A 144,179-nucleotide genomic window follows, 5' to 3' on the forward strand; every position below is an offset into this window, starting at 1 on the left:
GCACAGCAGTCTGCCATCTAACCGCAAGGCAGCAGCGAGGCTAGGGGAGGGGCGCCCGCCATTGCCGAGGCTTAAGTAGGTAAACAAAGCCCTGGGTGGAGCTCACAGCAGTTCAAGGAGACCTGCCAGTCTCTGTAGACTCCACCTCTGGGGACAGGGCACAGCTAAACAACAACAACAGAAAAAAGCAGCAGAAACCTCTGCAGATGCAAGCGACTCTGTCTGACAGCTTTGAAGAGAGCAGTGGATCTCCCAACACGGAGGTTGAGATCTGAGAACGGACAGACTGCCTGCTCAAGTGGGTCCCTGACACCTGAATAGCCTAACTGGGAGACATCCTCCACTAGGGGCAGACCCACACCCCACACCTCACACGGTGGAGTACACCCCTGAGAGGAAGCTTCCAAAGTAAGAATCAGACAGGTACACTCGCTGTTCAGCAGTATTCTATCTTCTGCAGCCTCTGCTGCTGACACCCAGGCAAACAGGGTCTGGAGTGGACCTCAAGCAATCTCCAACAGACCTACAGCTGAGGGTCCTGACTATTAGAAGGAAAACAAACAAGCAGGAAGGACACCCACACCAAAACCCCATCAGTACGTCACCATCATCAAAGACCAGAGGCAGATAAAACCACAAAGAGGGGGAAAAAGCAGGGCAGAAAAGCTGGAAATTCAAAAAATAAGAGCACATCTCCCCCTCCAAAGGAACGCAGCTCATCGCCAGCAACGGATCAAAGCTGGACGGAGAATGACTTTGACGAGATGAGAGAAGAAGGCTTCAGTCCATCAAACTTCTCAGAGCTAAAGGAGGAATTACATACCCAGCACAAAGAAACTAAAAATCTTGAAAAAAGAGTAGAAGAATTGATAACCAGAATAATTAATGCAGAGAAGGACATAAACGAATGGACAGAGATGAAAACCATGACACGAGAAATACATGACAAATGCACAAGCTTCAATAACTGACTCGATCAACTGGAAGAAAGAGTATCAGCGATTGAGGATCAAATGAATGAAATGAAGTGAGAAGAGAAATCTAAAGAAAAAAGAAGAAAAAGAAATGAACAAAGCCTGCAAGAAGTATGGGATTACGTAAAATGGCCAAATCTATGTCTGACTGGGGTGTCTGAAAGTGAGGGTGAAAATGGAACCAAGTTGGAAAACACTCTTCAGGATATCATCCAGGAGAACTTCCCCAACTTAGTAGGGCAGGCCAACATTCAAATTCAGGAAATACAGAGAACGCCACAAAGATACTCCTCGAGAAGAGCAACTCCAAGACACATAATTGCCAGATTCACCAAAGTTGAAATGAAGGAAAAAATCATAAGGGCAGCCAGAGAGAAAGGTCGGGTTACCCACAAAGGGAAGTCCATCAGACTAACAGCAGATCTCTCGGCAGAAACTCTCCAAGCCAGAAGAGAGTGGGGGCCAATATTCAACATTCTTAAAGAAAAGAATTTTAAACCCAGAATTTCATATCCAGCCAAACTAAGTTTCATAAGTGAAGGAGAAATAAAATCCTTTACAGATAAGCAAATGCTTAGAGATTTTGTCACCACCAGGCCTGCCTTACAAGAGACCCTGAAGGAAGCACTAAACATGGAAAAGAACAACCGGTACCAGCCATTGCAAAAACATGCCAAAATGTAAAGACCATCGAGGCTAGGAAGAAACTGCATCAACTAACGAGCAAAATAACCAGTTAATATCATAATGGCAGGATCAAGTTCACACATAACAATATTAACCTTAAACGTAAATGGGCTAAATGCTCCAATTAAAAGACACAGACTGGCAAACTGGATAAAGAGTCAAGACCCATCAGTCTGCTGTATTCAGGAGACCCATCTCACATGCAGAGACATACATAGGCTCAAAATAAAGGGATGGAGGAAGATCTACCAAGCAAATGGAGAACAAAAAAAAGCAGGGGTTGCAATCCTAGTCTCTGATAAAACAGACTTTAAACCATCAAAGATCAAAAGAGACAAAGAAGGCCATTACATAATGGTAAAGGGATCAGTTCAACAGGAAGAGCTAACTATCCTAAATATATACATATGCACCCAATACAGGAGCACCCAGATTCATAAAGCAAGTCCTTAGAGACTTACAAAGAGACTTAGACTCCCATACAATAATAATGGGAGACTTCAACACCCCACTGTCAACATTAGACAGATCAATGAGACAGAAAGTTAACAAGGATATCCAGGAATTGAACTCATCTCTGCAGCAAGCAGACCTAATAGACATCTACAGAACTCTCCACCCCAAATCAACAGAATATACATTCTTCTCAGCACCACATCACACTTATTCCAAAATTGACCACATAATTGGAAGTAAAGCACTCCTCAGCAAATGTACAAGAACAGAAATTATAAGAAACTGTCTCTCAGACCACAGTGCAATCAAACTAGAACTTAGGACTAAGAAACTCAATCAAAACCGCTCAACTACATGGACACTGAACAACCTGCACCTGAATGACTACTGGGTACACAACGAAATGAAGGCAGAAATAAAGATATTCTTTGAAACCAATGAGAACAAAGATACAACATACCAGAATCTCTGGGACACATTTAAAGCAGTGTGTAGAGGGAAATTTATAGCACTAAATGTCCACAAGAGAAAGCTGGAAAGATCTAAAATTGACACTCTAACATCACAATTAAAAGAACTAGAGAAGCAAGAGCAAACACATTCAAAAGCTAGCAGAAGGCAAGAAATAACTAACATCAGAGCAGAACTGAAGGAGATAGAGACACAAAAAACCCTCCAAAAAATCAATGAATCCAGGAGTTGGTTTTTTGAAAAGATCAACAAAATTGATAGACCACTAGCAAGACTAATAAAGAAGAAAAGAGAGAAGAATCAAATAGATGCAATAAAAAATGATAAAGGGGATATCACCACCGACCCCACAGAAATATAAACTACCATCAGAGAATACTATAAACAACTCTACGCAAATAAACTAGAAAATCTAGAAGAAATGGATAATTTCCTGGACACGTACACTCTCCCAAGACTAAACCAGGAAGAAGCTGAATCCCTGAATAGACCAATAGCAGGCTCTGAAATTGAGGCAATAATTAATAGCCTACCAACCAAAAAAAGTCCAGGACCAGATGGATTCACAGCTGAATTCTACCAGAGGTACAAGGAGGAGCTGGTACCATTCCTTCTGAAACTATTCCAATCAATAGAAAAAGAGGGAATCCTCCCTAACTCATTTTATGAGGCCAACATCATCCTGATACCAAAGCCTGGCAGAGATACAACAAAAAAAGAGAATTTTAGACCAATATCCCTGATGAACATTGATGCACAAATCCTCAATAAAATACTGGCAAACCAGATCCAGCAGCACATCAAAAAGCTTATCCACCATGATCAAGTCATCTTCATCCCTGGGATGCAAGGCTGGTTCAACATACGCAAATCAATAAATGTAATCCAGCATATAAACAGAACCAAAGACAAAAACCACATGATTATCTCAATAGATGCAGAAAAGGCCTTTGAAAAAATTCAACAGCCCTTCATGCTAAAAGCTCTCAATAAATTCGGTATTGATGGAATGTATCTCAAAATAAGAGCTATTTGTGACAAACCCACAGCCAATATCATACTGAATGGGCAAAAACTGGAAAAATTCCCTTTGAAAACTGGCACAAGACAGGGATGCCCTCTCTCACCACTCCTATTCAACATAGTGTTGGAAGTTCTGGCTAGGGCAATCAGGCAAGAGAAAGAAATCAAGGGGATTCAGTTAGGAAAAGAAGAAGTCAAATTGTCCCTGTTTGCAGATGACATGATTGTATATTTAGAAAACCCCATTGTCTCAGCCCAAAATCTCCTTCAGCTGATAGGAAACTTCAGCAAAGTCTCAGGATACAAAATTAATGTGCAAAAATCACAAGCATTCTTATACACCAGTAACAGACAAACAGAGAGCCAAATCATGAATGAACTTCCATTCACAATTGCTTCAAAGAGAATAAAATACCTAGGAATCCAACTTACAAGGATGTAAAGGACCTCTTCAAGGAGAACTACAAACCACTGCTCAGTGAAATAAAAGGGGACATAAACAAATGGAAGAACATACCATGCTCATGGATAGGAAGAATCAATATCGTGAAAATGGCCATACTGCCCAAGGTAATTTATAGATTCAATGCCATCCCCATCAAGCTACCAATGAGTTTCTTCACAGAATTGGAAAAAAATGCTTTAAAGTTCATATGGAACCAAAAAAGAGCCCGGATCTCCAAGACAATCCTAAGTCAAAAGAACAAAGCTGGAGGCATCATGCTACCTGACTTCAAACTATACTACAAGGCTACAGTAACCAAAACAGCATGGTACTGGTACCAAAACAGAGATATAGACTAATGGAACAGAACAGAGTCCTCAGAAATAATACCACACATCTACAGCCATCTGATCTTTGATAAACCTGAGAGAAACAAGAAATGGGGAAAGGATTCCCTATTTAATAAATGGTGATGAGAAAATTGGCTAGCCATAAGTAGAAAGCTGAAACTGGATCCTTTCCTTACTCCTTATACGAAAATTAATTCAAGATGGATTAGAGACTTAAATGTTAGACCTAATACCATAAAAACCCTAGAAGAAAACCTAGGTAATACCATTCGGGACATAGGCATGGGCAAGGACTTCATGTCTAAAACACCAAAAGCAACGGCAACAAAAGCCAAAATTGACAAATGGGATCTAATTAAACTAAAGAGCTTCTGCACAGCAAAAGAAACTACCCTCAGAGTGAACAGGCAACCTACAGAATGGGAGAAAATTTTTGCAATCTACTCATCTGACAAAGGGCTAATATCCAGAACCTACAAAGAACTCAAACAAATTTACAAGAAAAAAACAAACAACCCCATCAAAAAGTGGGCAAAGGATATGAACAGACATTTCTCAAAAGAGGACATTCATACAGCCAACAGACACATGAAAACATGCTTGTCATCACTGGCCATCAGAGAAATGCAAATCAAAACCACAATGAGATGCCATCTCACACCAGTTAGAATGGCAATCATTAAAAAGTCAGGAAACAACAGGTGCTGGAGAGGATGTGGAGAAATAGGAACACTTTTACACTGTTGGTGGGATTGTAAACTAGTTCAACCATTATGGAAAACAGTATGGCGATTCCTCAAGGATCTAGAACTAGAAGTACCATATGACCCAGCCATCCCATTACTGGGTATATACCCAAAGGATTATAAATCATGCTGCTATAAAGACACATGCACACATATGTTTATTGTGGCACTATTCACAATAGCAAAGACTTGGAATCAACCCCAATGTCCATCAGTGACAGACTGGATTAAGAAAATGTGGCACATATACACCATGGAATACTATGCAGCCATAAAAAAGGATGAGTTTGTGTCCTTTGTAGGGACATGGATGCAGCTGGAAACCATCATTCTCAGCAAACTATCGCAAGAACAGAAAACCAAACACTGCATGTTCTCACTCATAGGTGGGAACTGAACAATGAGATCACTTGGACTCGGGAAGGGGAACATCACACACTGGGGCCTATCACGGGGAGGGGGTGGGGGAGGGATTGCACTGGGAGTTATACCTGATGTAAATGATGAGTTGATTGGTGCTGACGAGTTGATGGGTGCAGCACACCAACATGGCACAAGTATACATATGTAACAAACCTGCACGTTATGCACATGTACACTAGAACTTAAAGTATAATAAAAAAAAATTACATACATTACATAGTAGGCCAGAGGGTGATAAAGTAGGAAGATGGCATAGGGAATGCGGGGCCAGGGATGGGAGTATATGCTGCCATTCTAAATAGATGGTTAGGGAAAAAGCCTCACTGACTTTTGATTAAGAACCTTAAAGAGATTAGCGAGAAAGCTGTGCAACTACATGAGGAGATAGGCAGTGCAAAGACCCTGAGGCAGGAATATGCCTGGCATGTCCCAAGAACAACTAGTGTGGCCAAAGTTGACAGTATGAGGGAGGAGAGTGGTAGGAGATGTAGTCAAAGAGGTGGCAAGGGGCGAAGTTGGGTAGGGCCTTGGAGACAGTCATAAGAACTTAAGTGAAACCAGAAGCCATTGAAAAGTTTTGAGTTGAGGATTTTTCTGACTCCTATTTTCAGCACGGATTGCGAGAGGCCAGCATGGAAGCAGGGAGGTCAGTCAAGAGGCCACTGCAATCATCCAGGTGAGAGATGATATTAGCAAGGACTAAGATAGGAGCAATGGAAGTGGAAGGAGTGGTAAGGTTCTGGATGTATTTTGAAGGGTGAACCAACAGAATTCAGGTAGGATGTGTGGTATGAGGGAAAAATAGAAGTCAAGGATGGCTCCAAGGCCTTTGGCTTGTGCAACTGGAAGGATGCAGTTGCCACTTACTGTTAGACACCACAGATGATCAGACCCAAGCTTCACAGCAAGGAAAAAACTGGCCAAGTTCCTCCAAAGTTAATTAACTGCCCCCGCCTCTTTGCAGACCCCCAGTGCAGGTCCCACTTGACTTGGAGAAGCCCAATGTGTTTTGCTGGAAAGCAGGAAATGAGGTCTCTGGCGGGCCCAGGTAGAAAGTCTGGAACTTGGGAGAGTCAGTGGGGCCTAGGACAGCTTTGGGAGACCTGGTTCTTTTCTTGGGTCCTGGGCTTCTCTGGGGCCAGAGAGTATGGGACACTATGAGGTGCCTCAGCACCCTTCTGTGCTCATAGCTTCCTTTAGACAATTCAATCCATTCCATCATTTCCAAGGCTTTAGAGGGCTTGTGGGAACTGAGAAAGCCGTGAGGGCTAGGTTTTCTGGAAGGAGCCTGGGGCTGGTGGTTGGGGCATAGAGATGAGGCTGAGGGTTTGGAGGATAGATAAACTTGGAAGTGCTCAGCTTTTTGGCTGGGGAGTAGGACAGATGGGGCCCATTTACCAAAGAACCAATAGCCATTGATAGAATGAGCACCCAGCCCAGAAAGAACTAGAGTTTGAGGTGACCTTGGTATATTCTTTGGAACCCATGCCTGTTGGCCACTGGGTATCAGCTCTGGTTGGGGGTTGTTCAGCTCCCAGTTGTAAATGACCCTGTATCCAAGAGTTACACTTGTGTCCAGTCCCAGAGATCACTGGTCAGGCCTGGAGTGACATCTATCATCTCTCTCTACCCCAGATCTTACCAAGTCCTTCCTTAACAAAGATGACGAAGGCGTTAGTCCCCACTGTTGCTCTAAGGACCATGACTGTGAGTTGTGTCTCCAGCAAGAGAATATGTTGCCAGAACTATCTCCACCCTCTCACCTGCTGGCCTGGCGATCCTGGGCACCAGTGAGTTGGCTGGCCCCTTTGGGGGAGTTGTTCTTGTGAGAAGGCAGTAGGACACTGTAGAGGCTAAAGCAACTTCATCTAGGAGTCTAATCCACCATGTTGACTTCTCACTAACCCCAGTTCCAGGAATGCCTCTGACATTTCTATTTTATCTTCTGTTCCTGATGTAAGAGCATGTACTTACCAAATCTTCGCTTAAGTCAAAACAACCCTGATGTTATTGTACTTACCATAAATCCTGCCCTGAAGCAATTGTCCTACATATCCATTTGAAGCACACTTACCATTTTCCTATGGTATATGAGCCCTGAGGCTGAGGGGGCAACAGTAACAACAAGGAATGTGTGTGGGCAGGGCATCTAGCATCTCAACTCACAGCTGTCTGAGACATAGCTTCTGTTCTTCAGTCCCTATTAAATATTTATTTCTGAAAAACTGAATTTATCAGCCTCTTAGCTTCCTTGGCCTTTGGGCTTAGGTTTGCATAGACCTGCTCACCAAGGAACAGACACTTTAAGGCAAAGGGAACTTTTACAAAAACAAATGTTTCACAGAAGGACTCACCAGAGAAAGAGGTCTGTGCCTTTCATGACTAACTGGGAATTTACCGTGTGTTTCTCTCCTAAGTTAAATTCACTCTTCAGAGGTTGCTTTTCCACTCAAGCCAGCCCTCCTGGAGTCTCCAGAACACCCACTGCCCGGGTAAACTCCAGGCCCAGCCCTGTCCATGCCCCTAACTCTGCTCTTTCCTTTTGGGCCTTTCTGCTCCCGCAGCTTCCACAACTCCATCTGCTCACTGACTCCACAGCTCTTTCAAGACCTTTCCTGCATGGAGTGGCTGTGAGTGACTTCTTTCCCTCTGGGGGTGCAGTGGAGACGAAGGGGAGTCAAGAAAGGGGCTCTGAGCATCTTAGTCCATTTGTGTTGCCATAACAAAATACTACAGACGGGGGAATGTATAAATAATAAAAATTTATTTCTCACAGTTTTGGAGGCTGAGCAATACAAGATCAAGTGCCAGCAAGACTGGTGTCTGGCGAGGGCTGCTGTCTGCTTCCAAGATGGCGCCTCGTTGCTGCATCCTCCCAAGGGGAGGAACCAGCCCACGTCTTCATATGGTAGAAAGGGTGGAAGGGCAAGGGGGCACTCTTTTCAACCTGAAGCCCTTGTATGAGGTGCTAATCCAGAGCCTGGATCTTGTGCACACACTCTGTCTTGCTGTAGGTAAACACTGTGCCACTAGAGCTTGATGAACATGTTGTCCGTTCTCACCACCTTGACTCATGCACTGGTCTCTTCTGTCGGGGGTACTTATACGACTTTTAACCTTGGTCATGCAGCCTGATTACTCAGTGAATGGTAAAACAATGAGACCAATTCACACAGCAGTTGCTGGGAGTCAACCTTTGTATTTGAATAAATGAGAATAATGCAAGGTTGAAGGGCTGGCAAGGCCCATCCTTGAAAAGAGTCTTTACCTTGGATGTTCACAAACTTTTTGGCCCCATTGTTGGGGCAACTCTGTGACACCTTCCTGAAGGCTGTCCAGGATGAGGGCAAGAGTCTGGGAAAAAGCAGATTGGAGACTATACCTCTGGTCACTCCCCATCACAGAGCTACGGCTCTTGCCTGGGTAGTTCCCACCTGCTGTTCCCTCTTTGCTGAGTAGTCTTCTCACAGGGTGCTGGACAACAATAATCTCATCTGCTGGACCCCTTACTGGGGCTGAATTCCTTGTACTTTTTGTGATTTCTTGACCCTGTCCTCTCTTCTATTCTCCTCACATTTGCTCCAGCCAGGGAGCAAAGGATCTGAGCTCTGTGCCTGTCTCCGTATGTGCTCCTCTGTGCACACATGGGCATGCATATATGGTGCACATGTCTATGGGTAGGTGTGTGTATGCATAGGCCTGCTTGCACACAGGACAGGGACAGAGCTTTCCTCCCAGACAACAGGGGCCAAGAAGTCCCCAAGTCCACCCCCTGGGACTGATGTGGGATGTGGACAACGGCCCTAGTTCCACTCCCTAGACCATGTCTCCACTTCCACTGATGGACTTTGGGGAAGAGCAGGGTGGGGGATTTTGCTCTTAGAGTTCACAAGCAATAGAGTTGAGACAAGATCCCATGGCTGCTGATTCTCAGATAAGTATTTTTCCTAGTGCCCTAGAGAAGAGAGAAGAATCTTCATCCTGCCTCTCATGGAGCATTCAGGAAACCCATGTAAGCCAATAAAAGGGAGCAATGCTCGGTTGGGTGTAAAGGGCCATGTGGCAGTGAGAAATGATTCTTCGATATTTTGCCTCATTGGCATGGCTGGCATAATGTTGAGACCCTGGAGGGAGCTCAGTCCTATCTGCTTGCTTGCCACCCTCTGAGTGCCTGCTGAACAATTCTCTCAGCCACATGCCTGCCTTGTCTGTCTGCATCCAGATGCCCAAGCTGAACTGGCAGTGAGGGCCTCTCCTTCAGAGCTCTGTGAATATGACTGTAGTGTACATAGTTCCTTATATTCCTTGTTTCTTCTTCCTTTGCCTTCTCACCTTCAATCCCTGGCTCGAGGGACCTTGGTCCTATTGGTCTTGGCCAGTTAATTTCAACTGCAACTGGCAGGATTTGAGTTAGACCAGGGTTTTTAAACCTGAGCACCTGTACCCATGGACTGTTCCCTAGAAGAGGAGCTCAGCACTGCTGTTTGCCAGGGAATTTGAGTCTTTGCATGTTCTCCCCAAATTTTGGTGCTACCTCCTGGCCTTATGGGAGTTATTTTAGACAGCCCCTTACATTCAAGCAAGATGCTGCCAGATAAGTTAGTGCTTTAATGATCCATAGAATAAGGAAGTTCTTCCTAATGTTTATGTCAATTTCTCCAGGGGCTCCCTAAACCTACCTTTTCTCTTTCCTCCATGGACATGGAAAACCACTTCTCAACAACCTCTGGGTGAAGACTAAGTTCAGTCTTTTGTTGCTATGTCTCTGACTATGCTCCATTTTCAGTTCCTCTAACTCTGTTGAGTTTATCCCGCTGGTTCCAATGCCCAGCATCCTGCCCAATCCCAATCTTTGGTCTTTGGAGTCTGCCAGACCAAGCTTCAAATGCAGCCTCCTTCATTTGCTAGCTCTGTGAAGGTAGGTCCCCTCATCTCTATGGGTTTCAGTTTTTCTCATCCATAAAATGGAAATACAATCACGTATCACTTAACCACAGGGATACATTCTGAGAAACGTGTCATTAGGTGATTTTGTCATCATGTGAACAACAGGGAGTATACATACACAAACCTAGATAGCTTACTATATATCTAGGCCCTGTGGTATAGCCTGTTGCTCCTAGGCTACAAACTTACACAGCATGTGTACTGAATACTACAGGCAACTGTAACACAGTGGTAAGTATTTGTGTGTCTAAACATCTAAACATAGAAAAGGTACAGTATAAATATGGTATTGTAATCTTATGGGACCACCATCACATATGAGGTCCATCATTGACTGAAATGTTGATATGTGGTACATGACTGTGTTAATAACAGGGTTGTTGCAAAAGGAAACAAGCTGACGAATATAAGGCACTCAATCTATGCCTGGCATAATAAGTGCACAGTAAGTGTTAGAGCAGTGGTCCCCAAACCCTTTTGGCACTAGGGACAAGTTTCTTGGAAGATCATTTTTCCACAGATGAGGCCTGGAGGTGGGAGAAAGAGGAGTGGTTTCAAGATGAAACTGATCCACTTCAGAAGATCATCAGGCATTAGATTCACATAACGAACGTGCAACCTAGATCCCTCGCATGCGTAGTTCACAATAGGGTTCGTGCTCCTATGGGAATCTAATGCCGCCACTGATCTGACGGGAGGCAGAGCTAGGTCAGTAATGCTCACTCGCTGCTCACCTCCTGCTGTGTGGCCCAGTTCCTAACAGGGCATGGACCCCTACTGGTCTGTGGCCTGGGGATTGGGGATCCCTGCATTAGAGGAGGAAAGGCATGTAAAGTTAGTAAGCAGTGATTGGTATATTGTAGGCACTAAATAAATGTTAGCTATTATGCTGATACCCACCCCAGGGTCTTTTGGAAATAAATCAAGTGCACTTTTTTGGAGGCAGTGCAGAGACTGACCTGGCTCCCAAGATGGGTGAAACCATGAGAAAAGGCACTCTCATCTCACTCACCTCTGACTTCGCCACCATCACCTCACTGACTGGTCTTTTCCCACCCACCCAATACTTTCAAGTCACACAGACCTAATTTGCTTAAATCTAGCTTCATCGCTAACTAGCTGAGTATAACATTAAGCAAGAGCCTTCCTTCACCTCTTGGAGCCTGTTTCTGCACCTCTAAATGGGGAATTCAAAAGTCTACCCACCTGCAAGGTTTTGTGAGTATCTAATGAGAAAAACAGGTGGGAGAACTGTATCAACCACTTTGGAGAGTTTTTATTTGTGATTCCTCCTCCTTTTCCTGGGCCCAGCGCCCTGCCTCCCTCCTTAGCACCTTGCCCTCTTACCCCCTATCTCATTCCCCATCTCTACCTCCTCTGCTTCCCCTCGTCATAAAGTTGTCACAAGCCAGGACATGGCAATTTCCTACGCCTACACAAGCAGCGGTTATTTATTCTGGTATTTTTCTGTGACCTGGACAATGTGTTCCACTCTTTGGACAAAGTGGAGCCACAGATTCAGCTGCCTATCTCTCCACCCCCACCCTGGGGGTGCTGATTGAAAGGAGGCCAGCCTCAGGCTGGGCCCAACTCTTCTTCTTCCCCTGAGAAGAAAGGAGTCTGGGAGCCCTGGAGCTCTCTCTCCCTAGAGCCACCTGAGGCCTTGCTCCATCCTTTCCCAGTCAGTAGCCCTGTGCCATAAATGGCTCTCATTTGACAGTGATAAGCTTGTCCAAGGTCATAAGAGCCAGTTAGAGGGTCTAGCAGGAACCCGCTTGCCTCTCTGGACTAGAAGGTTTGGCTGCGGTGGATTTGAGAAATGAGGAGTCTCTATACTCACTCCATCAAGGGAGGCAGCAAGTGTTGCTGTGGTCACAAGTGTGAGCTGTGCTGAGTGGAGAGACAGACTTCCAGTTGCCCAGGCCTTAGTGCCTCTCTCCCCTGGGCAGGAAAGTTTTCACTCTTTTGCAGTCTCTGTGCTGGCCTCTGCCAGGGCTGATTTATCATCATTAGGCATAGTAGGCCCAACACCTAGGGCTCACAGAAGTGTTTTAATTTTAATTTATTTTAATATTGGAAGAAGAAAAAATGAATATAATAACAATATACGATGATTGGTACAGTCTGGACAACTTTTGTCATTATATCAATGCAGTCATGTAATACAATTTTAATACCGTTTATGCAGGAAAGGGGCCCACTAAAGTAAAAGTACTTCGGGCTTATGAAAATTCATATGCAGCCCTGATTTCTGCTCAGTCCCAGGCTTATCACCATTGGCCTGTTTTACAGATGCTGCAGCCGCCCAGGGCTACCCTAGGGCACTTCCTGACCATGGCCAGAACCCCAGAGGCAGGGCAGAGAAGGCTGACTCCTAGCAGGCCATCAGGGTGGGCTGAGGAGGATGAAAGCAGCCTCTATGGACTGTTGTGCATCCTAGCAGCCCTGCCCCACTTCCTGCCTCCAGCTCTCACTTCTCTTCAGCCAGCTTTCCTCCAGAGCCCTTATTCAAAAGCATTTCCTCGTTTGTTCAACAGCTCTCACACCTACCACTCCTGCTTCCCTCCAGACTCTCTCCTCTACTCCTGAAACCACCAGCAGGAGGTAAGAGTCGCCTCTCCCTTTGCATTGGGCTGTCGTGGAAAGAAGACAGGCTTGGGAGTCTGGGTTGAAGTCCCAGTCCTTTGCCTCTTGGGCTCTCAGATCTCCATCGAGGAAAAAGTGGTGCTAACACTTTATGGGGGAGTTTTGAGGTTCAAATGACATCTTGTCTGGGAAAGTACATGGCATGGTGCCTGGTGTACAGTGTACACTCAGTATCTATGCTCAATCCCTCATCCCCAGGGAACGGAAGGGTTTTTGATGTCGTCCTCACCCACTCTTCCCCAGTTTCCTTGGAGTTCCAGTGTACCTTTCCATCTCTACAACCTCTGCCTCATGTCCTCTCATGTCTCCCTGCTCCTACGCACAAATATTTAATTGCATCCAGTGCGCACTCCTTGACCTCCCTAAGCAGTGGCTCTTGTAGATCAGACCGTGTGATGTACACTGGGGCCAAAGAGATGACTCTCACCTGGCCCTGTCCTTAATGTCATAGCTTAGGCCTAGAGACTGGCTTATATATTTGAGGTTAGTTTGATGTGACAAAAATCCACTTGAAAAAGTGCTTCACAAGGTCAGGCACAGTGGCTTAAACATGTAATTTCATTGCTTTGGGAGGCCAAGGTGGGAGGATAGCTTGAGCCCAAGAGTTCAAGACAAATCTGGGCAACATAGCAAGACCCTGTTTCTACACACAGTTTTTTTTTTTTTTTTTTTTTTTTTTAACTAGCCGAGCGTGGGTAGTGCACACCTATAGTCCTAGCCACTTGGGAGGAACTCTTGAGCCCAGGAGCTTAAGGCTGCGTGAGCTATGATCGCGCCACTGCACTTCAGCCTGGGCAACAGAGGGAAGCTTTGTCTCTTAAAAAAAAATGCTTCAGGAGCTCTGGGCAAGGGGGTGGTTAGTTAGGGAAGGGTGGTTGAGGCTTGAAAGGTGTGAATTAACCCAAAGAAGGGAAAGGAGAGTATGCCAAGTGGGGCCCTGGAGAAAATGATCCAACATGATAAACAGTGATTAAACACTCACATTATGCCTATGACTCTACTGGGCACTGTGATAAATGCATAACACACATTTTACAGGATCTTCTCAACACTCTAGCAAGGTAGGCACCTGTATTAGTCTGTTTTCATGCTGCTAACAAAGACATACCTGAGACTGGGTAATTTATAAAAGAAAAAGGTTTAATTGACTCACAGTTCAGCATGGCTAGGGAGGCCTCAGGAAACTTACAATTATGACAGAAGGGGAAGCAAACACGTCCTTCTTCACATGGCAGCAGGGAGAAGAATGAGAACTGAGTGAAAGGGGAAACCCATTAGAAAACCATCAGATCTCGTGAGAACTTATTGACTATCATGAGAATAGCATGGGGGAAATTACCCCCATGATTGAATTACCTCCCACCAGGTTCCTCTCATCATACATGGGGATTATGGAAACTACAATTCAAGATGACATTTGTGTGGGGACAGAGCCAAACCATGTCACCAACCCTGCACCCATTTTACAGATGAAAACACTGGGACTCCAAGATTGAAGTGGTTTGCTCAAGATCATACTGCTAAGAAGTGGCAGAGCCAGGATTTGAACCCACCTCTGTGTGACTCCAGTTGCTTTTCATTAGGCCTCCCTACCTCCCTGAGCTGAGCACTAAGAAGGGCTCAGAGATGAACCCTGTGAGGGTTGTGACCCCAGATGCTCACAGAGTGATGGAAATGTTGGTAATGCGATTGCTACCCAAAGGAACCTAAGATGAGGCATAAACAAAATGGAAGCCTTGAAAGAGATGCCAAGCACAATGATAACTCAGAGAGACAAATGATATCTTGCTGGAAGCTTTCAGGATGAATGATTTCATGGTGGAGGCATATTTGAGTTGAGTGTTGCCAGACCAGTGGGGGTTTAAAATATAGTAAGCCCTGGGTAGGGTGATAGCACTTTGCAATAAATAACCTACATTGCTAAGTAATCCACACATCTCTCTGAGCCTCATTTTATGTATGGGGAAACTGAGGCCCCTAAAGGTTAAATAATTTGCCCACAGCCCCATAGACAAGAACTGGCAGAGCTAGGATGTGGAACCAGGGTTCTCTGAGCCCAAGAGCAGTCCTACCTCCACTCCTGGCAGAGGGACCTAAAGGAGCATATTCAGGACATGGCTGGAGAAGGAATATGAAGGAGAAGAGAAACTTGGTGGATAGGCCAAGGCCACATAATGGGGTCCTGAACGCCACAATTTAGTAGTCAGTTGGGGGAGGTGGGGACATTGATGGGCTTTAAGCAGAAAGACATACAATGATACTTATCATTAGAGAGATTCACCTGGTACCAGTATAGCTGGAAATGAGCAGGAAAAGAGAAAGGAGGTGAGGGCCTCTCCCTGACATCCGAGTGGAAAGGAATGAAATGGGAACTAGGGTGCTGGAGACACTGGGGCAGAGGCTGGGTAGAGGAGATGCTGCAGAGATGGAGTAGACAGGACTTGACCAGTTCCTCATCAGGGCCTACATGGTCTGGTCCTACCTACCTCTTCCACCCTGTCTCCTACTGCTCTTCACTTGTTCCTGGCACTTCAAGCACACTGACTGCTCACCCTTGAAAATACTAATCATGTTCCCACTCCAGTGCCATTGCACATGCTCACTATTTAGATCTTTGCATAGCTGATATCTTCTTCTCATTCAGGCCTTAGCTCAAATGTTACTCAGAGAAGGCCTCCCTGACCACCTGATTGAATAACCACTCAGTCACTACTACTTCATCCTGCTTTGTTGCCTTCGGAGCTCTGGGAATAGTGGAAGGTAGCTTGTATGTGTGTTTATTTATCACATACCTCCCCAACTCATCCATCTACTAGAGGGGACTTGAAAAAAAGGTAGGAGCCTTGTCTGTCTTGTTCACCCCTGTATTCTCAGCATCTCAACACAGAGTCCGACATATAGAAAACATTCAATAATTACTTGTGGAATGGAAAAATGGATGGAAGCATGCATGCATAGGTTGTAGGGGAAGGCAAGAGGGAGTGAGGAGTTATGGTTGATTTGGGGATCTGAGCTGAGCAGCTGGAAAGATAAGGGCACCACCAACAGAGACAGAGCAGGGGAGCAAATTGTGTGTGGGATGAGCTTGGCTTGGGTCTGTTGAGCTTGGTATGCATGTGGGGCCTCCAGATGGAACTGCCCACTCATGTAGTGGGAAATACTGGCCTGAGCTCAAAGAGATGGAGACTCTGGGTAATGATGTGGGAGGCATCAGCACAGAGGCGTAAAACTGAAACAATGACTATCAACAAAGTCCTTAATGACCAAGGTGAAGCAGGGAGGAGAACAATAAAGAAGAACTTTAAGGAATTCCTGAGGTTGGGGCAAGGCTGAAGGAGAAGATAAGTGACAGGGGGCAAGGAAAGAAGACCAAGGAGCTGTGATCAAAGAATTGAGACAAGGTCTTGGAGCGTGGAGGAAGGAAGGGTTCAAGAAAGAAGATATGGCCATGGGGCTAAATTCTCAAGGAGGAAGTAAAGTGAAAAACAATTCATTAGTTAGGGTGCAAAGAGGCCACTGGGATGTTTCAGGACTGGGGAAGAGGTAGGTATGTCCAGTATGGTGGAGGCTGAGGCTGTGGAGGTCTGGGGGACAAAAGGGTAGATGGAACCTTGGATGCCAAGCATAAAATGATATACATAGTTACACACCCAAAGTGGGAGTGCACACCCCAAGCCATGCTTTTCTTTGAACACCCACGCTTTTTTAAAAAATATTTTTTATTTCAATAGCTTTAGGAATACACATGTTTTTTTGTTACATGGATGAATTGCATAGTGGTGAAGTCTAGGGTTTCAGTGCACTGATCACCCAAGTGGTGTACATTGTACCCAATAGGTGGTTTTTCATTGCTCACTCATCCCACTCTCCCTATCTCTGAGTCTCCAATGTCTATTTTACCAATCTGTATGCCTTTGCATACCATAGCTTAGCTCCCACTTATAAGTGAGAACATGTGGCATTTGGTTTTCCATTCCTGAGTTACTTCACTTAGAATAATGGCCTCCAGTTCTATCCAAGTTGCCACAAAAGAATTTATTTCATTCCTTTTTATGGCTGCATAGTGTTCCATTATATATATATATATATTTTTTTTTCTTTTATTTCTCTTTATCTATTCATTGGTTGGTGGGCATTTACGTTGGTTCCATATCTTTGCAATTGTGAATTGTGCTGTGATATACATACATGTGCAGATGTCTTTTTGTTATAATGACTTCTTTTCCTTTGGGTAGATACCCAGTAGTGGAATTGCTGGATGGAATGGTAGATCTACTATTAGTTCTTTGAGAAATCTCCATACTGTTTTCTACAGAGGTTGTACTAATGTACCTTCCCACCAGCAGTGTATAAATGTTTCTTTTTCACCACAGCCACTCCAACATCTATTGTTTTTTTGTCTTTTCAGTAATGGCTGTTCTTGCAGGAGTAAGGAGTAAGGTGGTATCTCACTGTGGTTTGAATTTGCATTTCCCTGATTATTAGTAACATAGACTTTTTAAATATGTTTGTTGGCCATTTGTATATCTTTTTTTTTTTTTTTTTTTGAGAAATCTTTATTTATGTCGTTTCCCCACATTTTAATGGGATTTTTTTTCTTGCTGATTTGGTTGAGTTTCTTGTAGATTTGGGATACTAGTCCTTTGTCAGATACACAGTTTGCAAATATTTTCTCTCCCATTCTGTGGGTTGTCTGTTTACTCTGATGATTATTTCTTTTGCTGTGCAGAAACTTTGTAGTTTAATAGGTCCCATTTATTTATTTTTGTTATTGTTACATTTGCATTTGGGGTCTTCATCACAAATTATTTGCCTAAGTTAATGTCAAGAAGAGTTTTTCCTAGGTTTTCTTCTAGAATATTTATGGTTTCAGGTCAGATTTAAATCCTTGATCCATCTTGAGTTGATTTTTTTTATAAGATGGGAGATAAGGATCCGCCTTCATTCTTCTACTTGTGGCTTGCCAGTTTTCCCAGCTACATTTATTGAATATGATGTCCTTTCTCCAATTTATGTTTTTGTATGCTTAGTCAAAGATTAGTTGGTTGTAAGTATTTGGCTTTATTTCTTTTTTCTTGTTCTATTCCATTGATCTATGTAACTACTTTTATGCCAGTACCATGCTGTTTTTGTTACTATAGCCTTGTAGCATAATTTGAAGTGTAGTATTCTGATACCTCCAGATTTATTCTGTTTGTTTAGCATTGCTTTGGCTATTTGGACTCTTTTCTGATCCCATATAAATTTTAGGATAGTTTTTTCTAATTCTGTGAAAAATAATGTTGGTATTATATTTTGATAGGAATTACAATCTGTAGATTGCTTTGGACAGCATAGTCATTTTCACTATATTGATTCTTCCAATCCATGAGCGTAGACTGTATTTCCATTTGTTTTTGTCATCTATGATTTCTTTCAGCCGTGTTTTGTAGTTCTCCTTATAGATATCTTTCACTTCATTGGTTCATATATTTCTAGGTATTTTCTGTAGTTTTAGTTCTTAATTTGACTCTCAGCTTGGTCATTGTTGGTGTATAGCAGTGCTACTGGTTTGTATACATTGATTTTGTAACCTGAAAGTTTACTGAATTCATTTATCAACTCTAGGAGTCTTTTGGAAGAGTCTTTAGGGTGTTCTAGGTATAAAATCATATTATCAGCAAACAGAGATAGTTTGACTTCCTCTTTTCCAGTTTGGATGCTCTTTATTTCTTTCTCTTGCCTGATGGCTCTGGCTATGACTTCTACATCCAGTCTTCTGTCCCCTAACCTGCCTTCCCTATTTCCATCCCATCCATGGGACCTCATCACACTTCTCAGAAAACCAGGAGCTGGATTAAATATTATAGCAAACTTTGGAGTCAGATAAGCCAATCCATTTGCAGCTGTATTTGCATAACTCGCACTGAGTGTGTTGGAAGGACATGAAGGTTTCATCCATGCCATGCACCTGTGTAAACTGCTCCAGCTTTTTTATTAAAAATAGAAACAGGCTGGCCAGGCGTGGTGGCTCATGCCTGTAATCCTAGCACTTTGGGAGGCTAAGGTGTTATACCCAGACCGTTTGTTCCCCAAAGAAGACCACCAGAGTCCAGAGTCAAAGCCAAGCGGCAAGGATCTTTACTACAAGTTCGAACGTGGTCCCTCCATTCTACAGCATACAAGAGGGCCTCGAACAATGCGAGTGCTTGCTTTTTATAGCCTGATGTAAATAGGATATGTAAAGTTACAGGGAACAAGGTAGTTCTCTCGGTTACTGCATTACAATTGGTTAACATTATACATTTAGCATTCCTTATCGGAGATCTCCCAGGTGATGTTTCTCTGAAGTTTGAAAGAAATATGGAGGAATGTGTTTGTGCTGGGCTCAGGAAGTTGGGAGATATATGGGGGATGTGCCTAATTCCTTTCAAAGGCAGGGGAATCACCTAAGGTCAGGAGTTCTAGACCAGCCTGGCCAACATGGCAAAACCCCGTCTCTACTAAAAATACAAAAATTAGCTGGGCACAGTGGCACATGCCTGTAATCCCAGCTACTCAGGAGGCTGAGGCAGGAGAATCATTTGAAGCCTGGGAGCTGAGGTCTTAGCGAGCTGAGATCGTGCCACTGCACTCAAGCCTGGGTGACAGAGCAACACTCTGTCTCAAAAATAAAAATAAAAATAAAAATAAAAATAAAATAGCAACAGACTGGAGTGCAGTGAGACAGTTATAGCTCACTGCATCCTCGAACTCCTGGACTCAAACAATCTTCTCACCTCAGCCTCCCAGCTAGGACTATGGGTGTGTGCACCACATGTAGCAAATTAAATTTTTTTTTTTTTTTAGAGACAGGGTCTCACTGTGTTGCCCAGGCTGGTCTCAAACTCCTGGACTCTGGTGATCTTGCTGCCCCAGTCTCCCAAATCGTTGTGATTACAGGCATGAGCCACTACCCTTGGCCTATGCTAGTTTTATTGAGGCTGACTTCTTCCTGGCAGTTGAGCACTGCCTCTCGGCTTCTGTTCACTAGGATGATTTTCTTTACATCTGGCCTTCCAAGGCCTGACACATTCTGTCTTCACACAGCTCATGTCTTCACCTACTTCATCTGTGTCAAATGTCACTTTCTCTATAATCACCCTATTAAAATGACGGAGAACACTCCCAATCCCCCTTCCCTGCTTAATTTTTTTCTAAAGCACTTGTCACCTTGAAACACACTATGTCATTGAATTACGTTTGCTCATCCCTCTAGAATGCCAGCTCAATGAGGGTAGGGATTCTTATTTATTTTGTTCACTGCTCTATCCCTGGTATCTATAATAGTGCCTAGCACATAATAAACACTCAGTAAATATTTGTTGAACCAATAACTGGCCCATTAGAAAGGACACCCTTGGATCTCAACAGACCTGGATTCTATCTTAGAACTGCCTCTTCCCTCCTAGTGACCTTGGGCAGTTCTCACTGATGGTCTATGTCTATTTTCTTTTCTTTTCTTCTTTCTTTCCTTCTTTCTTTTCCTTTTTTTTTTTTTTCTTTGAGACAGGGTCTCATTCTGTCACACAGGCCAGAGTACAGTGGTGCAATCATGGCTCACTGCAGCCTTAACCTTAGTAGCTAGGACTACAGGTGCCCGCCACCATGCCTGTCAATTTATTATATGTTTTGTAGAGATGGGGTCTTGTTTTGTTGCCCAGGTTGGTCTCAAACTCCTAGGCTCAAGCGAGCCTCTTGCCTCCCAAAGCTCTGGGATTACAGGAGTGAGCCACTGTGCCTGGTCACATCCCCGTCTTCATTTGTTCAATCAGGAGATGAACTAGATAGTGAATCTCAACTTGGAGAGAAATTCTCCAACCCTAAGGGACCAGTGGGAGGAGGAAAGGAGACAGAATTTTTAGAGCTCTGTAGTGGAGAATGGCAAGATCTGAGGGATGAGGAAACTGAGGGAACGGGGGAAGGAACAAGAGCTGGAAGACCGTGTGAAGGAAAAGGGGCAGAAACCGGAGAACACTGAGAAGACTTGGAGGCGGGAGCAGATGCTGGGGTTGAGTCCCAGCAGCTTCCTGTTGCCTGTGGCCCACCTTCCCACACAGAACAGCAGTGCCCCCTTGTGGGCCCTGCCAGGACCTGGCTGTTTTGGGGTTGACGCTTCCCCTCCACGCTCTAGCGCCAGCTTTCACAAGGGCTTTCTTTATTCCAACAATTTCTTCTAGTGCTTCCAAAACTGTGCACAACGGCAAGCCCAACATAGACAGCATCTCTTCCTTTGAGAACCTGCTGCTTCACATCTGTGTCTGGGTTATCGCCTGTGCCACTGATATAGTTAGACTTTGTGTCCCCACCCAAATCTCATCCTGAATTGTAATCCCCAGGTGTTTAGGGAGAGACCTGGTGGGAGGTGATTGGATCATGGAGGCAGTTTCCCCCATGCTGTTCTCATGATAGTGAGTGAATTCTCACGAGATATGATGGTTTTATAAGGCAGGTTTCCCTGCTCTTGCTCATTCTCTCTCACCTGCCATGTAAGACATGCGTCTTCCCCTTCTGCCGTGATTGTAGATGCATTTTCCTCTTCTGCCATGATTGTAAGTTTCCTGAGGCCTCTCCAGCCATGCGGAACTGCGAGTCAATTAAACCTCTTTTCTTTATAAATTACCCAGTCTCAGGTACATCATTATAGCAGTGTGAAGGCAGACTAATACAGCCACCTACCTGGGAACCTTTCTCAGGTGTGCATGCACACCTGCTTTGCGTCTGAGCACAGCCCCCATGCCATGGTCTTCAGTGCCTATGCTGTGATGGAAGGGGCAGCACTGGGTGGGGTGGGAGGGGCTGGCCTATGTAGGGACTGAGCCCAAAAGGGACGGGATCCCTGGTCATAACCCTGGAGGGAAAGTCACATTTTGAAAACGTTCTAGAGTAGAGGGTGCAAACCAGTGGGCTATTCATGTGTGCCTGTTGAGCCTGCTGCATGTTATGTTAAAATTTTTTCACCAACATTTTATTTTTTATCTTTTTTTTTTTTTTTTTTTTTTTTTCAGAGACAGAATCTCTCTCTCTTGTCCAGGCTGGAGTGTAGTAGTGTGATCCTACTCCCAGCCTCAAGCGATCCTCTTGCCTCAGCCTCCTGAGTAGCTGGGACTACAGGCACATGCCACCATAGCCGGCTAATTTTTTTATTTTTTGTGGAGACGGAGTCTCACTGTGTTGCCCAGTCTGGTCTTGAACTCCTGGTCTCAAGCAATCTTCCCACTTCAGCCTCCCAAAGTGCTGAGATTACAGGCGTGAGCCATCACACCTGGCCACCAATATTTTAAAAGGGTAGATTTCACATAAAAATCTGGATTTGGGCAAACGTGGTCATTCATGCCTATAGTCCCAGCACTTTGAGAGGCCAAGGTGAGAAGATTGCTTGAGCTCAGGAATTCGAAGCTAGCCTGGGAAACATGGTGAAATCCCATTTCTACAAAAAATACAAAAATTAGCTGGGTGTGGTGGTGTGAGCCTGTAGTCCTAGCTATAGGAGGCTGAGGTGGGAGGATCACCTGAGCCCAGGAGGCAAAGTTTGCAGTGAATCGAGATCATACCACTGCACTCCGGCCTGGGTGACAGAGCCAGACCCTACCTCAAAAAAAAAAAAAAAAAAAAAAAAAAAAATCCCAAAACCAAATCTGGATTTCTAGATTCCCTGGAAAAATCAGAAGATGTAGTTATCCACATCTGGACCCACATTCCCACCTATCCATAACAGATGAGAAGGGAATAGCTGCTGCCCTCTTTAGATGGGGTATGAACTCTGCAATCATTATGGTCTTTACCCAGTATGCTTTGCTTATCTGTGCTAACTGCCTGGTTCCTGTAGGAATTTCAGTTTGAGATTCCCGTAGTTTTCACGAAGAGAATGGACAACATTGTTAAAATGAAACACAAGCCATCAGGGTCTGAGCAGTGGAAGATCTTGAAAGGAGAGTCTCAGAGGGGAAGAGCCTTAAAGTCAGAGACCAAGTAGTGATATAGCTTGGAGCCAGAGGAAGGTATGGCAGAACAGGCAACTTTTCTGTCCTCTTCCACAGACCCTTCTTCCCGAGATCATCTCTGGCTAAACCTAGCAGTGGGCGCTGTACTGCGTAACAAAAGAAGATGTGCAGTATTACTAACAAGACAAATAGCAGGTGATTTGCCACTTTGAAAGTACCCACCAAGTGCTAGAAACAATCAAGTTGACTACTCATAACCTCCTCATAAGGTAGTATCATTCCCATTTTAAAGATAAGAAAACTGAAGTTCAGTGAGTATAAGTAAGCCCTGCAGCTATAATAGAAAGTGGTAATGCCTTTGAGCCCTGAGTCCCTGGTCTGCAAGGACTGAGGGGGAGTTCAAACATCTTCTGATTTGAATTCAGTTGAATGAAACTTATGTCATCATAATTAACCTCCTCACTTTATAGATCACTGGTTTTCAAAGTGTGGTGCCTGAACCAGCAGCATCACCATCACCTGACATCTTGTCAGAAATGCAAATTCTCAGGCTTCTTCCCAGATCGGTTGAATCAGAAACTTTGGGTGTGGGGCCTAGCAGCCCATGTTTTGACAGTCCACCAGGGTGATGCTGATGCTCACTGAAGTTTGAAGCCCACTGGAGGAGTTATGAGCACACACTCTGGTACGAGGCAGACTGGGTAACTAGCTATATGGTCACTTGGGTTACTAGCTACATGACTCCTTGAGAAGATGACAGAGTCACAGAGATAGTAAGTAATGGTGCTGAATTTGAATCCAGGCAGTCTGGCTCCAGAGCCCATCCTATACTCTCCTGATGTGATGATTCCTCACCTGGGCTTCCTGATTCCTGAGATGTGGCAAAGGTAGTGGTCTGCAAGCCATTTTTTTTTTTTTTTTTTTTAATTTTCAAATGCCTAAAGGAAAGCAGGTTTTTATGTCCGGTGCCTGCAACTGCCCCCGATAACAAATTCTGATTGTTTCATGTAATGAATTCCCAAGGGCGCCTTTGAATTTTGCTCTCTCCCCACCGACCCCAGGTTTTAAGTGATCCCATCAATAAAACAAACAAAAACATTCTTTAAATTTTTTTAAAAACTTTTGTAGGTACATAGTAAGTATATATATTTATGGAGTAATTGAGATGTTTTGATACAGGCATGCAATGCATAGTAATTGCATGAGGATAAATGGGGTATCCATCACCTCAAGTTTTGATCCTTTGTGTTACAAACAATCCAATTATACTCTTTTAGTTATTTTTAAATGTACAATTTAGTTGTTATTGACTATAGTCACCGTGTTGTGCTACCAAATAGAGGTCTTATTCACTCTTTCTATTTTTTTTTTTGGTACCCATTAGCCATCTCTACCTCCCACCACCCACCCCCTTACTACCCTTTCCAACCTCTGGTAACAGTCACCATCTTTCTACTCCCTATATCCATGAGTTCAATTGTTTTGATTTTTAGATCCCACAAATAAGTGAGAACATGTGATGTTTGTCTTTTTGTGCCTTGCTTATTTCAGTTAACGTAATGATCTCCAGTCCCATCCACGTTGTTGTAAGTGACTGGATCTCATTCTTTTTTATGGCTGAGTAGTACTCCATTGTGTATAGGTACCACATTTTCTTTATCTATTCATCTGTTGACGGACACTTAGGTTGCTTCCAAATCTTAGCTGTTGTTAATAGTGTTGCAGCAATTACGGGAGTCCATATATCTCTTCAATATACTGATTTCCTTTCTTTTGGGTATATACCTAGCAGGGGGATTGCGGAATCATATGGTAGCTCTATTTTTAGTTTTTTGAGGAACCTCCAAACTGCCCTCCATAGTGGTTGTACTTAATTACATTCCCACCAACAGTGTACGAGGGTTGTCTTTTCTCCACATCATCACCAGCATTTGTTATTGTCTGTCTTTTATATATAAGCCATTTTATTCGGGGTGAGATGGTATCTCATTCTAGTTTTGATTTGCGTTTCTCTGATGATCAGTGATGTTGAGCACTTTTTCATACGCCTGTTTGCCGTTTTTATGTCTTCTTTTGAGAAATGTGTGTTCAAATCTTTTGCCCATTTTGATTAGATTTTTTTCCTATAGATTTGTTTCGGCTCCTTGTATACTCTGTTTATTAATCCCTTATCAGATGGGTAGTTTGCAAATATTTTCTCCCATTCTGTTGGTTGTGTTTTCACTTTGTTGATTGTTTCCTTTGCTGTGCAGAAGCTTTTTAACTTGATGTTATCCCATTTGTCCATTTTTGCTTTGGTTACCTGGGCTTGTGGGTTATTACTGAAGAAATCTTTGCCCAGACCAATGTCCTGGAGAATTTCCCCAATGTTTTCTTGTAGTAGTTTCACAGTTTGAGACCTTAGATTTTCGTCTTTAATCCATTTTGATTTGACTTTTGTATATGGAGAGAGATAGGGGTCTCATTTCCTTCCACACATGGAGATCCAGTTTTCACAGCAGCATTTATTGAAGAGACTGTCTTTTTCCCAAGTGTATGTCCTTGGCACCTTTGTCAAAAATGAGTTCATTGTAGATGTGTGGATTTGTTTCTGCATTCTCTATTCTGTTCCATTGGTGCTGTGACCCCTTGGTCAACTGCCATGGCAACAATGGCATCTGCTTTCCTCTCCACCTTGATGCACGTACAAGTTCAGCTGCCCCAAGCTATTCCATTCTGTTTCTTGAGTGAGGATGGGGACATAATGGGCAGGGGCCAAGCTGCCAGCTTCCTGACCAGTTTATCTGGCCCTAGATGAAGGGAAAAGTGTTGATTTGATTCCCTCCTTGGCACCTGGTGGGTAGCTAATATTCAGACCATGCTACCGATTGGCTCACAAGTGACTCTCTCCCCAGAAAGCATTGCATTGGTTGCCAGCCCCAAGCCACTTTCTGAGACTTTTTTCCCTATTGGCTGCAGCTTCATGCAATGGAGTCCCCATGCCCGTCTCTGAGTTCTACTGTTTGCCTTCCTTGTTGATAGCCCTGACTGCTGACTCCTCTCCATCACTGGGTGAAGGCCATAAGCTATTGAAGTTCCCTAGATCTCCATAGCCCCAACCCTATCCCCTGTGTAGCTCCATGTCAGACTGCCTTGGGCTTTCTTCCACCCATCTCCACACCCCCAGGCCTTGAGGAAGGAGCTCAGAAGCTTTGTTACATACAGGTGTAAAGCTCCTGGCAGTCCTTGCCATCATCTTTATCTTTACCAGTATGTTCTGCTCCATCCACACTACTGGGGCCCACTTGCATGGTGCCATCCCCCCATGAAGTCTCCATTGCAACATGTTTCTTCATTGTCTTCACTGACAACAGGCAGATGCTGGCTGCTCATCTTTCTCTTGATGGGAGAAAAGCCCACCCACTTCTCCCCATCTTGGAGCTGGAGATCCCAGATGAGGGGACCAAGTTCTCCCTATGGAGTCTCACTGGCAGGAAAGACACAGGGCAGGCAGGGGGTTACCATATTTTGATGTCTGCTATGTGCAAGGCACTGTGCAACCACTTTCACAACTCTTGGCTCATTTAACCTTGACAACAACCTTACAAGATATAAATGATTCTTACCCTTATTTTCTGAGAGGGAAAAGAAATCAGAAATGTTAAATGTGCCACTTAAGGTCACACAGCCAGGAAATGATATAGCTAGATTTGAGCCTGGGTCTGACCACCATCTACCCTCAGTCACTCTGGCAACAGGACGCTGGAGACTAGGAAACAATAATCAAAGCTCATAGGCAGATTGTTCGATTTCTATGCAGGATTCCCCTGCGACCCGGTTTCTTTGAGACAGTGGGTCAGGGAAAGCACAAGAGTAGAGACTACGGGCAGTGGGACTGGGAATTTGAAGGCACGTTCTCTGGCACCAGGGAAATGAAGCCTACTCAGGGTTGGCAGAGGTACACGACTCAGGGCTAGAAATGGTCAGGGGTGGTGCTTGCTTTGTGGGTGGGAACGAGAGGCCTGGGCAGCCTCATCATGAAACTCATTCCTACATCTAGAATGAGGAGTAGGCAGAGATGAGGGATGGGAGCCCTGCTTTACACATGAGGATGCTAAGGCCCAACAGAAGCTCTCCTACTTGGAGCTACCTCTTCCACACTGCCAGACACTGGGTGACTGGGTCAGGGTAGCAGAGTCCAGAGCTGCAAGTTGGGGGAACTCTCTGGCCCTTCCAAGAGGATCCTTCCTCTTTATCCGTCTCCTAGCAACCATCATCTGAGTGCTGAGTCCCATCCTCTGTACCCTACCACCAACCTCCTTCCAAGAGAAGGTGGGCAGTGCCTGGGCCAGAAGGCCCCGATGCCTTCCTCAAGAACTACTGGCCAGAGCATCACGCAGGTATCCCTTAAGCCCAGCACTGCCGGAGTGATCTCCCAGCCCATACTCAGACACAAGGGGCCTCCATTTAGTTTTCCCAAAGGCAGGGGGCTGACTGGGTCCTCTGCTCTACCTCACTCACTTCCAGGGCTAGCCAAGACCCCTAGCAGTGAAGAAAGGCCAAGGCATGTAGGGACAACTGAGCCCAAGACAGAATGAAGAAGGTGACAAGAGCAGCGGGACTGGACAGGCACCTCACTGTTCAGGCCGGGTCGGAGTGCAGACTTGGGTGGTGCAACCTGAACACTTACCAAGACAGGCTTGTGGCAAGGTATGACTGGCCTCGTTTGACCCATGAGGAGGTTGAGGTACCCAGAGAGCAGGGCTTGCTTGCCCAGGCTACTGAGAGCACTTCAGGGATGCAAAAGTCCAAAGCCTGGACTTTCTCTCTAGCTGCTCTTCGGAGCCTGGGATTTTATGGCCATGAAATATGGCAGAGGAAAGCCCCTTCCTTTGGGAAAGTCAAGATGAGAGTTTCTCTAGGCCCCTGGGCTTTGCTGGTCACTGGGGCCATACCAGAGGCTGCCTTGAGGCACTCAGACCTCTTAGGTTGGCTTACGGGTGGCACAGGGCCCCCTAAGCCTCCTGGGGCTGGGACTTCACTCTTCATTCAAGCTGTTTAGAAGGGGAAGGAATGGCCGCTTAGCCAGGCTCATCTCTCCCTAGGATGCCTGAGGTCATTCATGCTTGTGGCCAGGTCATGAGATGGGGTTTGCAGCTTCTGCTCAAGTTCTGGCTAACTTTCCACCCCTTCTCCGCGCACCCCCCACCCCACCCCACCCCACCCCACCATGCCTGGCCACAAATCCCTCTCCAAAGAGAAGAGCTGAGGCCTTCCCCGTTCTTCCTGTGGACTCACCCAAGACCTGTTGCCAGTAAGCTGGGACTCAGCAGAGGGTGGGGTGAATGCTCAATGCTCTGAGCCTTAACACTGAAGCCTCAGTCACAACCCCAGTCCCCAGTCCCTAGCCCATTGTCAGCAAAGACAGCCACACAGTTAAAGTGCATCTCTGGTAATGCTTTATTGATCTGAGGGATCCTGCTGCACCTGGCTCTCTACCTCTCCATTCTCATCTGAAATGCCCCTCAGGCCTTCCAGACCCTTGCCCCCACCAGAGATTATAATACACTCATGAGAATTGATATATATGTGTGTCTGTGCAAATGCGTGTGTGTGTGTATATATATATGTGTATATATATACACGTGTGTGTGTATCTATATAAACACATATATACACACACACATATATATAAACTGTACAGTATTTACAGGTACAAATAAAATAGGCTTGAAAATTACAGTGGTGGTTGGGACCCATCTCATTTCAGTTTACTCAGCAGATAGAAAAATAAAGCACCAGTGGCCTTTGAATGGCATTTGAATTTCCATGTGAGCAAAGATGGCTGGCCAGTGGGACAGAAGAGGTTTGGCTTAAGCTCCAGCTGGCTAAGATAGGCCCTTCCATCTGTCTGGCCCAGGGGCCAGGTCTCTGCTTGAGAAAGGGGCTGTTATGTTAGCCCACTACCATAAGCAAAAGGGACGATGACATAGACCCTTGTCTCTTAACCACACTCTGCTTTTGCTTGGCCTGGGCAGTGGCAGTGTGTGGACAAAGGCTACACAGGACCCCATGGGGTGGCAGATAAAGTGTGAAACCCAAGTCAGGGAAAACCGGTTTCATTGGCATCTTGAGACTTGAGAAAGGAAGCTTCTCCACCCTCACATCCCAATCTATGCCAAATCGTCATGTCGCTTATTAGGGGCCTGTCAGTGCCCACTCTTAACTCAGCCTCTTAAAATTCAGCATCATATTTACACAAATGAAACAGCTCATGGTGGTTGGGGCTGCCCTGCGCTCCACCCCTGTGCCCATTCACTCCAGTCCAATTCCTCTGAAAAAGACACTTCAGGGCCAGTGTTGGCCCCAAAGGCAGGACCAGAACCTCCTGTCCAATCTCAAAAGCACCCTTGCAGGAAACAAGACGGCTTGCCCTCTCAGTCTGGCAGAGAGCTGGGATCACACACTGTTGTCGACCTCTTTGCCCCTGCAGGTGGGGAGCTGTGGAGGCTTCAGGCCAAGTGGCGGCCTCACAGGCAGGTGGCTGGCGGCAGTAGTCTTGCTACTCATGTGATTCTCTTCTCTTTTCGGGAGAGTAGAATACAGGGTTGGGGGTGAAGGGGGAGTAGAGTTGCCTAAATTCTCTTTTTCTCCCCTCTACGTGCAGAGGAGCTTTAGGAAAGGGGACAGGACAGGCAGCTGGAGCCACCTGGGCCTGGCTCTGCTCCTGACAGCAGCACCCAGGGGGCTGCTCTGCTCTTATTCCCCCTCACTCCTTTGGTGCCCAGGGGGCCTGAGTGGTGCCACCCTGGGACCAGCCCAAGGCTCACAGTTTTGTCTCAGGGCCCACTGCCTGCAGGGTGGGGAAGGAGTCCCGGATCTTTGCCACTTCCATGGCACACAGGTGCCCAAAGACTTTGTTGTACCAATCAGGAGAACGGCCCCTAGGGAAGTAGAAGAAACCAGGCATGAGCAATGTGTTTTTCCCTGGAGCCCTCACCAGGGAGAAGGAAGAAAGGACTTGTCCCAGCCCCAGGGATCAACAGCATGGGGCAAAAAGGAGGGGCAGAGGCAGGGGAAGGGGTCTAGGCCAAGGGGGTCGAGCAGGCTGTCCCAGGCCTGGTACCTGAGGTCAGCTCGGCAGATGTGTGTGAGCCGAGAGCGGCCCAAGCCACAAGGCTCCATGAGGTACTGGGACGTGAGCATGAGGGCCCGCACACCCGACTCTGGCACAGGTTGCTCAGGATCCAGGGACTGGGAGACAAGCAGGCAACCCCCACGAGGCAGGTCAGAGCGCCACATCCTATTGGAGAAAGGACACATAGGCTCAGATTCCTACTGCTGGTTTCCACCCCACTTCTCTGGCCCCCCAAGCACAGCAGGGTAGCAGCTGCGGCCCCTCACCGAAGCACCACAAAGTCGCGGCAGGGATGGGGTGCCATGCTGTCGGTGACATAGTGGTACAGCTCCACACCCGGCATCAGGGCTTCCAGCACCTGGGCCCGCAGCAGATCCTCATCCCAGAGGGCCCGCTCCCGGAGAACACGATGCAGCACCACAGCTGGGGGGGCTGCCACCTCTGTGGACGCCTTCCACAGCCGCAGGGGGTGCCCGTCCGGTGCCTGTGAGCCACAGGAGTGGGGATGGGGGCAGCTGTCAGGGCTGGAGAACTCTGACTCCAGCCCTAAGTCCGGGCCTCAAACCGCAGGGCCTGAGGTTTAATAGGGTAGGCTGCAGAGCTCCTCTGCTAACCCTGGCCAGACTGAGACAGTGCTCCCATGCTCCCTGCCCTCTCTCTTTCTTTTCTGGATGTCTGCTTTTCAGTCTGTTAGACAGCATAAAGAGATGATGGGGCACACATTCCCAGAGGCCTCTCAGGCCCTACCATGATGGGCACAGTGCTTGGAGGTGCAGGAAGATGGTGATTGTCAAGGAGCTTGCCATCTAGCACAGGCAGTAAAACACATGCACAACAAAAGCTGCCACTTACAGAGCCTTTTGTATGTACCAGGCACTCACCCTGATCCTACATAGGAGGTTTTGTTATGACCGTTTTTTACACAGGACACTTCAGGCTTGCAATCTTACTCAGAATCCACGTCCAAGAAAGAGCATGACCAGTGCCCAGAGGGGAACAGAGAGAAATCCCCTCCATCCTGGGGCATGACAGAAGGTTCTGAATGGAGGAGGAACACATTCCATTGTCGCTAAAGGTGCCTCAGAAAATGTAATGCTCGGGGTCAGGGCAGTCCAGGCAGCAGGATGGCACGAAGGTGCAAAATGCAAGGATTCAGCTGGACTGCGGGGCAGGGAGAGATGGGAGTTGAGGCTATCAAAGCAGCATCGTATCTGGAATGGGGCTTTTGGAAGGTCATTCTGGCAGGTGGTTCCTGAGAGAGTTCCCTTGGTCTCATTTGGTTCTTGATTCCTTAAGGTACCTTCTTGACTCTCTGACATTCTCCAAGGACAAGGCCGAGGCACAGCGAGACTTGGGGGACAGCTCCTCCCCGGCTCCTTCCTTTGGGTTCCCTGACTCCCCTTGCCTGCACCATGCTCTCCCAGCCCCATAGCAGCCACCCGTGGTGTGGTACTCACCTTCCTGCAAGCCAGCTCCGTGTGCTGGGGCCCTGGCACGCTCATCCAGCCCTTGAAGCGCTCAGCAGCATCACGCAGCAGGTCCTGGATGCTCTCCTCCATGTAGAGGCTCAGGCTTACCCCTGCAGCTTGGGCCTGACGCAGCTCAGCCAGGGCTGGGCCGGGAGGGCTGAGCTCAGCTGCACTGTAGGAGCTGCACAGCTGTAACACCATGTCCTGGGGCACCTGAGAGGGCACACACACACTGGGCTGCAGCTCCAGAGAGCAGGAGACCCCATGGGGTCTGTCAGGTTCACGTTAAGGGCAGTAGAGAGGTACAGCTACCACAGCAAGGTAGATGAGAAACATGGTGGAGGAAGAGTTGGGGGTATAAGCTTGAGGGGTATGTGTCAAATTGGGTCCTATCCCTGACTTGGGGCACCGAGGTCAGGCCTGATGCTTCCCCCAGGTCTGGTAAGTAGGCACCATGGCCTGGGGTTACTCACCTGGAAAAGTTTCTTGCAGTCACTGATCATGTGCGACAGGCCCTGGGTGGCTGCCATGTTGTCACTCAGGTCCCTAGGGCCTGGCCTACCAACGAGGCTGCGTTTGCTCTTGATCCTAGATGGGGCAGGAGGCGGTGAGAGGAGAGATGGCACAAGGGCACAAGACAAGATGACAGACAGGTTGCCTTGTAGCTGCCGGGAAGCCACTTTGCCAAACTTGGCTACAAAGCAACCTGCTGCCTTTGGGAAGGCCCTGCTCCACAGATCCCACCAGCCCAGGGTCCCTGAGGAGTCAGGCTCACTCCTTGCGGTGAGGACGAGACACAGCAGTGCCAGCCATCAAAAGCCGAAAGTCCAATGGGGCCCAAATTGTCTGGACCTGGCCCGGCCCTGACATGCCGTGCCCCATTTCACCTGGGAGAGGGGCTCTCCTTCTTAGAGACATTGAGGTGGAAGATGGAGGGCGCCAGGCACACTGCCAGGTTGCCTGCTGTCATCTGGTTTTCCTCGGCAGAGGCAATGTCACTTAAGAAGTAGAGCAGAGTCTGTAGCACCTCTCGGTTCTCATCGGGGAGCAGCAAGGTGGCGGCTTGTGCTGCTGCCAACCACTGATCCTTGGGGAGAACTGTGAGGAAGCAATGGAAGAAGAGCCTTCCTTACTTCCCCAGAGGCCTTAGCAGCCAGCCTCTTGCTTCCAAGGGGGCAAAAGGCACAGAAGTCCCGAGGGGAGTGGCGAGAGGGAAGGGAAAAGTTCAGTTCTGTGAGGTCTCTGGGTGCTTGATCTAGCTTTATTACTAACGTACAGTATAACCTTAGGTAGTTTCCCTTTCTCCCCTCAGGGCCTCAGTCTACCCTTCCATATAATGGGTTTGGGGAAGCAGAATGGTCTCTCTGCAAGGGCCTTTTCAACTCCTGACAGTAACTGTTCCAATCAGCTCACAGGTCCAGCTACATTTGCCTGCACCAGGCTTATCTTCCACAAGGCCTGGGATTCAGGGAGGTTGAGAATGGGGCAGGTTGTTGGGGATAGGAGTGGGTGACTCACGCTGGTAGATCTGGAGGAAAGTGGTGGTGAGCTTGCTGGTGAAGATGGGCTCAGGCAGGTCCCGGAAATACTGCTTTAGCAGGTCAGCCACGTCGTAGGCTGACTGGCCCTCATAGCAGACGTTGTCAGGCGAGGTCTCATTCATTTGGCGCAGGTTCTGGATCCTGGACTTGACCCCAGACTTGCGGAAGATGCCTACCTGGTCCATGCAAGGGAGGGAGGGAGGGAAGAAGACATGCGTGAGTAGGAGGGAGAATGTGAGGCCAGTCCTGGACTGGGTGTCAGGAGCTTAGGCCACCCCAGAGACTTCAAAGCCTATCAGGCCTCCTGAGGGGCAGGGTAGGAGACAAATGGGAAAATCAAAGAGAAGGAATTTTACAGCTTCAGGACAAAAAAGAAAAGATGCTTTTGTGGAGATGAGTAGGAAAAGGTGGATCTAGGCAAATTCAGGCTCCCAGAAGATAAGGACTATGGAGCCTGGGCCGGAAAGAAGGTAGCACAGAGCTGGGCCTAAGGAGTAGAAAGGAGTTTCATCCTTGCTGGTCCTTGCTGAGAACAGCAAAGGCCTCTGGTGGACCAGCCCAAGTGAGGGGGAAGGCCAGAGCACTTCCTCTCCCCAGCTCCTCAGCCTTCGGCCCAATGCCCACCAGCACCCCACCCCTGCACCATCTCCCCACAGGCTGCCCCACAAGGGCTCACTTGGTCCAGGCACTGGCTACGCAAGTAGCGCATGGCTTGCTGAATGCTCTGTGGCAGTGGCTGGCCCGTGCGCTGCACATGGATGAGGGGTGGCACCCCAAATACGTGCTGTCCCCGGTAGTCTGGGGTCTTGTTTCTCCTCATGAACTTGGGCATTGACCTGTTTGGGAGAATGACAAGTGATCAGATAGGGAGAACACAGTTTGGAGACTCTGCCTGCAGTCTTAGAGGATCAGGTGGGGTGAAGAGGGTAAGGCACACACCACTGTCCCAGAGTCAACACTCACTGAGCACCTGCTTTGGGCGCAGCCCCAGGGAGTCACAGAGGAACACAGAGAGCTCTCAGTCTGGCCAAGGAGATAACTGTGTCAATAGGCAGTAACAACTCATGTGGCCAGTAGGAGACCAAGAACTTAGGGGAAGACCCATTGAGGGAGGGGAACTGTACCTAGTGAGTTAGGGAAGGCTTCAGAGAGGATGTGGTAACTCAGCAGGCTCTTGAGGGATAGGAAGGCATTGTCCCAGAGGAGAAATGGGGAAAATGCATTACAGGCAGAGAGCACAGCACAAACAAAGGCAAAGAGGCAGAAAAAGGATCATAGCACATTCACGGAAGGATGACTGGTCCCACTGGTCTGTAAGGTGGGGTTGCTTAGGAGGGGTAGGCTAAAGAGCCAGAAGGATGGAGCAGGACCAGAACAGGAAGCAGTCATGGTGGGAGGGAATCTGGACAATGGGAAGCCAGAGAAAAGTGTTTATCTGGAGAATGACAACCACACCTGCATTTTAGGACAATCTCACTAGTTGCAGTACGGAGGTTGGGATGGAGAAGACACAGCTGGAGGACTTCAGGTCCTCTGCCCCATACCCAGCCTCACCAAGCTCCTCCAGCCTCCTGGCATATCACACTGCTCCCCTGGCCTGTGGGCCCTGCCTGCCTGCACCCACCTCCTGGGCTGACCCTGCCTGGGGCCGTGGACCTGAGTCGGCAGTTTCCCACCCTCCATGGCCCAGGAGCCACTCACCAGACCCAGCCCTGTTTGTGGGGCACAGTGTACTTCTCCATGAAGGCAGTAAGCCGCAGCAGTGAGCCCTTGTGCAGGAGGTTGATCTGGCCTGCAAACTGCCGGTTGATCTCCAGCGACTCTGAGTTGAGGCTGGGCCGATGGGAGTTCTGGAAGCTATGCCAACGGAGCTTCCTGGTGGGGGGCGGTGAGAGGGGTGGAGAGGCCCAGAGGAGCAGGTTTGGCTAAACCTTAGAAAAGGTGTGTGTTATTCTGGTCCCCTTTTTTCTCTCCAAAGAAAACATGCAGGGAATTGGGACCACTTTCAGCGCTGCTGCTGAGGCCCCAGGGTGGAAAAAGCTTGGACTCAGTTTCTTAGGGGCCAGGAAATTCTTGGGGAGGGTGGCACAGAGCTCAGGCCCATCTAGTGCCAATAAGCAGTGAAGCCCCCTGCCCATTCCAAAACTACAGTGGAGGGGCTGCTCCAAGAAACTCTGAATGGGCAAACCTGGGGACCAGAGACCATCTCCTCTAGCATCCTCCCTCACTTTACAGATGAGGAAACTGAGGTCCAATGAGGAGAGCATCATTTCCTCAAGGCCACAGCAGAGGCAGGTTCTGGACCTAACTTTCTGGATTCCCAACTCCTGTACTCTATTCTCCTGAGCTGGCTGTAAGGGGATAATGCAGCCCCCAAGCACTTAGCCCTGGGCCTCATGACTGAGAAATCAGCTTCAGAGACAGAGAACAGGAGTCCCTGCGTCCGCCCCATCCCAACCCAAACTCTCACCTGCAGGGTCTGGTAAGTGAGGCCCCAACACCTGAATCGCGCCGTTCACGGGGCATTGATGCCTGGAGTCCAGCCAGGGGCCCTGCAGCCTCAGCCTCATTCATGGAGTTCCCACTACTATCAAGTTCACTGGAGGAGGCCACAGTATCAGAAATGGAGTGTCCTTCTTCCACAGACAGGCTAGAGGCAAAGGTGGGTTCCCCGCCTGAATGTGCCTCCTGCTCACTGTCCTGGGCTGGGGCCGGAGCCGGGGCCGGGGCCTCAGTCTCTTCCTGTGCCAGTGGCTCAGCCTCAGCTGGAGCCTGAGCCAGAGCCAGGACTGCTGGCTGGACTTCAGCCTGGGCCCAGGCTGGGGACTCTCCATGGGCCAGAACCTCCATCTGGCTGAGAGCCTCAGCTTGGCATTTGACCTCAACTGTGGCTATTTGTACTGATGAAGTGGCCTCCTCCTCTTCCTCATCTCCAGGCCCCAGGTCTGAGTACATGGCCCGAGACCACAGCTCTACTCGTTGCTGTAGCCCCCACACGTGCTGGAGGATGTCGTCTAGGTGAGCATAGCTGCCCCCACTCTCCTCATCATCTTCATCTTCAGCCTCGACCCCAACCATTACAGGCTCAGCTGGGTACAGCTCAGGTAAGTTGTCATACGTGCTGGCATGGCTGCCCGTTGAGCCACAGGAGCCCCGGCGCCCCTCACAGCCCCACCGCCTACCTGACTGCCAGTCTGCCAGGCGGTGTCCGTCCTCAGGACACAGGCTCTCAATGGACAGGGAGCGAGGGAATGTGCCTGGTTTGTGGTCCCCAGGCACATGCACCAGGCAATCACCCCGGTGTATCCGCTGAGGATGCCGGAACAAGGCCACAGGCCAAGCCTCCCAGGCCTTCCGAGTGTTGGCACCACTGCCACCGGCTGAGGTGGCGGCCCAGTTCTTGGCCCTGTAAAATCCGGCTGAGAGGAAGCCACGACAACTGCGGAAAGATGAGGCTTTGGAGACCTTCTCTGAGGCGTCTGGACAACGTTCGGGCTCTGCTTGCTGGCTGCCACTCTTTTCCTTCCGCCTCAGAGACTCCAGGTGCTTGAGGAAGCTACGGTTACGATGGCGCTTCTTGGCTTTGTCCTGGGGACCCTCCTGGCCCCGGGTGGGGCTGAGGAAGGGCCGGTCACTCAAGCTGGGGGCACAGCCTGGCAAGGGCAAGTCTACTGGCTCGGGTGGTAGGCTCACGGTGATGACTGGCAGAGAGGTGGCACTAAGCTCGGTGAGAACGCTCTCACAGCTTGAGGTCACTGGCAGGCCAGGGCTCGGTGGGGCCAACAGATCAGAGGACCCCATGGGAGACCAGCACTTACTTTCCTGCTGGGAGGCCCAGTGGCTACTGATGGTACACTGCTCTTCCTCTTCTGAGTCTTCATTCTGGGAAAGGCACTGCAGGGTCAGGTCAGAGAAGCCCAGGCCACAAGTCCTTGCTTGTACTCCACTCTCTGCTTCCAAACTCTTGGGGGACTCTGAGATGAAGGGCCCTGCTTTCTGGCTGAGAACATGGCCTAGGTGGGTAGAGCTAGCTCTGGGAGTGCCAGAGGAAGCCAGGAGTCACAGACAGAGCCCAGATGTATGGTAATGGTAATGGTCAAGTAACTAATCTAACCCCCCTTCCAATTTTACAGATAGGGAACAAACCCACAAACCAAAAGCCACTTGCCCAAGGTCAATGACATACATTAAGTCAGTGACAAACCTTCCCAAGCTCTGGGCTGTAGTCTTAGATTAGAATCACAACAGAGGTGGACAGAATTTGAGATTTTCTAGTTCATCTCCTTCTTTGCAAAATGGGGAAACTGAGGCCCAGAGGAAAGAGGTTTCCCTGAGGTCCCTCAGCAATCAGTGGCAGAGCTGAGACCAGGCCCCATGGGCCTCCTGTCTCACAGCCCAGGGCTTTGGTAACTTGGCTGCCCCACCTGACTACAGGTCTCTGGTATAGAAAGCCCCAGAAAAAAAAAGCAAGAAAGTGAGTTCCCAGGAAAGAATGGGGTCATAGATCTCCTCCATCTCTACCCCTAGCTGGGGAAAGGTACTGCTCTGGACATCTCAGACTCCTGGGATACTAGAGCTAGTTTTACAAATGGTTTACGTACGCCCTGGGTTTCCTTATGGCGCCACAAGACCACAGACCCGTTCTTTGCCATGACTCACCTGTTTGCTTTGAAAATGAACCTCCAGTTTCATCGAGGCACAATTGTTCAAGGTCATCAGCCTCCTGTAATAAAGTGGAAGTGTCCACCCAAGGTGGACATCCCCAAAGCCTGGCAGAGCCTACCAAGATGCACCCACCACTTCACATGCCCAAGCCATCAAAACTTCTCGCAAACTCCAATATTCCTAAGGTTTAAGAACCAGAGACAATGCTGGCAAGATTATGGCCTCTGCCCTCCAGGAGCTTACAGAGAGTGGAAATAAACCCTACAGAAATGGGACATGTTCAAAGACAGAGCAGACAGAAGGCACAGCAGACAAACACAGGGAGAGACAAGCAACCTCCATGAAGGAGGGATGCAGTCAGAGAAGGCGTCCTGGAGGACGCAAATGGGATTTTGAGAGTGAGAGAAATAGGGACTCTTACCCAAGCTTACACGGGACACTGTAGGTATACAGTCAGCAAACAGATCAGTGGGCATGAGACCAGTGGGGCTAAGGCTAATGAACCAGCTTGCAAAGGGCTTTGGGTTGTATGCTAAAAAGTCTGCATTTTTATCCTTAGGCAGTGACAAATTTTAAGCAGAAAGAACAACCATTTGGAGCTGTTACAATGCTGAGGCTGGTGGATCTAGATGGATCTGGGAGTGGGGTGAGGGAAGGGGGAGAGGGGAGGGGAGAGATGGGTTATCAAGACTAAAGCCAGTTAGGCTGAAGCCTTGTGATCGATCCAAGGAGAAGCCATGGTTTGGCCTCAAACAAGGGCCAGGCTCTTGTAAGTAGAGAGGGACTGAAGCAGAGGACTATTTGGAGGCTGTAACTTTAGGAGAAAAGAAACAAGGCCAGATCTTGGCTTTCTAGCTAGAGTGACTGGGTGGTTGAGGGTGTCACAAACACAAAGAACAGAATGAGCAATGTGACCGCAGAAGATAAGCTTTGTTAGTAAGCTGGGCTCCTCCTCTGTTAGAGGGTACAAGGGATGTTTTTTCCCACGAGGAAGCTTCAAGCCGGGCCTTTGGTTTCCCAGGCCTGACCCTCAGCCCACCTACCTACACAGGGCCCCCAAAGAGTCCTCGTCCAGAAAACCGTGGTTTTTCTTCACAGAGCCAATATCCAGGGGAAACGAACCTTCTGTATGGCAGAGAGAAGCAAAGATGAGTCCAGTGGTGTATCACAAACTCAGCCTCAGTAGCCCTTGAGCTGGAGGGGAACGGCCAGGAGGGAGGGGGAGCAGGAAGACAAGAGGCAAAGCAGAAGGGAAAAACATCAGGAATAAAGGAGGGTGCCCAGGGAGTTCAGGGGAAAGATCTGGGAGAGGCCTAGAGGGCTGAGCTGGACCCAAGAATTCTGTCAGTCAGTGAGGCAGGTCTATGGGAGACAGCAGGCCCAAGACCCCAGGTGACTGCCAAGAGCCCAATATGGGTTCCCCCATTCCCCTTTGAATCCTGGGCTGCTCAGGCGGGGAAACTTCTCCTTGGCCCAAGGTGAACCTGGGGGAGTAGGGCAGGAGCAAGGACAGAAGGGACAGGACAGCACAGTAGCCAAACAATACCTTGCATCCCCCTGTGTCCCAGAGCAGTAGGAGCCCACTCCCTGGGACTTAGGGAGGGGAGAGGGAAAAGAAAGGAGTTGGGGAAACGGAAGAGAGAATCTGAGAAGTCTCACAGCTCTCTACCTTACTGGTGAAGCAAGCCCATTTGTTCCTTTACTCATTCAACTAATGAGTATCCAATTGAGCATCTACTTTGTGCTAGGCACTTGAGCAAACCACACAGCATACAACAGTGAACACAACAAAAATGGTTCCTGCCTTCATGGAGTTTACGCTCTTAAAGGAAACAGATAAGCAACGATACTTAAAACCAAGATGGTGCAGTTACAAATGTCATGGAAGACATCAGCCAGCATGATAGTGTAAAGGGAGGCTGGTAGGGGTGGCGGCTGCTTGTAGAGAGGTGGTCAGCAGAGAGCTTTCTGAAGCAGTGACATCTGAGCTGAGTCTTGAAAGATGAGAAGCAGCCAGCTGTGCAAGGAAACTGCAAAGAGAGTTCCAGGCAGGAGGAACATCAGCATCAAGGCTCTGAAGAGGGAAAAAGCTTGGTGTGAGCAAGTGTAGAGACGAGCCCTGTGAACAAAGGTAAGAGTAATCAATGGAGGTTGGAGAATGCAGTGTGACAGGCCAGAACGGAGCGTCTGTGTGTATTTCATTCTGAGTGTGCTGGAAGGCCATCGGAGGTCTTGGAGCAGGACTGACAGTCAGACCTATGGCCAACAAGAGCCCTCCAGCTGCAGTGTAGAGATGAGAGTGCAAGAGCACAGGAAGCTGCTGTACTAGCCCAGGTGAGCCGTGACACTGGGTCACACCAGGCTGTGGCAGTGGAGGTAGTAAGAAGTGGATTGATTCAAGATACGTTCTGGAGGGAAAAGGTCTTGCTGAAAGGTTAAACATAGAAGATGGGAACAAGGAGGAATTAAATTAAGGATGACTCCTGGGTATGGGGCTTGAGTAAGTGGGTAAATGGTGGTACCATCAGGAGTTGGTTTTAGACCTGTTTAATCCGAGACACCCATCAGACATCAGAGTAGAGAGACTGAATTGGCAGCTGTGAATATATGAATCTGGAGCTTGGGGATGAGGTCTGGACATTTGGAAGTCATCAGAATGTGGATGGTACTTAGAGAAAGATCTCATGAGAAAGAAATGTTGAGAGAGAAGAGGGCCTCGGACCGAGCCCTGGGATATCCTAACCTTTAGATATCAGTTAGAGGAAGCAGAGCAGCTAAGGAGACAGAACCCAGCCAGAAAGGCAGCCAGGAGAGGGGGGTGTTCCAGAAGCCAAAGGAAGAAGTGGCCAGTGGCACTGAATGCTGCTGAGAAATGGAGCAAGACGAGGACTGGGAAGTGACCACTGAGTGTGACCACATGGACGTCACTGGTGAACTGACCAGGCAAGTTGACCAGGCGAGGTGGATGTGAAGCCAGGGTGCAGTAGGGGTGTGGGCAGAAAAGGGGAAGGGAAACAGCAAATGTGAAGAACTCTAGAAAAACACAAAAGAGAAATGAAGGAAAACAGAGAAATGAGGCCACCACTGTGGGGCAAGTGAGGCCAAGCCTGGGCCACCAGGGTGTACAACTCCAGGCGGCATTCTTCACACCGTGTGTACCGACATGGCATCCTCAGGATTGGTACCACGTGGTGACCCTGGTCAAGACAAGGTACCTTAAAGGCATAGGCAACAGCAGAGTCTGTGGCAGTTGTGAGAGCAATCTCGTAGAGATGATGCGGGAGAGAAAGGTACAACTGCAGGAGCAAAGTCCCTGAAAAAAATCGGAGCAGGGCCAGGAGACACTGCTTGTGTGTAGTTGGAGAGAGAATCTGACTTGCCCCATTTAACAGACAAAAAACTGAGGGCTAGGGGAAGTATGTAACGGGGGAGGGTAAACAATTGAGTGGCCTTACCTTCAAAAAGCTGCACATACTGAGGGAATCCTGTTGCTCGAAGCCACTCACATGCTCTTTTGGCCTCGGCTTCTAAAACAGAACAAGGGAAAGAAACAGGCAAAGAAATGGGGTTAGGAGGGTGCTGACGCCAGGGCCCTAGGTGTATGCTGCCCAACCCCAGCAGGCAGACATATCTCATTCTGGTGATCCAGAAATGGCAAGAGAAGGCCAGAGGTCCTAGCACATTTGCTCCAAGTCATAGCCAGCCAGGAGGCCCTCTGCTCCCCAAACCCTACTGTCTGGGCATCCTGGCCCTGGCTTTCTTGAGTCTCATTCCCTGCCTCTTCCAAACCCCTCCCACTCTCCCACCCCCTGCCCAGGAACCAGGATCATCTGGGGTCAAGGAAGCCTGCTGGGATAAGAAGTCACAGCTGTGTCCACCCCCCAAGCCTTTCTGAGGGACCTACCCCCTTCCAAGGCCCTGGGTAGACCAGCCTAGTCCAGGCAGGAAATTGGAATGCTCAACCATTCCTATCATTCTCTTTCTCATCATCACATGTAACATTCTTCAGCACTTTGACAGCCAAATCTCATTTCACACACACAATAACCAGTGATGGCTTTGCTATCCCCATTTTACAGACATACAAACAGGCTCAGCCTACGGTCTCACAGTGGACAAAGCAGCAGTGCCAGGGTTGGAATCCCAGCTGAGTCTGACAGCAGCATCCGCATGCTCATTCCAGTCCTCCCTCCTCAGGGAGCTTCCCAGTACCGCCCCAGCTCTCTTGGCCTATTTGTGTCATAGTGCAGTGCTGCGTGTCATGAAGACACAGTACTGGCCTGTTGGGGTCTTGGGGGAAGAACACGGCTAGGTCAGCCTGTCACCTCTGCTCTGGGAGTTCTGGCACAGAGCTGGGCACCCCTGCCAGCGCCAGCGGAGATGTGCAGCTGGACTGAAGCCACAGAGGCGGCACTTCTAGTCAGGGTAGGCCAAATACCAGCAGTAAAGCCCTGCGCCTGCCCAAGCGGTTATTTGCTTTCCACCCAGGTGATGCCAAGATGAGTGGGGCTGGGACCATGGGACCTGGCATCGCAGGGATGGTGGGGGAAGTCAGTTGGTTTTAGCAGAGCTGATCCGGCCACGGAGTCCTGCCCTCAACACGTCCTCCACTTCCTCAGCACCTGTGGCCACAGTCTCACCTGGCCCCCCTGACCAGAGGACTCTAAGGAGGCTGGTGAGGTTTTTCCAAGACAGGAAGAGCTCTCTCTTCCCAGTGCTCACTCACAAGGAAACCCAGGATGAAATCCCAGTGGCTGGGACAGATAAGATGAAGGACAAAGCAGTATTTCAGAGATGCTAGGTGAGTAGACAGTGGAGGGAAGAGTGAGGGAAGTTAGAAGTCAGTCAGAAAAAGTAATGGGCTCCTCAAGGGTCACATACTGATGAGGATTTGAGGGAAAGAAGAGAGGGCTCTGCAGCCCCTGGAGCCCCTGCAGGTTTTGGGGGCAAATGGGGGTAAGGGCAAGGATGAACATCTGTGCATTTCTGTGAGTGCATGCAACAGGTCAGTGTCCACCACAGCATCTGTCTCTACACATAGCTGTAGCCAAATCTGCTCATGTCCACAACTCATGAGGATCACTGTGGGACTGTGCACCTGTATATACCCACAGGCACCTCAGTCTGTGCATGCACCCGCCTCTCTCTCTGTCTCTCTCTCTCTCGTCTCTTTCTCTCCGTGTGTGTGTGTGTGTGTGTGTGTGTGTGTGTGTGTGTTTGTGTGTGTGTTTTATGTTACTGCAACTTCTTAACCTAAGATACAGATCTAGGAATCGCCAGGACCTCTGAGGGGTCCCTGAAAAGTGTCTGACAGAGCCCTGCTAGCAGTACCTCCACCTGTCTGGCAGGGGGCAATGCAAGCCTGAAAAAGGATCCTGTGCTCCAGGCCAGTGGTAGTCTAGGTGATGTAAGACCAGTCCAAAGGGACTGCACAGCTGCCCACGGAGCCTTTGAGGAACATGGTTCTGCTGCTAGGACAGCTGAGCTGGCTGCCACAGCCACTTCCCTGTCCCTGTTCCTGTCATGCCCCTGGGATGAGACCCTTTCCCCATCTCAGCACCCATCCTGGCAGCCAGCTCTGCTTTCCTGTTATTAGGACAAAAGGGAGGTGCCAGAAGATGGACCAGGTTAGGACTTCCAGAGAGGCGGGCACAGGAGCAGACAGCGGCCCCTAAAGGGTCACAAGTATGGCCACCCCAGGAAAGGGAGCAAATCTCTAGGGTAGGCCTGCATGCCAGGAACACACCCTTAAAATCCCACTGCAGCCCTCAGTTACTCACGGCTAATGGAGAGGATAGGAGAGGCACCTCCCTCCCCTGATGCTAGGCATCAGCCCTAGCTGGGGGTTGGCAGAAGAGGACCATCTCACTCAGGCCAATGCCAAGTTCTTTCATGACTACCTAGAGCCCCGTAGCCCCTCGCTACTCAAAGTGTAGTCCCAGACTAGCAGCATCAACATCACAGGGGAGCTTGTTAGAAATGCAGAATCCCAAGCCCCACACCCAGAACCACTATATTTAAGAAGACCCTCAGGCAAACACATGAAAGTTTGAAAAGTCTTGGTCTGAATCACATTGCTCAGTGATTCTCACCCCTGGATGCACATAAGAATCAGCTAGGAAGTGTTATTTTTAAAAATACCAGTGCCCAGAAGGCTGGCTTAACTGATCTGTGGTAGGACTCTCCACATCGGTATTTTTTAAAATGTTACAGTATAAAGCCTACTGAGGTCCAAGAGACTTTTCCAAGGTCATACAGGGTAAAGTATCACAGGTGAGACTATAACCCTGATCTTTTCACTCCATGTTCAGCGCTCTTGGCCATTGCATTATGCCACCAGCCCTCATGCCAGCCAAGCAAGGAGCTCAGACTCAGGAACCAACCCCAGCCCCCCAGGCTGTTTTCCTGCTCCTTCCGGTCTAGTGGAGTCACAACCCAGGGTTCAAATCCTGATGCTGTCAGTCACTAGCTCTTCGACTTTGGGCAAGTTGTATAACCTCTCCAGGTTTCCATTTCCTCCTCTGTAAAACAGGAGCCACGGCATCCACATCTTTTTTCAATTTTTATTTTATTTATTTTTCATGTTTTTGGATTTTTTTTTTCTTTTTGAGACAGGGCCTCACTCTGTCACCCAAGCTGGAGTGCAGTGGTGCTCACTGCAGGCTCAAACTCCTGGGTTTGTGTGATCCTCCCATCTCAGCCTCCTGACTAGCTAGGACTACAATAGCAGCCACCACACCACACCCGGCTAGTTTTCTTTTTATTTTTTGTAGAGATGGGGTCTCACTATATTGCCCAGGCTGGTCTCCATCTCCTGGCCTCCAGTGATCCTCCTATCTCCCTGTCTCAGCCTCCCAAAGTGCTAGGATTACAGGTGTGAGCCACCACACCCAGTCAGCATCCACATCTTATAGCTACTGACAGCATTAAATAAAAGACTGGAGAATGCAAAAGCCCCTGGCACATAATACCAAGCACTCAACAAATGTGTTCCACCCCAACTCTGACTCTGAAAGGTCCCAAAGAAAAAGAGGAAATTAGAGAAAGAAGCCCAGCTACTGCATTCCCTTGCGGGTCTGGACAATGGCTTTGCCCAGACCACTGTCAGAATTGAGGCCAAATGGTTGGGGGAAGTGAGGTAAGGAGGCAGAAGTTTCAAAGAGGTTGCAATTGCTCCAAAGACAAAGGAGCAAAGAAGTTTGGAGTAGGGCTACAGACTGAATTCCCCACCACCTCTCCTTAACAGGAATCTAGAGAATGTAATGGGTTATTACCAAACAGGATGTCAGGGACATTGGCTCCCCACAATACACCATCTCATGGAGGGCTGGGAGGCCCTGAGGCTCCCTCCCAGATGGATCAGTCAGGGACATATGTCTTGGTGATTAAGGGCTGAACTGCGGTGCTCTGCCTTGTCCCTCCCACTCGTCTCAGCCTGCCCAGGCTGAGGCCAGGAGCGACCCCACCTCCACCCCTAGTAGAGTCAATTCACCTGGGGCTGAAGCCAGGTGGCCCAGACTGAGGATTGGCTTATGTATCTGGCGGGGAGAGTGACAACGGGCAGGCTGAGGTGAGGTAGGAATGTTTGTGGTCCCTTGCCTTACCTCTATATCCAGATGTGCAGATTCCAAGGCATGGCTACCAGCAGTTCTAAAGGCTATATTCTGCAGGCGGTGTATGCTCTGGCCAAAGCTTAGGTGATGTGCCAGGGTAGGTCAGTAACAGCAGTCAGCTGGCACAAACTGGATTCCACTGAGACTTAGGCCCAGACTCTCCCTGGGGGAGGGGCCCAGATGATCCAGGCTGGGAGAGTCAGGGGAGAGGGTATGCTAGAAAGCTCCAGAGTCCAATCAGGCCTCAGAGCCAAACCCACAGGTCTCCTGGAGGGAGTGTCAAAGTAGGAAAGGCTGAGCAGCAGCACATGCTTTCTGAGGTCAATGATGGTATCCGCACCTACATTTACACAGGCCACGTTCCCAGAGACAGCACAGAGCAGTTTTCTATGCTGAGAAGGATGCAACCAGGAAAAAAGCAGACCTTCTGGTCTTGAGAAACACTCAAGCATAGGGCGTATGCACCCAGGAAAGAGGCAGCAACATTTCTCACTGGGAGATGCAATAATGACCACAGATGATCACTAAGTTGGAAAAAGAGCTTTTTTCCAATCAAGTCAGCTTCCATGCTTGCCACTAAGTCATCTGAGACAACTTGTGTCATTCTCTAAGCTTTGGTTTCCAAATTTATACAGTGGGGACTAACAACTTTCCTGTCTACCACTGTGGTTACCTTATAGATTTGATCAGGCTTTTGCTGGTTTTGAAAGTGGCTGTATAAAAGTTCTCATTAACGAAGGCTATTTTTATTAAGATGAGCTGAACTTTGTACCCATCTAGTCTTTAAGACACAGTTCAGATTGTGTACCAGTTGCAAAGAGGTGAGAGAAAAGAGCCAGGAGAAAGAGAGAAGGCAACAGGCATCTAATCTAGACTACAGGAAGTAAGGCCTCAGCCAGCCAGTGTCACCAACCCCACTCTCGGGCTGGGTATCCCCTCTTCACACCACTACTAGGCAACCCCAGTCCTTGTACCTTCTGGTCACTCAGTGGGTTATAAGACAGCTGCCCCGGCCCTGGGTTCAGCCTACTCATGCCTAACCATAAAGACAATATCAGGCATGGGGACCAGGCAGGAAGATACAGGCTCAAGACAAGCAATGGATGGATGTCACAGGGACACAGATGAAAGCATCCTTTATTACTGCTGGAGCTGTTGGGTGTCCCGTCCCATTCCTCCCTCACCTCTCAAATCTGGCTGCACGTTAAAATCTCCTGGGGAGCTTTTACTAATAGGCCCCACCCATGACTAGTTAAATTAAACTCTCTGGGGATATGGTTCATTTTTGTTTGCTTATTTTTGAGAGCTCTCCCGGTGCTTCTAAAGTACAGCCCGTGATAAAGACCACCACCCTAAACAGAAAAGGCCTGCTAGAAAGCCACAGGTATAGGTCCCTGGAAAATTCTACCCAGAGCCGAGTCACAGGCCTGTTCTGCTCACAGGCCCACGTTCTCTCTTGACCTGAGTGCAGGAGCAGGAGAGAGTGACCAGCATCAATGTGAATGCCTATGATGACTGAGGGAAGGCAGGCAGTGGGTGTTTGTGAAGGTCATTCAGTTAGCTGACCTGCTCCCTAAGGTGACTTTAAACATGCGGTGGCCTCCTTTACCTGACTTAGCTTCCTGTTTGGAAAAGCATCACCTCCATGGTGCTCACCAGAGAACAGGGGCCTCCAAAACAGGATCTGTCTCCATGTCGGTCTCTCCCACCTTCACTGAGTGCAGGAGGAAAAGCCAGTGTCCTGAGTGGTGGAGAAAGACCTGGGATGCCACTATCTACGTGACAACCCCAGTTCCCAAGGCAGGCTCTGTGAGGCTGGTCCCTCAAGGCAGGGCTAGGAGGCAGGCAGGGGGTCGCCTACCACTGCAGGCCCTGCTACTGCTGCTCAGAAATGCTAGGACCTGGCAAACCGCTTCTCAGATCATTTCTTTTGGTTGCTACAAGGCCCATTTCCTTTGGTTGCTACAAGGCGCATTTCCTTTGCCTGCTCTCCAACCCTACAGGGGGACCTCTCTCAAGGAGAAGGTGCTGGCCTTTGAGCAGAGGGCTTGTATCTCAGAAGCTACCATCCTCAGCATGTGGCCCCAACTGCTCTGAGCAGCTCCTTATACCCTCCCTTAAGGAAACACTAAGGGACCCAGGCCAAAATAAGCTTGCCCACCAAGCCTTGAGCCCTGGCACAGGGCTGCATCCCTCAGGGGTGCTGTTTCATTTGAATTTGCACAAAGCTACCCTCTAGGTTGGCAGTGCCCCTAGCAGAAGTGCTGCAATGAGTGGCTGACTGGCTCTGCCACCTCTCTCCCTGGGGGACAGTGGGAGAGGGACCTGTACTAAGAGCTGTCAGGGATTACAGGGCCACCAAGACTTTCCCTTCTGACCTTGAAGCAGACATGCAAGGGGGTCTGCAATGCCCTATCTATGGGGTGGTCCAGTTCACTGGTGCCTCTTTCTGCTCCTGCTGCTCTTCACTGAAATCACAACTCTAAACTTGATTCTTACAGGAGGAGGCACAGGGAGGAAAGGAGACAGGACCAAAATAGCTCTCATCCCACATTCCAAACCTCACAGGAGGGGCACCACAGGAAGGGCCTCTGTATTTCACCCAGCCTAGGTTGGCAGTGCTGGACCCTGGCTGGCCTCTGGCTTGTTAGGTCACCGGGTAGAACTCAGCGCCCTGCTGCACCTGTTCAGATGCCAGTCTCGGTCTCGGTTGGGGCTACAGCTGGATGCCAAGTTCTGGGCCCATACAAGCAACACTTCTGGAGCCTCCCTGTCACAAATGAGGCACCACTAAAGCGAACAGCCCAGGAGGGGCCCCTAGGACAGGATGGCCGGAAAAACAAGTCACTGAATCTTTTAGCTGGCCAGTGGTAAGTTCAGGAGTGTGGTTCTACCTTCTATATAACATCCCTCTCGCAACACTGCACACCCCAGAAAAAATTTATAGTCTCTACCACAGGGATTCTCAACCAGGGACAATTTTTACCCCAGGGGACATTTGGCAACGTCTGGAGACATTTTTTGGTCATCTCAACGGGCGGGGGTTAAGGGGTAAATGCTACTAGCATCTACTCAGTAGAGGCCAGGGATGCTGCTAAACACCATACACTGCACCAGACAGCCCCAGACAAGGAAAGGTTGACCCCAGATCTGAAGCATGAGACCCTGAGGGTTGGCCTCTGCCTTATCCGGGGCCTCGGGCCCCTCTGGGCAGCCCACCCTCCCGCCAGGATGTCCTGGGGGCTGAAGTGAAGAATGGGTGCAACATTCAGTGGCGGTCCCTAGCCTTTGCACATTGTGGACACCTTGCAGGATCGGCCAGGAAGAGGCGGCAATTCTGGTTTGGCATTTTATTTAAAAATGGAAGTTACACAAGAAACCCCCAATTGTGGTTCCCCACTCCTCTCCGCAAAGCAGTGGCCTTAGCTCCTGTGTGCAGCTATAAATGAGGGAGAATCATGAGCACCCTGAGGTTAAACCAGACCTCAGGCCCACTGAGGCTGCTGGAGATTTTGGGTCCAGAGGCAGCCCAGCCTGTAGGCTCCTGGGCTTGAGCTTGGTATGGCAGGACCAAAGTAGGCAGCTGACATTCCTGCCCGGCACTGGGTTTCCCTATGACAAGGAAGGTCAAAGCTGCCACCTGCTCTGCTGCAGTTGCTCCATTAGTTTTCTTGCCCCCAAGGGCCTCCTGCCCCCAACCCAGTCCCAGGTGCTCTGACAAGGTCATGGTGCCTAGGAAAGAGAGACTTGTTTTAATGAGCCATGTGCTGCTCCATCATCTCCAGTCCCTGGCCTAGAGGTAAATGATGCCAGCCTAACCGGTCTGGGGCAGATATTAGGTCAGTGGTGACTGCTCTCCACTTTGGTTTGAGTGGAAAGTATTGAACTAAAGGTCAGGTGAACTACCTTCTGGCCTCAGCTCCACTAGCATCTTGCATAACCTCAGGCAAGCCATTACCTCTGTCTGAACCTCAGTTTCCCCATCTCCTAATGACCGTTCCCCAAAATCTCGAGCTGCAGCAGAGGTGTGTGTGATGGGTAGTGGCTGTCTTAGTGGGGGAAGTTTTCTTCCTTCACATTCTTTTCTGAGGACCCAAGCGAGGATCCTCAGTGTAATGCACACCAAACCCATCTTTCCCCACAAACCAGCTCTCCGTATGTTTCTGCCTCCCAGTGTGCCCACTGCCTAGGCTTAAACCTCAAGTCATTCTTGCTCTCTTCTTGCCACATGTATTTAGTCACCAAATTCTACCAACTTTTCCATCAAATGGTTGGGCTTTTTTCCTGCCCAACTGTGCTCTAGGTTCTTCTGCCTGGATTACTTCAGCCCTCCAAGTTCCCAGCCTCTAGCCTCTCCTTTCAAGGGGCCATCCTGCCAGCTGCTTCTTCTAAGAGCCCAGTTCTAACCTGGCCGCTCCCCTACTCTACAACCTAAAGAGCTTCCACAGCCTGGGGCAGATAGCCTTGACTGCTCCCTGGCACTCAAGACTGCACAATCTAGACACAGCCTGATTTGAAGCTTTAAACTACTATTTATTCATCAAGCTGGAGATCAAACACCCCCTCCCACGAAGCCTCCCCTGACCTCTCACCAACCCCCTAACACCCAGTGGCTCAGTTCAATTAAGCAGTCCCCTAACACATTTCCATGATCATCTCAGCAGCATGTGAGTCTATCCCCCATTCAACTAGGGACTTCTCTGCACTGGGCACTTTTGGTCTTTGTGTTGCCACTGAAGTGTGTTAAGGGCTACCGAATGTTCTGGCAACACACAGACAGGAAGCCCTACTTCCCACTACATAGAATACAGGCCTCTGACTCTGCTCCCTTGTCTGGTATCACCACAGCACTAGAAATGGAATTGAGCACCTCTTTACTTCAAAGCCTTGCCCTAGGACAGAAACCACATAGCCAGGAACGAAGGCTCAGAGATGTGAGAACAGAAAATGAACTCTGCTCGACCTGAAGGAGCACTTCACTTCGCCGAGCTCAGGGGAGGGCATCCACGTTCACCTGAGAGAAGGGGCGTGCCTACCTCCTGCCTCCCTCTCTTGGCCTGGAGTCTTGGCGCTTGTCTGTTTTGACCCTGTGCCATCACGTCTGCATCCCACCCCCTTGGCTACTTCCCTTTCCTTTTGCTCAGGCCAAATATAAACTCCTGGACAGGAAATGCCTTGAAGGAGCCTGGCCCCACCCTGAGATCCAGAGAAAATTGTCTCTGATAGAAAGGAAATGGGCCTGAGAGAAGTGGACTCCCTGGGAAGGGAGCAGACACAACGCCTCCCCCAGCCCCAAGGAGAGTCAGAGGGAGGGCTGTGATGCTGAGCACATAGCAAGGGGCGGAGCCTATGGCTCTGGGGGCAAGGGTGACGATGTGCATGCTCAGGTCATGGTAGGGCCAAGGGAAGGAGAACCCCAAACGGTGGTCTTACAGCTCTGTAAGGCCTATGGGCATAGAGGTTACAGGGTACAGTGGGAGGAGTTAACAGGCTAGTCACCTGAAGACGTAGCCTATTAGTCACGGCTCTGTACCTCTTCCTTTTCTTTTTTTAAAATGAGGTCTCACTCTGTCACCAGGGCTAGTGTAGTAGCACGATCACAGCTCACTGCAGCCTCGACCTCCCGGGCTCAAGCAATCCTCCCACCTCAGCCTCCAGAGTAGCTGGGACTACAGGCACACACCATGACGCCCAGCTAATTTTTGTAATTTTTTATTTTTTGTAGAGATAGGTGTCTCCCTATATTTCCCAGGCTGGTCTCAAACTCCTTGGCTCAGGCAATCCTTCTGCCTCAGCCTTCCAAATTGCTGGATTATAGGTGTGAGCCACCACTGCCCCTGGTCCTGGCTCTATACTTCTTACTCACAGCAATATTTATGATACAGAATGTAATTATTAATAAAATATAGCAGACACTAATAGTTATACAGTACTAACTATGTGCCCTGGGCCACGGACTTTGTACTGAGCCATTATTATGTCCCAGGCATTTCTTTAGGGTTTTTTTTTTTTTTTAATGTGTATTATGTTACTGAATCTTCACAACAAACCTGTGAGCTAAGTGCTCCAATAATATCTCTATTTTACAGAGGAGGAAACTGAGACCCAGAGATACGGAGTAACTTGCCCAAGGTCAGCAACTAAGAAGTGGTGAGCCAAGATGCAAATCCAAGCAGTTTGGCTGTAGAGTCAGAGCTACCAAGTTAGAATCTTCCTCATTAAAGAAAAGAAATTGTCTAGGCTGGGGCCTGGCACACAGCAGACACAAAATCATTTACCAGGGTTTTTGCAGTATGAGTGGTTAGCCTGAATTTAACTTCCCATCAGCTGGGAAAGCACTTGATCATCCTGTATGTCATTTGGTCCCCGCAAGAATTCGTCCAAAGCAGGTAATGCCTATGGTACAAATGGGGAAACTGAGGCTACACTAGGTCAAGTAGCTTCTGTTGGACTACAGATTGGGCCAGAAGCCTACCTAAACACCCACAGCCCTCCTGCTGACCTATTCCCTCCCTCGGCTCTCCCCTTAGAATCCACTCCCCATGAACTGTGAATTTATTCAACTAATAATACCCAAGCACCTACTTGGTGCCAAGCCCTACGCTGGGTACTAAGGTCTGAAAAGAGAAAAAAAGTTGAACTCTCCTGCAGCACTTGGCCAGAGCTGCTGCCAGGCCCATCCTTCTCAGGAGACAGAGGCTCACATGGACTGGCCTTTGTAGCACTCCCTGGAGCTTGCTTTGGAGGCAAGATAAAGGGGCATAAGCCCCGAAGCAATGGAGCTGACAGCTAGTACAGCCTGAGGGAAGGAAGGTTGCAGCCCCCAGGACCCTGAGATGGAAGCACTTCGGGGAGGGCTAGAGCTTCTGGACAACCTCCTCCCACCCAATTCTAACATGGGACACGCCAGCTAGTGATCATAGGAGCTAATCCAGCCAGCCTCCTGCCTGCCCCAACCACCCACGCCTCCTAAATAATGCAGCTTGGTTGTCAAGAGGGCATATTCAAATGTCTCTTCTTCCCCGATGCCACCCAGCACCCTGCTCTCCACCCCCAGTACTAGAAGGTGCTAATCAGGCAGGCCTGGTGCTGATGTCAGAACCACACTGCCACCCCCACCGCCCGACTCCCTCCTGTACACCCTCCCCACCTCAATGCAGCTCTGTTTTAGAGCATAAATACCCACTCCTCCATGTCCTCCCTCCTATCCATCTGTCCACCTTGGTGATGGAGGGTGAGGGGAAGTGCACAGAGCAGACAGGCAAGGACCTGGGGACTGCCTGCCCAGAAGTGACTAATCACTGGTGGGTGGGATGAGCACTCAGGAGGGGAAGGAGACCCGAACCTCAGCTCTTGCCTCCTGGCCAGGCATCTGGAGAGAGGCATGGCCCAGTCATTAAAGATGTCAGGAGGTAGAGTCAGACCAGCTGGGTCCTGATCCCAGCTCCATCACTCCCTGGATATGTGACTTGGGCAAGTTTATCTAACCTCTACTTACCTCAGTTGCTTCACAAGTAAAATAGAGACAATGATAGCAGTACCTACCTTACAGAATTGCCACGAATGCTAAAGAAGTTAAAATGTGTCAATAATTTAGAAGAGTTCACTATTATTATTGGTGTCACCAATAATAATAAAATTGGTGACACCAATAATAATAGTGAACTCTTCTAAATTATTGACACTGCCTTGAAAACTGTTGCAGTGTCGTGAATGCCACTAAAGAAGGCCAGAGGAAGGGAGCCCTGTGGGTGGGCATGGCCAAAGGGGCTTTTCTGGGTAAGGTGGACTCTGAAATGACTGCAAAGTCCAGACCGAATGCCCAGGAGGTGGCAGGTTTGAGGACTGCACAACCCCAGGTCAGTGAAAAACAGCAAAATGACAGGACTGCAGAAGGTACTACTAAGCAACAATCATGGCAATAATTTTATTTATATTGTTGGATTTAATATTCAACAACCCCATGAGGTGGGTACATATCTCCATTTCAGAGCTGACAAAATGAAGGCTCAGAGAAGTTAAGTAATTTGCCCAAAGTCTCCCAGCACTGTGAACATGAGAGCTTGTGTACAGCTCAGGATGTATTTTACTTCTGCTCCACTCTGACCCCTTTTCCACATTCTCCTCTTTGTGTTTCCCATTTAGAAGGCCCTGCTGGTGTGGGCACTGCTCAGGACAGATGTTTGGGGACAAGCTCTTCCCACAAGCTCAACAGCCTCTGCCACAGCCTGACTTGACCTCAGCCTGGAGCAGAAAGGCTGGCTGCAGGTGCCTATCTCACACCTCAGACAGGCCAGCCTTTGGCCAGCCCAGATAAAGGACAGGAAATCCTAGGCCACCTCCCTTGGAGCTCACTCTCTCACAGGAACAGAGTTGCAGCCAGGGCAGGAGTTCCTCTGTGGTGGGGAAGCTGCCGAGTCAGCCCTGGCTGCCATGGCTGCTGGGTGTGGTTTGGGGAAAACAGGGAGGGCTGAGGGTCAGGAGACCTGGGCTCCAAATCCTCCCTCACTGGAGACTGTTCCTCCCTTCCCTGGGCCTCAAGTGGAGACCACCACAGATCACTCTGGGGAAATCATACCATCTACTTTACAGGGCTGCTCTAAGAACACAATAGGATCATGGAAGTGAAAGTGCCTTGAAAACTGAAGAAATGGGAGGACTCGTAGTCGTCATCATCAACTGCTAGGGGAAGGAATGGCTAAGTTGGTATTTCTCCCTGTCTGATTCACTCTTCTAGGCCCCACTGTGGGCATGGCTCATACTCATTTCCGGCTTCAGTACTCCCTAAAATATCCCCTTCCCTCCACCCCTCACCAACTCCAAAGATAAAACAGAGTGGCAGGAAAGCAGGGTATGCTGGAAGCCCCCCACATATTACATAGTATTCAACTAATCAAGGGGAACACCTACTAACACCAGGCTTGTCCTCCACTACGGGGGCACCAATTAGAAGGCCCTACCTTCCAAGGGCTCTCCAATCATGAGAGCTGGCTGGACCTGAACAATAAACAAATCAGCATTGTCTAAGGTATTTGCACCCAAGATTCTGGGGGTTAGGAGTCTACCCGCTGGGGTAACTAGAAAAGGATTATGGAGAAGTCATCTGATCAAGTTCAGACTATAAATAAACTAAGGGGAGTGAGGGGTTTCCAGTGCCCCATTTCCTGTCTCCACATGTTAAGGGGGCCATAAACAGTAGCAGGCAGGGAGGACAGAGGACAGTGATGAGGCTGGGAAGGGGGCTGCTCCAGGTCTGAGGAGGAGCACAGATGCTTGAAGGCTGTTTGGCCTAGAGAAGACACAGGTGCACTTGGGTTCCGTCCTCAGACTCCTGAAGGTCAGAGAGAGCAGACAGGGTCCAGGTGGTCCCAGGGGGCACAGTCGGGACCCAGGGTTAGAAGCCTCAGGGAGGCACAGTTAAGTTCAACATGAGAAAAACTTTCAGACATTTCAAAGACGAAAGCAACTTGCTTGAAACATATCGCATTCCCACGTACTGAACATGAATGAGCAGGAACTGCACGAGTACCTGTCGGGAAGCCCCAAGTTTCAGAAGGAAAGTTGGACCTAGTACCCTCTAAAGGTCCTTCTCCCCTGAGCTCTGCCTGCGTACCTACCTCTAGAGGGGTTGTGGGAGAGAGCATAAAGGTGACTGGAGCTGGGTAGGCCCTTGGCTGCTTCCCACAGGGACCTGGGATCCCAGGAGCACCGTGGGCTGGTATGACCGAGGGGGAGCAGTTCACTCATTAACTTGTGCTGAATGGGTCAGAGAGTGGCTGGCCGCTTGGGACAGACACAGGCTTGGGGAGGGGCCAGAGAGCAAACTGCAGAAAAGCCCATGCACAAGGAGAACCCAAGCTGTGGCAATTCAGGGCTTGGCCAGCTCAAACTGACCCCGCTGGCTGAGAACATTCAGTGTCTGGGCCTGGATGAATTTGAAGCCAGCTCACCATTGCCCAGAAGATAAGAAAAGGGTCTCGAGTGGGGAGGCATACTTGCATAGCTGAAAGGAAGGCTGACAGACCACTGAGTCTGCCTGCCACCTGCCCTACCCACTTTATAGTCGTGGAAACTGAGGCCCAGAGAAAGCAAAAATCACTCACTGAGAGAAAGCTATAAAGGGGGCAGAACCAGAAGCCGTTTCCTAACTCTGTAGCAGGCCCATGGGGTGGTTCCTTCTCTTCCTACTGAAACTGCAGAAAACTGCATGTGATCTGGAGCTTTCTAAATTGGGTCTGGGTCTGGCTCTGGGTCCTGGCCCAACCCTTCCAAAGTACCACTGCTTGTCTAGATACAGGCTCCCAGAGGAAGGCATCCTCCTCCACTTACAGAGCCCCTCAGCCTCTCAGCAGCCACCATGTGGTTGGCTGTCCCCATTCCCACTGCAGCCTAGTGTGGAGGGACCCACAGCTGTACTGAAAACAGACACACATTCCCACAGCCTAACTCCATCCCCAGCATCGGCAGACCCTTTGGGTGCGCATTTCTTGCTCTTTTAGACTTTCAAATTGAGATGAGGGGATCAACTACTCCTAGAAACACCCCTACCCCTTTTTAACTCTGATGCTGGACCCCACTGCCCATCCAAATCCCCATCAATTCACTCCCCTTCCCTTCTCAATACCATCCAAGCTGAACCCATGTCCTTCAAATGGTGTGAATAATTGCTTCTGTTTGCCCAAGTAAAGGACGAAGGGGCAGGCTTTTAACTGGCCCCAGAAGGTCCCGTGACTGAATGTTTGTCAATGTTCCCTTGGGGGAAGGTGAGGGTTCAGGACACGGTCTCTTTAAGGCCTGGGGTGGACAGGGAGTTAGTTAATGACCATCCCCTAAAGATGACTTTCCAAGGTGGTTATTATGTGGCTCAATGATTAACCAAGCAGTGGCAAGACCCCAGGCTTGTTGGAAGGAGGCTGCTCTTTTCCCAAGGACAGCCCAAGAGCAGGAACCTGCAGTCAGGGAGAATATTCCTGGGGTCTTTCTCTCTCTTTCTCCGACAGGCTGCGGTGAGGTGGGTGGGGGCAGAGGCCTGCACTGAGGGAATCTCTCCCTCAGCCCCGCATGGGGGTAGAGGGCTGGCCCGGATATGGAGGAAGTCAGCACACCCTTACTGGGGCGGAAGGGAAAAGAGAGACAGTGAGGGTTTTTATCATGAATGAGAGAGGAAGCTCCAAGCTGGGCCTTGGTGATTAGATGACAAGCTGGGAAAGACGTTCATCCTGAATACATCCTGTTTTGCTCTGAACTGGCCTCGGGGGTCAGGCACAGGGGAGGGGCCTAGGTGGAGAGCAGCCTCCCAGAATACTCCTAGACCTGCGGACCCCAAACTCCTGGGTGCCCCGGACTGGGGAAGCAAGTGTGAGAGTGAGAATGTCATTTTCTGCTAGAGAAACAAAGGCAGGAAGTCTCTGCAAGAAGCCTCCATGGGTCAGCCTCCAGATCTGGAGCCCTAGAGGTGGCTAACATCTGGACTGGGACCTTTCCTGGGCCTCTCTTCCAAGGTTCAGCTCAAATGTCACTGCCTCTATCCGTCACCTTCCCCTCAGTCAAAAGCAATCACTCCCTGGAATGGATTCCCAGGGCAGAACGGACGCCCAGGGCAAATAAGTCCTTCTCAACAATTGGAAATATGAACACTTACCGTTTATTTGATAATATTAAGAAATTATTTTAGGTGTGATAATGGCTGTTTTTATGAATCCTTACCTTTTAGAAATACGTATTGAAATATGTATACATGAACTGATAAGGTATCTGGGATTTGTTTCAAAATGACAAGGGCATGATGTAGATAAAAGTGTGGACAGGGCAGGATTGGTCGTGGGCTAATGGCTGTTGAAACTAGGTGATGGGTACATGGGGTCTTAGTATACTAATTGTCTCTATTTTTATATATGTTTGAAATTATTCCTAATAATTTTTTAAAAGCCATCACCAAGGTATTATTATTTAATACATAAATAATTAGTGGCATGTATTATTTATGCCACTAACCCCCAAACTAGATGGTAGATTCCCTGGAGCTGGGGGTTTTAACTCCGTGTCCTCCACAAGACCTAGCACCAAGCCGAAACCTAATGACTAATAGTTTATACAGCACGTGATAGTTTACAAAGCACTTAGCCATGGATTCCCTAGTTTAATCCAGTGAAGTGGAAAAAATGAGGAGAAACCCACAGTCGGAGAATTTGAGGGGGCAGCAGAGCCTGGAGTTAAAGCCCCCCATGTCCAACTTCCAATCCCCTGTTCTTTGCTCCATGCCACCCTGGACTCCTAGGGAACTTAACATTCAGTTCTAAAATTCCTGTGTGTGGTCGATGTAAACAGGAACAGCAACTGTTTAGCATGCAAGTTACCAACCTGCAGGACTGGGGAAAAGGAAACTCCACCCACAAACACAGCACTTCAGACTTGTGACAAGGGCCCAGGCTGTGGCCTCCAGTCCACTGGTTCCTATCTATCAGGACCCTTTCCGAATGCATGCCCATGCACAAGTGTGCACACACAAAACCAAGACCCCTTAATACACACTTGACACCAGCAAATGTGTGCCCAGCCCAGTGCTCAACTACCCTGTTGTGGGGTGGGGAACAACGGAAAACTCACCTAGATCTCCGAGAGCTCATACTTCCCACCCTACAGCCCTTGCATCTTTGAAATCTGCTGTCCCTATTTTATCTGCTGAACAGCTTTCCTAAGGCTCATAGCCATGACACCGGATCCTACCCAAACTGGGAGCCTGAGGGAAAAGGTCCTTCTCTTCTTTTCATGGTAGAGGCAACTCTTTCTTCTAGCCAGAAAAGAGGTGAGGGCACAGCCTGCATGTGATAAACCTGCCATCTGTTGAACCTGAACTTTCCATGGCTCAAATAAGGAACTCCAGGAGTCTCCTAGCAGCAAAGCAGCTGCAGCTGTGACAGCTTCCCAATTGGAGACTCCATCCCCTCCTCCCTTTGGGACCTTCTTGCCTTTGAGTCCCTGTTGCTATCCTCTAAACCTGGACATAGGGGTCCTCTGCTCCCTCTCCAATCTGTAGTCCCAATAATGGAATTTTAAAGCTTCAAGAGGACAGAGAGGGACAACATTCAAGCCTTCTTGGTGCCACTTTCTTTGCTTCTCTGCTGGAACTCAGGAGGTATTATGTTTGAATAAGGAAGGCTCTGCCATCCTCCCCACATGACTCACTGCAAACCCTGTCTCAAGCAAGCACATAGGGCACACAGCCCCGTTGCTTTGCACACCTTCAGTTCAGCCCTTCTTCTTGCTCTAAACACCTCCAGATATCATCTCTAGGCAGCCTCTCCTCTCCAGGTGGGAGAGGGGAGCTGTAGATGCACAGAGAGGTTTAGCATACTTCAAAAACAGGAGAGGCAGTGTCCAGTGTGGTGTTTCCTAGCACTAAATATAGAGGTCTAGGGAGCAGAAATCCAAAATCCAAAGTCCAGCACATTCACAAAAAGCCACGTCCCTAAAATGAAAACCAGCCCAGAATGTCCAGCTAGATGGCAGCTGTACCTTTAGAGTGAAAGAGTTTCACTACCGACCCCTATACTCTTATAGCGAAACACCATCCTTCCCATCACACTCTTCCCGCTGTGAAAGCCACCCAGAAATCACCACCTGCAGCCTTCTCCACGCCTTTGGGCTGCCCACCTTCCCATCCCATCCGCAGACAAGATTTGTCCCCCTTTCATTCCAGGAGGATGAAAATGAGAGGAAAACTCAGAGGGCAATAATACAGGTGTGCGGGGGTGGGGGGAGAGGGGGCGGCAAATCCTGGAGTGGGGAGGGAGCAGGTCGCACCCGAGGAGTCAGGGTTTGAAAATAGCCCTGAGTGTGATTCATTAACTCCTCCTCCCCGCTTAGGCTCTGACTGGGAGAGAAGCCAGGGCCCTGGGACTTGGGGGTAAGCATAGGCTCCAAGCCAGCCCAATCTCTGAGGACCCCAACCTCTGTGGCCCCAGGCTCTGGAAGAAAACTCCCACCTCCCCCTACCTTGGTCTGGCTGCTGTCGCCCACCCCTCCACGCACACTCTAGTTTTCCAGCTGGCTTAGCTGCATACTCACCACAAAGCTCTCTGTGTGCATAGCTGGGGCCACCCGGAGCGTCTCAGAGAGAACTTTTTACCTGCCAATTAGGAGCCTGACCCCAGGTACCAAGTAACCAAATGTCAGGGTGAAAGAGATCGGGCCCTTTAGATACTGAAATCAAGCTGCCACCCGAGGTGTGGCTTAAAACATTATGGCCCACACAGTAGTATGACTCGCCTAAGGTCACATGGACTGGCTGAACCCCAGTTTTCTGAGTTGTAATTCAGCGAGCAACTTTCACAAGTGTCAGGAGGAACGTGAACCCCACACTACCTAATTTGGAAATCCCAAAAATTCCACTGAAAAGCCTTTCCTCTAATCCAAACTCATTTTGGACTTTATGGGAAAATGAGACCTATGAAGACGAGACATGTCCAAACGTTTTCGCTTGGTCCCCGCAGCTACCTTAATACCAAGAAGTCCTGGGCGTTTCTCAGAAGGGAAAGCAAGGAGGCAGTGGCCGACGGGAAAACCCATACAGCCGGACGGGGGCTTCCTGGAAATGCCCCGGAAAGCAGAGAAAGGAGAGGGCAGGCGAACCGGCGGGACCCGGCCACCGGGCCTGAAGTCCCGCCGCCCCCGCCCAGCTGCAACCCTCCTCCAAAGCCCCAGAGCGACTGCTGCGAGACCCACGGGCCCGGCGGTAACAGGCGGACAGCTGCCTTCCACCGCCCCACTCGCGAGGCTTCGCTGGAAGACGCTCGGCTGGCGCGCTCGGGGGTCCCCCAATTTCGGCGACTCTGACCCCCCAATCCCAGGGGCAGAGGTGGTTCAGCTCGCTTCCTCCCTGTCTCCTGCGTACGCCGCCCGGCGGAACCGCTAGGAGAGGGGCCGAGCCGGAGAGCGCCAGAGAGGCAAGGCGGGGAGAGGGAGCTCAGGCGCCCCAGTTTGTCCGGATCTCCCTCTGCCGTCGCCCCTACTCCTACCTGGAGGCCGCGTCCACCCCTTTGGGTTCGGGAGCTGACACAGAGCAAACCGGCAGGAGGCGAGCCCAGGAGGGACTGCTCCGTCCGGGGCACACGCGGGGCCTGGGGTCGGGCAGGGGTAACGGTGCCAGCCAGAAGAGCAGCTGCCGCGGCTGCTTAAGCCGTTGTCAACCCGAGTCAACTCAGCGCAGGTGGGGAGGGAGCGTGGGCTAGCAGGGCTGTAGGGACGCCCCGCCCACCTCCCCTCGGCCAATGGGGGCGCAGTCTGGCCCACCGGACTCGCCAGAAAGTCGCCCAAATCTGGGTGGGCGGGTCACTGCCTACCGGTCCTCCAATGCCCTCGCCGCTGCCTTTCCCTGGGGTCACACCGCTGCCAGGGAGGAGGTGCAAGCCCAACGACTGAGGCTCAAGGAGCGACGTGGCCAGGCATACAGGCTAATATTTATTGAGTTATGAATGAGTCTGGCACTGTTTGGGGGATTTAAACACATATGCCATGTGCCTGGGAGAGTTCAGTGACTTGCTCGATAGTTTATGGGATGTCCAGAAGACATAACTTCGGTGAAATCTCCAACTGGTAGCGGAAAACCCGATGATTAGGAATTTGAGTAGGAAGCTGCCATTCCTACCTTGCTCAGGCCCCAGTGGCTCTGCAACTTCTCCAATACCCCAGGCTTCTGTCCCCTACCCCAAGTCCAAACTCTACCTCCGCAGAGAAATGCATGGAAAACTTGGGGCATGAACATTAATCGTGGCAGGGGAGGGCTTCCAGGAGTTCTGATAGTAAGCACCACCAGAAAGCCCATTCAAATTCAGTAAGAAACAAGAGCCTTCGGCTTTGATTTCTCTCTGGCCTTTCATCACAAGGGTCCAACACAAGTTCACAACCTTGATTTCATTGTTGAATTGAGGATTCCTATTAGTCAGGACTGAGAGTATCCAGGACCTCATGCAGTTCAACTGCTATCCCTCACATTTATAAAGACAGAAACTGAGCAGAGATAACTCACTTAAAGCTACCCAGCCTGGAACTCCTGGGGTCAAGAAAATCTCCTGCCTAAACTTCCTGAGTAGCTAGGATAACAGGTGTGTGCCACTATGCTCAGATAATGTTTAAATTTTTTTTATAGAGCTGAGGTCTTGCTATGTTGCCCAGGCTGGTCTCACACTCCTGGTCTCAAATGATTTACCCAGAAAATCCATGGCAGGGTCAATACCTGTACACTGGTTATTTTCTCCATACCATTCCTAGAAGGCAGGAACTGCGTCCATCTAACTTGCTTGTTAGAGTATCCAATACAGATGAGAGCAAAAATATCTGTCTCTGAGGGCAGCAACTTTATCAAGGTCACCCAGGCAAAGACAGAGCCAGACCTAACCCAGCCCCAAGTGCCCCTCTGCTGTCTAGCCTTCAGTTCACTAGGCCAAACTGAAATTCTCCCACATTCCTTCCCTGCTGGCCCTGATGAGAGTCAGAGGAGCAACGATAAAGTGACACTACCACCACTGTGTGTATCCCATGTATCCCTCTTTTCCTCTTGATGGCAGGACTGCCGCTCGTATCCTCTAGCAATTTGTTCAAGGTGAGCCAAGTCCCTGTGGATCTGTGGATGAGGCCTGTACACCAGAAGTTAGTCCCAGAAACGAAATCCTTCTGGTGGGTGGGAAGGGATATGACCTCCTTCCTGAGGCTAGGCTTTAACAATGATAAGCATCCTTAAGGCTCTGAGTTGCAGCCAAAGGCATCTTGCCTGTGCACAGTGCTAAAAAGGACAAAAAGTGGGGTCCTGCAATGATTTTATCATTTTCCTAAGGGCAAGAAACCCTGTCAAAGTCAATTCCATCCACTCCAAGGCACCAAACACAGTGCTTACAGTACTTTCCTCACTATTGTTTGCTAATGAATGAACAAATGTTGAAAGATAGTCAAAGCACAACCAAAAATAAATGACAATCATATGACTAATGAGCAAAGTCAACTTATCTTTTAGTAGATACATTTAACTGAATCAGATATCATGGGTTCTGAGACACCAGCTGTTTTTTTTTTTTTTTAAAGCCATCAAACCAGGAAACAAAAAAGGAGGGGGGTATAGTACAAAAACTACCAAAAAATGGGGCACTGCTATAAATACTTAGAAGGAGAATTTTGCAGTGCCTGGCATAGAGTAGATGCTCAATAAAAATGCTTGTCGAATTACAGTGAACACAACTGTCAGGGAAAGCTACAATCATAATATTTGCCACACACACTGTGACATTTTGAAATGGCCCAAGCGATATCAGGGCTATTTCTTTTGGTCTTTTGTGATCTCCCTCTTTTATTCTGGCCAGGAGAGCTCAGCCTGTTCAGCAGGGCAAAGATAGCTCATCCCCTTCAATACCCCTGCCAACCCCTGCTCCCTGTGCCTGAGTCTTGCAAGGATTAATCATGCCTGGAATGGATGAGAAAAAGAGTACCTTTTCACAGGCCCATTTCTAGGTTGCAGCCTGAGTGACTGTGGAGGTAACTGGAAGCTTTAGGTTCTTGACTTCCCCTTTTCCTCAAGCCCTCACTCTTGCCTGTGTGTCCTACAGTACCATTACTCCTGCTACCTTGGATGCCAGCTCAGTCATCAGGCAGGGGAATGTAGAGTGCTTGAAGCAGGTCAAGGGCTGGCAAAAAAAAGTATCTGTGTGTGTGTTTGTGTGTGTGTGTGTGTGTGTGTGTTTCTATGCCTGAGGCATGGGACTTTCCTCATTCTACCACCACCACAGACTACATAAGTCCCACAAGAGGGAGTATAATGGACTCTGGAGCCAGATGGCCTGGGTACAAATGGCCTCTGCTACATACTAGCTGTGTGACTCTGCCTCAGTTTCCTCATCTGGAAAGTGTAGATGATCATCACAACACTGACCTTAAATAGCTGCAGAGCAGATCCACTAGGCTAAATAAACACTTAGAATGATGGCTGGCACGTAGTAAGTGCTTATAAGCGTCAGATATGGTGAGAAGCACTGAGCAATAGTAGAATGAACCCTGGGTTAGGAAGTAGTAGAGCTAAATGCTGGCCCCAGTTCTACCACTTTCTTGTTATGCCACCCAAGACGAGTCATTGTGCTACTCCAGCCATCAGTTTTTTCACCTATAAATAACAAGACTAGAGTATAATAACCACAGGGTAGAGTGGAGACAATAAATGTGAAAGTATACCGTAAAGGACTGTGGCAGGTGGCAGGATGGCACTGAAGGTGCTATAGAGCTAACCTTTGGGGGACCTATCAGCCCTTTTATCCTAGGCTATGGCAAAGAGCAGTTCCATATACCATTCCCCTGAGCCTCACTCTGAGACACTTGGGTCCCAATAAGGGCCTACCTAAGGACTCTCAGCAGTCCCCACCCCCTCCCTGCCTGGGAATGGGAGTTGCTCGAGCTGTTGCCAGCAGACCCATGCCCCCACTCTGGAATGGCTGGGTTAATATCCAGAAGGAACCAGATAGACTCTTCTACTACTCTTTTCCATAGGAGCTAAAGAAACGGCAGCCAATCACTTCAGGGAATTCAGGTGGGAAGTTTCTAGAAAAGGGGTTGGAGCAGTGAGGGGAAAATGAATTACACTCAGACCAGCCCCACCCAGCACATCAGCACGGGTGGCCTCACACACAGGCTCTGACACTTGTACGCACATTCCTGCATGCCTCACCGAAGCCTGCTCCCTGGTGGCTCGGGGCCCCCGGCCAGCCTCATGAAAGGGGGCTATTGATCAGGTCCCACAACATAGGATACTCATGGTTTATTAAAACAAACAAACAAATAAAACAAACAAAACAAAAAAACCTTCCTGAGGAGCTGTAGCCATAGGAGGGAGATTTGCACTAAGAAGACAGCCCAAGCAGGGGCAGATGTGGACAAAGGGCATACAGTGGTGGGGAGGGGTTTGAAAAGGTAAGGGCCACACAGACACCTCACTGTCTATACATTGCTAAGTGTGGATGGGGGACAGAAAGCTACATCCTGGAAGGAGCACCCCTTCTCAGCCCACAGCCTAGGGGACTCTCACGGTTGCCTCCACCCTCACCCCGGAGCACCCCGGAGCACCCTGGAAGGAGGAGCTCTGTGCTGAGCTCAGAGCCCTGGGCTGGCAGTGAGGGACTCTGGAGCACAGGCCAAGCCAGGCCCAGACCAGGTGAGATTCAAGGGTCACTTAACCTCTCTGCCCTCGCCCTCCCTAAGCTCAGACACAGAGGTGCGGGGCGGCTCATGACTGCCTCCAGGCACTTAGACCGGGCAGGTGGAGCTAGATAACCCAGGCCTGGCTCTCTCCCAGACATGAGGGGCCTGTCATCTCCCCTCAACCAACACCAGGCAGTGTGCCAGTCTGATGGAAGGCCTGGGCGCCAGCATCCACTTGGTAGAAGCCCTGGGCCATGACAGTGCCACAGGTCCCATTTCACACCCAGGATGGGCCTCCGGACTGACCTTACTGGCCTGTCTCCCAGGGGCCAGAGGTTTTCTGCTACACGCAGATGGAGCACCCCCCATACGCCTCCGGGAAGTCTGCCTGCCCAGCCCTAACAAATAGGTGGGGTCACCCTGGACAGAGCACTTGGTGACCGTGGTGGCACAGATGGTCAGAGCAGGATGTCCACCCCAGTGGCCCACCGCATTCCTGCCCTCCAGAGGAAGATCACAACGTGCAGAGGGGAGATGAGCAAAGACAAGACCGCCTCTGACACAACCCCGCACCCCACACACAGCAGGCGAGGCCAGGAGCACTCCTCTCCGCCCAGCTTAGTCTCAGTCCTCAGCCCTGGAGCTTGCTCCTCCCTGGCTAGGCCCACTTTCCTCATCTGGAAAAAAACGGGGTGGGCCCTGGTTCTAGGATCCTTTCCTTCCAGAATGCTCTGCTTCTGTGAGCTCCTCTGTGTGTTCCCATGGGGGTGGGGCATCTGCAAGTCCAGCATGCACAGGGCTTCTGCAGAGCATGGGGGTGGGGGTGGCATGATAGTCCTCTGAGGATGGGGGTACCTGGGGCCAGGGGAGGAAAGTGAGAAAAAGGAAGGGTGGGGAGCCTGAGGGGAAAGGCAGGAAAAGGAAGGGCTGAGGCTAAGCCATCCCACTCCTGGAGCCCTGGTCTCTGCCCCCAGCATTGCTCCCAGCTCACTCTGGGGCTATGGGTACCCAGAGTCCTTGAACAGCCCTCAGGATCCTGCCTCCTTGCCTGGGATCCTTTCAAGTGTCCCTCCAGGGCTGCAGCTCCCAAGGAAAATACCTGGGAAGGGGAGGAGGATCCGGGGAAGCAGAAAGAGAGACTCTTTCTTCCCACTCACAGGCTCCATCGTCAGCCCCCGCCAAGGCCTGACCCCACACTGCCACCAGACCTGGCACCCTAGAAGCTGGAGGGCTGCTTGTGGAGAGGTGTGTGGCTTTTATACACCCTGCCCCCAGCCTGGCCTGGCCCAGCCCTGTGAAGAGGGGTCTCTAGGGCTTGACAATGTCAATTCAGGCTGGCTTAGCCTGCCCCTGGCAAACTACACCCCTGTCTCCTGACCGTGAAGGGCAGCCCTCAGAGGCCCCAGGATGACATCGGAGAGGGCATGGGATGTGTTTGGATGGTTGAGGGCCACTCAGCAAAGGGCTCTGGGCTCAGCTTGGCCTTGGAGCCCATCTACCCTCTCAAAAGGCCTTTCCTCAAAGCACAACTCCCCCCCTTCCCCTCCATACACACACACACTTACTAAGCAAGAGTTCTGATTTGCCCTCAGCCAGGGCTGGAACTTCCCCATACACATGCATCAGCCATTCCCGGAACATGGTTACCCAGACCTTGTCTGTGCTAGGCCCTGGGCAAGGGACAGGGTGAGAGAGTGGGGCGGGGAGGCCCACAGCCTGGGTCCCTGCCTTCCTGGAGCTCCCATGTCAGTGGGGGAGGCAATGGCAGCCCCTGACAGAGAACACCCATCCCAGGCAGGTGGGTAGCCAGGTCAGTTCCCAGAGGACAGGGAGGGAGGGGCAGCCAGGCTCCCAGGGTGGATGGGACCTGATGACTCTATACCAACAGGCCCCCAAGGAAACGGTCCTAGCCCCCAACACCCGAGGCTCCTGGGTCAGGGCCAGGCAGCTGTCACTCTGGCTTCTACTTTGTTTCTACCACGGAGGAGCTGTGTGACCTGGCTGAGAGTCTTGCCCTCTCTGGCTCTCTGTGTCCCCATAAGTACAATCAGAGAGTCTGTTCTCAGAATCTCCAAGGGTCCTGTGTTTCAGCGTGCTCAATTCCATGTTAAATCTATGATGAGAAACCCAACCCAGTTTGCTATTTCCTCCCTGCCCTTTGAGTGGAATCAAGAGCAAATTAGAGCTGTGTGCGATAATCCCAGCTACTTTGGAGACTGAGGAGGGAGGGTTGCTTGAGTTCAGAAGTTCTAATCTCAAGAGAGAGACAGTGAGTATGAGAATTACTCAGAAGTAGTGGGCAGAGCCTGGAAATATAAGTACACCAAAACTTTTTTTTTTAATTTTAAAAAGACAAAGTGCCGGAGACTTTGGGAGATCCCTCAGAGTCCCATTCCTTGGGATGGAGCTCTCAGGCAATGCGAGTTGGTTATAAAGGTGCTGCCAAGGTTTCTGGGCTGTGTCCTGCACCTGGGGTACAGAGTAGGAACGTAAGGGGCCCTTGGAGTGATAGGGGGATGTAGGGAGGTACTGCGTAGGTGATAACACTTAAGGATCTGGAGACCAAAAATAAATAAATAAATAAATAAATAAATAAATAAATAAATAGGAGATGAAAGGACAGACGGACAACTCAATGACAAGGAAAAAATATAGGCTGAGGGTTAGACATATAGTGGGACAGGAAGACAGGAGGGGGAACAGGCAGATACCAAAGGCAGAGACGAAGGTGCGGGAGGAATGGACGTAAAGGGACATACTGTTTACTAAACGCCTACCATGTGTTAGTAACCAAAGTGGTGTTCTTTTTGAGCAGAGGATGTAGACAGAGGTGGGTGGGGACGAAGCCTGATAGACTACTGGGATAAGAGGATGGGGCACCCATAGGGCGGGGCAAGAGCTGCCTAAGAATTAGAAGAAAGAAGGCGTGCGGGGTGGAAAGCCTCAAAAGGGGGCACTGCCGTCCAGGAGTGAGGTTTTAGACAAACAGACATAGGACTCAACGATGAAAACCGGGCTGGAACCAAACAAGAAGGCAGAGGGGAGCAGGGAGCTTCGAAGAGCCGGTGCTGGAAGCTCTCCGCGAAGCGCAGCGCAGCCCTGACCTCCCCGCCCGGGGCTGCCTGGCTCTCAGTTCACCTGGATTCCAGCGCGGCGCGTCCCACTGGGTGCCCTTCACACCCCACTGAGTCCACGTCCGTGGCTTCGGGAGCCGCAACGCCGGACCCCAACCCCGCGCCTGGGCCATGTGTCCGCGGGCGCCGCGCGGTGCCAGGCGACTCAGCAGCCCAAGAGCAAGCTGGCGAACCAGAGTGCTGGCGCCTCGGGTAGTTTTGCGCCAGGACTGAGCGAACCCGCGGGGAGCCCGGGGAGGGAGGGGCTGAGCGGATGATGGCTGTGTTTCCCCGCCCCCTCAGTCGCGACTAGAAAGTTTCACGCCCCCACCTTGAGCAGGAACTCCCCCTTCTCTAGCCTTCAGTCATCTACTCAGCGGTTCCGCCTCCCCATCACCATTGGACGCCTTCTTCCAGGTTGGAGTCACCTTCTTTCCAGCCTTTTCCAACTTGGCCCCCATTCGAGAGTTGTCTCTCCACCGATTACTCTCCTTTCTGTTCTCATACCTCAGTGCAAGATAGTGCAGGTGTCTTCCTAGTTATGGGGTCAGCCCCTCCACCTCCTGTCTGCCCCCAAATCTCACCAACCATGTGACGTGGAGGAAGGCCTTGTGCAACAGCCAGATGGAGAAGGAAACAATGGCTCTGGCCATCTTGGCAGACTGACTCACTCCTCAGCGTCCCTTACCTCCCCCTGCTTTTCACTCCTTCCCGCAACCCCGTTTTCTGACTGGCTGGCCTGAGCAACTGACCAGCTGGATTCCACCAACGACACTTTGAAATCTTTCTAGTACCAAGAATATCCTGAAGTGGAAACAGTCCTTAAAGACTCCCTTATGTTACAGATGGAAAACTGAGGCCCAAGAATGCAAATGACTTGGCCTTCATCTAGGATGGGGCAGTTATCTCTATGTTGCAGGACTGTTGTAAGGATCTGAAGGATTGATCATGGTGCCTGGCAGGGAGTATAGGCTCCATCAAGAAAGATTAGCTTTTATTCTCAAAGAGTTTAGCCCCGGGCATGTACCACAAAAAAGCCTGGACCAGGACTCTAAGATACATAACCTTTTCTCTAATACAGAATCCCCACCACAGCAAGCAAACTTGCATTACCTGACTTGGGGATGGTGGGGGGTCCTGTCTAAATTTATTTACAATGGAGATAAGGCCAAAAGTTACCAACAGCTCTCAGACCAGGTCATTTCCATTCTACTTCTGTTGGTGGCCAGTAAAGGGACCAAGATTCTAATAGGGCCTCTGCACTAACTGTGGCATAACCTCGGTGATTTCTCCTCTCTGAGTCTCAGTTTCGTCATCTGTAAAATGAAGGTAATATTCCTATGACACGATGGGAATAATGAATGTGCATTGTGAACGATAAAGGGGTACATGGGTGAAGGTCACAGCCCCTCCCCTCTACTGTCTCCATACCTTGTTCCTGGAATCTAGAGCTAAGCTACTCCATTTGTGAGGGATAAGCTAGAAAAAGGAAGTGTAGTTTCCAGTTGATTTGTGCGTATTTGCATGATATTTGCACCCACTTTTCATGAACTTAGTGTCAAAGCTGGAAGGAAATTAGTGGTTAACATGTTGATCTTCATGTCGTGCATCCCTTTTCCCCAGGGCAATGGTGGCATATAGTAGGTGTTCACAAAATATTTACTGTCTGAATGAATGCATTCTTCATGTGGGAAGAAGACTTGTCCAAGGTCGCACAGTGAGTTGTTTCAGAGCCAAGGCAGATCTGACTCTGCTCCTCCTTCCACTAGGTCATTTCTACTTCACGGAATTCTTTTTCTTTTTCCTTCAAATGACCATAAATCAATGGGAAGCCCATTTCTGTCTCCCAGCACCCTCTGGCCTATCAGCAGTCCCCATTCTGGACTAGCCCAGGCAGGACAGTCACTGGGATGCCCCTCTCTGGGTCCAACTTTCTGCTGCCACTCTGTTGACTTGTGAGTTTCTAGCAGAGCCTGCACTGTGCCTGTCATAGGGGCAGCTCCCCCCCTCCCCGCCCCCCGCTCCGCCCACGAAAAAGGAGGCCTCAGTCAGCTTCCTCCAAGCAGAGGAGTTTCCTTTTTGCTCTCCGGTTGGGCGGGAGTGTGGGACACAGCCCCAGGCAGCGGTGGCGGCAGCCTAGAAGGAAGGGCGGCAGCAGTCACTTCCCACCCTGCTAAGACATCTCCCGCCCTGTCCAGTTCCGCTCCTATTTCCTGAGTTCTGCTGCTTCAGCTCCAGCCAGAGCTCGGAAGATTCACTTGAATTACAGAGCCCTGGAGCTGGGAAGGAACTTCGAGGTTATTTATTCCCACCTCCTCCCCACTCCAGGCAGGAGTGCCTGCTGTTAGCAAAGAGGAGGAGAGGGGGCACCTTACTAAACCTTCACAGCTTCAAGTTTCTCCTCTAGATAATGGACATAATATGACACAGAGCTGACAATGGTGCTGTGAGAGGGGATGCAAGAATGGATCTAATAAAAGCTGATGTGGATTGAGCACCAGCTATACCAGACATTGTTCTAAGTGCTTATTTAATTCTTACCACAATGCTCTGAAGTATATATATCATCATCATCAGCCCAGTTTACAGATGGAGAAACTCAGGAGCAGCAAAGGTAATCCAAATTGCTCATAAGTGGCAGTAGCAGGATTGGGACCTTGAGCCTCCATCTTCACCCATATATAATGGTAATAATCATCCTTACCCCCAGAGAATGATTGACCCCCTTGAGAGTTACTTGAATTCACAAGTGTTTGTGTTACTGTAACTTTTGTATTCAAGTACCCTTAAGGGCTGCGAGGGAAGAATGTGGTGAAACCTTGGGGGGCTGATGATGTAAACCTGAAGTGTTGGCTCCAAGTGGGAATGTCTTTGAAGTCCAACTCTTATCTTAAACATCCACTTGAATTTTCAGTTAACTCTAGTATGCATCCTTGTTTTCATATTAAAATTCATCTTTTTCTTCCTTAAGCCTTTGAGGAAAATGTACACTCCAGGAAGAGGGGACATACCAGTCTAGTACCTTCATATGCCTCCAGGCCATGGCCTTGCACCCCAGGGGTAGCAGGCACCTGGTTCAGTAAAAGATAGGCCCTTAGTCACTGAGAATAGCTAAGGTTTATGGAGTGTTTGTCATGTGAGCCAGCATTCTAAGCACTTTCTACATATGATTTAATCATCATATATAACTCTATGATAGGCTGAATTATTACTGCTACCATTTTCAATGGGAAAACTGCAGCATAGAGAGGTTAAATAATTTGCCCAAGGTCATACAGTTTGAACTGTCAGCTTTAGCTAGTAACCACTATACACACTGCCTCTCAGGCCACATGAGAGTTTCTCTTACCTACCTACCTTCACCACTTCCCACCAGGATGATTGATTTGATTCTTGGCAGAAGCAGGCCTGATTCCAATTAGAAGATCAGCTCCTTGAGGACAGAGACAAGGGGGCTCCCTACTGCCCCTTTCCCCATATCAATGCTAAGCCTGGGGCTGGGCCATGCACAGGGCTGGTCCAGCATTCAGATTTGGCAACTGACTGTTTCCCGGCTGGTGGCAGTCTCTTGGGCCTAGCACCAGTTGAGCTGGTGGATACAGCACTAGCATTTCACACAGGAGTCCTCTGCCACCCTCTGTGGCAAAGATCTAGCTTTAGAAATGGCTGTCCATCATCTACAGGGGCAAGTCCACACTTCTGAGATTGGCATTCAAAGCACCACACAAGCCTGCCTGGTTAACGCAGGTGGCATTCCCAGAACACACCTCCTTAACCCACCAAATGTGTTACATGTGTGCTTCTCTCTCACAAGAATGCTCATCCTTATTTCCTTTACATATTTCACAAACATTTATATGGTGCTTTCAATGTGCCTGACACTATTCTAAGCTTTTTGCACATTTTAACTCATAAAGTCCTTACAGAAACCCTGTAGGTACTATTATCCCATTTTACAGATGAGGAAACGAAGACACGAAGAGATTAAATTATTTGCCGTATGTCCTGTACTTGGTAAAGTCCAACATACCCTTTTAGTACAGTATCTCCTATGAATAGCATAAGCTGTTCCCTTTCTGGGTGACTCCACAGCTCAGTTACATCAGCAATCATTCTATATTGAGTTTAATTATCTATGTCTTCCTGCCCAATAAGGGTTTGAATTCTGTCAGCCAGGGGCTGTATTTTATTATTAATGGCATATCCATTGCTCAGGAAGGGATTTGGCACAGCGTTAGTACTTGAGAGGATAATCATTAAAAGATTGAATGCACTGGGCGCAGTGCCTCACCCCTGTAATCCCAGCACTTTGGGAAACTGAGATGGGTGGATCACTTGAGGTCAGGAGTTTGAGACCAGACTGGCCAACATGGTGAAACCCCGTCTCTACTAAAAATACAAAAATTAGCCGGGCGTGGTGGCGTGTGCCTGTAATCCCAGCTACTCAGGAGTCTGAGGCAGGAGAATCGCTTGAACCTGGGAGGCGAAGGTTGCAGTGAGCCAAGATCATGCCACTGTACTCCAGCCTGGGTGACAGAGCAAGACTCTGTTTGAAAAAAAAAAAAAAAAAAAAAAAATTGAAAGGTGAGTGAGTAGGTGGGTGGGTGAGTGGAAAGCCCAGGAGCAACCTTGACCAGACCGAATGGTGGCTGAGAGATTTGAGGTTTTCTTTCCCCCATGTTACTGAGGAAAGGAGCATAAAAATGATTCAATGACCAAGCATGAAATGCAACCACAGGTGATGAGAGGGGAAGAGAGAGAAGACCTCCCCCAGTCCCACCATTGGTGTGGCTGGACCAACCCTGGCACCCTGACCACAAAACCATTGGGCCGATGAGGCATCTAGTTAGCGACGAAAGCCAGCAACTCTTGGGATCTGCTCTGGAGACCTGAGCTCACTGGCTTCTCTCTTTCCCCCTCAAAGGCCGCAAGCCTGCTTCTGCAATTCAGAGGTTCATATGGAAAAGAGAGAAGGGCTTAGATATCTCCCCCAGGGAGTTGGGGTTTGTTGCTTTTGGTCTCAAACATTATGTTTCAGTGAACTTACTCTGTCCTTCCGTTGCTGGCCACATGCACTTGGCAGAAAAGTAAAGGGGAGTTTGGACACAACTCTGGTCTCAAGTCCTGAGTCTGCCATTCAGTAGCTGTGTAACCTTTGGCAAGTAACTGATGCTCAGTTTCTTCACCTAGAAAATGGAAGATTATTTTTTCTGCCCTGTAAACTTCAAGATAACGGATCTTAGAGCACTTCGTAAGTGAAAAATGACCAGACACAGGCAGAACCACAGTGGGAGTGCTACTTCTAGCAGTGTACAGCAGCTTTCCAACAGAGGGCCCCCAGTCTCAGCCTTTTGCCTGTCTGTACCTTGCTATGGATGACTATGGCCCAATCATTCACCTTTTCAGGGCTTTAGTAAAATGGGAAGAATAATTCCTAGCCCTTTGCGGCCAAGTCTTAGAAAGGTTGCTGGATGGCAGAAACAGTGTACATGTGTGCACGTTTTACCAGCTTCACAGAAGGGGCCCCTAAGAACTGCAACTCTCAAAGCAGCCTTCAATGTGAACATCAGCTTCAACACTTTCTAGATGACATGTCATAGAACTCCTCTGAGCCTCAGTTTCCTCACTTGTTAAATGGTGACAGTAACACCTACCTCCCTGAACTGTTAGGTGGAAAGAAGTGTTTGTCAACAGAAAAGTCACCACTTACCCCTTCACCCTGCCTCGCTGCTTTCTTCTTGCCCTTGTATCACGTAGGCCGCTCAGATCTGATGCTCACTAAGTCCTTTTGCCTTTATCTGGGAAGTAGTCACAGTACCCACCCACAACTGTCCCCACCCCCACTTCCTGGCCTTAGTACACACACCTTCCCCTCAGTCAGAACTTGCATAAGCCCCTTTTCCTCTTCCTGTCACCTGGCAGGGCATAGCACCAACACACAGTAACACATGCCTTGCAGTCTGGCTCAGGATTCCAGGGCTCTGTCCATTCATGCAAACTGGCCTTGCCAGAAAGAAAAGCTACTTTGGTGTTAGAGAAGCATTTTGCAGCTTGGAGGTCAGTACTCTGCCTCCTGTGTCTTCATCCTTGCCCTCTTGTGACTAGCCAGGGGGCCCTGTTTGTTTCCATCACTTGGTGTGTCCCTCTTGGATTCTAGGCCAGTGCCTGAGAGAGCACCGAGTGATCAGGGCTTCCACGCAAGCCCAGCCTGGAGCTGGTGGCTCCTCAGAGAGCATCTTGATCCATGCCCGCCCCACATGGGACAGATGGAGATCCTGAAGCCCATCCAAACAGAAGCAAGGAACTCAGGGCCTCGCATTTGAGCTTTGTCCTCCAGCATTTGCCCCTCCCCTTCTCGGCCCTGCAGATTGTCTTCCAAGGCTTGCTCGGAACCTGAGTAGCTCACGAGATCAAGTCAGAAGAAGGGATTCCAGAGAAGTCCTGAGTTCCCGAAGAAGTTCTCTGGAATAATTTATCCTATAATTTCTCCTCAGGGCAGTGTCCCCAGGTAACCCATGCCAAAGTCCTGGAAACAAAAGTTGGCGATGCACAGGTTCTTAGATAAACAGCGTTGGCAGTGGCGTGCCTCGAACAGATAGGGGCACACATACATGGAAGCTGTGAAAAGGGTGGAGCGTCAAGTCTCCCCATTTTACCTCCCCCACGCCAACAACAATGGGTTGGAAGTCAGGCTGCCATCCCAGAGCCCTGGAGGAGAAGGAGAGCTGTGATAATGCCAGCTCAGGCCAGGAGCCCAATCAGAAGGCCTGGACGGTGGGATTTGGCCCCAGTCAGCTGCATCCCACAGAACGGACACCTAAGGGAGAGTAGGCTGCATGCCTTGTCACAACAGAACCCCAAACCCTGTGCAGTGAGAGGCCCCATGTGGATAGGGTTTTGTCTTATCTTGACGTCTGGGGTGGCCTCAGCAGCATATGAATAGTCAGTGGGGCTGCTCACATCGGGGACCTCCCTTCCCTCCTGCTCATTCTCCTTTCCTAGCTCTTCTTTGCCCAAGCTCGGGATGTTCTGTGTTCTAATTGAACCAAGGGGGCTGTTCTCTTTGACCAAGTGATTGTCCCTTCATGCCTGGTACCCTACTCTGCCTTCGACTTGTTGTTTAACCTTGGGCATGTTATTTGCCCTCTCAGAGTTACAATATCTTTATCTGAGCATAAAAAGGTTAGATGGACTAGATCAGTGGCTGGGGAAGAGCCTCAAAGCCTATCATAGGGAGGCTGGGGGAGGGGAGAACAGGGAACACTGAGCCGGGAGTCTCCAGGCCCCACTTCTACCCCACCTTGCTTCAATCAGAGCCATGCTGTTTTTATTTGTTTTATATATTGGGGTGTCACATAGGATTTAATTTTGGAGGTAGAAGTCTGCATTTAATGAAGTTTTAAAAGCCAATGAACCAGATATATTCTTCTTGCACCTGAGCCTCAGTTACCTTCTGAGTGATGACTGCATAACATAATACAGGCAAAACACTTAGAACAGCATCTGGCACATACTAATGACAATGACAAGAATAGCCACCATTTATTGAGCACTGACTATGTGCCAGGCATTGTTCAAAGGCTATATACTTGGATCAACTCATTTGATCCTTCCAAACCTGCACAGAGAAATTTGGCAACCTGTCCAAGATCACACAACTAATGAGGGGCACAATGGGGATCTGAATACAGGCTATTTGGCTCTAGCGCTCTCATTCTTAATCAGTACATGTATTATTTCCCAATATATATCTAGGTTTATTCTTATTACTGTTGTTTTCATTTGAAAATTATTATACCTCTCATCCGTAAAATGGGCTGAGTTCAACTCACAGTATGACTGTGTGACTAAAATCAGGTTATGACTGTGGAGTGGGCGATCTAGAGCCTGCTCTGGCAGCCAGGCCGGGCTGCACGGTGCCCTTGTGTTGGTGTGCCAACTCTACTGAGGTAAAAAGCCTACAGTCTGGAACTGCCTCTCCAAACAGTTGACAGTGAAAAAGGGCTGAGTTTGCTAAGAAAGTAAGGACTGGCTCATGTGCTCGGAGCCTAGAAGAAGAAACCAGGCAGCAGAGCTTGTGGTAACTTATAAGGTAGCTGGATGCCCCACATGGGACAGGACTCTACTGATTTGCTGCGTTTAAGCACTCACTGACCCTATCACTCTCAATCTCCATTTGTCTGGTTTGGCCTTCCTCCTTCCCTTTTTACTCCTCTTTCGGCCTCCTCTACTTTTCTCTTCCTCTCTATTCCCTCTCTTTGCTCAGCGAGATTCATAATAACTTGTTAAACCACAACCCTCATATTTCTTAACTTTCCAGGGGAATTTTGCAGCTGGTCCCGACTGTTTCTCCTGATTGATCCTCTCTTCTCTGGCCACACTCATCTCTTCTTGGACCCCACCCACCTTCCCCAGGCTAGTTTCCTTGACTTTAACCCTTTCAGCAGTGCATTGGCAAACTGCAGAGTCTTGCCTTTCCTACCTTTAGTTGGAGGTCAGAGCCACAGACGCCCTGCATAAGTCCCTTCCCTTTTCTGGGTCTCAGTTTCCCGTCTGTCAAAGGTTGAAGGGGAGTGATGGAGGTTGGACATAATGCTATCTGTGGAGCTTTCCAGCTGTAATTTCCAACACTTTTACATCTGATCCATTGAGAACATTGAATTTTCTTGGCCACATCTTTCTACTTCCTCTCTCTATATATATGTATAATACATTGTGGGGTGGGTAGGGGGCACGGGGAACTTTGAAATTGTTACTTGCAGCCAGAATCTGAGGAGCTAGGAGCTGAAGGAGGTAGAGGGGGTGAAACAAGAGTTGCAGAATTTTCAAAGTAATTAAAGCACACTAGGGCAGTGAGGCTGGGCCAATGCCCACTTGGTGGAGGAGCAGCATTTTGCAAGCCAAGTAACTTTAGAAAAATGGTCCTCTCAGCTGGGTTTGGCTTCAAAGGAAGGTCAAGGAGGTGTGTGCCCAGAACCAGGGCAGGAGCAGAGCATCAGCACCTCCAGGTGTAGCACGACCCTGGGGATTCAGTTCCATACTCTTGGCATCACCACCTTCCCATTCTGGACAAACTGGAACAAAAGGCAATGGGGACACAGCCCCCGAGAGGCCAAGTTTCTGTTTCAAAGGTGCTTACAGTCAAGTTGCAGTGACAAGCATAGAGATAAATAGGGCCCACCTTACAGTTTTCAAGGTGCCTTCAATCTCTTTTCTCATTTGGCCCTTACACCAACCCTGTGAGACAGGAGGAGAGGACATGTTTATCCCATTTACAGAGCAGACAACTGAGGGTCAAAGGGGTGATAGAATTTGCTGAAGCTGATCTGACCAGCAAGTGGAAAGCTGAGACTTAAATCTAAGTGCTTAGACTCCAGAACCAACGCTCTGTTCAAAACATTTTTTTTTATTATTTTTTTTGAGACAGAGTCTCACTCTGTCACCCAGGCTGGAGTGCAGTGCCACAATCACGGCCCACTGCAGCCTCAACCTCCCGGGCTCAAGCCATCCTCCCACCGCAGCTTTCTGAGTACCTGGGACTATAGGCATGTACCACCACACCTGGCTAATTTTTTTTTTTTTTTTTTTTGGTAGGAACGGGGTCTCCCTATGTTGCACAGGCTGGTCTCAAACTCCTGGACACAAATGATCCTCCCACCTTGGCCTCCCAAATTGCTGGGATTACAGGCGTAAGTCACCACGCCCAACCTCACATTTTCAATACTTTTGGCAATAGAAGATTTCTGGAAAGCTAAAACAAACAAACAAACAAACAAAAACAACAACCTTTTCAGAGTGGCTAACTCTGGAAAGTGAGAATGAAAGATTATGGGTTGGAATTTTCACTCAGAACATGTATTTTACTTTTAATCCATATGTGAAAGGAAATAGCTCAAAATACAAGGCATGATTCATGCTGTAAGACAGATACACAGTATGATGGGGATTTGAAAGAGGGAGGGAACAGTATTTGAGCTGAGCTTCAGAGAATGGCAGAGGTCTAAATAGATTGAGATGGGGTTTGGAGGGAGCCTGAGGATCTCAGAGACTGCACAAGTTAGCCATTCCAACCCAGCAGCTGTTGCTGACTTCTGAGACAACGGGCTTGCCTAGAAGGAATTCTTCCTGAACAATTAGTTGCATATAGTGGGTAGGATTTCCTGTTTTCTTTCCTTGCCTCATTTTATATTGTGAGGTACCTGAGCCAGATCCCGGGGCTTAGGAAACACCTGCTGTATCCATAAGCCGTCTACCTGGGCTACAACCTTGGCTTGCTCTGAGATGTCCAGCCGAGCTGGGCCAGTTTGGCCAGACACAGACACGTACAGAAGGAGCCACAGGAACCAGCAGACTTAAAAACAGAAGAGAGCCCCAGTCAGGCCCATCCCCTGCCCCACAATTGCTTTGAACTTTTTCACCCATCCATGATTCAGTGTCCAACTATCAGATGATCAGACCAATTATATTTTTGGCAAATCACATTGTTCACAATTTTAGAAAATCAAGGCCAGAAAAAGTCTTAAACATAATGTGTAGGAGCTCAAAGGACCTGAGGGACAACCCAATCCAATCCCTTCATTTTAATGATAGGGTAATTGGGGCCCAGAGAGGAAAAGGGACTTACCCAAGGACGCAGAGTCTGTTAGCAGCCAAGTCAACACATTATGCCTGGTTGTATTTCAGCCCCAGTGATGAATGACCCTTGCTGCAAACTGGGCCTCAAAGGGGCTCATTGGCAGACACGAGAAGAAAAGCACATCTGGTCTTTGGAGACCTGAAGTGTATGAGGCACATCTGATCCTTCCATCACTCCACCCCAAGTTCCCCTCTGGCCTGCATACTGCCTTCCTGGAGTGGGGGTGGAGCTGAAGCCAGGATTCAACATCTGCCCTCTCCATCCCAGAGGCCCGGGGGCTCATTCCTGAGGTCTCAGTTCCTGCTTTCTTAATCTCAAATCAGACTTCTGGCTGGAGAAAACATCTTCCCCTCCCCTCACCCTACTGCCTGGGCTAGTCATGGTGGTAATTTGATAGTCATGAAATAACTGTAATTTCTGTACTGTCTGGGATCTTATAGAGCACTCCCACTCCCGTTATCACACTTAAGGTTCCACAACAACCCAGGAGTTGGGTATTTGGATTCTTATTTTAAAACTGAGAAAACTAGGGCCAGGCACAGTGGCTCATGCCTGCAATCCCAGCACTTTGGGAGGCCTAGGCAGGTGGATCACCTGAGGTCAGGAGTTCGAGACCAGCCTGGCCAACATGGCAAAACCCTGTCTCTACTAAAAATACAAAAATTAGGCTGGGAGCAGTGGCTCATGCCTATAATCCCAGCACTTTGGGAGGCCTAGGCAGGTGGATCACCTGAGGTCAGGAGTTCAAGATCAGCCTGACCAACATGGCGAAACCCTGTCTTAACTAAAAATACAAAAATTAGCCAGGCATGGTGGTGCATGCATGTAATCCTAACTACTTGGGAGGCTGAGGCAGGAGAATCGCTTGAACCTGGGAGGCGGAGATTGCAGTGAGCCGAGATCGCATTATTGCACTCCAGCCTGGGCAACAAGAGTAAAACTCCATCTCAAAAAAAAAAAAAAAAAAAAAGAATTAGCCGGGCATGGTGGTGCATGCCTGTAATCCTAGCTATTTGGGAGGCTAAGGTGGGAGAATCTACTGCGCTCAGGAGGTGGAGGTTGCAGAGAGCCAAGATTGCACCACTGCACTCCAGCCTGGTCAACAGAGCAAGACTCTGTCTCAAAAAAAAAAAAAAAAAAAAAAAAAAAAACCACACACACACACACAAAAAACCCTGAGACAACTGAGGCTTAGAGATGTGATGACACAGCTAATAAGTGACAAAGTCAGAATGCAGACCCAGAGGTTTATGAATTTTCCAGAAACTGTGTTCTTTCTACCATTCTAAGGCTACCTTTTTAGCTTGTTTCTTGGTAAGGATGGATAGATGGATGAATGGATAGGTGGATGCATGGATGGAGCAAATAGTTCCCAAGCACTCTGTTTGTGGCTGGCTCTGTTTCAGATGTCAGGATACAGAGAAAAATGAGACGTTTCTGCCCTCAAGGAGCCTACTGTTTTACTTTGCGACTCTCAGACTTTTGCATCCCCAAAGTACCTCCAATGAACACAAAGAATTTATTCCCCACACAGGCCTGAGGAGCTGGAGGAGAATCTCACACAGCCAACCACAAGTGAGAATTTTTTTTCAAGTCTCCACTTTTATCTTACGAATTCATGTGAATGTTTTGTTTCGTTTTGTTTTGTTTTTGAGACGGAGTTTTGCTCTTGTCGCCCAGGCTGGAGTGCAATGGTGCAGTCTCAGCTCACTGCACCCTCCGCCTCTGTGTTCAAGCGATTCTCCTGCCTCAGCCTCCTGAGTAGCTGGGATTACAGGTGCCCACCACCACACCTAGCTAATTTTTGTTTTTTTAGTAGAGTTGGGGTTTCACCATATTGGTCAGGCTGGTCTTGAACTCCTGACCTCAGGTGATCCACCCGCCTTGGCTTCCCAAAGTGCTGGGATTACAGGTGTGAGCCATCATGCCCAGCTAATTCATGTGAATTTTTAATGCTATTCCACAACAATTATATGCTTGTTTTAATATGAAAATTTCGCCCCCAGATCTTATAGAAAAAAACAAGCCATTCGAGGCAGATGCTCTTGGAACCATCCTCTAGAAAGAGGTTCTGCTTAGCCATAACCTCAGGGGAGACAATGGTATGTTTGCATATGGTGAAGGCCTTGTTATTTCATGAAACTAAAATTTTGGTAAATAGACTATGTGTGTGTTTGCACACTACACATGGGACACATGTACATGTGTACCTGTAGAAGCTCCAGACTGTAGGCAGAGCTGGTTTCCTTGCAGGGCTATATGTTTCTTTGGCACCCCAAAATGATCCACACTTTTACCCTGGCAACTATCTGTGAACTAGCCATGTTCCTCAGCCCAGAAACTAGAACTGAAAAGAACTGTAGGGGTTCTGGAAGGTTGTTTTGTTGTTGTTGTTGTTGGTAAAAGACCTGTTGTATTGGTCCTTCTAGCAACAGTGGTAGGGAAACAAGATGGCACCTGCCTCCCAGTGACTGACAGCTGAGACGGGAGAAAGCCAGGCAAACTTACGGCAGTGCATCTGGAGCAATGAAGTGGTTATCCTGGGAGATATTTGGGGACTGACAAAGCACTTCCCTGCTTTTGCTGGGCTTCTTAAAACAAAAAGCACCTACTTGGTAAGGCCTGAATGTTGTTCTACTGTTTGCGCGTTGTGTAATTAATTTCTGTCTGTTTTTTCTTGGTTTTAATTGAAGGCTCTGAGTGCTGGCCTACTTTGGCCATCCTCAGGGAAACAAGAAAGGAGACTTGGACTCTTTCTTGGGCCATAGGTTAAAGGGAGCAGGACATCTCTGGTGGCCAGATGTGCTGATAACGGTAGTGAGATCAAAGTATGACAGCTCCAAGTGGCCAAGGGGGTGAAGGGCTGGAGATTATAAAACAATTACCCCCTCCCCTCCTTAAGAGTCTCCTTTTGGCCTTTTTCTTTTTCCAAACCTTGAAGGGTTTTGTGTTTTGTTTTTAGTAAGGGAGGCTGTTCCCTTCCCCTGTGGAATGTATTCCCTGAAATATCCTGCTCCAGGGACAAATGGACACAGAGTTGGAAGCCTCTGTTCTCAGGAGCCCTACTTCCTATGTTTTCATTTTTCTTCTCAAAACGCAAACCAAACTAACTCTTCCTGTTTCTGGGCTTGGGATGTGGAAGGTCACACAGCAGGAACCCTTTAGCAAACAGGTCAGAAGGGGCCTCTGAAAGCTGCCCCTTGGCTGCCCTGCCATTGGGGGAGGGCTGTTTGAATGGAATTTAGTTTTATGGAAAGAAGAGGAGGATGAGGAGAATGACTTTCAGGCTGTGGTGAGGGAATGGCTCTGCTTCTGACACCAGTTTGTTCTGCTTTGCCTCTGCCCTCTCCCCAGGCAGACCAAGGCTTGGGAGCCATGGAGCTTTCACAAACTCAGCTGCTGATGTTCAGTCATTGGTCACTGTCAGTCAGGAGTACGTGTAGGGAAGAGTGATCAGGACTCTGAGAAACGATTTTAGGAGCTAGGAAAGGACAGATTCTGGGGAGCACACTATAGATGAGTAGAGTCTTGGGTTCTAGTCTCAGTTTTGCTGCCAACTAGCTCTATGCTGTTGTGCAGATCACTTAGCTTATCTGGGCTTCATTCCCCAGCTGCAACGAGAACATTGGACTGTATGAGCTATAAGATCCCTCCTATCTTAGATTTTGGGAGATTCTAAATGCCAGCAGATTGGCCTTAAGGAAGAAGGAACACACTACTTCCAAGGGACTTCAAGGGGTGAAAATAGGGCCACTGGGTGGAAGTTGTTGTAAGGCAGATTCTGGCTCAATATAAAGAACTTTTAACAGTATAGAATGAAAAAGGATGCTTCACCATACCTGAAGAGTTTGGTCAAAGCCCAAGTTGGGCATGTAACAGGAAAGGTAAAAAAGGGAAAATTGAACACCAGATTTGAGCTATGATTGCCAACATTTAATGCAGCCAACTACAGTCTCCAAATGAAACTTTAATGCAGTCAACTACAGTCTCCAAATGAAATGTTCATGGGACCTTCGAAAAGTCAAATAGATTAAGTTGAATGGAGCAGGAATGAGATATCCCATAACTCTTTCTCTCATGTCCCCTAAGGAATCTCTGGGGACACTAGGGTTCCTCAGTACTCAGTTTCAAAAGCGCAGGTTAATATAGTCCTTAAGTGTCCTTCCTGCCTTGAGATGTGGGCGACCTCCAAATTTCGGGAGTTTGGTGAAAATGTGTTTTACATGGATCTGCACCATTGGCTGGAACCACTGGATCCTCAAGGCCCTGTCTCAAGAGGTTTTGTCATCTGGAGCCAGTGGGGCTCTATGTTGATCTGTAATAGCTAGTTCAGAGCTGAAATGATAGGGAAGAAAGTCTGCTGAAAGGAAGAAGTCACCAGTCTGATTACCAGAAGTTCTTTTGCTATGCCATCAAAAATAAAAGCCAGTTCTTGGCAGACTCATTGTTTATGTGAGACCTTATGCTTAGTTCTGGGAATCCAGGGGTCAGTCAGATGTAGCCATTGTACACCAAGAGCTCATGGTCTATGGGAGAGACAGGAAAGAAAAGAGGCCAATGCAGAATAGTGTGATGTTTTATAATATAATAGCTACGGACAAGATGGGAAGGGAGGCCAGAGCATGGCTTGACAGGCCAAGAAGGGGGCTGGCAACAACACACTCAGGGGAGAGTCCAATACGAGAATTCACTGTCTGTCTAGGAAATAGCGAGTTGTCCCATGGAGCTCAGAAATATAGGAACGAGGTGGGAGAGGAAGTAAGAAAGATAGGCTGCCTAAGCTTGAGAGACCTTGAATGTCAGAGCAAAGAAGTTGGACTTTGACCAAAGGTAGGAAACAACCAAAGATTTTTGAGGATACCTACGTTTTTCTTTTAAAGAGAGAACTTTGGCAGCAGTATGAAGGGTGAACTGGACGGGCGAGCATGGTGGCAGGAAGACCAGTTAGGTAGTGGTCGCAACCATCAAGGCCAGAGTTGCTAGGGCCCAGATGGAGGGCTATGTTAGTGTGAGTGACAAAAAAAGGGGGTAGATTTAGGAAGCCTTATGAAGAGGTCCCACGCACACAACTAAATGGCAGCAAATTAGAAAGATGGAGTCCAGGTAACGCCCGTGATTCTTGCTCGAGTGGCTGGGTGCATCGGGCTGCTTTAACCAAGAAAGCAGATTCTGGAGAAAGAGGAGGTTTCCAGAGAAATGATAAAGAACTATGATCTTTAGTGTTGAGTTTGAAGGATCCACAGGACCTTCTGGTGGAAGAGTCCAATAGCACTTCTCAAGTCCTTTTCAGAACTGTCTTTCCACCTGAAGTTCCCACGCCCTCTCCAGCCCCTGATTTGGAGTGGCCTACACTGTGAAAATGGTCATCTAGGCTATACCTCGAGAGATATACCTGACCTGCCTCTCTAAACCTAGACCTAATTCTGTCTTGCACTCTTGAAGCAACTGAGAACCTGGGCTTCCCAGCCCCTTGGGCCACAAAGGAAGCCCTTACACTCCTCCACAGGCCTGGAAACCCTTCCCCCATGCCAAAGAACATCTTGAAATTGCCCTTTCCACTGACCCTACCCCCACCTCCCTTTCCTTTCAGCCTGACTTCTGGAAGAGATGGGGCCGGGGCACAAAATCAAAATGTTGAGACCTTCTAGTTCAACATTCTCATTTTGCAGACGAGGAAACTGAGGCCCAGGGAGCAGAGGTGACTAACTCAAGGTCGCAGAAGGAGTTAATGATGGACGTGAGACTAGATCCTAGGTCTCTCAAGTCACAGTCCAGCATTTTTACCTTGGCTGAATTCACTGTAGATCATGGTTAAAAGATTTCCTGTCTCAAATGATAATAAATTCCAGATGCTCCCTAACTAAGTAGATCTTTATACTATTCCAAGTTGCTGGGTAAAATATCTGTCAAATGTTAGATAAGCCATGCCCTGCAAATGTTCTTTGTAAAATAACAAATGTTAAATGACCAGATCTGTCAAGACTTAGTTATCAAAATGATTTGGTCATTTTCAAAAGAAAGGATGTGGATTCAATTATTGTTATTCTGATGACTTTCATATGCTTAGTATTTTCTTCTACTGCCCTTCTGAGCCTTGGAGGTGACAGACACCCAATAGCATGTTAAATAAATGTATTTGTTTCTATTTTCTACTGTTCAAATCTGTCTCCCCGCTCCCTCAGAGCTTGGGGGAGGGGTCTGGGGCAGCTGATGGATGAGTCTGATGCTGAGGCCAAGCCTGCAGCCAGACTGGAGCCAGTTGGGTTGCGAGCAGGGGCTCTTGTTACAGGCAAACTATTACCCCACCAGGCCACCTCAGCCACTTCAGCAGAAGCCTGGAGTGAAGCCTCAAATGGCTCCAGGCAACAAAAGGAGCTTTGTGCACTGGGAGCAGGGGACCTCGGGGAAGATTTGGCGCAAAGGCGGTGGGAGGGAAGGTCAGCAGCCTCCTCACCTCTGTGGGCTGCTGGGAAGCGAGCTAATGAACTCCGCGGAGTGTGGGGTTTGTAAGTCAAGGAGTCATTGAATTTCAGAGCAGCAAGATACCTTAGAGGTCATTTAAAGCAAGCTATTCAGTTTATAGTTAGAGTCACTAAGGCCCAGAGAGGGAAAGGGACAGGCCCAAGGACACACAGCTGGCAAAGGTCACAGCCAAAACTGGAACCTAGAGCTTCGGGCCCCAGTCAAGTATTCTCACTTCAGCACTTAAGAGGCAGTTTTGAATTGTGGGTTTTATTTGGAGGAAACGGGTTCCTTTTAGGGTCCAGGACCTTTCCATCTTAGGAGCAATTTGCGCTCAAGCAACAGGGTGTGAAGGCCTAAAAGAAATATGAAGTGAAGATGGGATCCTGAGAGCATGTAGCACGTCTTAGAGTGAGTCCCTAAGGCCTGAACCTCCTCCTGAGCTGCTGGTTTTACTACCGCTAGCTCTGTGTTTCTCAGTGTTTGATATATATGTTGACATAGGATGATTTGGGGTGGTACATTGGCATCTGCATCATGATAGATATATATTTAATTTACTACATATCAGGAAAAATGTAACTAGTGCCTCAAAACCTAATTTTATAGATTTTATGGCTTAGGGTGAGGTTATTATTTAAAATCAGGTTGATTTAAAGAAAAATATTAAGTACTTAATGGCATGGATGATGTGACAGCAAAAATTCTGAAGTTGATTCACAAATAAGTGACATTTGGGAAACACTGTACTAGTGGCTTCTTGGACTGTCATAGCAGGGACTTCAAAGGTAATTCACCTTTGAAAGTCATTCTCTTGGGCCTGGGCAGCACCACATGTGTTTAAGCCAGTTGGATATTCCTAATGCTCTCCTATAAGGTGGTACCAAGTGATCCTATGACAGCCCTTACAAGGTTTCCTCTATCAGTGGGATCACTAGAACAAAAGCAATGATGTGTCAGATAAATCTTTGCTTGATTCATCCTAATAGAAGGAAGATGAGCTGGGCGTGGCGATGCAGCCCTGTAGTCCCAGCTACTGAGGAGGCTGAAGTGAGAGGATCCCTTAAACCCAGAAGATTAAGGTTGCAGTGAGCTATGTTGCACCACTGCACTTCAGCCTGAGTGACAGAGACCCTGTCTCAAAGAAAAAAGAAAAAAGAAAAGAAGGAAGGAAGGAAGGCGAAAGAAAGAAAGAAAGAAAGAAAGAAAGAAAGAAAGAAAGAAAGAAAGAAAGAAAGAAAGAAAGAAAGAAAGAAGATGGAGGAGGAAGGAAGGAAGGAAGGAAGGAATGGTAGGTAGGAAGGAAGGAGAAAGAGAAGAAGAAAGAAAGAGAGAAAGATAGAGAAAGAGAGAAGAAAGAAAGAAAAGAGAAAGAAAAGAGAGAGAGAAAGAAAGAAAGAAAGAAAGAAAGAAAGAAAGAAAGAAAGAAAGAAAGAAAGAAAGAAAGAAAGAAAGAAAGAAAGAAAGAAGAAAGAAAGAAAGAAATTATATACAACTCTCAGCCTGGAGTCAGTACTTTGGCTTTTTTGTCACTAAGAAGTCCCTGGCTGGTCCTCTCCTCTACCACTTCTGTTCTGCTCTGGTGGCACTTGGGAGAAATAGCATAGGAGAATGGGACAGGCTCAATGTATAGATGAGAACATTGAGGTTCAGAGAGGGGAAGGCCCTTACTTGGTATCATTCCACCATGAGTGGCACAGTCAAGACTGGGTCCCAAAAGAATGCTGATTCTACCAGCCCATATTTCCTGCCCCAGGATTCCTGCTCCATGACCTTTTCTGCAGCTCCCCTCAGCCCCACCCCCAGGCCAGTCAGGCAGTGCCAGCCCCCATCGCAGTCCCATCTAACACAGCTCACTTGATTCAGACCGTCTAAACTCATCGAGGGCCAAGAAGCTGCTAACACTGATCACCTCTAAGAGGCTTGCTCGGTGGCTGGGGACTTGGGGTGAGAAGAGACTTTGTATATTTGTACCTCTTGAATTTTGAAACCTGTGAAGATATTACCTATGTCTCAAATAATACATAACAAAACAATGAAGCATTCTGCTCACCCCACGACCTAAATTTCAGAAACAATCAATCACATTTGTTCAGCACTTTGACATTTTTAATGTGCTGTCTATTGTGACCCATACAAGAGTCCCATGCAATAAGCTCCATTTTGTAGATGTGGACACCAGTCCAGACAGAGGAAGCTACTTTCCTGGGCTCACACAGTGAATCTATAATGAAATTTGGGCTAAAATCCAGGTGCCTTGATTCCCAGTGCCTTGCTGCTACCATTTCCACATCCACATAAACTCATAATTTATGCCAGATTGTTTTTGAATCAGCCTGAGACAACGTGTTCCCATTTGCCTTTAAATAGACATTTTCAAACTTTAACCTAAGAAATAGCAGAAAGACCAGTCCCATCTCAACTTCGTAGGTGGCAACCTCCTCTGCCTGACCCCACCCCCTAAAAGATACTCCTGTCTCCTCTGGAAGCCACAGACCACTCAGTCACTTGGTGCCCACCCTCCCAGAGCTCAGTGCTGGCACCTCTGCCTGGCACAGACATTCTAAAGAGGTAACTTGGCAGCTGTGAGTGCATTCGTCTGAGGGGATCACTATTTCAGGGCCTGAGGGGTTTCTTTTTAGCCTTTGCAGCTGGTGTCTCTGAAATGGAGAAGTGTGTCCTTCCCCTAGTATGGGTAGTGCACAGACCTTGTGCCCCCAGAAGTCTCTGTTGCAAAGCAGAAACTGCCCAGCAAGAAGCCTTGGAATGATGATGAGGGGAAAGGCAGGGTGGGGAAGTGGAGAAGCAGATGTATGTTGTATGCTGATCAAAGCAGTGTTCCTGTTTCAAAATAAATCCTCTCTTATCTGCTGTCATGGCAATGCAAATAAACCCCCCACCCTATCAGTTCTTGTTTTGTAGCAGCCACCACCCAAAACCTCAGAGTCATAAGATGGAAACGTCCTTGGGAAGTCACTAGAATCCCCTCTCTCTATCCTGGTGTGATTTGCCCAAACCAGCTCCAACTACTTTGGAAGGTCCTTATTAGTAAGGGTTCTGCTTTTCTCTTCCAACGTCTTCCCATGATGGCTTGCACAGACCCTTAGCATGACACTTGTTAACTGATGCCTTTCTGTTTTGGCAGCCCCAATCCTGTCACCAGCAGCTATGCTCATTCAAGTCATGAGCTCATCCTGATGAAAAATTGGAGCCAATGGGAATGACTGAAGTCAGGCTAGAGCCAGGAGGATGGCCTTGATGACCTCAGCAAAGCCCAGCTGATACAGGAGTTCAGGCTCCAGCACCAAACTCTTCCCTGGCCAGTAGCCTTCTTTCTCTTCCTCCACAAAGCTGTTATCCCTCTCTAGAAAACTGTGTCCTTCTCAATGGAAGGTAGTTGCTCCCAGTATGCCGTTCACTTATCCACACCCAAGTAGGACACCAAAGGCACCAGGCAGATAGGAAGTTGGGCTCAAAGAAACTTGTGAGAGAGCAAAAGGAAAAAGCTACATATATCCCCTCAGTCTAATGAACTCCAAAGCCTACCTCCTGTTGGAAACCTTCTAGATAAAGCAAGTGCTGGGAAGATAACAGACACAGAACCCCAAATGCCAAGTCTCCTTCCTTTACCCTCCACTTACCTGTTTTCTCTTCTGAGGCATCTCCCACCCCTAATACACTTCCCAGTGGAAATAAGGCATTTGAGAACAAGGGAAGTATATGGGTGGCTGCCACTTGCTGAAAGCTCTGGAGGGAAGTCCTCCCCTGGCTCTCTGACAAGAGCAAAACCTCCAGCTGAGAAATAAAGAGGCTCTGCACGTGAGCCAAAAAGCAGGGCCCGAGGAGGACAGCAAATGCCCAGTGGAGGGAGACAGAGAGGATGTCTCTGGCTTTTGCATCTCAGCTGTTGGCTCTGCTGCCCAGGGACCTGATCGGCTGCCCCATGAGGACTACTGAGAAGCTCAGTCTCTTTGTATGCCACTTGTGATGCCCACCTCGTGTACTTACCAGCATTCTTCTTCACCTGCAGCAATGGGAAGCACTGCAAAAGAAGCAGAGAAGAAGTTAAGGCATTGCTGAGATGGAATATCCGAACTGAAAGGGATCTTAAAGTTAGCAAGCTCGATCCACCCATTTTACAGAAAGACATATGGAGGTCCAAAGAAAAGGAAAATGAAGTAAGGAACAAAGTGGAGCCCAGACACAGACTCCTGGATGCCCACTCCATACAACTGTACTTTCTGCTACCCCACTGCTGATCCCGCCGGTTCACTTCACTCTCCCTGAATGGAGAAGACCCCCAGGTCAGGGGATTGGAGACACTCTGCCACAGCTCACAGTACTGTTCCAAGGCCTGATAAGAAAGATTATCAAAGAATGAGTTAACTTTTGCTTGGCACATACCATCCTTGGTATAGCAGCAACAAGGCTAGAAGCAGGGTGTGTTGGTGGCAAGGGCAGTATTTAGAATTGGAGAGCCCAAGTTCAGGGCCACCTTCCCCTGCTTACTGATTATGTGACATTGAACATCACTCGTAACCTCTTTAGCCTCAGTGTCTGCATTTATAAGACTAGGAGAGCAATAATCCCGACTTCACAGGTTTTGTGACAAATTAACATACATAAAGACACTTTTTAAAATGATTAAGCGCTCTAAATTCATGCATTCAACAAATATTTATACAGTACCAATGCCCTTTGGCGCACTATGCTAGATGCTAAGGATATAGCAGTGATCTAGGCAGATGAGATCCTCATGCGGCTGAACTCTTAGTAGGAAGAGACAAACAATAAATAAGTAAACAAAGAAATAAGGAAATTTCAGGCATCACTAAGAACCAAGAAGGAGAAACTTTTAAAGACAGGATGAGGTAGAGAGTGATTGAGTAGGGGGAATACAGAGGTGACCAGACGGGTCTCTCTAAGGAGCTCAACTTTGAGCAGAGACCCAGATGGCAAGAAGTTATCAGCAGTGTGAAGAGCTAGGTGAAGAGCATTTCAGGAAGATGGTGAAGAGAGAAACGAAGGCCAAATGATGAGAGGCTTTGAAGGCCAGGGCAAGGATTTGGACTTTGATTCAAATTATAATAGGCAGCCATTGGGGGATATAGAGCAGGAGAATGGCAAGATCTGATTTCTACCTTCAAAAGGTCACTCTGGCTGTTGGGTAGGAAGTGGACTGTAGAGCCTGGGTGGAAGTGGGGAAATCTGTTAGGAGGCTTTTGCAGCAGTTGAGGCAAACAATGTCAGTGGCTTGGGCAAAAATGGTAGTTGTAGAGACATTCATTCAATAGTTAAGGAGGAGAGAAAAGAAAGCAGGAAGGAAAGAAGGGTACCTCTTAGAGGTAGAAGGGTCTTCTTGCCTGTTCTCCTTTTACACAGCCAGCCTCTAAACCAACCAAGTGGTTACCAGGAAAATAGTTGCCATAGTATGTGTCTATCTCTTACCCTCTGCACAATGACTGCCATACCAGCTGCAGACACTTGACCACAATGCTTCCTAATCCTAAAAGATTTGTCTCAGCCTTAGATTACCCTAAAATGACTAAAGGTCTGATCCACCCTTGTAGCCCACAATTGGCCACAGGAGAGAGGAGGGATGGGGGATGTCCTCCCAAGTGTTCACTGGCAGGACCCTTGAGGGATGTCAGTGTGAAGGAGACAAAAAGTTCTAGAATGAGATCGGCGTGACTAGAGGAGAAAGACCAATAGCGACAGATGTGAAAGTTTGCTACAAAGCTACAAAGTGGAACTATGATTAAGCAAGTCAATATAATTCTTAGTGGTGGACAAAGGGGGAGGAAAGAAAAATGAGAAAGGGTGAGAGAGTAGAAGAGGAGGACAAAGCAGGCCCCTGTGAGGTCTTAGATGTGACAGTTCTTGGAAATTAAGAGACGAACTGATGGGTGGGACAGACTGTACTCTATGCTCGAGTCATATTAAATCTCCTACTTCTCCACCCTACCAGCCCAACCCATCATAGTTGTAGCAGAATTACAGATAGTTCAGGAAATAACTAGGCCTTAAATTTAGGGATTTATAGGTTACAAATTAGTGACCTACTTTGGCCATTACAACCATCCTGCATGGTAGATTTTATTATCCTCATTAGACACATAAGGCAAATGGGGCCTAGAAGTGAAATGATTTGCTCAAGGTCAAGGTAAGTATCAGAACCAACAGTCTATGCTTGAGGTCAATAGGGCTCCCAATTTTATGGCATTCTATTTTTTTTTCTCTCTGAGGTCCAGAATAACCTGGATTGGATCAGGCCCATGAGTCCCACTCTGCTTTTGACCTTAATCTTGATGCTATTTTGGTAGCTGAAAGACTTACAGGGGAAGATAGCTTATGAACTTTTGCATCAAAGAGTTCTGCTACAAAGTGAAGGCCCTTTTTGTTTCCTTGTTGTAGAACATATCCCTCTGATTTGGAGTTTCTGAACCCGAAGCCAAAAATGCAACAGTTACAAAGACAGCCACTCTAGAAGAAGACCAGGATTAGTGGTGACAATCTTCTCATCTAGTGGGTCATTCATTCATATATTCATTTATTTATTCACTCATTCACTAGGTACCTCCTCAGGGCTAAGCCCTGTGCTAGGTACTCAGGGATTCATATAGATCAGACATATTCCCTGTCCTTGAGGAAATCACAGCTCAGAGGGGAAGTCGATTACATGCACAAATCATCACAATTCAATGTGAGTGCTATTGGAAAGTATAAAGCTTTATGGAACTGAGCAGAGGGAGTAAGTTGTTGCTGGGAGTGGGGGCACATTGTCATAAGGATCCTCATGAAGGAAGTAGCGTTTAGAACAGGTCTTGAAAGCTAAGCAGTTGTTCATCAAGAAGACAAGGGGGCAAAGAGCCTGGCAGGTAGAAGGGGGAGACTAGAAAAGGATGAGGAGGTATCAAAGCCTGTGGTTTGTCCTACCCATCAGTTTATCTCCTAATTTCCCGGAACTGTCACATTTAGGACCTTGGTCTAGCTGGAGAGCAGAGTGCCAGACAGAGAGTGGGAAATGAATCTGAAGCAGCAGTTTAGGGGCCAGATCGTGAAGGGCCTTGTAGGTCATCTTAAGAACTTGGTACTTTATCTAGAGCCCAATGGGGAGCCATTGAGGGGGCCTAAACAGAGAGGTAATGTAGTCAGATTTATGTTTCAGAATGTTACTCTAACTGTTGAGTGAAGGATGGATTGGGAATGTGGGGCTCAGGCAAAACTAGAGAAAGGCAGAGCAGACACCTGGCACGGTGGCTCACGTCTGTAATCCCAGCACTTACGCCAAGACAGGCAGATCACCTGAGGTCGGGAGTTCGGACCAGCCTGACCAACATAGAAAAACCCTGTCTCTACTAAAGATACAAAAAATTAGCCAGGTGTGGTGGCACAAGCCTGTAATCCCAGCTACTCAGGAGGCTGAGGCAGGAGAATCACTTGAACCTGGGAGGCAGGGGTTACAGTGAGCTGAGATCGCGCCATGGCACTCCAGCCTGGGCAATAAGAGTGAAACTCCGTCAAAAAAAAAAAAGAAAGAAAGAAAGAAAGAAAGAAAGAAAGAAAGAAAGAAAGAAAGAAAGAAAGAAAGAAAGAAAAAGAAAGGGAGATGAGAGTTAATGGTAAGGTTCTGGATGGGGCAGTGGTCTTTAGGATAGGAAAAAGGGGACCAATATATGGACAATTTACATGGTAGAACCAAAGTAAATGAAAGGACGTGGGAGGATAAGAGAGGAGTCAAGGATGACCCCAATGTTTCTGGCCTGGCAACTGGGTGGATGGTGATGCTATCAACTGAGGTCAGAAACAGAGGAAAAAGTGATTTGGTGGGTATACGGGGGGAATCTTTCTGTTGTAATGAATTTCCCCTTAGATCTGTTGGATTCAAAAAGGTCTGTGGAGCATCTGCTCTGAGCGGTCCACTAGGCACTGGGGTAGACCTGCAGATGCAAACATGAACAAAAGCAGATGTGATTCCTGCCCTGGAGGAGCTCTCAGTCTAGTAGGAGATACAGTTGCCAGCCAAAAAAAAAAAAAAAAAAAAAAAAAAAAGCAGATCATGAGTTTTTTCAGAGAAAAGGGAAACACATTGAAAGAGTGCAAAGGAGAAAACCAGAGCCAAAAGGAGAATAAAAACAGAAAGATGGCTGCTGGATGAGAAGTAGGGAGGTCTGAGAGGGGTAGTTTGGAGACAAGCTGCAAAGGCTATGGACAAGCTTTGTCCAGAACTGGGCCATCCTCAGCCACAAGTGGCTGGGATGGAGCTCACTCTTCCCAGCATCCTTTTCGCTCAGCCTCCAGGCTCTAGGACCAGCCCTTGCCCTGGTATCTGAGGTGTGTCTGGAGAGACTTTTTGTCCTTGTCTTGCCTGGTTTCTCTGCTCCACCTCTCCCTTCCTTCCCTAACCACCCCCAACACCCCCACCCATCACTCCTAGCCAGCCCTGTGCCATAGACCCAGGCCTAGGGCCACAGTCATGAGAGCACGTTCTTCACATTCCAGCCTCCCCCAGCCTTCTCAGCCTGGCCACACAGAGCCCTATTCACAGCCTGGCCCTCCCTTCTTCCATAGTGGGCTCTCACCACCCCCAGGCCTGTCCTGAGTTTTGCCAGCACAGACCATGGCCACTGTGGAAAGCAGGCTCTCCTGAGCCCTCTGGAGCTGACTCCTCTCTCTTGGGGTCTCTCAGCTGGAAGGTGGGTGCAGTGGCTTTGGCCACTTGTACGTGCATGAGAGTCCATGTGTGTTCTATGCACTTGGCAAACTTTCTCTAGGCTAGGCCTAGAATAGGGGCTGTGTTGAGCCAGACTGTGACAGGACACAGGGGTCGTTTAGACCCAGGCTGGTTTCTTAAAGCAGCTCACAGTTCGGAGACAGCTGAGTAGAGATGGAGGATGGTATGTGGGTTGAAGCTCAATTGAGCCTACCTCCAGGTCCTAAGTTGGAGTACTGGTGTCATGGTGCCACTTTTAAACCCCATGTCAATGACCTGGAGACATGTGCTCATGTTCGGGATGTGAGGTCTGCTGGGGATGGAGTGCTACAGCCCTGAAGGATGCCAATCTTGTCTCCGAAAAGGGCAGAGGAGAGCTGGTTTCAAGAAGGACTGACTGACACAAGTATTCTGGGCTTGACCCTGTACCTTTGGCCAATTCTTTGCTGGGCTTCAGACTTGTTACCTAATGAGAGGGGGGTGCCTGACAATTCTTAGTCTGCCATCACAAAGAAGAGAATGAGGAACATTCCCAGTCGGGAAAGAGCAATGGAAGGAATAAATTCTAAAAGGCTTTTATAGAACTCAGAGTCTGGGACAGCCTCCTGAGGAACCCCCAGAGCGCCTGTCTCCCGTCTGTCTCCCTCCGAGGGTGCAAGCTGTCCCACACTGGCTTGGAGTATGTGAGCCTCACAGAAGGCCTCTCAGAAAGCCTGATTTTCCATCTCTACCCCCCAGGACGACTGTGATCTAATACCTACTCATCCACCCCCAAAAAGGGCCCCCAACCTACAGCCTCAGGGATGCTGATGGTTTTATAAGTCACCCCTTGGCAAAAATTCCTACTGCCTTGGACGCTTTTCCCCTTGATTCCTTCCTGCCAGTGCTGCCAGCACATCCTTTCCTGCTGCCCCATCCTGACTCCTCACCTGGCCTGCAGGGCTGCTCCAGGCCTGACTCTTTGCCTGTGAGCCTTTCCTCTGATCTTTCTCCTGCCTTGGGCCCTACTGTCCACACGTCCACAGAGGCCAAGAGTAGGGCCAGGGAGGAGAGTCAGCAGCAGCTGCAACCCCCAGGGGTTCTCTGGATAATCTCAGGCATGTAATATCCCAAAGACTTGACTTTCCCACCAGCCAACAGGGACCCTCCTTCCTGCCCAGAACTTGGGAGTCTTTCTGGGAGAGGCGCCCTATAGGGGTGAGTGTAGGAAGTGGCTGGAGGAGAGAGACATGGGGATTCCAGTGTGGGATGGAGCTTCTTTTCCAGAGTCTGAACTAGTCTGACCAGGGATGGGAGCAGGGGCCGGAATAGGAGGAAGGAGGAAATTGCCTAAACAACCCACTTCCTCAACCTCAGGGTAGTTGCATCTGTGTTTTCTACTGTCCTTTCACTTCCACAGGATGTCCCCAATGCTAGGCTCTCCTCAGCCAGGGAATGAAGGGAATGGCAGGTAAAAATTTGTCCTCATTTTATAGATTAACAAACAGGGTTCAACCTATGGGCCCAGGGTCACCTAGAGCAATCAATCAACTATTTTTACATTCAACTCATATTTACTGAGCACCCACTGTGTGGCAGGCCTTTTCACATAGGTCATCATCACAATCAATTATGAAATGGGGAATATTCTCCCCATGTTGTAGGTAAGGAAACTGAGGCTTAGAGAAGAGAAGAAGACGCAGAACCTCGGCTGCTAGATCAGTGTCCTATTTCCATCTACAACATTATATTATCGTACTACATTCTTCTCTCCAGCTCCCAGAAGGCACCCAACCCAAGGTAGAAGAAAGGGCCAGGGAAAGTCAGCCTCATCCATATCCAGGGCCTCAACTCCCATTCTCCAAGTGCAGGACTTCCTTTCCTCTGCCCCTTGGCAGCCTCAGCCTTGGAACTACTGATTGACCTGGACTCTAAGGGCCCTGACAGCAGCAGCAGCAGCAACAGCTCAAGGGTTGCCCAGAGGCATGGAGTTGAGGAGCTCTGTTCCCCACCCACTGTGAAACCTCTGACCCCAAATCCCAGCAGAGGCTGCCTGAGCTGCTGCTCCTTGTTATTGTTATGAGTGACTTGGAAATGCAGGCCAGGCCCTGGCTCCCAGAGCTTCCCAGGCCCCCAGCTGTTCTCAGGCCCTGGAGACTGCTGGGAAGACCAAGCTCCAGTGTCGGCTCTTTTCCCTGAGCCTGGGCTCCCCGTTTTTCTCCTGAGGGACTTTAGTGGAAATCACTGACATTTGGGAGCAGAATTTTTTTTTTTTTTCATTTGGCCTGGAAGTTCATAGAAGTATATGTGAAATATAATGAGACTGCCAGAGCTGGAAAGACTCTCAGAGATAAACCAATCTGGCCTCCTCATTTTACAAGTGGAGGAATGCAGCACAGATTACATGAACTTAGTGGACTTTGGAACTAGATTACCTGGGTTAAAAATCCCCAATTCACCACTTAATAGCTGTGTAATCTTGGATAAATTTCTAAACCTTTCTGTGTTTCAGTAAAATGAGGATGATGACAATGATAGCTTGCCTTGCAGGATTATTGTGATGGTGAAATGACTTAATATATGCGGAGGGTTTGGAACAGTGTACACCACATAGTATGTGCTCTACAAATATTAGCTAGTATCGCTTCCCGACCTCTTGGCTACGATCAAGTGCAAATATTAGCTAGTATTAGTTCTAACTTCCTCTAGTCTTTGGGGATGAAAGAGAAGTCTGGTATTGCCAATCTGCAGCCCCTTCCACTCATTTTTGCTTCCCCCAACCTCCACCATAGCCATAGGAGGTATATCCTCCACCCCGCCAGGATCTCCCACTTGTACGCCTTTTGCCATCAAAGAAGCTAAAAGCAAGGTAAGAATCTGTATCTGAAGAGACCTAAGTCAGAGTTGAAGCCTTGCCTCCTGCTCCCATCTCACCTTCCCAATGCTCGCCCCTATCTCTCCCACTCCCGAGAACAAATATTATCCAATCTCACATGACTCGAGGAAAACACACCAGTTGTGATGATGGAGCAAGGGTTAGGAGCTTCGGATCAGGCAAATTTGGCAGCGGGTCCCCATCCCCATTCCCAGGCTGAGCCTAAGATTGTTCCAGACTTTGCTGTTACAGGAGTTACTCAGACTTCAGCATGGCTATCCCTTTGCCATAAGGATTAGGTGGGATCTCCAATCACAGGTACTAGATTAACTAAAACTGTTAACGCATTGAACAGTTTCATATACTGAAATTTTCTGTACTAAATCAATCATGCCCACCAACAGGGCACTTGGGGGTTGAGTGTGAAAAACTCATATCCACTAGACAGTAAGCTGCATGAGATGAAGACCTACAGCAGTTTTGCTCACCATTACCTATCTTCTTAAGATCTCACACAGTGTCTGGCACATAGTAGGCCCTGAATAAATATTGCTTGGTTGAACTAGTGAAGGAATGAATTACTTAAGGTTATTCTCAGCCTAAGGAAACCCCTTCACATTTTGTCCAAGATAACAACAAATAAACATTTCAACAGGCTTTGGGATCATTATCTCATTTGATCCTTACTATAGCCCTATAAGGTAGGAGTTATCATTCTTCCCAGTGTACAAATAATAAAAATGGTCAATGCTTACTATGTGCCCCTTTTCTAAGAGCTTTATACATATTAACTGATTTAAGCCTCAGAATAACCCTGTAAGGTTGGTACTACTGTTATCTACGTTTTAGGGAGCAAGAAACTAAGGCTCAGAAAGATGAAGTAACTTTCTCATGGTCAACACAGTTAGCAAGTCATGGCTCAGATAGGTGAAGGGCTTGACTCCATGTAGATGTTTTGGTCTTTTCACTGCATCAAGAACACAAAGTTCAAAGTCCCACACACAAATTTCAAAGTCTCTTGTTCTTCCCCCTCCTCCCATTTCCATTCACTCCCAACACCTCCACTGAGGACAAGTCCCTTGGATCTGTGACTCTTCCCTCACATGTCTCCAACCTCACTCTGCCTTGAAAACACTCTTTGCCCTTTTCTTCCAAAGGTCATTCCTTCAGATTCAGATTCAATGGAGCATCTACCTTGTAACAGGCTTTTATAGACATCATCTCGCTGGCAACTCCATTAAGTCTTATCCACTGAGGAGAGGTGACATGCCCAGGAGCACTCAGCCTAGATGTGGCAGAGGTGGACGTAATATCCAGGTCAGTCTCACTCTGTGTCCAGTACTCCTTTGGCAACACTAAGTTGCCTTCTACTCTGGTCCCAAAAATTGCTCCCAGAAAGCTTCCTAGATCACCCAGAAACCACCTCACAAATCTCTTGAGCTCCATCTATGCCAATAACCTTACCACAACCTATTATTTTGCTCTAGTCCATGGGCCTGTGCCTCAAAGATACACAGCATATGTCCAGCATCTAGGCATCTTACAGTTAACCATGTCAGGGACAATCCACAGTCTGAATTTTTCGCACATATATGGGGCCAATACCTATCATCCAACTGACACGTTATTTGAGTGGGCTGTGGAACTCTGCCAAGAGGGTTCTCCGAGTGAACCTTCCTTCTGTGCAGTATAGGTCCTTGCCTTTCCCCCTCTAAGTGGTTTTTCCATGACCTGAGAGTCTTATGTCATAATTTATTTCTTTGGAACAAGTAGTTAAGACATGGCTGGCTGTACCTACTGTCTCATATATACACATGTACATTACTACTTCCATTCACAGACACACACACACACACACGCACATACATCAGACTGATGAAGGGATCTGCAACAGTGTCCTGAGATAAAAGAGACTACCTGAGGAAGTGGTGAGCTCCACATCACTGGAGGTGTGCAAGTGTCTGGCCATTCTTTTGGTAAGATGTGATAGAGGCAACTCTGTAGTGATGGCATCGAGGAGTCTCTGAGGTCCCTTTTCCAGCCCCAGGAGTTTGTGTACATTCATGTGCACCCCTGAATTCTCTATACTCCCCCTGCCCCTTCCACAACAAGTATACACTGCATGTGGCAAATTGGATTTACTTGGGATGACAAGGGCAAAGGAATGAAAAAGGAGAGACATCCTGGAGGCTGGGAGTGAAATTGCTGAATCACCCTATCATCATCACACGTTCACCCCATATCCTGCCAGGCTGCTCCTAGGCAGATTGGGAAGCTGAGAGCTGGCCTAGGGGCAGAGAGGGGCTGGGGTGTGGGCAAGCACACATAAGGAGGATGCATGCTCACCTCACTTGCAAGTGTGTGTGTGTGTGTGTACATGAATGTGAGCCTGCACAGGGGGTCGTGAAAGCTCAAACTCATATGAACAGGTGCCTGGGAAGCCAGGTATAAGAGCAGCCACATGGAAGTCTCAAGCATACTTGGACGAAAGCATTCACAGGAGATGGTGCTTGAGAATGTGTGCCTGGGCGAGCTCAGGAAAGCTCTTGTGCACATACACACTCATGTGTGAGACCTAAGTATGTAAGTATGGTGCCTAGGGAAAAGCATGGGGTCCCACGTTGGCCCACGACTGGGAGGTTCACCTCTATGAGCCTTCCCAGTCCACACGACTGTCTATCCATGATTTGCTTTAACTCCCATAGAAGCTTTGTGGGTAGGTGCGGCAGGGTTGTTAACACATATGTGTATGCATGCGTGTGTGTGGCAGGTGTAGAGACATCCCCTCTACTACTGCTTTTAGATTTTACCAGAGACAAGTTGTGTTTGGATTTTGTCACAGAATGAGTAGGGAGATTATGGTATATGACACAGACCACATTGGAATCCTGCTGTGTCCTGACGCCCTCTGAGACCTTGGCCATATCTCTCCCTCTCTGGGCCTCAGTTTCCTCACTGGTAGTTTGGAGAGAGGAAACTACCTCCTTCTGTAGTTTCCTACAGAAGGAGGTATAGATGACCTCCAAGGGCCTTTTCATCTCTGATATTGTGTGATTATCTACCTATGTTATAAGAGGAGGGAACTGAGGGACAGGAGAGAGAATTGACCCTCTCAAGGTCATCCAGAGGTCATGGTTGAGATGGTGCTCCAGGTATATTTCCCACCTCCCAAGTCAGTGCCCTCTAGGACCTGATATGCCCACCTGAAGCCAAGTAACATGAGGGAGGATTTGTGTTCCTGGCACCCCTTATGTGCATAACACCATGCTAAGTGCTGGAAGGGGGCAAAGGACATATCAAAGAAATGGTTCTGTATGTATGTGGTGTGTGTGTGCTCTGTGTGTGTGTGCATGTATGTGGTGTGTGTGTGGTGTGTGGTGTGTGTGTGTGGTGTGTGTGGTGTAGTGTGTGTATGGTGTGTGTGGTGTGTGTGGTGTGTGTGTGTGGTGTGTGTGGTGTAGTGTGTGTGGTGTGTGTGGTGTAGTGTGTGTGTGGTGTGTGTGGTGTGTGTGTGGTGTGGTGTGTTTGTGTGGTGTGTGGTGTGTGTGTGTGGTGTGTGTTTGTGGTGTGTGTGTGGTGTGTGTGTGGTGTGGTGTGTGTGTGTGTGGTGTGTGTGTGTGGTGTGTGTGGTGTGTGTGTGTGTGATGTGGTGTGTGTGTGTGTGGTGTGTGTGTGGTGTGTGTGTGTGATGTGGTGTGTGTGTGGTGTGGTGTGTGTGTGTGGTGTGTGTGTGGTGTGTGTGTGTGTGGTGTGTGTGTGTGTTTGTGGTGTGTGTGTGGTGTGTGGTGTGTGTGTGTGGTGTGTATGGTGTGTGTGTGTGGTGTGTGTGGTGTGTGTGTGGTGTGGTGTGTGTGTGGTGTGTGGTGTGTGTGTGGTGTGTGTGGTGTGTGTGTGTGGTGTGTGTGTGGTGTGTGTGGTGTGTGTGTGTGGTGTGTGTGTGGTGTGTGTGTGTGGTGTGTGTGTGTGGTGTGTGTGTGGTGTGTGTGGTGTGTGTGTGTGGTGTGTGTGTGGTGTGTGTGGTGTGTGTGTGGTGTGTGTGTGGTGTGTGTGTGGTGTGTGTGTGGTGTGTGTTTGTGGTGTGTGTGTGGTGTGTGGTGTGTGTGGTGTGTATGTGTGTGGTGTGTATGTTGTGTGGTGTGTGTGTGGTGTGTGTGTGGTGTGGTGTGTGTGTGTGTGGTGTGTGGTGTGTGTGTGTGTGGTGTGTATGTTGTGTGGTGTGTGTGTGTGTGGTGTGTGTGTGGTGTGTGTGGTGTGTGTGTGTGGTGTGTGTTTGTGGTGTGTGTGTGGTGTGTGTGTGGTGTGTGTGTGGTGTGGTGTGTGTGGTGTGTGTGTGGTGTGTGTGTGGTGTGGTGTGTGTGTGTGTGTGGTGTGTGTGGTGTGTGTGTGTGTGGTGTGCATGTTGTGTGGTGTGTGTGTGGTGTGTGTGTGTGTGGTGTGTGTGTGTTTGTGGTGTGTGTGGTGTGTGTGTGGTGTGGTGTGTGTTTGTGGTGTGTGGTGTGTGTGTGTGGTGTGTGTGGTGTGTGTGGTGTGTGTGGTGTGTGGTGTGTGTGTGGTGTGGTGTGTTTGTGTGTGTTTGTGGTGTGTGTGGTGTGTGTGTGGTGTGTGGTGTGTGTGTGGTGTGTGTGGTGTGGGGTGTTTGTGTGTGGTGTGGTGTGTGTGTGTGGTGCGTGTGTGGTGTGTGGTGTGTGTGTGGGGTGTGTGGGGTGTGTGTGTGTGTGGTGTAGTGTGTATGTGTGCGGTGTTTGTGTGGTGTGTGTGGTGTGTGGCGTGTGTGTGTGTGGTGTGTGTGTGATGTATGAGGCGTGTGTGTGGGTGGTGTGTGTGGTGTGTGTGTGTGTGATGTGTGTGTGGTGTGTGATGTGTGTGTGGGGTGTGTGTGGTGTGTGGGTTGTGTGTGGGGTGTGTGTGGTGTGTGGGGTGTGTGTATGGTGTGTGTGTGGTGTGTGTTTGGTGTGTGTGCTGTGTGTGTGGAGTGTGGGGTGTGTGTGGGGTGTGTGGTGTGTGGGGTGTGTGTATGGTGTGTGTGTGTGGTGTGTGGGGTGTGTGTGTGTGGTGCGTATGGTGTGTGTGTGGTGTGTGTGTGGTGTGTGTGGGGTGTGTGTGTGGTGTGTGTGTGGTGTGTGGGGTGTGTGTGGGATGTGGTGTGTGGGGTGTGTGTGGCGTGTGTATGGTGTGTGTGTATGGTGTGTATTTGGTGTGTGTGCTGTGTGTGTGTGGAGTGTGAGTGTGGGGTGTGTGTGTGTGTTGGGGGGAAGTGGGTGAGAAACTGACTCATATGCATGCTTGGTTGTACCAAGCGGCCATGGATACCTTCTGGGCCCTGAGTGGCCTCAAGGGAAAGACACAGAAGACACATATTGGACTATTTATACTGGATTCATCTCACACTTAAATGTCTTGTCCCTTGGCTGCCCCTAACACAAGAGCAGCTCAAAGCAATCCTGAGCCTTGACCTGGCCTCTTGCCACCTTCCCACCATCCCTGGCTTCTGAGGTGTCAGTCTTCATCTCCCAAATGGGTCACTTCTGTTCCTAGACCTAGGCAGAGTCAAAGTAAAGGGCTGAGGAGGAGTTGTGGCAAAGGAGCAGACGAGACCTGAGACCCTAACCCTGGAATTTTCAAATATGGAATAACCCTCGTTCTTTGCTGTGATGCCTCCACTACACAGTTTCGGAAGCAGCTTCCAACAAATCATGTGTATTGACCACCTACTCCATGTCAGGCACTTTAAAGACACAACTTTGCTGGGCGTGGTGACTTAGGCCTGTAATCCCAGCACTGTGGGAAGCCGAGGCGGGCTGATCACTTAGGGTTAGGAGCTTGAGACCAGCCTGGCCGACATGGTGAAACCCCGTCTCTACTAAAAATACAAAAAAAAAAAAAAGTTAGCTGGAGGTGATGGCGGGCACCTGTAATTCCAGCTACTTGGGAGGCTGAGGCAGGAGAATTGCTTGAACCCGGGAGGAGAAGGTTGCAATGAGCAGTCATCACACTACTGCACTCCAGCCTGGGCAACAGAGCGAGACTCAGCTAAAAAAAAAAAAAAAAAAAAAAAAAAAAAAAGACACAACCCACCCACCAAATGTTCGTGGCATTTCTATGAGGCAGGCACTGATTCGTGTCATTCTGCAAACAAGGAAATTGAGGCTCGGAGGAGACTTGCTCAAAGGCACACAGCTAGTATGTGTGCCTGTGGGTGTGGGGTGGAATTGAAACCTAAGTTTGTCTGCTTCACCCTTCCTCATACCTCTTCAGCTGATGGGGGGCTCCATATGGTGGGGGAGGAAAGGGGCTTGGTTTCCCTATCAGGACCATGAGAAGTTTGAATAAGATGATCTGAGAGGGCCCTTTCGGCTCTGACAGGATCTGTCCTGGGCATTCCCCAACCCTCAAACCCCTCAGTCTCCCACATTCAGGGGGCCTGGCTCAGAGAGGGAGGGTGGCTCACAGCAGCCTGTGCCCTTGACTGAGCTCCTGAGCCCAGAGAGCCTGCCTTTCTGACTGGGGCCTTGAAGCAGCAGCATTGGAAAAGGGAGCACGCAGTCCAAGTGTGTGTGTGGATCTGGCAGGCTGCTTCTTAGCCCTGAGATCCAGCCGTGTGTTGATTCACATCTGCCAAGGACATGCGCAACCACAGACCTGTGTGTATGCATGTGCATGCACATGGGCCTTCACGCCGTGTGCATGCTTTTGTATGTCTACAAGCTTTTTGGAGACGTGCCTGGCTGTGTCTCTCTGTGTCCCCCAGGCTTGTGCGTAGGAGGGTATGTATCTGATGTGCCTGTGTGCCTACCTCTGTATATGCATGCATGCATATGTGTGTGAGTCTACATCATGCTAGGAATGTGCACTGTTTGTGTGTACATGTGCATTTGCCTGCTTGTGCCACGGTATATGTGTGTTTGTCTCTGTGTATGTGTGTATGCACACTTGAATGGTGTGCCTGTGCATATGTGTGTGGGGCTGAATGTGCACAAATGCACGTGTATGTCCTCTGTGGACACGCACATGAGTGAATGTGTGCAAACGTCTGGGACCCGGGATAGAGATCCTCAACCTTCTCTTGGGGCTGTCCTAGCCCACCAGTTTTATTTTGTTTTATTTGAGACATAGTCTCAGTCTAACGGCCAGGCTGGAATGCAGTGGTGCGATCATGGCTCACTGCAGTTATCCTCCTGCCTCAGCCCACAAGTAGCTGAGAAAACAGGCATGCATCACCATGCCTGACTAATTTTAAAATTTTTTTCTAGAGACAGAGTCTTACTATGTTGCCCAGGCTGGTCTTGAACTCCTGAACTGAAGTGATCCACCTGCCTCAGCATCCCAAAGTGCTAGGATTACAGGTGTGACACCATACCTATAATTACTAGTCCTCCTCCTCCTCCTCCTCCTCCTCCTTCTGAGTTAGGATCTCACTCTGTAGTCCAAGCTGGAGTGTAGTGGTGCAATCATAGCACACTGCAGCCTTGAACTCCTGGGCTCAAGCAATCCTCCCAATTCAGTCTCCCAAGTAACTGGGACTACAGGTGTCCATCATGCATCACCATGCCCAGCTAATTTTTTTATTTTTCATAAAGGGTCTCACTATATTGTCCAGGCTGGTCTGGAACTCCTGGCCTCAATCAGTCCTCTCGCATTGGCCTCCCAAAATGCTAGAATTATAGACATGAGCCACCACCCTTAACCTAGCCCAACAGTTTCTAAGAGGCTGACAGGGGTTAGGACATGTTTGCTGGGTATCTGAGAAGTTGGGGGAATGAGTGCAAAGGGATTTAAATCCATGCCAAGCACCTAGAACAGTCAACTGGGGTAGGGGACAGAGGTGCCTCTCGGGCATCAAACCTCAAAGGCGCTTTAATTTTCCCTTCCCCCGTCGTTCTCGTTCCATCCAGCTCTCCACCATTTCTTCCTCTCCCATCCTCATTTCCACTGCAGCTGCCTCCTTCCTGGCCTCTGCACCTCCGCTTGGTCCTTTCCACACCATCCCTGCCCACTACTGCTGGAGTGCTTTTTCTAAAACCGTCCACTTAATTATATCCCTATTGTACTGAAATCAGCCCCTTATTCCCCAAAACAGTAGTCACCAGAGTTTCAGATTTCATGGATGAGGAAAACGTTCTTAAATAAATAAATAGGGAAACAATCAGCATGTTGCAAACTTTGTAATTTTGCTGAGGGCAGACATTTAAAAAATTTCTCACTCATATTTTGTAGGAGAAAGATCATTTGAATCCCCACCCCCACAGGAAGGACACAACAGTCTCCAAATAAAGAATAGTCCTTTGAGTGGAATTAATTTAGTTTTATGAACACTGCACGACATTATCCCTACTTTTCTCTCATTCCACCACAGATGGTTGAAAAATCTCATTCGGGACCCCCACTAGGTGAGGACAGTGAATCCACAGATCAATTCCAAACCCTTTTGGAAGTAGTCCCTGCTTCCCCTTCTCAAGCTCCTATCCCCCCTAACCCTACATTTGAGCCACATCACGAAAGAAGCCCTTCCCCCAGCCCACTACCATTTGACTGCCTCCAAACTCTAGCTCACGAAGTTCCCTCTGCCAGGCATGCCTGGAATGCCCTTCCCCCACTTTTGGACTGACAAACTCTTCTCTTCCTTTAAGCCTCAGACTCAGCCCAAATGTGACCTCCTGTGAAATCTCTCCAAGTCCCTCCCGGTGGAATGGATCTTTCCTTCCCAAAGGTCCCAGCATTCTTTCATCCTGTCTTACAGTCAGTCAGGCTAGTCGTTTGAAAGTCTTCCTCCTGGGTTGTACTGTGGGAAACCACACAGTGTCAAGAAAGGCATGGACTTAGGAGCTCAGATCCCAGCTCTGCCAGTCATATCTGGGCAACCTTGTAAATATTTCTTAACTATTCACAGTGTTCTTTCCCTATCTATAAAAGCAGGAAAACAATGGGTTGTGCTGAAGATCACCGCCACATGAATGAATTAAAAGTGCCTAGGTCTGGTACATAGTGGATACTAAATAAATATTAGTTTCTTGGTTTTTGAAAGTGGAATCATGCTTTACACACCCCTGTGAGTTCGGCTGTGCTCATGTATCCCCCATGGCCAGGATATAGTAGACACTCAACAAATATTTACTGACAAACTGACTATTTAGCACAATGTCTGGCATATAATAGGTGCCTGGTAAATATTTGTCACTTTTCTTATATTCTCTTTGAGGACAAAAGCCATGTCCTTCTTTGCTTTCTTTTAAAAAATGGAGATGGCAGTCTCCCTATGTTGCCTAAGCTGCTCTCGAACCCCTGGCCTCAAGTAATCCTCCCACCTCGGCCTCCCAGAATGCTGGGATTATAGACGTGAGCCACTGTGTCCAGCCCTTTTTTTGTCTTTGTGTAGCTCCAATGGTGCCTAGCACAGAGTATGTGCTTTGATATATGTGGATAGAAATTAATAATAATAATAATAATAATAGATACCATTGCTTGTGTGGATGCTCCTCACCAGGCATCCTGCTAGGAACCTTACACACATTATCTCCTGGATTTGCATACATTTACTATGCAAACAATAACACCAACCTCATTACCCCATAAGGTTGGTGTTACTATGGTCCTCATTCTAAAGCTGAGAGGAAACTGAGGTTCAGAGAGGTTAAGCATCTTGCCTTTGTGGCAAGATCCAGGAAGCAACAGAAGCAAGTTTTATGAAAAAGAACCAACTAGCCGACTTGTTTTTATGAGAATGCAACAGAAGGTCACAGAACTGGTTAAGTGACAAAGGTGAGACCTGAACCCAATCCCTTTTAACTCTGAGAGCCTCAGGTAGTCTCAGAAGCCCATCTGGTCCGTTTTACCAGCTGGCGCGCAATGGTCCGCATCTGCCTCCTTCCCCCCTGAGCAGCGGGATGGGCTGGGGCTGGGCAGTCACTTACCTTCACCTTCCTGAAGCAAGACCAGAAAACGTCTAGCAGAGGCATGGTGGCGTGTGGGGAGCTGCTAGGGCCGGCAGGGCTGTGCCCGGCACGGTCCCCTCCCACTCTGGGGATGAGGCTAAAAGAGGCCCGGGACTCAGCGAGAGCCAGCCCGGGCCCTGCGCTCCAGGAGCCGGCCCCGCGAGGGGAGAAGCGGAGAGCAGCGGTTGCCGGGGCTCAGCTGCCTTGACAGCGGGCGCCTCCCGCCTCCTGGAGGGCCACTGAGGGAGGGAAAAAGGGAGGGAGGGAGAGAGGCCGGCTAAGGAGGAGGGACCAGGAGGCGGGTCACTGATTCAAACTCGGCACCGTTAGCCAGTTGGCTGGAACGGGACAGCAATGCCAACTGAAATTCCCTGAACATTACAGTTCCCCGGCTCCGGGTGTCCGGCCCGCCTGCCGGCTCCCCTGCCAGCTCCGCCACCTGCATGCTGGCATTGCCTGCCTGCTTGCTTCTTGGCTGACTAACGCGCCAGCTCTCCTTGGGGACCTCTCGGTAGAGCCCAGACCACACAGGGCCTGCGGAAAGAATGCCAAGGAAAAGGGGCAAGGAAGGAGAGCCCCGACCCCAGCGGGACCGAACAAGGTGTGAATGCAGTCCACGGAAGGGGAAAAGCTTGCAGCCTCAGGAGCCCCTTTCAGACAGGAGCCCTGGCCCTGCCTCAGTGGATCATTCTCCAGCCCTCTAAAGTGAGGACTCTTGACTCACTGTGGCATCTCGGAGAGGCCCCTTCCTCCTGGGTCTCAGTTTTCCCAGCTGTACAATGAGATGCCTGGTTAGAGGTCTCTAAGTCTCAAATCTGTTCGGGGATAGGTACAGGGCAAGTCTCAAAGAAACTTCACTCTGGACAACCACAGTTCTTCTCAGAACTCCCCTGCTGCTCCTGGGAGTCCATAGGAAGTCAGGTCTTGCCCCAAAGAGAATCGGAGCCCTAAAAATGCCATTTCATCCATCCCCCTGCCTCAGGACATAACAGCTCTCTCCCAGCTCAGATAGACTGGGTGTATGCCCTTTTCTAAACATCTTCTGAAGAGATGATGGCTTCCCTCCTTTATCCAGTCCCATGCTCAGGACCCTCTAAGCCTAGAAGTTTAGCCTGGAATCTAAACTTGAACCCTCTGGATGCCCTCAAGTCGGTTCTTTTAGAAGAAAGAAAGTTAGCAGTAGGAAGTTCTAGAGGCTTTCTGGGCAGGAAGCCATTAGGAAGCACTGACCCTCCCCCTCTCTTAGCCCCTCCCCAGGCATCAGAAGGCAGGGTGCCATGGCTGGTGGCCAGAAGGCTCCCAGGGACCCCATGGCAAAAGGCCAGGCTTGGATCTCTGGAGGCACATGTCATCATGAGGCCCAGAATAACTTACTCTCCCTGGCCTCACTTCTGTTTCAGAGACCCAAGTTAGTCAGGCAAACAGCCAGGTCCTGGGACCCTGGAAGGTCCTAGGCTGCTTTAAGCAAGCCTCTGCCTGCCTTCGAGGCCTTTCTTCATCAGTGGCTTTGTCTGGAGGTTTGTCCAGAGGCTCTGTGAGGGTTCCCCCAGCTCTGTTTACAACTTACTCTGTGGCCCTCAGTTTCCTGGTTTATACCAAGGAGGCTACAATCACTGACCTCACCCTCTCTCTAGCACCGACCTCAGGGGTATCTCAGATGTGAGTTTTGTTGGGCTGTGTCGGGAAGATAGCCAGCAAGAGCCAAGATAAGTGGCTTCCCACCCACCTCCAGCTGAGCACAGGCTTATAAGGGGGAAGCTGTCTGCATGTGGGGGTGGAATAACGGGAGGAGTCAGAGCTCAGACACTTTTCTCTGAGCATATGCCCTCCTGCCCTGCAGCCAGAGGCCTGAGGATGGAGAACTGGGAAGCAACTATTACAGTAAAAGCTGCCTGCCCTCCTAGGATGGCCTCATAGTCTTTTGCTCTCTGGAGTTCACCTCCTTCTTTCCATTCCGGCCCCTGGGAGGAGATGTGTGAGCCACGCCTTTGGGCATTCATTCAGGAGGCATTAGTGCACAGCACACCACATTAAGCTAAGAAACCAGGAAACTTCAGTTTCAGTTCTGGGTCTCTCACAACAGTTTAGTCTTGAGGTGGTTTTAAGCCATAAACTCGGAAGTTGACTGCCTGGATTCAAATACTAGTTGTTGCTCTTTAACTGGTGACCTTGGGCCTGTTACTGTCTTAGTGTTCCCATGCGTAAAATGGGGAATAATAATAGTACCTACCTCCTTTGGGAGGTTTAAACAGAATGAATTAAAGCATGTAGTATAGTGTCTGGCATAAAGTAAGTTCTCAATAAATGTTATTTGTGGCTCGTTCTCCATCAGCCAGGAAGGATGTTGGTGTTAAGGTTGACATATCTATCAAGGATAATAACTACCGTGGCTTCCAGTGCTTTGATGAAACCTCAGATGCATGGGTTTCATATTATTGGAGCATTTATTGCTTCCCTGAGGGTTGCAGCTCTCTGTGTTTGCTCTGACCAAACCAAGGAAGAAGGCATGCACAGATTGTTACAGAAATTATGATTCCATAAAAGATTTCGAGGAGATGAGGAAGGCTGGTACAAAGTGATTTGGAATATAAAGAATTTCTTTGGGTTGAATTACAGAAGTTTGTCACTGACCTGTGTTCCTGAACTATGAAATATGAATATGTGGGCTAAGAAATGGTTTCTCTTCATAAACAATTAACAAATAAAAATAAATCTCCTTTGGTATTATTAAAGAAGCAGAGGCTTTGGAGCCAGACAGACTTAGATTTGAATCCTGGTTCTGCTACCTCCTAGCAGTGTACCCTTACAAAAGCCACTTCCCTTCCCTAAGCCTGTTCCCTCATCTGTAAACTGAGAGTCACTGCTTACATAAGGGGACTGCTGTTAGGAGTTAATGAGATAACATATGCTTGACACATAGTAGGTATTCAATAAATGTTAGCTCCCTTCCTCTCTCATCTTGTCCTGAATGCTCCTGGCTCTCCCTGCTTCTGGTAAAGCAGAAGGAGCATTGATTTGACATTATTAGATGTGAATTTAGATCCAAGCCCAGCTACTTTTTTGGTTGCGTAACCACCTTAGCCAAGTCACATTACCTCTGGAACCTTCGGTTTTCATGGCTATAATAGGAGAATAAGGATAAAGATCTATGCTCACCTCCCAGGTTTGTCATTAAGAAAGAAGGAACAGGCCAGGTGCGGTGGCTCATGCCTGTAATCCTAGCACTTTGGGATGCCGAGATGGGCAGATCACCTGAGGTCAGGAGTTCGAGACCAGCCTAATATGGTGAAACCCTGTCTCTACTAAAAATACAAAAAAATTAGCTGGGCGTGGTGGTGGGTGCCTGTAATCCCAGCTACTCAGGAGGCTAAGGCGGGAGAATCGTTTGAACCCAGGAGGCGGAGGTTGCAGTGAGCTGAGATTGCACCATTGCACTCCAGCCTGGGCGGCAAGAGCAAAACTCCGTCTCAAACAAAGAAAGAAGGAACATGGAGGACCTGATGTGAAGTGGTTCTCTCAGTTAACACAAGTTCTCCCTCCTCATCTCCCTTCTCCCCACATACCCCCATGGGGACTCTGAATCTGGCAGGTTCTCCCTTGCCTCACACCCAAGGCCTGACAACTGGCATAGCAGTCATGAAATCTGCTTTCTTTGGGTGGCAGGTATGGAGAGTGTAGCATTCAGGGAAGCTGGAACCCGGAGGGGCTGGGCAACTGTGCACAGGCAAGTGGGGAGGCTAACACATCAACCTCGCCTGATCAGCTGCTTGATTTCTCCACTCAGGAACTGGCACTGCCCACAAGGGGGTGCCTTGTTTAAGGCCCAAGTCACCGGTCTATGCCAAGGAACCCAGGTGAAGGAGAAGACAGGCCAGGCCCGGTATGGCTGAGGCCCATGAGGAAGGAAGAATGGCCTTTCTCCCAAAGTTACTGTGTCCATTCCTGTGCCAGATATTGAGCAGAGCACATCTGTGACCATTGGGGGACCAGACAGAAAACTATATGGAATGAGAAAGGAAGTCAGACCTACAAGAACAGGACCACTGTACACTATTAAAAGTTATGAAGGATTTCATGGAGTTTTTATTTATGTGGGTTACATCTATCCATATTCACTATATTAGAAATTAAGATGGAAACATTTAAGGAATATTGCTTAATTGATTTGTTCATTGTCAAAGTCATGCTTAAAAATTAAACATGTTAATATAAATAATATATTTTAGAATATATTTTTAATATTTTATGAAGTATAACAATATTTTACAAAACAAAAATAAATTTACCGAGAAGAGTGGGGAGGTTTTACATTTGTTGTTATTCTCTTTGATAATTTGGCTGGATTCAGAAGCAGCTGGATTCTCATAGCTGCTTCTGCTATGTATTGAAGTATATGAAGAAAATTCTGCCTCCTGCGGATATGTTAGTTTGAAAAGATCTCCTTGGTCTTTGGAAAGATTCTCAGGGACCTTCAGGGATTCTTTTCTTTTTTTTTTCTTTTTGGACAGGGTCTCTGTCACCCAAGCTGGAGTGCAGTGGCACGATCATAGCTTATTGTAGCCTCGAACTCTTTCACCTCAGCCTGTTAAGTAACTGGGACTACAGGTGCACTAATATAGCATATATTTAATGTATTTTTTTTATATAAATATATTTAGAGATGGGGGTCTCATTATGTCGCCCAGGCTTTCCAGGGATTCTTGGACCACAATTTGAGAACCACTGCATTAGAAGATCTTAATTAGACCTCATTAGAGAGTCCTGGCCTGGAATGTCTGAACTGGAAGTCTTGCAGAGCATCCCTTTTGAAACCCCCCTCATTGAGTAAAAAAAGGAAACTGAGGCCCAAATAAGGAAGGAGAATACTTAAATTCACACAGCAAGTCAGTGGCAGAGCTCAGAGTTGGATCCAGGTTTCCTGCTTCCTAGGAAAGTTATTTTCCCACCACCTTTGAATAAAATACAGCTATATATTCTAAGGGTGTCAGCTGTGATACACTGGAGAGTACCTGAGTCTGGATAATAGAGAGGCTTGCGTCCTAGCACAATTACTAGCCATTACTTGCTAGTAATTGATGCAGCAGTCAGATATTTTTAGAGCATCCAAGAATCATAGCATGGATGCCAATAAGGTAGTGAGTTTCCTGTCACTAGATGCATATGAGGAAAAGGTTGACTCAGCTAACCACTTGGGTGGTTCAAGAGTCTAAGAGAGGTGACTATAAATGGTACTTACTCCACAGTTCAGGCAGGGTTCCCATGCAGGGCCAAATCAGTCACTTTTCCACATTGAGCCAGGGACATGGTAGGCAGGAAAAGATTAGAAGAATTCTTCCTCGTTTATTTTGTTAAAAATGATTTATGTATCTATTTACATTCTACTTTTCATTCAATAATATCCATTCATCCATTTGACAAATATTTATTTGACATCTACTCCATGCCAGGCAATTTGCTGGGTGCCTTGTTCCAATAAAAATCATAAGTGATTTCAGATGAGAATAATACATCTCATTGCACTAGAAAAGTACCTTTCTCATCTCCTTTTATTTCAATCTCTACCTGTTTATTTTATGCTCATTTTAGTGAGTACCATGAACCCAATGAACCCTTGACTACTGAGTGTGTTTAAGGGTATATTAGTCAGGGTTGTCCAGACAGACAGAACCAATAGGACATATATATATATATCAGGAGAATTGGCTCATGCAATTACGGAGGCTCAGAAGTCCCACAACAGGCTGCCTGCAAGGTCTGCAAGGTCTGCAAGCTGGAGACCCTAGAATGCTGGTAACGTTCATGGTTCAGTCCAAATCTGAAGGCCTTAGAACAAGGGAAGCTGAGGTGTAACTCTCAGTCTGAGGTTGAAGGCCTGAGAACCCCAGTGTTGTGGAGGAAGCGCTGGTGTAAGTCTAGAGTTCAAAGGCTGGAGAATCTGGAATTCTGATGTCCAAGGACAAAAGAGGAAGACTGTATCCTAGCTCCAGCGGGTAATTCATCATATCTGCCTTTTCTGTTTTTGCTCTCTGCAGGCCCCCAGCAGACTGGCTGGTGCCCGCTCACATTGAGAGTGGATCTTCCCCACCTAGTCCATCAGACGCATGCCCTGATCTCCTCCAGAAACATCCAAAAATAATGCTTTACTAGGTTTCTAGGTATTCCATAATCCAGTCAAGTTGACACCTAAAATTAACCATCACAGGAGTAATAGTGAAGAATCAGAAAAGTAAACTTGGACAGAACTTGGTGTTTGTATTTCATCATTTTTTTCCTGGTGTCTGAGCATTTGCCAATCTTTTAATTAATGCATTCCACTATAACAGAGGAAAATAGCTAAGCTTGGTGGAAAGAAAATAAAGTTTTCAGCATTCCACAGGAAGGCAGGGACTTGTGAAAGGCGTAAGTCTTGATTTCCATTTCCAATCATTACTGTAGAGAATAGAAGCATAGAAGCGCTCCTACGAGACAAACATTTGTGTAACAATCTCCAAACAACAGCTTATTCTCCTAGAGAGAAATATGGTATTTTACACAGCTCCTCAAGGGCAGAAACTTCCTCCTGAGGGAACATGATTTTCCAAGGCATGTGTATTTCCAATGCAGAGCTACACACATTAGCATCTAGCGCCTTCTGCTAATAGGTTACAGGATCTTATATCCAGGCCTTTTACTTTCACCCATGTGTTCATTCAGTAGACCTTACTGATTAGCACTCTGTGCTTGGCGCTGAGGATACAGGGATGATGATGATGATGATGATGATGATGATGATTTATAACAATTGCTAAGATTTATTGGGCATTTTTGTGTACTCTTTCAATTCTAAGCACTCTCATTTAGTTTTCACAGTAACATTATGAAGAAATTACTCTTATAATTTTCATTTCACGGATGAGAAAACTGAGTCCCAGAGAGGTAAGAAATCTTGCTCAAGGTCACACAGCTGGTAGGTGACAGAGCTGGGGTTCAAGCAAAAGTCACCCCACTCCAGAGCCCATTCTTTTACACTTTGCTGTCTGTTCAAATATGACCCCCACCCTGGCAAAGGGCTGACTCATGCTCCACAGGAGAGTTAAGCCAACCAGACAAACAGCCTTGATCCAAAATACAGCATGAGGGGGTGGAAGCAGAGAGTCAGAGAAAGTGTTATTGGAAGCTAGATGAGGGTCAACTCAAGGAATAAGAAAGCTTGAGGGAAGAGGTGACATTCGTGTTGATAGATGAGCAGGTTTTGGGGAAGTGATGGGGTGAGTATTCTTGACAGAAGAAACAGCATAAGCAAAGGTCTAAAAGTAGGAATTCAGAAATTACATATGAAGAAGTTCATCCAAGATGTCTCCAGTATAGGGTTCATAGGATCACAATACTGAGCAAATAAAAGTACAAGGTGCCCAGTTAAAGTTGGACTTCAGATAAATTTTAATACAAGTGTGTCTGAAACTCATTTTTAACTGGGGTCCTATATTTTATACAGCAACCCCAAGAATGCATAAATGAGAAGCTAGAATGAGAAAGGGCAGATTGAAATCAGATCATACAGAACTCTCAACAACAGGTTAGGTCATTGCCAGATGATTTTGCAAACTTGCTTCTCTGAGCCTCAGTTTCCCCTACCAGTAATGTGAGAGCACTGGACTAGACCAATGGTTCCTAAACCCAGTGCACAACTATATTCCAAAGTGTACATTCCCAGACTCTTCCCCAAATTTCCTGAATCCGAACCTTAGGGAGAAGAATCTGGTTCTCTGGTGATTCTGATGAACATCTAAGTTTGAAAACCAATGGGCTAGGTGGCTCTAAGTATCCTTCTAGCTTCAATATTCTTTGTGACTGGTTCAAGAGTGATCATACCAGAGAGGTAGGCTATACTTTTATACTATCAAGTCCCTGAGTCCCTTCTTTCCCTCAGTTTCCCTCACCAGTGAGGCCCAACCATTTCTATAAAAGACTTTGGGACTCCCCTTCCATTCCTCTCCCAGCTTCCAGAAGGCCCCATGTCAAATGCCCATACTACAGGGAGTTCTGGCAGATAGGAGGTAGCTGATCATTTTTGTGTGTGTGTGCAAAATGTCCCTTGCCTTGTAGGAGTTTCTTGGGATGGGATGGAGACTGGTGTTCAGTGTGTCACAGGACCATCAAGACCAACGGCCTGAAACTGAGGCAGGCCTAAGCATAATCTCTAGAAAAGATATGAGATACTCCTTGGAGAAGTGAAATTACTGCTATTAGAAAGTCTGGTCTCCCACAGCAGGGACTGAGGTGGGAAATGTCGACTTCCCAGCTCAGGAACACAAGGCCTCTGCCTCCCGCCACAGTGGCTACTGCCCATAAGTAGGTCAACTCAGCACCTCATAGCTCCTGTGGCTCCTACTCCAACCAGCTTGTTATACTGAGAATTAGAGTCAGGGCAGGGGATATGAGATCCCCGAAGACCAGGCTCTGCTATGTTTCCTAGCCAGACCTGGCAGCCTCCATCGTGGGCCAATCCACTTTACCTCTCCAAGAGGCCCACTTGCCAACAGGCCAATCCTGCTGGGCCTCACAGGAAGTGGTGGCAACTGGAGGCTGAATCCCCTAAGCATCTATCAGTAGGATTGTAGGTTATCATCAGCCCAGCACGTGAGCAATTTCTGCACAAGGTGGTGGCACCAAATGCTTTGGTATCAGGGCTGTGGTCTTGGCTCTGACAGGTCAGCCAGAACCTGGCAGGGCTGAGAGAGCAGGGTGTGTGGGGGGAAGGGAGGAGTCAAATATTGGGAGAGGGGGGCTGAGAAATGGGGCAGGAGAAAGAAACAGACTGGCTTGGAGCAAGGTCTGGGTCAGTGACACTCTAGACCTCCTCTTAGGGCCCCTGGATGGCCCAGTGGCATGTCTCAAGGCCTAACAGAGCTCAGGGAGAGCCCGAGTTAGTGTCAGCTAATGCTGGAAGCCTCTGCTAGGCTTGGTGGGTAGTCAGATTTCCTATTATGGGTTATCATGGCCACAGTTTGCTGAAGCAAGCCCAGATGCCCTGAGAGATGGAAGGACCTGGGCAGGCTTTGCTATACTTGCAGTCAGGCAGGCAGAAGAGATAGAACAGGCTCTCTAGAGAGCTGAGGCAATAGCCAGAAGTGGGGACGCCCAAGGGAACAGCAGAAGTTTTCAGTCTCACACAATGTCTTGGGGAGGACACAGCAACTGACGAGGAGTCCAGGGATGGGTGATGCCAAATACTCTAGGAGACAGTTGGGGCGGGCGGGGAGTGGGGTGTGTGTAGGGGCAGGTGGCAGCAAGACCTTGCTGGAGGAAAAGGGACCAGACTTAAGTCTGTGAGAGGATCGGCAATAGCAAACTAGAGCTCAGCTATCACTTTACCATGGATGGAACCCAAGGATCAGAGCTGGTGTGGGCAAGGTGGGGACTTGGCTATTGTTTCTGGTCAGAGTCCAGTGACTAGAACCAGGGCATAGGGCCAGTGCCAAATCACGGCAAGAGTCTGATGTGGAGGCCAGCAGGTGGGCCCAGGGCTTCCCAGTGTCAGCATGGGGGCCAGAGACGGAGTTGGGCCTGAAGCGGGGCTCAGAAGTTCTCAGCAATGGGGGAAGGAGATGAGCAGCAACCGGGCACCAGGCAAGGTTAGTTAGTAGACATCCCAAAGGGCAAAAGTCAGTCCAAAAGTGCCTGCCCCCCCATATTTGACACAACGTAGCTTGTACAGCTTGATTCAGACCATGCTGTAGTGGCAAGAAGGCTTCCCAAGAGGCCCAGCCGCAGCAAAAGTAAGCCCTGAGCTGTGAAGCTGTGGCCTTCTTGGTGACTTGATGAATCATGAGACCCGGAACAAGCCATTGCTAGGCTGATATGCTTCCATTTCTCTATATACCATCAATCCATAGAGCTGGAGGAAGAAAAATGCATGGAATACATGGAAGGAGAAAAAAGCAAACTAAGTAATAAGAGCAGTGATAAGGATGGTGAAAATAAAATAAATAACAACAGAACAATAAGAAGAAAGTATAATGATGAATTCTAACAAAATAACCACAACCACGGCTAACATGCATTGAGTTCTTACTGTGTGCCAGACACCACTCTAAACACTTTCCATGGATGACCTCAGTTCCCCAGACTACGGAGTGGCCTCGGGGCTCAGCTTGTGGCCAAAACCAGAGCTTTCCTCTATCAAAGGCACAGTGGCCTTTCTCAAGACTGCAATAATTGCCATCATCTTGTTGGCACTGGGACCTGACCACCAAGCCTCATGCCCCTCTTCTAGTGTCCTGGCCCCCAAATCGACAGAGAGTAGTTTTAGAGCTAAGTCCTGACCCCATGCGAGCAGGGAAAGCACTGTTACGGCAGTTAGGAGGAAGAAGGACATAGCCTGGCCATGGGATTTTGGACAAAGCACTTCTTTGTGGAGTTCAATTCTCACATGTATACATTTCATTCATTCATTCAACAAATATTTACCATTATATACCAGACACTGTTCTACTCACTGAGGACACAATAGTAAATGAGACCAACACAGCCTCTGCCCTCCTGAAGCTTACATTCCAGTGAGGAAGACAAACTATAAACACAAAAAGTAAATATGTAGAAAATCAGACCCTTATATTAGAAGGGAAGGAAGACTAGGCTTAGAGGCAGTAGGCGTACCTCATAGTCCTAGCCCAGCCCCTGATAGCTGGGAAATCTTGGGCAAATCTCTGCATCACTCCAGGCTGCATCATTCCAGGTCTCCTCTTCTGAAAAATCTGGAAAAAAGTCTATGTCCTGTGCACCTCCTAAGTGGTTATTTTTATGATGATATGATAAAAAGGATATCAGAGCAACTGAGGCTCTGTGAGTGCTATGCAAATGGAGGGGGGATTTATCGTAGTCCCAGTAGCTAAGCTGGCTATGGGAGAGGTGAACTGAGACAAGGAAAGCGTTGTGCTTTTCAACTCATGTATACCTTTTTCAGAAGACTGGAACTCTATGAGAGCAGCTTGGTTTTAACATCAGCCTCTACTAAGTTAAACATTTAAATCAAATGAAACTCACACTTGACTTTTAAATATACAAACACCTGGGTACAATTCAATACTTTTCTCACTGGTCTTCAGCTGTTCTTAATCCTGAGGATTAAATAAGTCAATGCATCTAATTTTTTTAAATTGAAAAACACCATGGAAATGTGTTATTTCCTCCTAGAATCCTGTAATTTGGAATTATGCACTCCATTGGGGCCTAATTGTCCGGAAGGTCAAGTCATTTGGGCATCAAAGGTGAGCATATATTGCCACAGTGTTGGGATGGGATGGGTTCCTTAGGTCCACCCGAGGTCCTCAGAGAAGGAGGCCAAGCTGCACTAGGTCGGGCCACTAGTGGGGAGAGGGACTTACTGCTGTCCCACACAGAGGCTCTTGGGAGGAGAGGGACTTCATCTGGCAGCATAAAAAATAAGCCATTCAGTTAAATATTACAACAGCCTGCTAACTCTTCTCCCTGCCTCCAGCCTCCATCCTCCACCCCTCCAATCTGCTTTCCAACACTGCTTACAAATTGTGGGTAAGGCAATTCGGCTTTTAACACTTTAAAAATATAAATACTACATGAGTAGCTTTTTTTGTAGCAAACAGTATCAACAATAAAGAAGTCTATAGACTTCTTTAGACTGGGTTTTTTTTTGTCCTCAGCACTATTGACAGTTGGGACTGGATAATTCTTTGTTGTGAGGGCTCTCCAATGTCTTGCAGGATGTTTAGCAGCATCCCTGGTCTCTGCCCACTAGATGCCAGTAGCACTCTCCCAGTTGTGATAACTAAGAAACATCTACAGACATGGGCAAATATCCCCTGGGTGGCAAAATTTCCCCCCATTGGGAATAATTGCTAAAGAGTAAAAAGTGCACATCCCCCTTCACCTCTGCCAACCCACTCCCCTCCTCAGAGATAATCATCATTTGACATTGGTCATCCAGGCCTTTTCTATATATTTTCACACATATGTATATATCTAGCAATATGATCTTTCCAAAATGCAGATTTGATTGTATTACTCCTGTGATCCAGTTTCTCTCCAATAGCCTGCATAAGAAAATGCAAAATTCTTAGCCAGGCAAACAGGGTCTTCGGGACCTGACTTCTTCAGACTTTTGTCCTACCATCCCTTCCTTGTGGTACACTTCCCACTATAAAGACTAAAAATGCCATAAACTTACCTTTCTGGTCTTTCTTGAATTTAGGGCACGGGAAAGGAATGTCTGATGGGGAGCTTCCGGGAAAGGTTTTCCTGCCTGCTATAAGAACACACATGGAATGAAGGGGTCCTCTCATTCTTCACTGTATGTGGTTGAGCCTGCATGCAACACAATAACCATCTTGCAATCAAAAAGACAGATCAAAGATTGTGCCACTGCATTCCAGTCTGGGTGATGGAGCAAGGCCCTATCTCTAAAAAAATTTTTTAATTAAAAAAAAGAGAGGCATGTCATTGACAAATCAAGGATGATTGAACAGAAGGATAAGAAACCCTCTGAATCTTTGATGACATCATCACTGAGCCACTGAACCTGCCTGGGAACCACCTACCTTTGGACTACCTATCATGTGAGGTAATAAGCCAATGTGTTCGTGTGTTCATAATACTTTTAGTTGGATATCCACTCACTTGCGATTGAAAGCATCCAAACTAATACATACCATATTCCACCCATTCATGGTTGCCTAACACACTAGTAAATGCCTTTGTGCATGCTGGTGCCTCTCTCTGCCTGGAATGTATTTCCACTGTATCTGCATGACAAATACTCTTACATCAAGTCCCATCTTAAGTATCACCTCCTACCCTATGAAGCCTTTCTAACCATCATCCTATACCCAGAAATGGTAAACATGCCCCTCCTTCATGAATCTGTTTCATCTTGTTAATATTGTGTTATAAAATGTATCATACTGAATTGCAACTTATTTGTTAGTCTGTGAGCTTCTTGAGGGATGAGGCTATATCTGATTCATTTCTGAATGAATGTGCTTATCACAAGGCTTGAAATAGAGTATACTTAGTAAATTTTTACTGAGTGGGGGTCAAGCCACACCCCTATTGACTCCAGTAGCGATGGCACTGTGTCCGAGAGGCCACAGAAGAGAGCTGGATCCAGTAAACAAGACATAGGGTTTATTGGAGATTTACATACAGGGTGGTCCAGGAGTGGTGGGCTTGACAGGAAAACCAATACCGTTTGTAAAAAGCATGCAGTTTATACAGCATTTTTACTTCGCACTCTTCCCCTAGCAACCTCCGTCTAACCCGAAACAAAGGGCCTCGGTTCCTTGCATGTCCTGTGTTCCAAGAATTGGGCCAGGGGTTCAGAGATGTTCCTCATAGATAAGGAATGAATCTCCGGGTTGGCCACTCCTGGATTCCTTAGCTTGGAACTCTGAGCACACATTCTTCTTAGACCATAGGGTCATTCTCAGGGTATGCTTAATTTATTATTCTCAGGTGCATCTGCCATACGGGGTGGGGGAGGGGGTGGTTAAATGGATTAGTGAATGAATAAGGAAATGAATGAACTGACCAAGTCAGCTGGTAGGGAGATGGTAAACAGCCCATTTCTCTGAGTGCCTCGCTTCACCCCATGCTGGCTGGAACCCTCAAAGATCAGGAAAGGGTGGATTACCTGAGGTCAGGAGCTCGAGACCAGCCTGGCCAACATGACGAAACCCCATCTCTACTAAAACTACAAAAATTACCTGGGCATGGTGGTGGGCGTCTGTAGTCCCAGCTACTCAGGAGGCCGAGGCAGGAGAATAGCTTGAACCTGGGAGGTGGAGGTTGCAGTGAGCCGAGATTGCACCACTGCACTTCAGCATGGGTGAGAAGAGCAAGGCTCTGTCTCAAAAAAAAAAAAAAAAAAAAAAAAAAAAAAAAAAAAAAAAAAAAAAATCAGGAAAGGGGAGGATTCTATGGATAGGAGAGGCCTTTACAGATAGGACTTCACTCCATTCATATTGCAGCTCCGTCACCACTCCCTTGTCCCTTCCCTTTTCTCCTCACTACTAGGCTCTGCCTTTGAGTTGAAGAAGAAAAACAAAGGTTAGCACTCAATCATTTGTTCAAGAAAGAAGTAATCATCTCAGGGTACATGGTCCCAGTGAGGTCACCTAGCCACATCTTCCTCAATGTGCTAGGGGCTTGTTACAAGCGTGGAATCTCAGGCCCCAAAACAGACCTTTGAATCAGAACTTGCATTTTCACAGGATTCCCCAGGTTCTTCCCATGCACATGAAAGTTTGAAGAGCATGGCTGTTTAAGGCTAAGAAAGGTCATGTGACTTGTTTAAAATCACAACAGCTGGGAAGTAGTGGAGCTAGATTTTGAACCCATCTGTCTTCATCTGCATTCTGCAGTTCCCACACTATGCCATAATTCTTCCTCCCTTTCTTGCCTGGACACACCCACACCCCATTCTTCTGGAGTTCTTCCTCAGCTTCAAGGACCAGCTATCCAGCATGGTGCCTCATGTGGGGAGCTGGTAAAGGAGACAGCTGAGCCAGGAATATCTCCTCATCTCAGGCCACAAATGAAAGAACTGGCAGAGGCCTTCAAGGTAATGTAACCCAATGCTTCAATTTTGTAACAAGTAAACTATACTCTTGATAGAAGAGACAGGCTGAGCATCACCTACAGAACCAGAACAGACTTTAAGGATCACTTAGTCTACCATCTCCCCCGTCACTCCCATTTCACAATGACCCAGAGGGAACTGACCTGGCTAACAGAGCAGGATAGTGTCAGCGCTAGAGCTCAAACTAAGGCTTCCTTATGGATTCAAGACACAGCTCATTCTATCATTCCATTCTGGTCTCCCAGACATTTCTTTTTCAAAATAAAACAGGAGAACCCCCTATACTATAAGAAGCACTTTTAAAAGTATCCTTTATTGTTGCACAGCATTAATTTGCAGGGAAGATTGATGGAAAGTTCTTGGTAGAAGGAGAAAAAGAAAGAGAGAATCACTTCACAGAGCCTTCCACTTTCTAACTTTTTGGAATTTTGAATATATTTGAGCCTGTTTTGTTTTTATTCTTCATCTGAAACTTTTCAAAAAGGCGTTTCACTTTGCAGTAAATTATTTTATACTACAGGCCACCTTGTGTAATAATCAGATCATTCCATTTTGCTTACCCATGGAGGAATGCTGCCTTTTGGACTGTTTGCAGCTTTCTTCCATGATTTGTTTCCCATTCCACCTTTTCTATCCTGCTTTCATGCTCAGAGTGTAAAAGCCAGACCTAGGGCTAATCAAGGAAAAGGAGAAGAATGGAGGAAAGGTACAGTCCCACAGCCCCAACCTGGAGCCATCTCCACAGATCCAGGCTCTCTGCCAGTCTACACCACAGGATGAGGAAATCTCATATGGAGGGAGAAGAGAGGTTCACAGACAGCTCCAGCAAACCATACGCTCCCCATCTCCCTCTGGCTCTGAGCCTGGAATCAAGTTTGTGTGGCCTTGGGTGTCATAGCCCAGCTCTGCCATTCACATTCATGCCTCTAAGCTTCAGTTTCCACAAAATAAAGGTGAAAATACACACAAGGTGCCATGTGGAGACCTGCTTATAGTGTACGTGAAAAGTATGTGGTGAATAACATAAAGAAGTGACACTTCCATGAGATGTGCTGCATATCCTGGTATATGCCCATGCCTACTGATGTTACGGGACCAGCTGATGCATGGGTGTGGGGAAGTTCTAGCCCTGACTGAGGGTGAATCAGAACTCTTACTTAGTAAGTGTGTGGGTATGGAAGGGAATGGGGGGAGCTGTGCTTGGGGAAGGGCCTGCTGAGAAGGCAGAGGAGTTCCAAGACTAAGCCGAACCCTTTGCTGAGTGGCCCTCAACCATCTGAACACATCCCAACCCCTTTTCCATGTCATCCTGGGGCCTGTCAGGAGACAGGGGGGGTGGTTGGCCAGGGGCAGGCTCAGCCAGCCTGAAATGACATTGTCAGGCCCTAGAGACCCCTCTCCACAGGGCTGAGCTGGGCCAGGCTGGGGACAGGGTGTATAAAAGCCACACACCTCTCCACAAGCAGCCCTCCAGCTTCCAGGGCGCCAGGTCTGGTGGCAGTGTGAGGTCAGGCCATGGGGGCTGACGATGGAGCCTGTGAGTGGGAAGGAAGAGCCTCTCTTTCTGCTTCCCCGCTCCTCCTCCCCTTCCCAGGTATTTTCCTTGGGAGCTGCAACCCGGGAGGGACACTTGAAAGGATCCCAGACAAGGAGGCAGGATCCTGAGGGCTGTTCAAGGACTCTGGGTACCCATAGCCCCAGAGTGAGCTGGGAGCAATGCTGAGGGCAGAGACCAGGGCTCCAGGAGTGGGATGGCTTAGCCTCAGCCCTCCCTTTCCCTGCCTTTCCCCTCAGGTTCCCCACACTTCCTTTTTCTCACTTTCCTCCCCTGGCCCCAGGTACCCCCCATCCTCAGAGGACTATCATGCCACCCCCACCCCCATGCTCTGCAGAAGCCCTGTGCATGCTGGACTTGCAGATGCCCCACCCCCATGGGAACACACAGAGGAGCTCACAGAAGCAGAGCATTCTGGAAGGAAAGGATCCTAGAACCAGGGCCCACCCCGTTTTTTTCCAGATGAGGAAAGTGGGCCTAGCCAGGGAGGAGCAAGCTCCAGGACTGAGGACTGAGACTAAGCTGGGCGGAGAGGAGTGCTCCTGGCCTTGCCTGCTGTGTGTGGGGTGCAGGGTTGTGTCAGAGGCGGTCTTGTCTTTGCTCATCTCCCCTCTGCACGTTGTGACCTTCTTCTAAAGGGCAGGAATGTGGTGGGGCACTGGGGTGGACATCCTGCTCTGAGCATCTGTGCCACTACGGTCACCAAGTGCTCTGTCCAGGGTGACCCCACCTATTTGTTAGGGCTGGGCAGGCAGACCTCCCCGAGGGGTTAGGGGGGTGCTCCATCTGCCTGCAGCAGAAAACCTCTGGCCCCTTGGAGATAAGCCAGTAAGGTCAGCCCGGAGGCCCATCCTGGGTATGAAATGGGACCTGTGGCACTGTCATGGCCCAGGAGTCTAGAGTGGATGTTGGGGCCCGGCCTTCCATCAGGCTGGCATATTGCCTGGTGTTGGTTGAGGGGAGATGACAGGCCCCCACGTGTCTGGGAAAGAGCCAGGCCTGGGTTATCCAGCTCCACCTGCCCAGTCCAAGTGCCAGGAGGCAGTCATGAGCTGCCCCACACCTCTGTGTCTGAGCTTAGGGAGGGCAAGGGCAGAGAGGTTAAGTGACCCCTTAATCTCCTCTGGCCTGGACCTGGCTGGGCCTGTGCTCTAGAGTCCCTCACTGCCAGCCCAGGGCTCTGAGCTCAGCACAGAGCTCCTCCTTCCAGGGTGCCCTGGGGCAAAACCAAAAGTTGGTTCTTTGAAGGTCAAAAATAATGACAAACGTTTAACTGGACAGATTAGGGAGAGGGGGAAGCAGAGAGAGAACACTAATAAAATCAGAAATAAAAAAGAGGATGTTACTACCAACTTTACAGAAACAAAAGGGATTATAAGGTATATTAGGTTTCTCTAGAGAGACAGAACTAATAGGATAGATGGATATATGAAGGAGAGTTTATTACGAGAATTGACTCACACGATCACAAGGTGAAATCGCACAGTAGGCTGTCTGCAAGCTGACGAGCAAGGAAGCCCATCCGAATCCCAAAACCCCAAAAGTAGGGAAGCCAACAGTGCAGCCTTCAGTCTGTGGTTGAAGACCCAAGAGACCCTGGCAAACCACTGGTGTAAGTCCAAGAGTCCAAAAGCTGAAGAATTTGGAGTCCAGTGTTCGAGGACGGGAAACATCCAGCATGGAAGAGAGACGAAGGCTGGAAGACTCAGCAAGTCAAGTCCTTCCACGTTATTCTGACTGCTGTATTCTAGCCGTACTGGCAGCTGATTAGATGGTGCCCACCAGATTGAGGGTGGTTCTGCCTCTCCCAGTCCACTGACTCAAATGTTAATCTCCTTTGGCAATGCCATTACAGACACACCCAGGAACAATACTTCGCATCCTTCAATCCAATCAAGTGGACACTCAATATTAACCATACCATAATGGAATACTATGAACAACTCTATGCCAAAAGTATTAGACAACTTAGATGAACTAGACAAATTTCTAAAAAGACACAGATTACCAAAAAGAACTGAAAAAAACGAAGAGAAAATCTGAATGGATCTATAACAAGCAAAGTTATTGAATTAATAATTTAAAAAATTCTACAAAGAAAAGCTCAGGACCAAAATTGTTTCAACAGTTAATTCTACCAAATATATTTTTTTTGATTTTTCATGGATTTTATTGTGCTTTATAAAGCACACATAGTTTACTTTGATGCATTCTTTTTTTTTAATTTATTTTTTATTGTTATTATACTTTAAGTTCTAGGGTACATGTGCATAACGTGCAGGTTTGTTACATATGTATACTTGTGCCATGTTGGTGTGCTGCACCCATCAACTCGTCAGCACCCATCAACTCGTCATTTACATCAGGTATAACTCCCAGTGCAATCCCTCCCCCCTCCCCCCTCCCCATGATAGGCCCCGGTGTGTGATGTTCCCCTTCCCAAGTCCAAGTGATCTCATTGTTCAGTTCCCACCTATGAGTGAGAACATGCGGTGTTTGGTTTTCTGTTCTTGTGATAGTTTGCTAAGAATGATGGTTTCCAGCTGCATCCATGTCCCTACAAAGGACACAAACTCATCCTTTTTTATGGCTGCATAGTATTCCATGGTGTATATGTGCCACATTTTCTTAATCCAATCTGTCACTGATGGACATTTGGGTTGATTCCAAGTCTTTGCTATTGTGAATAGTGCCGCAATAAACATACGTGTGTATGTGTCTTTATAGCAGCATGATTTATAATCCTTTGGGTATATACCCAGTAATGGGATGGCTGGGTCATATGGTCCATCTAGTTCTAGATCCTTGAGGAATCGCCATACTGTTTTCCATAATGGTTGAACTAGTTTACAATCCCACCAACAGTGTAAAAGTGTTCCTATTTCTCCACATCCTCTCCAGCACCTGTTGTTTCCTGACTTTTGAATGATCGCCATTCTAACTGGTGTGAGATGGTATCTCATTGTGGTTTTGATTTGCATTTCTCTGATGGCCAGTGAATTCTACCAAATATTTAATGAAAAATTAACACCAATCCTTTAAAAATGTTTCCAATAAATCAAAGAAGAAGTAATGCTTCCCAACTCATTCTATGAGGCCAGTATTACCCTGATACCAAAACCAGAAAAAGACATCATAAGGAAAAAGTTACAGAACAATATTCTTTATGGATGTAGATGCAAAAATCCCAAACCAAATACTAAAAACCGAGCCAGCAACATATAAAAAGGATGATTAACAATGAATGGATGGGTGCAGTGGCTCATGCCTGTAGTCCCAGCACTTTGGGAGGCTAAGATGAGAGAATTGCTTGAGTCCAGGAGTTTGAGACCAGCCTGGACAACATAGTGAGAGCTCGTCTCTAAAAAAATCAAAAGGTTAGCCCAGCGTGGAAGTGTACGCCTGTGGTCCCAGCAGATAGCTTGAGCCCAGGAGGACAAGGTTATAGTGAGCCATGATTGCACCACTCACTCCAGACTGGACAATACAGTGAGACCCCAACTCAAAAACAAAACAACAAAAAGAATGAGTAAGTGGGATTCATCCCAGGAATGTAAGGTTGGTTTAATATATAAAAATCAGTGCATGAAACACACCATACGGATAAAATAAAGAACAGAAACCATATGATCATCTAAAAAATTGAAGAAAAAGATTAGACAAAAATTCAGTTCCCTTTCATGAAAAATCATTAAATTAGGAATTAGGAATTAATTCCTAATTAGGAACATAAGGGCTCATCACAGGGGTTCACAACTGTAATCCCAGCACTTCAGAGGCTGAAGTAGGCAGATTACTTGAACCCAGGAGTTCGAGACCAACCTAGGCAACATAGTAAGAACCTGTCTACAACAACAAAAAAAAAACCACAAAAAGAAAAAGAAAAAAAAGAAAAGAAAAAAAAAATAGCCATGTGTGTTGGTGCATGCTTGTAGTCCTAGCTACTCAGGAGGCTGAGTTGGAAGGATTGCTTGAGCCCAAGAGGTTGAGGCTGCTATGAGCTGTAATTGTGGCACTGCACTCCAGCCTGAGTGACAGAGTGAGACCCCAGCTCTAAAATATATAAATTAATTAATCAATTAATAGAAATTAAGTACCTAATAAATGAAAAGATATCTCATGTTTATGAACTAGAAAATTTAATAATGTTAAAAGGGCAATATTCCCTATTGATCTAAAGATTAGATGCAATCCTTATAAAAATCCTGGCTGCCTTTATTGCAGAAATTGACAAGCTGATTTGAAAATTTATATGAAAATGGAAGACTCAGAAGAGCCAAAGCAATCTTGAGAAAAGAAAAAAAAAGTTACAGAAATTTGACTTCCTGATTTTGAAATTTACTACAAAGCTATAGTAATAAAGATAGTATAAGACTGTAATTTTGTATCCTTTGACTAACATTTGCCCAACCTTCCCCCACAACTGCCTCAGCCTCTTGTAACCACCATTCTACTCCCTATTTCTGCTACAAGTTAATGATGATATATTGTGTTCTTGAAAAATGCTAAGAGAGTGGATGCTAAATGTTCTCACCACAAAAATGATAACTATGTGAGGTAATGCATATTATAAGTAGCTAGATTTAATTATTATACAATGTATATATACTTCAAAACATCATGTTACACATGATAAATACATATAATTTTATTTCTTGATTTAAAATAAACAAATTTTGGAGAAAAAGATAATATAGGACTGGAATCAAGATAGATACATAGGCTGGGTGTCGTGGCTCACACCTGTAATCCCAGCATTTTGGGAGGCCAGGGCAGGCAGATCACTTGAGTCCAGTAGTATGAGATCAGCCTGAGCAACATAGCGATACCCCTGTCTCTACAAAAAAGAACAAACAATTAGCTGGGCATGGTGTTGTGCACCTGTAGTCCCAGCTACTCAGGAGGCTGAGGTGGAAGGATCACTTGAGCCCAAAAGGCCAAGGCTACAGTGAGCTATGATCACACCACTGCACTCCAGGCTGGATGACAGAGTGAAACCCTGTCTTAAAGAAAGAAAGAAAGAAAGAAAGAAAGAAAGAAAGAAAGAAAGAAAGAAACATAGACCAATGTAATATAATTGAGATACCTTTTAGGCAAAGGTGCCAATAATATTCAATGGAAAAAAAGTGGTCTTTTCAACAAATAGCGCAGGCACAAATGGATATCCACATGCAAAAGAATTAAGTTGAATCTTTAATTCACACCTATACAAAAATTAAATCAAAATAATCAAGGATTTAAATGTAAGGGCAAAAACTATAAAACTCTCAGAATAATACATATATGTAAATCTGAGTGTCCTTGGATCAGGCGATAGTTTCTTAGATATGACACCAAAAGCACAAGGAACCAAAGGAAAACATAAATGAATTTGGTTTTATCAAAATTTAAAACTTTTATGCATCAAAAGACACTATCAAGATACTGAAGACAACACACAGAATGGAGAATACTAGCCAATCATATTGGATAAGATCTACTATCCAGAATATATAAAGAACTCTTACAACTCAACAACAAAAAGACAAATAATCTACTATAAAAATGGGCAAAGGATTTGGATAGGTGTTTCCTCAAAGAAAATATATGAATGGCCAATAAACATATAGAAAGATGCTTAACATTACTAGTCATTAGGAAAATGTAAATCAAAACTACTATGTGATATTCTTCACACCTACTAGGGTAGCTAGAATAAAAAAGACAACAGCTCCTGACCTCAAGTGATCCGCCCACCTCAACCTCCCAAAGTGCTGTGATTACAGGTGTAAGCCACCATCTGGTCAATATGGTGAAACCCTATCTCTACTAAAAATACAAAAACTACCTGGGCATGGTAGTGCTACTCTGGAGGCTGAGGCAGGAGAATCACTTGAACCTGGGAAGCAGAGGTTGCAATGAGCTGAGATCACACCATTGCACTCCAGCATGAGTGTTGCAGTGAGACTGTCTAAAAAAAAAAAAAAAGATAATAGCAACTGGAATCCTTGTATATTGTTGGTGGGAATGTAAAATAGTGCAATTGCTACATCCAGAAGAATGAAATTAGACCCTCATCTCACACCATGTACAAAATTCAACTCAGATTAAAGACTTAAACCTAAGACCTGAAACTATAAAATTCCTATAAGAAAACAGGAGAAAACCTCCATGACCTTGGTCTGGACAATGATTTTTTGGATATGATCCCAAAAGCACAGACAACAAAAGCAAAAATAGGCAGGACAACATAAAATAAAAAAGCTTCTGTGAAGCAAAGGAAACAATCAACAGCATGAAGAAACAACCTACAAGTTGGGAGAATGTATTTGTAAAGCACGTATCTGATAAAGGGTTAATATCCAAAATATTTAAGAAACTCAACTCAGAAGTAAGAACACAAATAACCCTATTAAAATATGTCCAAAGGACTTGAATAGAAATTTCTCAAAAGAAGACGTACAAATGGTCAACAGGTATATGAAAAAAATGTTCAATATCATTAATCATCAGGAAAATGCAAATTAAAACCACAATTAGATATCACTTCCTACCTGTTAGAATGGCTATTATCAAAAAGATGAAAGATCATCAGACCTGTTGTAGAAGAAATGCTAAAGGTAGTACATCAATTAGAAAGAAAATGATGTTAATGAGCAATAGAAAATCATCTGAAGGTACAAAACTCACTGGTAATAGTAAGTACACAGAAAAACATTGAATATTATGACACTGTGACTGTGGTGTGTAAACTACTCTTAAGTACAAAGACTAAACAATGCACTAATAAAAAATAATAACTACAACAACTTCTCACGACACAGACAAGAAGATATAAATAGAAATAACAAAAAGTTAAAAATCAGGGGAAGAAGTAATAGCAAAAAGTCTTCATTTCTTTTCTTCCTGTTTGTTTATTTGCTTATTTATAAAAACAGTGTTGTTATCAGCTTAAATAATGTGTTATAAGATAGTATTTACAAGTCTCATGGAAACCTCAAACCAAAAAATATAAAATGTATGCACAAAAAGATAAAACGCAAGCAACTAAATCATATCTCCAGAGAAAAGTCACCTTCACTAAAAGGAAATAAAGAAGAGAAGACTACAAAACAACCAGAAAACAAACAACGAAATGGCAGAAAGTCCTTACTTATCAATAATAACACTGAATGAAAATGTACTAACCTCTTGAATCAAAAGAAATAGAGTGGCTGAAAGGATAAAAACCAAGATCTTGTGGTGACTCATGCCTGTAATCCCAGCACTTTGGAAGGCCAGAATGGGCAGATCACTTGATGTTATGAGTTCGAGACCAGCCTGGCCAACATGGTGAAACCCCATCTCTACTAGAAATACAAAAAATAGCTGGGCATCATGGTGCATGCCTGTAATCCCAGCTACTTAAGAGGCTGGGGCAAGAGAATCACTTGAACCTGGGAGGCAGAGGTTGCAGTGAGCCGAGATCACGCCACTGCACTCTCCAGCCTGGGTGACAGAGCAAGACTCCGTTTCAAAAAAAACAAAAAACAAAAAACAAAAAACCAAACAAACGAAAACAAAACCAATGACCTGTTGCCTACAAGAAATACACTTTACCTATAAAGACACACATAGGCTGAAAATAAAGGGATAAAAAAAAGATATTCCATGCCAAAGAAAACCAAAATGAAAGCAGGAGTGGCTGTATTTATACCAGACAGAATAGATTTCAAGACAAAAACTATAAGAAAGGACAAAGAAGATCATTATATAATGATGAAAGTGTCAATTCTGTAAGAGGATATAACAATCTTAAATATATATGCACCCATCACTGAAGCACCCAGATATATAAAACAAATATTGTTAGAGCTGAGGTGACAGGCTTCAATACAATAATAGCTGGAGACTTCAACACCCTACTTTCAGCATTGGACAGATCTTCCAGACAGATGATCAACAAAGAAACACCAGAAAATCTGCACTATGCAACAAATGGACCTAATAGATATTTACGGAGCATTTCATCCATGGCTGCAGAATACATATTATTTTCCTCAGCACATGAATCATTCTCAAGGATAGGCCATACGTTAGATCACAAAACAAGTCTTAACATATTCAAAAAAATTGAAAATCACATGAAGTATCTTCTCTGACCACAATGGAATAAAACTAGAAATCAATAACAAGAGGAATTTTGGAAACTATACAGATACATGTAAATTAAACAATATGCTCCTGAGTGACCAGTGGGTCAATAAAGAAATTAAGAAGAAAATTGAAAAATTTGTTGAAATTAATGACAACAGAAAGATAACACACTAAACCCTATGGGATACAGCAAAAGCCATACTAAGAGGGAAATGTATAGCTGCAAGTACCTACATCAAAAAAGAAAAACTTCAAATAAATAACCTAATAATGCATCTAAAGAACTAAAAAGGCAAGAGCAAGCCAAACTCAAAATTAGTAGAAGAAAAGAAATAATAAAGATCAGAGCAGAAATAAATGAATTTGAAAGGAAGAAAAGAATACAAAATCTCAATGAAACAGAAAGTTGTGTTTTTTTTTTTTGAAAAGATAAACAAAATCGATGAATTTTAGCCAGACTTAGAAAAAAAGAGAGAAGACGAAAATAAATGAAATCAGAGTTGAAAAAGGAGACATTGAAACTGATACTGCAGAAATTCAAGGGATTATTAGTGGCTGCTATGGGTAACTACATGCCAATAAATTGGAAAATCTAAAAAAAAGATGGACAAATTCCTACACACATACAACCTACCAAGATTGAACCAGGAAGAAATCCCAAACCTGAACAAACCAATAACAAGTAACAAGATCAAAGCAGAAATAAAACGTCTCCCGGTAAAGAAAAGCCCAGGACCTGTTGGCTTCACGGCTGAATTCTACCAAACATTTAAAGAAAAACTGATACCAATTCTACTCAAACCATTCCAAGAAATAGAGGAGGAGGGAATACTTCCAAACTCATCCTACGAGGCCAGTATTACCCTGATACCAAAACCAAGGATACATCAAAAAAAGGATCACTACAGGCCTATATCTCTCATGAATATTGATGCAAAAATCCTCAACAAAATACTAGCAAACTGAATTCAATAATACATTAAGAAGATCATTTATCACGATCAAGTGGGTTTTATCCCTGGGATTCAAGAATGGTTCAACATATACATATCAATCAATATAATACATCATATCAACAGAATGAAGAAGAAAAACCATATGATCATTTCAAATGATGCTGAAAAGCATTTATTAAAATTTAACATTCCTTCATGATAAAAAATCCTCAGAAAACTGGGAATAGAAGGAACATATCTCAACATAACAAAAGCCATATATGACAAACACACATGTAGGTATCATACTGAATGGGGAAAGACTGAAAGTCTTTCCTCTAACATCTGGAACACAACAAGAATGTCCACTTTCACCACTGTTATTCAACATAGCACTGGGAGTTCTAACTAGAGCAATGAGACAAGAGAAAGAAAGGGCATCCAAGCTGGAAAAGAAGAAGTCAAATTATCCCTGTTTGCAGATCATATCATCTTACATTTGAAAAAACCTAAAGACTCCACTGTAAAACTACTAGAACTGATAAATTCAGTAAAGTTGCAGGATACAAAATCAACATAAAAAATCAGTACCATTTCTGTATGACAATAGTAAACAATCTGAAAAAGAAATTTAAAAAGTAATCCATGTACAATAGCCACAAATAAAATTAAATATCTAGTCATTAACCAAAGATCATATCATCTTTGGTTAATGACTAATCATATCATCTTTGGTTAATCATCTTTGGCAAATGGTCTCTATAATGAAGCATTGATGAAAGAAATTGAAGAGGACACCAAACAAATGGAAAGATATTCCATGTTCGTAGATTGGAAGAATCAAGATTGTTAAAATGTTCATACTACTCAAAGCAATCTCCAGATTCAATGCAATCCCTATCAAAATGTCAATGACATTCTTCACAGAAATAGAAGAAAGCAATCCTAAAATTTATGTGGAACCACAAAAAACCCAGAATTGCCAAAGTTATCCTGAGCAAAAAGAATAGAACTGGGGGAATCACATTACCTGACTTCAAATTATACTGAAGGGCTGTAAGTAACCAAAACAGCATGGTACTGGCATAAAAACAGACACATAGACCAATGGAACAGAATAGAGAACCCAAAACCATATCCACACACCTACAGTGAACTCATTTTCGACAAAGTTGCCAAGAATGTACACTGGGGAAAAGATAGTCCCTTCAATAAATGGTGCTGGGAAAACTGGATATCCATATGCAGAAGAATGAAACTAGACTCCTATCTCCCACCATATACAAAAATCAAATCAAAATGGATTAAAGACTTAAATCTAAGGCCTCACACCATGAAACTACTAGAAGTAAACATTGGGGAAACTCTCCAGAACATTGGTCTGGGCAAAAATTTATTGAGTAATACCCCACAAGCCCAGGCAACCAAAGCAAAATAGACAAATGGGATCACATCAAGTGAAACAGCTTCTGTACAGCCAAAGGTACAATCAACAAAGTGAAGAGACAACCCACAGAACGGGAGAAAATATTTGCAAACTATGTATCTGATAAGGGATTAATAAACAGAATATAGATGTGTTCAAACAATTCTGTAGGAAAAAACCTAATAATATGATTAAAAACTGGGCAAAAGGTTTGGATAGACATTTCTCAAAAGAAGACTTACAAATGGCAAACAGGCATAAGTAAAGGTGTCCAACATCACTGATCATCAGAGAAATGCAAATCAAAACTACAATGAGATCTCATCATCACCCCAGTTGAAATGGCTTTATCCAAAAGACAAACAATAACAAATGCTGACAAGGATGTGGAGATAAGGGAACCCTTGTACACTGTTGGTGGTAATGTTAATTAGTACAACTACTATGGAGAACAGTTGGAGGTTCCTCAAAAAACTAAAAATTGTGCTACCATATGATCCAGCAATCCTACTGCTGGATATATACCCAAAAGAAAAGAAACCATGCCAGGTGTGGTGGCTCATGCCTGTAATCCTAGCACTCTGGGAGGCTGAGGGAGATGGATCACAATCGAGGCCATCCTGGCTAACAGGGTGAAACCCCGTCTCTACTAAAAATACAAAAAAATAGCTAGGCGTGGTGGCAGGTGCCTGTAGTCCCAGCTACTCGGGAGGCTGAGGCAGGAGAATCACTGGAACCCGGGAGGTGGAGGTTGCAGTGAACCAAGATCATGCCACTGTACTCCAGCCTGGGTGACAGAGCAAGATTCTGTCTCAAAAAGAGGAAGGGAAGGGGAGGGGAGGGAAGGGGAGGGGAGGGGAGGGGAGGGAGATAATCAGTATACCAGAGATATCTGCACTCCTATGTTTGTTGCAGCACTGTTCACAATAGCCAAGATTCAGAAGCAACTTAAGTGTCCATCAGCAGACGAATAAAGTAAATGTGGTACTTTGCACAATTGAGTACCATTCCGCCATTAAAAAGGAGATCCAGCCATTTACAAAGACTTGGATGGAACTGGAGGTCATTATGCTAAGTGAAGTAAGCCAGACACAGAAAGACAAACATCACATGTTCTCACTTCTTTTGGGGGTCTGAAAATCAAAACAATGGAACTCATGGAGCTAGAGAATAGAAGGATGGTTACCAGAGGCTAGGAAGGGTAGTGGAGGGTTGTGGATGAGGTGAGGATGGTTAATGAGTAAAAAATAATAAAAAGAATGAATAAGACCTAGTATATGAAAGCACCACAAGTGAGTATAGTCAGTAATAATTTAATTGTACATTTTATTTTATTTTCTATTATTTTGTTGTTGTTGTTGAGACCGAGTCTTGCTCTGTCACCCAGGCTGGAGTGCAGTGGCACAATCTTGGCTCACTGAAACCTTCACCTCCCAGGTTCAAGCAATTCTCATGCCTCAGACTCTCAAGTAGCTGTGATTACAAGTGCGCAACACCATGCCTAGCTAATTTTTGTATTTTTAGTAGAGATGGGGTTTCACCATGTTGCCCAGTTTGGTCTCAAACTCCTGGCCTCAAGTGATTCACCCACCTAGGCCTCCCAAAGTGCTGGGATTACAGGCGTGAGTCACTGCACCCAACCTAATTGTACATTTTTTATTTTCCTTTTCTTTTTCTTTTTCTTTTCTTTTTTTTTTTTTTTTTTTTTTTTTTTGAGACGGAGTCTCGCTCTGTCTCCCAGGCTGGAGTGCAGTGGCGCGATCTCGGCTCACTGCAAGCTCCGCCTCCAGGGTTCACGCCATTCTCCTGCCTCAGCCTCCTGAGTAGCTGGGACTACAGGCGCCTGCCACCATACCCGGCTAATTTTTTGTATTTTTAGTAGAGACGGGGTTTCAACGTGTTAGCCAGGATGGTCTCGATCTCCTGACCTCATGATCCGCCTGCCTCGGCCTCCGAAAGCCGAATTGTACATTTTTAAATAACTAATAATATACTTGGATTGCTTGTAACACAAAGGATAAATACTCGAGGGAATGGATACCTCATTTTACATGATGTGATTACACATCGCATACCTGTATCAAAACATCTCATGTACCCCATAAATATATATACCTGCTAAGTACTCACAAACATTAAAATGAAAGAATTTTTTAATTAAAGATTTTAAAAATATTGGCAAGGATATAGAGAAAAGAGAACCTTGTATACTATTAGTGGAGATGTAAATCAGTACAACCAATATGGAAAACAGTATGGAGGTTCCTCAAAAAATTAAAATTATACCTACCATATGATCCAGCAACCCACTTTTGGGTACATTTCCAAAAGAAATGAAATAAGTATGTTGAAGCAATATCTGAAATTGTGTATGCCAATTTAAGATAAGTAAACTTGAAACATGTATTTAAATTTTATTAAGTATAAGTTCAAAAAAATATATGTAAGGCTGTACACACTGGTTCATGCCTATAAACGCAACACTTAGGGAGGCCAAGGTGGTGAGATTGCTTGAGTCCAGGAGCTCAAGATCAGCCTGGGCAACATAATGAGACCTCCTCTCTACTTAAAAAAATAATAATAAAAATAAAAATTAGCCAGACATGGTGGCGTGCCCCTGTAGTCCCAGCTACTGGGGAGATAAAAGGATTGCTTGAGCCTAGGAGGTCAAGATTGCAGTGAGCCGTGATTGCACCATAGCACTCCAACCTGGGTGACAGCAAGACCCTGTCTCAAACAAACAAGCAAAAGTACATGTATGGGATTTATATGCTGAAAAATACAAAACAGACCAGGTGCAATGGTCATGCCTATAATCCAAGCACTTTCGGAGGCCGAGGCAGGAGGATTGCTTGGGGCCAGGAGTTTGAAACCAGCTTAAGCAACATAGTGTGTCCTTGTCTCTACCACTCCCACTCTCCCCCCCCACAAAAAAAAAGCCAGGCATGGTGGTGAGTGCCTGTGGAAGGCCGAGGCAGGAGGACAACTTCAGCCCAGAAGTTCAAGGTTACATTGACCTATGATTGCACCACTGCACTCCAGCCTGGGCAACAGAGCAAGACTCTGTCTCTAAAAAAGAAAACACTGATGAAGAGATTAAGGAATATCTTAATAAATGGAGAGAAATATTGTGCTGATGGATTGGAAGATTCAACAGAGTAAAGACATCAATTCTCCCTAAACTGATTTATAGGTTAGTTGACAATTTTGTTGAGATTTGACAATTCCTGTCAAATCTCAACAAAACTTTTTTATAATCAAGCTTATTCTAAAATTTATGCACAGAGGCACAAGCCGTAGAATAACTAAAACAATCTTGACAAAGAAGAATAAAGTAGGAGGAATTATTCTAGCCAATTGTAAGGCTTACAATGTAGCATCAAGAAAGTGTGGTGCTTGCAGAGGGAGATGCATATAGATGAAAGGAACAAAACAGGGAACCCATAAATAGAAGTGAAAAATTATGCTCAACTGATTTTTGGAAAAGGTGCAAATAAATTTAATGGAAGAAGGATAGCATTTTCAATAAATGATGCTGGAACAACTGCATATCCATAGGCAAAAAATAAAACTGAATTCAAAATAGATCAAGATTTAAATACAAAACATAAAGCTATCAGTAATCTTTGGGACCTAGTGACTGATGAAGAATTTTTTGACATGACACCAAAAGCACAATCTATTTAAAAATGTGCAAATTGGACTTCATTAAAATTGAAAACTTTTAGTCTGTGAGACATTCTGCTAAGAAGATTAAGAGATAAGTTAAAAACTAGGAGAAAATGCTTGCGAGATGCCAATCTTGCAAAGATCTCATATGTAGGATATATAAAGATCTCTCAAAACTGAACAAGAAAACAAACATCCAATTTGTTTCTGAAATTTCAAACATCCAATTTGAAAATGGGCAAACGATTTGAACAAATGCTGCAATAAAGAAGGTAAGCAGATGGCAAAAATCCTACACGAAAATATATTTAACTTCACTAGCTATTAGGGAAATGCAAATTAAAATCACAACGAGATATCACTACACACTTATTGGAGTAGACAAAATGAAAAACAGTGACAATACCAAATTTTGGAAAGGATGCAGAGAAGTTGGATCATTCAAACATTGCTGGTGAAAATTTAATATGGTACAGCTGCTCTGAAAAATAGTTTGGCAGTTTCTCAAAAGTATAGCATATAATTACCACATGACCTAGCCACTGTACTGCTGGGGATCTATCCCAGAAAAATGAACATTTACATTCACACAAAACCTGCATATGATGGTTAATAGCAGCTTTATTTATGATAGCAAAAAACTGGAAACAACCAAATGTCCTTCAATAGGTAAATGGTTAAGCGGTGGCATGTCTATACTCCTATAGTTTAGATCGAGTTTGTCCAACCCATGGCCCATGGGCTACATAAGGTCCAGGACAGCTTTGAATGCAGCCCAACAGAAATTCATAAACTTTCTTAAAACATTATGAGATTTTTTAAGCAATTTTTTTAAAGCTAATCAGCTATCGTTAGTGTTACTGTATTTTATGTGTGGCCCAAGACAATTCTTCCAGTGTGGCCTCAGGGAAGCCAAAAGATTGAACACCCCAAGATGTTTGCCCCCTCCAAATCTCATGTTGATATTATATCCCAGTTGTTGGGAGTGGGGCCTAGTGGGAGGTGTTTGTATTATGGGGGCAGATCCCTTGTGAATAGATTAATGCCCCCTCTGGGAGGGAGGGTGAGTTCTCACTAAGTTCCACAAGAGCTGGTTATTAAGAAGAACCTGGCATGTTCACCTTCTCTCTTTCTTCCTTTGTCACCATGTGATTTATGTACAGGCTGGTTGCCCTTCACCTTCTGCCATGAGTGGAAACATCCTGAAGTCCTCAGTAGAGGTGGATGCTGGCACCACACCTCTTGTACAGTCTGCAGAACTGTGAGCCAAATAAAACCTCTTATAAATTACCCAGCCTCAGGTATTCCTTTATAGCAACACAAAATGGACTAAGACATACACCAGGGACTACTATTCAGCACTGAAAAGGAATGAACTATTGATACACACAAAAACTCAAATGGATCTGAAGGATATTGTGCTGAATGTAAAAGGCCCATATCAAAAGATCACACTGCATGATTCCATGTATATAACATTCTTGAAATAACAAAATTACATAGATGGAGAACAGTTTAGTGTTAGTGGTTGCCAGAGTTTAGGGATGTGGCAAAGAGGTGTATGTAACTATAAAGGATAACATGAAGGAGGTTTTGTGGTGATGAAATAGTTCTGTCTCTTAATTACTGTGATGGTTACACAAATATATACATGAGAAAAAAAGAGACACAGAATTATACACAAGTGTTGTACCAATTTCAGTTTCCTTGTCTTGACCAATTTCAGTTTTCTGGTTGTTCTATAGTTAAGTAAAATGAAATCAGTACTATCTTTGCGTCTTCTTTTGAATGTGCTATCTCTGTGTCTTCTTGTGAATCTATAATTATTTCAAAATGAAAGGTTTGGCCGGGCATGGTGGCTCATGCCTGTAATCCCAGCACTTTGGGAGGTTGAGGTGGGTGGATCACTTGAGGTCAGGAGTTCAAGACCTGTCTGGCCAACATAATGAAACCCTGTATCTACTGAAAATACAAAAATTAGCCAGGTGTGGTGGCACACACCTGTAATCCCAGCTACTTGGGAGGCTCAGGCATGAGAATCGCTTGAACCTGTGAGCCAGAGGTTGCAGTGAGCTGAGATCATGCCACTGCACTCCAGCCTGGGCAACAGAGTGAGACTCTGTCTCAAAAAAAAAAAATTAAATAAATAAATAAAATAAAAAGTTTAGGGTAGACAAGGGACAGAAAAAAAAGTTTAAAAAATGAAAAAAAGTTTGAACCAATTTGCACTCCTACCAACAGTGTAAAAGCATCCCTATTTCTCCACATCCTCTCCAGCATCTGTTGTTTCCTGACTTTTTAATGATTGCCATTGTAACTGGTGTGAGATGGTATCTCATTGTGGTTTTGATTTGCATTTCTCTAACGACCAGTGATGATGAGTGCTTTTTTCATATGTTTGTTGGCCACATAAATGTCTTCTTTTGAGAAGTGTCTGCTCGTAGCCTTCACCCACTTTTTGATGGGGTTGTTTTTTCTTGTAAATTTGTTTAAGTTCTTTGTAGATTCTGGATATTAGCCCTTTGTCAGATGGGTAGATTGCAAAAATTTTCTCCCATTCGATAGGTTGCCTGTTCACTCTGATGATAGTTTCTTTTGCTGTGCAGAAGCTCTTTAGAAGACAATGTGGCAATTCCTCAAGGATGTGGAACCAGAAATCCATTTGACCCAGCAATCCCATTACTGGGTATATACCCAAAGGATTATAAATTATTCTGCTGTAATGACACATGCACACGTATGTTTATTGCAGCACTATTCACAATAGCAAAGACTTGGAACCAACCCTAATGCCAATCAATGATAGACTGGATAAAGAAAATGTGCCACATATACACCATGGAATACTATGCAGCCATAAAAAAGGATGAATTCACATCCTCTGCAGGGACATGGATGAAGCTGGAAACCATCATTCTCAGCAAACTAACACAAGAACAGAAAACCAAACACTGCGTGTACTCGCTCATAAGTGGGAGTTGAACAATGAGAACACATGGACACAGGGAGGGGAACATCACACACCGGGGCCTGTCAGGGGGCGGGGGTCTAGGGGAGAGATAGCATTAGGATAAATACCTAATGTAGATGATGGGTTGATGGGTGCAGCAAACCACCATGGTATGTGTAAACCTATGTAACAAACCTGCACGTTTTGCACATGTATCCCATGACTTAAAGTATAATTTTAAAAAAGAAAGAAAAAAATAACCCTCACTTTAGCACCTACTGCTTAACAAGAGAGCCAGCCACTTGAAAATAAAAGCTATATTTTATTCGATTAGGCTTTTACATTGGTAATGCATTCAAATAGCGAAAATTTTGAAACAAAACAGAGTATATGAAATTAAAAGTAAAATCTCTGGCTCTTCTTCCTGGCTCACATCCCAGAGTTAGCTATTTTTAACCATTTTTAGTTTTAATTCTTCAAGTGGTTTACTCTATAACCTTAAATAATATACCTATCTATTTCTTTGTTTTAATAATTCATACCTTACCCAAGGTAAGAAAGGTAAGAAATTAGCTCATTTACATTACTCCTATCTCCCATATTTTTAGAGTTAATATTATTTTAAATTCTCCTATGAATTACTTTTATAACTTTCAATAGCATACTTTAATCACAGTTTCTGGATAGATAACAGAAACAATAGTACCTATATTTACTGAACACTTACTAAATGACAGATATTCTTTTAAGCCCTGTATAGCAATATTAATTTACTTCTCTTACTAACAATCTTGTGATGTAGGTACCATTATTTTCCTCATTTTATAGATAAGGAAATTGAGGCACAGAGAGATTAAATAATTTGCCCAAGTTCACAAAGCAAGTAAGTGGTAGAGCCAGTACTGGAACTCAGGCAGTCTTCACCTTAGAGATTATAATTTGTCTCTCTTTACATAAGATAATTTAAACTCCTCACTTTCCCTCATTCCTTATCCTCCCTCTACCTCCAGAATCTATGTCAGATAAAATTTTATAACTCTCCAGATTTATGGCACTTAAATTTTTCTATAGTTATAATTATGCTGCTTAAGCTTTTGCTTAGTATTTATAAAATACTAAAAACAACAGTATTTACACTATTAGGATTATACTAATATTGTTCACTGCAGAATCATGTAGTGTAATTGAGCCCACAGAGAAGGAAATCTAATTGTATGTCTCTAAAACCATACTATTTGAAGAATATTCTGATCATCAATACCAAATAAATTCTCTTTTCTTATTCTTCATGGATTGCTCCCTATCTAGCTCATGACTTTCTTGTACATCTCTTTTGTATTTCTTGAAGTTACTCACTTTTATTTTTTTTTTTTGACAAAAGTAATGCATGCTTTTTGTATTAGATAGGATGCTTTGGCTCCAAGCAACAAAGAGCTTAACTTAAGTTTATTTAAACAATGAGGAAATACATTAGGTTACATAAGAGAAAGTCCATAGAGAAGGCAAGCTTAAAGGTTGGTTTGTCAGTGATTACATGGTAACATCGAAGTTTTGGGGTCTTTCTGCCTCTCTCCATAATATCAAATTTATTCCAAGGCTGTGTTCCCCTCACAGTCATGAGATGATTTGCCACTATGCCTGGGCAACTGATTATTCTAATCCATTATGTAAATAATCTTATAGCTTTTGTTAGTGATAAATTCAAAGATAGGTAAACCTGGCTGGGTGCAGTGGCTCACGCCTGTAATCCCAGCTCTTTGGGAGGCCAAGGCGGGCAGATCACCTGAGGTCAGGGATTTGAGACCATCCTGGCCAACATGGCGAAAACAAATCTCTACTAAAAATACAAAAAAAAATTAGCCAGGCATGGTGGCAGGTGCCTGTAATCCCAGCTACTCGGAGACTGAGGTGGAAGAATCGCTTAAACCTGGGAGGTGGAGGTTGCAGTGAGCTGAGATGGTGCCACTGCACTCCAGCCTTGGCGACAGAGCAAAACTCTAATTTCCCCAGAATTCTGAGGGAATTTCTCCACTGACTTCTGTTACCCACAGTTACTAAGGAGAGGTCCAATACCGATCTTCTTTTGGTGCCATTTTAATTTTTGGTCCTTTGTTCCATATTTGTGTTTTGTTTTTGTTTTGTTTCCGGGAGATTGTAGGATCTTCTCTCATTGAGGGTATGGAACTTCATAAGGATGTATCTAAGTCTGGATTTTTTGCTGACATTTTATGATGATTTTTTTCAAACACACATTAAAATCAGAAAGCATTATGATAAACATGTGACTACTCATCACTTTGATTCTAACATGAATAGTTTGCTATAGTTGCTGTATCGTATGTCTGTCTAGCTGTCTATTAATTCACCTTATGTTTTGCTTCATTTCAGAGTAAGTTGCAGACATCAGCACATTTCCCTGTAAACACATCAGCATGCATATAATTAACTAGAGTTCAATACTGATTAGCTTTTTATTAGAAATTTATATTAAATGACACCAAGTGTGGTGGCTCACGTCTGTAATCCCAGCATCCCAGCACTTTGGGAGGCTGAGACAGGAGGATCACTTGACTTGAGCCCAGGAGTCTGAGACCAGTCTGGGACACAGCAAAACTCCGTCGCTACAAAAAGAAAAATTAAAAAATTAGCCAGGCGTGGTGGCACACACCTCTAGTCCCAGTGACTCAGAAGGCTGAGCTAGAAGGATTACTTGAGCCTGGGAGGTCAAGGCTGCAGTGAACCATGATCATGCCACTTCATTTCAGCCTGGGTGACAGACAAATACCCTGTCTCAAAAAAATACATAAAATGAAATGCACAAATCATATTGTACATTCACTAAATTTTGGAAAATGCATACATCTGTGTAACCCAAACCTCATCAAAATATAAAATGTTAGCATCACCTCAGAAAGTTCCCTAATAACCTTTCTCCAACAATGCCCTGCTCCAGTCCTGTAGAGAAATCACTGATTTTCCCTAACATAAAATAGTTTTGCCTGTTCTACATTTTTATAGAAATGAAATAACATAGTGTATAATCTAGAATTTCATATAAATTAAACAATGTATAAATTTTTACTCATTATATGTTATAGCTTCATTCATGTTGTTACATGTATAATTTCATTCCTTTTATTGCTGAGTAGTATCTATTGTATGAATACATCACAGGACATGTGGATTATTTCCAGATGGTGGCTATTATGAATAAATCAGCTATGAGTATTTGTCTACAAGTCTTTGCAGGCACATATGTTTAAATTCTTCATGAGTAACAACTTAGGTGTAGATTCCTGGGTCATAGGAAATGCATATGTTTAACTGCAAAAGAACTGTCAAATTTTGTAAAGTGGTTGTACCATTTTACATTCCCACCAGTGCATGAGATTTCCAGTTGCTCCACATCATTCATAATATTTGGTGTTGGAACGTTTTTAATATTAACCGTTCTGGTGGCTGTGTTAAGGTATCTCATAGTGTTTTTTTTTTTAACTGAGATATAATGCACATAATATAAAATTTACAATTTTAAAGTTTGCACTTCAGTGGTTTTCAGTATATTCATTAGGTGCAACCATCACCACTATATAATACCAGAATATTTACATCACAAGAATAATCACCAGATTTGTTAGCAACTAGCTTCAATTCCTACCTCCCCATCCCCTGGAAACCACTAATCTACTCTCTATCTCTATGGATTTCCGTATTCTGGACATTTTATATGAATGGAATCATACAATATGAGGCCTTTTGTGTCTGGCTTCTTTCACTGAGTATATTATAAAGGTTCATCCATCTTGCAGCATGTAACACTACCTACTTCCTTTTTATGGCTGAATAATATTCCATTGTATCTATGTACTATAATTTGGGGATTATTGCCATATTAATAATATTAAGTCTTTCAATCCATGAGAATGGCATTTGTTTTCGTTTACCTAGGTCATCCTTTAACTTATTTCAATGGTGTTTTATAATTCTCAATGTACATGTCTTCCACATCTTTCAAAATTTTACTCATAAATATTTTATTCTTTGGATGCTATTATAAATGAAATTATTCTCTTTTCTTTTTATTGTGGTAAAAATCTCTTGAGATCTATACTCCTAACAAATTATTAAGTGCGCAGTACAGTATTATTAACTATATACACATTGCTGTACAACATATCTCTAGAAATTTTTCATCCTGCAGAAGAAAACTCAATACCCATTGAACAGCAACTTCACATTTTCCCTTTTCCCAAGCCTCCAGCCACCATTATTCTACTCCCTGATTCTATATGTTTGACTGCTTTAAATATCACATGCAAGAGGAATTGTGCAGTATTTGTCCTATGACTAGCTTATTTCACTTGGTACAATGTCCTCAAGATTCATCCGTACTGTAGCATATAACAAAATTTCCTTATTTTTTTTTCTTTTATTATTTTTTTATTTTTATTTTTTTTTAAATTAATTTATTATTATTATACTTTAAGTTGTAGGGTACATGTGCACAACGTGCAGGTTTGT

At 46.8% G+C, this 144,179-nt stretch overlaps 1 protein-coding gene across 10 annotated transcripts; it reads right to left on the reverse strand.

Moving 5' to 3' along the window:
• Positions 1–28,545: 28,545 nt before the first annotated feature.
• STARD8 (StAR related lipid transfer domain containing 8) lies at positions 28,546–106,656 on the reverse strand. Of its 10 annotated transcripts, none has more exons than XM_007991949.3 (15): positions 106,395–106,656; positions 88,928–88,961; positions 41,378–41,449; positions 38,966–39,047; positions 37,917–37,980; positions 35,728–37,139; positions 34,959–35,132; positions 33,934–34,093; positions 33,235–33,433; positions 32,604–32,814; positions 32,190–32,304; positions 31,705–31,929; positions 30,514–30,731; positions 30,236–30,412; positions 28,546–30,053 (listed from the first exon to the last, which is right to left on the reverse strand). In XM_007991949.3, the coding sequence occupies exons 1-15, from the start codon at positions 106,437–106,439 to the stop codon at positions 29,936–29,938; spliced, it is 3,306 nt and encodes a 1,101-aa protein (XP_007990140.3). In that variant the 5' UTR covers positions 106,440–106,656; the 3' UTR covers positions 28,546–29,935. The 10 variants fall into 10 exon arrangements, 9 of the variants coding, with proteins under 9 accessions (XP_007990140.3, XP_007990139.3, XP_007990138.3 ...); XM_007991948.3 differs by having other exon boundaries at positions 35,728–37,151; positions 106,395–106,631; XM_007991947.3 differs by lacking the exons at positions 88,928–88,961; positions 106,395–106,656 and adding an exon at positions 67,847–68,005 and having other exon boundaries at positions 35,728–37,151.
• Positions 106,657–144,179: the final 37,523 nt, after the last annotated feature.

This window comes from Chlorocebus sabaeus, chromosome X (genome assembly GCF_047675955.1).
Source record: "Chlorocebus sabaeus isolate Y175 chromosome X, mChlSab1.0.hap1, whole genome shotgun sequence".
NCBI lineage: Eukaryota > Metazoa > Chordata > Mammalia > Primates > Cercopithecidae > Chlorocebus > Chlorocebus sabaeus.

Excerpts from the sequence above, each read along its gene's own strand:
- STARD8 (XM_007991947.3), bottom strand. The coding sequence starts at position 67,955 with ATGGCCCAGGCGCGGGGTTGGGGTCCGGCGTTGCGGCTCCCGAAGCCA. Across the intron at positions 39,048-41,377 it reads GTATGTGCAGCTTTTTGAAG|AAGGTTCGTTTCCCCTGGAT; the intron begins GTAAGGCCACTC and ends TCTGCCATACAG. Across the intron at positions 31,930-32,189 it reads ACTGCAAGAAACTTTTCCAG|GTGCCCCAGGACATGGTGTT; the intron begins GTGAGTAACCCC and ends GTGCCCTCTCAG.